This window comes from Colias eurytheme, chromosome 1 (genome assembly GCF_061535395.1).
Source record: "Colias eurytheme isolate Ceu_HAF_F1 chromosome 1, ilColEury1 Martin Lab GWU primary, whole genome shotgun sequence".
Taxonomy (NCBI): Eukaryota; Metazoa; Arthropoda; class Insecta; order Lepidoptera; family Pieridae; genus Colias; species Colias eurytheme.
The window spans coordinates 11,762,406-11,883,242 of NC_142980.1; the positions used below are offsets into that span (position 1 = coordinate 11,762,406).

Here is a 120,837-nt window from a genome sequence, read left to right on the forward strand (position 1 = left end):
AACGACGAAAATGTTACAATACAAGAAACGTATACATTAGTAGAAAAATATCATCCGACGTGAAATAATTTCGCTATTGGAATGTATGTTCTCCCTAATATCAATAATAATATCGCTGTCAGAGGAGATTGACGCATTTGAACACCAAATGCAACCCCTCTCCGAGCTAAGTCTAAATTGCAACAAAACCAAACATATTCGAAGAGTCGGAGGCTAAAGAGTTAGGCCTTAAGTCGGAGGGAAGCATGCTCGTTATGTCGAGAGACTAGACATAGCCGGCGGGAATCACTGCGCCGTTACGAGTTCTTATGTCGACTTACACCTAGCTACATTGTTCAATTAGTAACACCCAACTAACGTGCCATTCATACCAAAGGGGACTTTAGTTATACGAATAGATTTTTGAGACTGTCTCAAAAACAACGCGCTCGAGAAACTCAGAACATCGATAGTAAACACAAATATTTCAAAAAGTATTCCAAGTTTTTACTTTGATTAAATCGAACTAATATATGCATCACCAAAATGCATACATGCACCTACATGCAGATTTCTAAAAATATTTAATACATATTCTAACTTTAATGCATTTGTTATAAACTAAGGGAACAGATGGAAGTCTCATACGTATATTCTATAGTTTAAGTTTACATTTAACGACTTTTCGAAGTGCAAGCGAATTACATAAAAAAATAGAACGAATTGAGAACCTCCTTTTTTGTCGGTTAAAAATATATCGAAATAATTATATTTGAGATTCGTCAAAATACGTGTAGCTAACTAAATTAATTTTACTAAAATAAAATTTTGTTCATGCTGATGTTAAGATTAACATTAAATACAAGTATATAAGAATCATATGTACTCAAAAGGATCTTAGAGAATATTATTATACACTAGCTGTCCCGGCGAACTTTGTACCGCCCTGTCAATGAATGTTGTGTTACCTTTTAGCTGAACTAATTTAGGCTTTGATGAACGTAATACAATGATACAAAATAAATATTTATATGGATTGATATGTAATAGTATTTTATTTTATTACTACAAACACGTCTCAGAGAAAAATGACTGAATTTTAATAATTTGTGCAGCATGGATTAACTCTTTTCATTCTTTAACTGTTATCGACCACGCCATCGTTTCGTTTCACTTTAGTTGTGATAATAATTTTACCATTATCATTGGGCGATCGACGCTGATACAGTGGGTAACCATCGTTGCCTGTGATGGTCTCTGCCATCAATTTTCGTGGATACCTTTTGGTACACTCACTGTCATTGAATAATCCCAAAGATGAGTTACATTAATGGAACACATCTTTGGGATTATTCAATGATGGATGTATTCAATCGAATGACAACAATATGGCTTGCAGCATGCACACATTTTAATTTGGTTAGTCGAAAGGAGCCGGGCAGATATAATATATGAGTGTGCGGGGATTGCTAATCCTGAAACCGATCTAGACCGACATAACGTTGTTATCACGAATATGATTCATGGACCGTGTGACGCCATCAACCACCAATCACCATGCGTGGTTGACAGTGAGTGTACCAAAAGGTATCCACGAAAATTGATGGCAGAGACCATCACAGGCAACGATGGTTACCCACTGTATCAGCGTCGATCGCCCAATGATAATGGTAAAATTATTATCACAACTAAAGTGAAACGAAACGATGGCGTGGTCGATAACAGTTTAAGAATGAAAAGAGTTAATCCATGCTGCACAAATTATTAAAATTCAGTCATTTTTCTCTGAGACGTGTTTGAAGTAATAAAATAAAATACTATTACATATCAATCTATATAAATATTTATTTTGTATCATTGTATTACGTTCATCAAAGCCTAAATTAGTTCAGCTAAAAGGTAAGACAACATTCATTGACAGGGCGGTACAAAGTTCGCCGGGACAGCTAGTTAAATTATAAAATGAAACCTTAATAAATTAGTTAATAAAATCACGTAAACTGACCAATCAGGTCAGTAATGCCATACCTGAGGATTGACCAGTCCAACCTACGAGTGCCAGAGCTTCGGGGTTTGACCATAACATATACATTATAGTGCGGTCATACAAATCTTATCAGTTTTGCTTGATCAATTTAAACAAAAATTTTACCATTTGAAAGAAAATCCTCCTGCTCTCCTCAAAAATTATCCGCATCACATATATTTTTTTATCGATTGGTGTAATAATACAGATTATTTTGCATAAGAGTGCATATGATTCGTATTATAAAGATCAATACTTCGCAGCATGCAAAACAAATTTCAAAGAGCAAAACTTAATATAGATTGTTATATTTTGTTTGATCAAGCAAAAATTCAAGGCTCGTATGTCACCAACACTATACAATGTAACCAAATATGTACAAAATATAATAATTAACATTTAAGCTAAAAAAAGAGTAACGGATTTTTATTTTAGTAAGTAAGTAGTATAGTCGTACTGAATCGTCGGGATATACATATAATAATATGAAAGAAATTATTAAATATACGTATTTTAAATCCGTGAAATGGACGTTGTCAAAAGTAACTACATTAATATTGCACGTTGAAATAACAAAAAAAGTCCAAAACATCTGATAGGTCAAACCAACGTCGTTATAATCTAATAGACACCGTATCAAAATCGAATATTTTCAGATAATACATATTTATTTATTAATTAATACAATAATACAATTCATTATACAATAAATTGAACTGGCGCAAACATAATCTCTTTAGAGATTTAATGCGAAAATTAATTGCAAATTAATTCCTGGAACTCATCCATCTAAAAATTACCTCCCTTTGGTAATTTTACACATTTAGAAACCTACCTCTCTATTCGTAGTAATAATACCTCAATGGGATCAGGAGGCGTTTTTTTAATGGCTGACCTCAATATAAAAAGTTTCTCACTATAAATTAAGACGGTGTTTATTATCTTATGACGTCGTTGGTAAAACCTATGTTGTCAATAATATTGCGATAGCTTGTAATGCCAAAAATATAGTCCAAAAATATATTTTTTAATGAAAGAAATATGGCTTTGAAAACATATCTCTCACCATTTCATCTAATATACGCATAAAAACTGCTAATATTTGCTGGTCGTGCAAATATTATCGAATAATGCCATATTTTTTTCATTAAAAATCTCTTAAAACGACGTTATCTGTCAAAATTAACATACTATGAAATCAAGTTGATTTTACCTTTCAAATATTATTGACTCCTCATTCCTCATATTATTTTACAGAATGAAAATGCTATATTTTTTCTTTAAAAATCCCTTAAATGTCCCTATCTGTCCAAATTCACAAACGAAAATATCAGGTCCATTTATGGCAAAGTTTAAAAAAAAATACTAATCTGTTAAATGTCAGAAATACGAATATATCAGGTACTAAACTAAATCTTTGATCTCACAAAGTCCCAATGGTTGTTGGGTCGATCGTCGCAGATCACCATCAGTATGGGCTCGTTGCGGTACGCACGCTCCGCCCCCAAGCACATCCCCGCTGCGGTGTTGTATATGGGACTTCCAGCCTGGAAAACAATCGTTCATTTATGAAAAAAATGTGTTTTAGGGTACCAATCCGCTAAAGGAAAAAACGGAACCCTTATAGGATCAGGAACAAGAAACATTTTCTCAGAAATACGTGGAGATATCAAGCCCTATAGTGAATTCTCAAGCGTTCCTTGAAGCTGTGAAAAAATCAATCTTATAAGCCAACTCAATCAAAATATACAGTCGTTTATGCTGCAATTTTTTACATACATATTTCTATATTCTCAAGGGAATCAAAACCCGAGTGCACACAGAATCTTGAAATTTGGAAGAAACGTCTTATAGCTCAGACAGATAAAATAAAAATTGTCAAAAGTAGTTTACAGCAACATTTAAAAAAAAACAGGTTTTGACAGAACCCTCAGTGCGCGAATAAGACTCGCACCAGGCCGGTTATTTTTTTCGGGTAAGATTATTTGCATTTTATTGCAAATTAAACATTTCATTTGTTTTGTACAAAGCTAGTTACTATAAAGCACGTCCATGCTTTATCTATACTAATATTATAAAGTTGACGAGTTTGTTTGTTTGAACGCGCTAATCTCAGGAACTACTGGTCCGATTTGAATTCTTTCGGTGTTAGAAAGCCCATTTATCGAGGAAGGCAATAGGCTATATATCATCACGCTATGACCAACAGGAGTGAAGCACTGCGGGTAAAACCGCAGGGCACAGTTAATCCATACTATCCATACTAATATTATAAATGCGAAAGTAACTCTGTCTGTCTGTCTTTTTTTTTATCGCTTAAGCAGGCACACGAGCAGGCGGGTCACCTGATGGAAAGTGATGCCCGCCGCCCGTCTGTCTGTCTGTTACTCAATCACGCCTTAACTACAGAACCAATTGGCATGAAATTTGGTATAGAGATATTTGATACTCGAGAAAGGACATAGGATAGGTTTTATCCCGGAAATCCTACGGGAACGGGTTTTTCTTTGAAAACGCGGGCGACCGCGGCTTCGCCCGCGCGGAATGCTAGTTTTAAATATTAGACAATAAGGCACGCACCGATCCCTTGTGTTTCCACTCCTGCGTGCTGCCAAGCTCGTGGCACTTGCCCAGCATCGGGGACACGTTGTTCACTGCGTCCAGGCAAAGCGTCTTGCCCAGGACCAGCTCGCTGCGGTCCGTCTCGAACCACATCTGGAAAACAAAATTGACCTTAATAAATTTATCACCCATACTAATATTATAAATGCGAAAGTAACTCTGTCTGTCTGTCTGTTACTCAATCACGCCTAAACTACTGAACCAATTTTCATGAAATTTGGTATGGAGATATTTTGATACCCGAGAAAGGACATAGGCTACTTTTTATCCCGGGAAAATGACGCAATCCCGGAAATCCCACGCGAACGGGAACTATGCGGGTTTTTCTTGGACTGCGCGGGCGGAAACCTAGTATAATATAAATCCGACTATATAATATAAATCTGACTAAAAAATTACATCTCTAATGTTTTCAAAACAGTCCCCGATTGAAAAATCTTTCACACGACTTTCTCAATTCCATATCGAACGATAGATACTCTTACAAAAATTTTGAACCTCCTTTATCCCGTACAATTGCAAACTCTCTAGTAGAAAGAAAATAAAAGGAAGAACGTCCCGCGATACTAAAATTATTAATCAAATACAAGTTATTGCAATAATTTTAATTTCAACTTTTCACCCCTGTATTTTCAAAATGCATCCGGTTTCAATTTTAAATTATTGATAAATCTCAATTTAATTTAAGAAGATCGTATAGACACTCGAAAAAAATATTTAACTGATACTCGTACACTACACTACTACAACAATGTAACATTAATAATAGTTATAAACTGCCCACTGGTAGTAATATAAAAAATGAAATGAAAACTTACGCGTCTCTTCCTACGTTTTAGTCTATCTCTGATCGAAACATCAAAATCGGTTTAGCTGTGAAGCAGTGAAAGCGTAACAAACGTACAGAGTTACTTTCGCATTTGTAATATTACTAGCTTTCATCGCGGTCAATCGCGCGCATAAATATATATAGCTAGGCTATTTTCGCACGAAACCCGGACAACAAATATTCTTCTACAATCACTACAAAGTATAAAGCAAAGTCGCTTTCTCTGTCCCTATGTCCCTTTGTATGCTTAAATCTTTAAAACTACGCAACGGATTTTGATGCGGTTTTTTTTTTAATAGATAGAGTGATTCAAGAGGAAGGTTTTACTATATAATTTATTAGGTTTTAGACAAAGCGGGAGATAAGCTAGTTTAATTATATGTAAAGTCTAGCTTCGTGCCGCGGTTTCATCCGCGTAAATAAATTTTAATTTAAATCCTAATGTTTCTTAAGGGCGCTCCACATTCACGCGAGACATTCACGCGAGAATCTCCGGAGATTCTCTGCGAGAACTGTAGTGAGAACTTCTTTGGGTACACACTCTCACAAAGTTCTCACTACAGTTCTCGCGTTCGATGACGATGGACGCAGAAGTAACCGCTGCGACAAGTTTATTGTTATGCGCATTCGCATATTATAATTATGCGTATGCTAAAGAGAAAAAAGTTATTAAAAAGAAGTGGCGAAAAAGAAGATGGTGGATGACAAGTATTCATCGAACCATCAAATGAATTTAAAAAGTTTACTCGAATGTCTTCGGTGGATTTTGAATATTTATTGAATAAAGTGTACGCTCATATTGACGCCATAAGGTACACAATTACTTCCGTTCAATTCGGCGGCGCGCGCGCTAATGAGAAACATGCGAGTGTGGAGTCGATACACGTTCTCGCCTGTTCTCACGTTCTCGCGCTCCTTTGTCTCGCGCCAAAAAACCGACAAAAAGTGGAGAAAAGCTGGAGAACAACGCGAGAACTCGAGAAATCGCTTCCACATTCACGTTTCTCGCATGTTTCTCGCGTTCTCGCGAGATTCTCTTGAGAATGTAGAGCGCGCTTTAACCTTACGAAAAATCTGAATAAAAAGTAGCCAGTTATTCTTTATTACATTGGCTATCTGTCGGTGAAAGTCCTGTCAAAATCGGTAACGCCGTTGCAGAGATTAGCCGGAACAAACAGACACACAAAAATTTAAAAAAAATACTGTTTTGGTATATGTACCTTATGACGTATTTAATATTCAATTATAGGTATAGATTACTTAATCTATACCAAATATAGTTTATAATATTTAAACACAGAAATCGGCTGATCGGCTTTTTTTATATGTAATTTGCATAATCTATCTTAATAACAGCTGTAAGGTACATTTTATGAATAAAACAAATAAATAAATAAATACCTGATTGATAATCCTTATACATCTAGCAAGAATCAGGCCGCTGCCTTTGGTTTTGATGTCAGTCGCACTCTGGATGCATAGCGAAGTATTCTTGAGCCGTATTTGGTATGAATCCGTGTAATTGCGTTTTCTAAAAACAAATATCTTAGTATATATCCATGTCTATATTTATTATAAGAAAATAATGTATAATTTCTGCTTTATTTAAATAATAACTTTAATAAACTCAAAAAAAAGTCTGAAAAAAAAATTTGTTTTTTTGTACTAATTTGTAAAATAATGTTGATGTCTGTTTAGTATTCTACTAGTCAATCACTTTCGATGCCTATATTGAGAACATCTGAATATAGTTAATCCGCCATTTTGTTGTCGCGGCCATAACTGGCATTACACGTGGCAAAAACACACAACCCTACACACGACTATTTCACTATTCCACCCGAGGAAAAAAACAAAATCAAATAGTTAATCCGCCATTTTGTTGTCGCGGCCATAACTGGCATTACACGTGGCAAAAACACACAACCCTAACACACGACTATTTCACTATTCCACCCGAGGAAAAAAAACAAAATCAAAACTCGTGTTTGCATCGTGCGTTACTAACGCTCAAATCGAAAGAATAATTTTATAAAAGTTTAAGTACATGCTTGAAAAATAAACCGATAAATAGCTTAAATAAGGTTCGCTTATTAAATAGAATATAAGAAAGAAGTATAGGCGCTAGGCTTCTATTTGTTATTGCACTAAAATTCATAATACAATAATTAAGAACCACAAACATTAAGAAAAAATTAAACAAAAAGATAAATATTCACCTCGAATGCCACGGCTGAAACTTATTCTTCTCCGGATCATTAAGAGCTTCAATTCTCTTCTTAGCGATCGTATCTTCGCCGGCTTCCATTTCAGGATACACGTTTTCTAAATACCATTTAAATGACTTGCATTGCAATTCCTTCCTAAGTTTCTGGCGGTCACTAATGTCGCCAATCGACACGTGGGCAGCCGATGGGTTTTGTTCGATAACTTTGTTCTGGAATATTCCAAGATTTTATTATTTCACGAAAAATCTCAATTTCAGTATTTTAAAATAGATCGGATGATATAAAAATTAAAAACCAAACAACGTGGAAAAACTGGTCGGAACCACGTCACTAAAAATCGGGTTAAATATTTACTATTAAATTCAACGGTTACAATTTATCACCAGATGTAAGATGAATTTACTTTTTCATATTAAAGAGATAAGATTACATTACACTAATTACAAATTACTTACAGGAGCGAAGAACAAGATTGCCACGCACGTGGCCATACTGACGACGTGCGTGGTCAGTATGGCCACGTGCGTGATCGTGAACAATCTTGACGAAAAAGGAACTTATAAACGACGGCCTCTGCTTATATAGATGGTTCGCTAGGTTTAAAGCTGAGCACAAACTGCGCGAGCTTTATATATGTCTAACTGAAATCGCTTTACCGATGTACTGTGATTGACGCTTCGCTTAATTATGACCACATCTCTGTTATTAAAATTAAAATATCAAAGACATTAGAAAATAAACTTTTCAAATTGTATATTGACATGCGCCAGTATCACGATAATTTTAATAACTTCAGAATATCTTTTGGTACCTTTCATACAGTATTACAAGCTGTCTTATCTTAATTGAGACTGAATAAAAACAAATTACGGTTAATCGCTATTCATGTACATTGTACATTGCACATACCATACTTTTACTATGGGACACACAAAAATCGCTTGCTTACAGATCGCGGTCAAAGCGTTATCAAGTTACATAATTTATTATATCAGTACAGGCGGTTACAGATAAGCGATTAAAAGCGAGTAGTTTAGTAACGCGTAGCGTGTGCTCAGCCTAAACCTATGTATTTTGTTTTATTCTGTCGGTAGTTGAGACTGGCTGAGACAATGTCACCTCATACTACCCTCATTATTTTCATATATTTAAAGCATTATAAACTTATATTGAATCGTTATTACCATTATCGTTCGATACCATTATTTAGAAGATTAATATATTATGATTTTGATATGTTGTATAGAAATAATAATGGAATAACGAATTACTATACCTATTTATAGTGTGTGTAAATAAACGTTTTTTCATTTTACATTTTTCAATTAAATTCAGTAATTCAATGTCATGCTAAATTTATTATTAAGTAATTGATTTATATTTGATTTTCTAATTTGTAAAAAATCATTACTTAAAATTGATATTTGAATCTTATGATTAAGATGTAGGTAAACAAATTTATTATAACTATTATTAGTAATTGTAATTTATATAAAATTGTGTACTCACATTTGTAGTAAAATGAGAAAAGAAAAGTTACATATAAGTGTGTATAGGTACACAATATTAATTGTCAATAGTTTTAGATTATGTATTTGAAATTTACGTGTTTATTTCTGCAGTGAAAACCACTAAATTATATTCACAACAATACGAGTCTATACAAATGTTATAGGTAAGAGGTAAAGTTTATAACCTTATCTATACATATAATAAATCTGTAGAAGGGTCAATTCTGTACATTGAAAATATTGAAAAAATAAATAGCAGGGGGTGTTACTGGATCGATACCAAACCCAAATATGTGATTAAAAAAATTTTTGTCTGTCTGTCTGTCTGTCTGTCTGTCTGTCTGTCTGTCTGTATGTTCAGGCATCACGTAAAAACTAACGGTTCGATTTCGATGAAACTTGGTATAATTATACCTTATTATCCTGGGCGTAAAATAGGATACTTTTTATCCTGGAAAAATACGTAAAAAAAAATTAATCTTAATTTTTCAGTTTTATCCATAGACGTTGTTCTGTAAAACCGCGAACACACGTTGCGTATAGGCCTAGCCGTATTTGGGTCCAATAGATATTTATAAGATGTCATTGTCAGAGTTACTCAAAATGGAGAAATAAACCATCCACGCGAAGACCGACATCCGCGCGGACGGAGTCGCGGGCGGAAGCTAGTTCACAATATGTTTTTAATCACAGGGCCGAAAATAAATAAATAAAAATAAAAAATAAAAAAGAGTTTATTTTCTCACATCAGTTACATAAATAAGTTTAAAGTAAGTAAGTAAAAGATCATGAAAATTATTTCACCAAGAGAAAACTAAAATATTCCGAAGTGATAGTGGCTTATTAAGTTGGAATGATGTAAATATTAAACTGTGTAATTTTCTGTCCATCTATGTATATATCATGTGATATTGCATTCGAGCAAAGCTGGCCATTTGTTTTAGGAACTTACCGCTACACTCAATAGTTAAAAGATGTTTATTATTTTTTATTTAACCAACTGCTGGAACTTAGAATGCAAAATATTTATACTATAAATAAACAATGAATCATCGCGGCCCTCCTATCTCCGTCGATGAATAAGTCTGAAATTGAACCCTCATTATAAACAATGTTAATAGAAATTATCTCCGAAATACTTACCACATATTCATCCATCCACACTCGTGCCATCCGCATCGAGTTATGCAGCATGAAATCCTCCTTATCACCAAGGCCATAAGGTCTACGTTTCCTGAACACGTGACCGACACGACTGCAAGGTACCAACTCCAATGTTCCACCACACATCCATATCTGCAAGACAAGTGTTATTAGTATAATTTTATTAAATGTTTTCTTATGTAGGATAGCATTGCCAATTTAACTAATTCACATTATTATTAATTCTACTAATTCACACAGAATTATAAAAAAATATAATATTGTTTGAAATATCAATGATAATTCTTTGAATACAAATACGCATGTGCATCTGAAGTGAAATAAGGTGGGACCTTTTTAACATAAATAGTAAATCAGTACAGTTCGAAAGTTTATTATCTTTAACTATTATGTCATAACATTTACCCTGAATGATATCTCCAAATTTTCACCGCCCCAAAGATTCATCCCTGCATCATATTTCCCAATCTTATTGAAATATTCGCGATATACAGCAAACAGTCCACCCGCTATTGTTGGCGACTTAATTGGCTTCACGAAATCTGATTCCTCTGCAAAGTCATGAAAAATTAGCAAAAACGCTTAATTTAACAATTTAAGACCAAACTTTATTAAAAATAACATTAATTTTTCACAGAAATTAGATGGAGCCTTGAAGCTGATCCTCATTTTTAAAGCATAAACATGAAAATTGTCTAAAACTGTACTCACCATTCAATGTGCCCTTTGGCAAATTATCCCACTTAAAGTGTAGTCCCCAGTTGAAGCCGCCTCTCACTAGAGGACTGCCTGTATAGTCGAATGTATCAGCATTGATCACATCAATGATGGGTGCGACCACACGGGGGGAATAGCGAGTGCTAACCCCATCTACGCCTTCAGAGAGTCGAGACAGTAACGGCGGCAGCCAGTTAACATTCACCTCTATATGAGAGTCCAGGAAGAGTAATACCTAAAATAAAATAATTGTATTTATTACAAAACACAAAACTATCTATTATATGAATATTTAAAGTATGTATTTACGAAATGTATAAATACATATTTGACAGATCATAGGACTTAATTCTTCAAATACTACAATGCTAAGTTTCAAGCATATCAGCATAATATATTGACATAATTATATTTAGCTCCTTAGAAACAGCCCTGATATTGTCTTGTTGCTTAACCCAAGATATTTTTAAGTATTTAATTTGACTTACCTCACCCACACTATTATCAGCTCCGTACAACCTTGCGCGAATCAATCCTTCCCTCTTACTAGTTTTTAGAAGCCGTATATTTAATCCACTCTTCGTCAATTTGCCCGTACTACTATCTGTAGTTTTCTTAAAGTTCTCCACATTGTTATCGTCATTTATATAGTCAGCAACAATATTGTCAGCGTCTATATTATTTGTTTCAAGCATTTCTTCTTCCTTCTTCATGTTACTGTTTAGTTCATTCACAGCCTTTTGCACCTTATCGTGCAGGCCTTCTATGTCACTGTAGTCATCAATCAGTATTATCTCCTTTAAATATCTTTGTTCTGTACGGTCCAATATTGAGTGTACAGACCTCATAAGTGTTTCAAAGTGTTCATTATAAAAGCAAATTATAATGGATGCCTTTGGAAGTTTATAGGGATACTTTTGTGTGGCACATCTGCAATATAATAAGTATAATATAAATAATATGGGGATTGTGAAAAATCAACAACTTTATATTTAAGTAGTTATTAATTACTCACAACTTATATCTAGTGTCAGGAACTTCTCTGTGGTTTCCAATTCTTTGTGAGATAAGAGTGTTGAATGCATGGACATTGTAACCTTTCTCTCTTATTCTTACATCTTCTGCATTCCGAATTAAACCAAATTGACTTTCTGAAAATAGCATGCATTATCATTAACTATGACAAAATACACAAGTAATATTTTAAATCTCCCTTTTTCAATTGTATTTAAAATAAAAAGTTGCTTTTGGACTCACCCAGACTCTTGTCTACTTTTGCAGATGATTTTTGTTGAAATTGCCTCGCAAATTTTTCTTTTAAGATCATTTTTCTTAAATAATCCGAATGATCTCTTTGATTTTTCCACATTTTATTTCCAAATCTATCATTTGCTTTGGGATTATCATATAAAAGATTTTTGCCCTCCAATGCTGCAATAGATTTGTCATTGTTTTTTAAACGATTTCTTTCTTCAGTATTGATAAGGCGATAATGTATCTTGTTTTCTGAATTTTTTATTGAACTTTCACCTAAAACCATGAACATCTATCAAACAAGATGAATATGGCTAAATTTTATAGATCATGTAATGTATACAAAAGCATGGAAACAATAGAATTTCGATAAAGGTTGTTATAACTTGCAAAACTGGACAAACCACAATCACGACCTATTAGAAAACTAGTTTATTGACGCAAACTATGTTTAATATTATCATAGCATAATTAAAAGTTTTCATGCACAGGACGGACAAATTAATAAACAGAAAACATTCACGTAAATGTGTATATTTAATATTAAAAACTCACCGCTCATATTCAATAACCAATATAGGTAAAGCGAAATACTCCACGTCGCAGATGCAAAAAGTATTCCCCAGAGGAAGGAATTATTTATTCTGCCCATTTTCAGTTATAACTAAGGATATATTTACTGAATAAATCCTATTTCAAGAAATTATGCGAAAGACGCAGTTTTTAAATGTATCGCGTAATTATTTAACTAGAAAAGTACGATACATGATGATCAATATCTTAATCTTTCCTGAAAAGAAGGATTATATATTAAATAACAAAGCGACACATTTTTAAATATTATATTATTCAATAATATCTTACTTTTATCTCAACTTTAAAAACAATAAAAACACTATGTTTGTAGACATCCGTAGTTGAACAACATTCAAGTCCAAACATTATCGTTCTGACACTTCTCACTTCTGACAGTGACATCAGTCACGTCACAAATAGTCGGTGGTCATAGATAACATAATATTATTATCTCAGAACAACGAATCTGTGAACGAATCCTATTCGTTGTTCAGAGCATAATATTATTGATTATTGCATTCACAGATTGCATTGATAGGTACACGGAAATATTAAATATATTTTACATGGCTAAGTAGGAAAAACACAGGAAAACAGACTATCAAAAACTGTATCAAAACGTTTGTATATAGCCTGTGGTATCTAAGTAATTCCATGGAAATATATAAGAGTCACCATATAGTCACCAACTTCAACTGCAGCTAACTACTACCATGATGTTATATACACACTAGCTTTCCGCCCGCGGCTTCGCACGCGTTTTCAAAGAAAAATCCGCATAGTTCCCGTTCCCGTGGGATATCAGGGATAAAACCTATCATATGTGTTAATCCAAGTTACCCTCTATATGTGTGCTAAATTTCATTATAATCGGTTCAGTTAGTATTTGCGTGAAAGATTAGCAATTTTTGTTTTACTATATAAGGCTGGTTTCACTGCTGTCCGGAAGACTCGTACGGGCAGTCCGTGCGCTGAAGACCCGTACGGGTCACGCCCGCAGCGCTCTGAAACGTGGGTTCATTCAGTATGATAGTGGCTTTGCACGGGCTCTCCCCGGAGAGGGTCGCGTGCGCACCAATTCGCGTCGCTGCAGTGAAACGATGTTCTAGTTCATCCATATGTGCTCCCGCTCCGGGCGCCCGTAGTAACAGCCCGTACGGGTCTCTCTTATGTACCTACATCCTACATAATAATATAGGGTCCTGAAATTCCCCAGCTTCACATAACATCGAACCAGACTCTCGCTTGAAAAGTTCTAGGACTAACCAATGCACTAAATAGATAGGTATAATAGTAGAACTAGTAGAAGTGGTCCCTTTTATACTGTAAATATTACAATAATATAATTCCAAAGTAACTATTTCCGGAGAATGACCGTTAATCATATTATTGCCTATAGGTACTGGCAGAGACAGACCCTTTTTAAACGAGACCCTAAAATTATAGTTCTCGTAAGAAATTGAAGATTCCTACCTCAGCCTATAATTTCGTCAATCGCCAACAGTTGCCTATCTTGACCCTTAGTCACGTAGACACATGTATTATTCACTGCAAGCGTGACACGTTTGTAATAGACACATTACGATATCTGGGAATCCTTAACCAGATACCACATTGGCTCAAGTGCCAAGGCTTTGGTGACGTAACACGTGAAAGTCGACGGGTCTCGACCACCACTTGCCATCAGATGTTAGTCGACTCTGTTACTTAATCGCAGTACCTACACGCGAACCACTGGACAAGTTTTAATGCCAAATTTAAGTGCGTATATTTAATAAGGTAAGATAAAAAGATTTTTACTTTCTTTTGTAAATAACTTTATGTTTAAGTTTAATGGCGATTTTATTAAAATGGTAGGTATATAGCGAATTATTTAGGTTTATCGTATATTTAAATGTAACGAAATTTTGTAATATGAATTAGTTACATAATTTAAGATATAAAAATTTTTAATAATTAAATGCACAGCCCCTTATTTATGGTGCGCACTGCTCAGTAATTTTTAAAAGCCCGATTTCGAAGGTTTTTACCAAACGTAAATGTATTCCTACTGTGGTGACTAGTTTTTATGCAATACTTTGTTAGTTGCTATTGAAGCTAAAATATCACGGTCTGTTAACTTACATACACTTTGCATATACTATATTGTATCTTCTTATATATAAAAATGAATCGCAAAATGTGTTGGTAAGCCCATAACTCGAGAACGGCTGAACCGATTTCGATAATTCTTTTTTTATTATATTCTTTGAAGTACGAGGATGGTTTTTATGTAGAGAAAACGGAAATATGTACCACGGGCGAAGCCGGGGCGGACCGCTAGTATATATATATATAATATATATAATATATTGTACTACTAACCTAACTTGTGTCTACTAAATAACCAACCTACTGTTAAAAACCTCAGAAATAATAATTCAGTTTACGTTTATCCATCAGGTAGGTATATTCTTCGTATATCTACTATACTGATTTTGACAGTAACTATTTGATACTTACAGTACTTTTTGTAGTTACAAGAAGTGCTGTATTTCTGCTTAGGGTACCATCATTACGATCAAAAACATTTGAACGTTAATAAAACTATATTTAGGTATTTATGACGTCGGCCTTATGAACACTCATTATTAATTAAGTAGTTAGTTAATTACTTTAAATTATTATTATCCTCTGAATCACCATTCAATAAAAAATAGGAAAAAATAGTACAAACAATTCAGGGTTAGTTACTGCTTTTATCATGTGTATTTTTTGTTATTAATTACGTTTGCTGCTTGAAGAAGCATTAGTACATGCAGTTGTAGATAAGTTTAACTGCAAGTATAATATAAGTGAACAATTAAATTAATAGGTCTTTATTTAAACTTACATAATAACGGCACATATATATTTTAATCTACCATTACAAAATTGCACATTTAATAAGTAAGAAATGCGTGCATTTATAATTTAGTAATCGATTAACTAAAAATACAAAGTTTTAACTATTGTTTATTGCTGTTCGTACACAAATATTCTCACGCAATTTCATTCAGATAAGCATTAGCAACGACCATGAAATAGAGCCATACTTCTAAAAAAACAGTGATTACCAGAAAACAAAGGACCAAAACAGTAGTCGACAGTTTCTTCACGACACATGTACTTTCCATGAAGAAGCAGGACATTGGCGCAGCGATAGAGAGACCTATAAGTATCAAATCCATTGCGAATATAATCCAAATAGACACCGCAAGAGGGCCGGGTGAGCCAGACGTAGCGCCCAAGAACATAAGGAAACTGGCAATAGTGAGCAGCAGTGACGTCAATCCAATAGTTAGAAGAACACATTTCTTCACTGTATCATCGACTGGTGCCGTGTCACTTTTGAAAAAGAATGCCGTAACGGCTTTTTCTACCAGACCATAAAGCACGATTCCAGCTATCCCCGTACCACCCATCCCCAATCCGAATATTGATATTAAATACGTAGCATACTTTGGAGGGAACATTCCAAAACAACGCGTTACTTCGGGCATATTATCCATCTTCTTTGATTTACTTCCTTTAATTCAGATTTTAAGTAGTTATAGTTTAATTTTTCATAATATGATATAAGGCTAACGACATAATAAAAGTACCTAAACTTTAAATAAATACAAACCTGAAACCTGACGGACGCCTGATGTTGTCATATTTATAACAGCCATAACCACCGGCATACCCACAGGCATACCCTTAGGCCCAGATTATATAAAAATGTGATAAAAAATAATTAATGTAGGTAATACATAATTCGTACGAAAAAAGGTACATAATAATATGTATTTGTAGTGCAAAATATTGTATGTATTTACTTATTAATAAGCTCAATTAAACACTGAGTTACTAGCGCAATTTTAATTTAATTATATTTAAAATATATATTGTAACTAACCTACTCACAGAACCTACAACTTATTTTCCGACAAATATAATTGAAATTTTTTAAACTCAATGAAATGCAATAGTAAGTATCGCTAGCTGTACAGTACCTACACACGCAACAATATTACCTATCATATGCCTATCATTAAGCCTATCGTCTATCCTGTGCATTTATCAAAGCAAGATTGACAATAATGTTTTTAATTTTATAAATAGGTAAGCTCCCGCAAACTACTAAACGTTAGTCGTACCTACTATCGTTAGGCATTGTGGTTAGGCACTATATTCTGCTTAAATCTGACTCAGCCTATCAGCAATTAATAATGAATGGAAAGAAATAAATATTTGCTTTAATTTTATCAATACCGTTTTGCACACCGCACACACAATATTATTGATGATACGTACATACTAATCCAATATGTTAATGCGTCTGCTTCTAGAAGAAATCTTAAGTTATCAGTTAGGTACATTTTCTAAGGCTTACTTAAGTTCTTATTACACATTTTTGATACAAGTCTATTTATTTCAGATGTACTCAACGCTGTTTATACTATGCATATGTTCAATGAATGCGCTGTCTTCACCAGTTGACTATCCTATCAAAATCGACCTGCCAGTGTACGACCGGCCCGGAGGCCCTTACGCTCAATCTGCTGACGTTCACTTAGCAGAACCATTGCTAGCTGAGAATCATCCTGGCGATGACACCAAGTATAGACTTGACTCTAATTTAATCACAAACAAATTCGAGACCGCAGAAACAGTCCCGTATAATGATCCTCACAAACAGGTGTGTAACTTAGAATACTGTAGTTTTCCCCATTTCATTCAATATCATATTAAATTTACAACGGAGATGTTGACCTACCTTACCAGTTTACAACCACTATTTACATTATAATATGTTATAACACAAATTATAATTTTTTTATTCCCTTAAAATTAAAAATAATTATTCTGGCTTTATGATTATATTACGTCTGTTGGGTCAGCTAGTATAATATTTATTTATTTATTTAACTACTAATGATAATCTTAATATGTATATATAAATCTCGTGTCACAATGTTTGTCCTCAATGGACTCCTAAACCACTTAACCGATTATAATAAAATTCGCACACCATGTGCAGTTCGATCCAACTTGAGAGATAGGATAGTTTAAACATGTAGGTACCACGGGCGAAGCCGGGGCGGACCACTAGTAAATAAATAAATATGTATACTAGCTCACCCAACAGACGCTGCCTAATGTCCTCGTGCGAACTGTCAAACCCGTAAAGTTTAAATACACATATATATGTTTAAAAAAAAATATGTCCAGCGCAAATTTCTTAAGATTTTCTTTCATAAGATCCCTCTCGGAATCCATACTAATATTATAAATGCGAAAGTAACTCTGTCTGTCTGTCTGTTACTCAATCACGCCTTAACTACTGAACCAATTTGCATGAAATTTGGTATAGAGATATTTTGATACCCGAGAAAGGACATAGGTTTTATCCCGGAAATCCTACGGGAATGGGTTTTTCTTTGAAAACGCGGGCGAAGCCGCGGGCGGAAAGCTAGTAGTCCGGGATACATCGTCCATTTTTGCAAGTGATTACTATCAAGCTAATTTTTCGTGAGTAGCTTTATTTTGATGAGATGCCCAATAATTTCATGTACGAAACTCTCGATTATGGTAGCTACCAGAGGAAACAAGGATAAAATATTTTGTTTTGATGGTTCTCAAATATTAATTACCAACTGAATGTTTTTTTTTTGTTCAATCTCAAGATTATTATCTAAATTATTCGAAAAAATATTTGTCCTACAAAATCTATGGTTTGATCAAAGAGTCCCCCTTTCCAATGTGTATCGATAACGAAGTCATCATAAATGATTACTAACCAGCTGATTTTTTTATTTTCACTTATTTAATACTTGTATAATTCAACAGACATATTGTCCTACAAATTGCGTAATAAATATTTGGGTACCGTCAAATCAAAAATTTTTATCCTTGTTACCTCTGTAAGCTACCACAATCTAGAGGGTCGTACATGAAATTATTGGGCATCTCATCAAAATAAAGCTACTCACGAAAAATTAGCTTGATAGTAATCACTTGCAAAAATGGGCGATGTATCCCGGACTATAGTATATTATAATGCTATCGGAATAATAATTATCGGAATCGCTCTAGTCGTTCACGCCTGATGCCGTGACCAAGGGTATTAGGCATTCATTTTTATATATAGAAAGATTATTTTTTAGATCGCGAAAGACCCAAGCATACACCTGGAGTACGAAGGTCTTGGAAGCAAGACGCTCTCCGTGAAAGAAAATGTTCAGCATGTTGCTGCAGGGCTGCTTCAGGTACGCAAATTAATATTATGTATTGTAGCTATATGTGCCTCTCCGGTTCTTCACCAAAACTAAAAATTTCGGTTTTGCTAAAATACCCCTCTCAGCTCAATCGAAAATTCCTACCGTTAACCGGTCTCGTAAATAAAATAAACTATGAGGACTATATTGTGTAATAATGATTCGAAATCTATGTTTGGTGAACATGTAGATATATCTATTTGTTAGTATTTTTAAGTAGCATGGCTTGAGCCTTGAGGCATGAACCCATCTTGAACCTATCGATCTTATCATCGAAATGTACTGTAACACATAATTTTAACCGTTCTTACAAAAATATTTAATTACACTTTTTTATAAACAGCCAAAACCAATCGTAGACACGATAAAAGAAGAGGAAAAGTATGGAAACGACGGTGACAAATTCGCTAGTGCGGGCCGCGCAATCGTCGGAGGCGCTGAGAGCATTTCAAATTTCATCAATTCGTTAATCGCTGTAAGTAAAATTAAATTAAACATTTAAAGCCCCGACCTTATTGTGGTCGAAGCACCCATTATATATTTGAAAGTATTCTACTTATCAAGTCCTTAGATTTGATACCCATATGGATAATGGAGGTAGTTGTGAAACAATATTTAATCCACCATTTTGAGATACAAATACACATAAAAAAATACTTATTAATCATATAAATATATGCAATTGCACTAATATGTACTATGTGCTAATATGTTTGTATGTATGTATGTAATCTTTATTTCTTTTCAGGTGCCTGGATCGATATTGAGATCAATAACGCGAACAGCATCCGAAAAACTTAACGCATTTGGTGGTAAACTTGTAGGGTTATAAACATTTGTTTGTTAATTTTGTAAATAATAGTTAAGTAATGGTTGGTAATTCTTCCCTTAAATTTAATTTTGGGATAGTTTTAAGTACCTAAATGAATTTAAATAAATATTCACAAATCGTTACGAATGGATTAGTCAATACATATTCGTCAACCTAATATTAATTACACGTAAATTGAAAATTAGATAATTTTCAAGCGTTTAATTATTAATAACGTTCTTTAAAATGCAACGACTGTTTTAGCCAAGCATTTAAAATCTACTCCTGCGGAATTGAAATAACATGTTGATTATTTTTAAGTATGCGCAACTATTATTCATTAAACACGCCATAATCTATATCGGAATAATTTTAAAACATATCAAGTTAAAACCATCAAAATGTAAGTTGGTATAATGTACAAAATTGTATACGTAATATAAACGATTTATCTGAAACATTTTTTATTTGATACCTGTGCACTTTAATTTGTGATAACATTAACTACTATAAACAAAAATGGTTTATTGTCTCATTTTATCTATAATATTTTATGCATTTTTGTAACACACAATCTTGAACTTACAACCTCTAAGTAGGCAACAGAAAACTACATTATTTCATAACGCAAAATCTACAAGTAGGCAGCCAGTGTCAACCCTGTAATCCGTTAGACGGGGTCAAAAACAAGAATGGAATTGGTATATATTTAAAATTACATATACAGGGTGTCCCAAAAAGTAGTGATGAACGGAAGCTGGGAGGTAGAGGACCTAAAGGGCTATCCGAATCACCCCCATGTATGTTATGCGATTTTTCGTATTTTCGGAGTTATGACGTTTTTTTCAATTTTTTACCTATCGCCGAGTACGGTGATATTTTCACTCATGGTGACGTCAATTATTGCGGAAGGTGCTTGATTTTTTTTGTGTGCTAAGCTGAAAGATAGGCCAATTCAGTATGGTAACATTTACTATCGTTAGATCTTTGAATGGAATAAAAAAAAGAATTAAAATGCCAAGAAAGATAAAATTACCCAGTATGTTCTCCACTTCAAGGGCCCGTAAAAAAATAAAATCACATAAAAAAAGTTTTCCATTTGGCTTTTAAAAACTTGCTCTATCTATCAGGTAGCTACCCTGAAAATTTCATTTTATTATTCAGAAGGCTTCAATCGAAAAATTGAAATCTAAATGAGGTAAGTGCAAAAATTGAATTAACATGATGATTAATAAAAACAAATTAAAACCAATAAAAAGGTGTTTAATTACCAGAAATTTTTAAAATGACCCCGCTATTGCTCAGTGCAAGTGCGACATCACCGTAAAAAGTTGTCTTTTAAATGTCTGAATGCCCTTTTATCATTTTTAATGGTTTCTTCTGCTACTATGAATTTCCAGGTTATTTCGTTCAAATTGTGGCAGTCTCTCGTCTTTGTAGTATCCCCACGGAAAAAAATCAATAGGGTTTATGTCCGGGGACCGTCGAGGCCAGGCTAAAGGGCAAAGATACCCTGAAATATGGATTGGTCGTTGCAGCCTGCGCATGCGCTGGTGACGCCTGCCTTAAAGCCTGGCCTGCACGGTCCCTCGACCTAAACCCCATTGATTTGTTTCAATGGGGATACTAAAAAGACCTCGGCTACTTGAGAGAATGCTACAATTTGGACGAAATAACCCGGAAATTCATAGTAGCAGAAGAAACCATTAAAAATGATAAAAGGGCATTCAGACATTTAAAAGACAACTTTTTACGGTGATGTCGCACTTGCATTGAGCAACAGCGGGGTTATTTTAAAAATTTCTGGTAATTAAACACCTATTTATGGGTTTTAATTTGGTTTTAATGATCATCATGTTAATAAAATTTTTGCACTTACCACATTTAGATTTCAATTTTTCGATTGAAGCCTTCTGAATAATAAAATGAAATTTTTAGGGTAGCTACCTGATAGATAGAGCAAGTTTTTAAAAGCCAAATGGAAAACTTTTTTTATGTGATTTTATTTTTTTATGGGCCCTTGAAGTTGTGAACATACTGGGTAATTTTATCTTTCTTGGCATTTAATTCTTTTTTTATTCCATTCGAAGATCTAACGATAGTAAATGTTACCATACTGAATTGGCCTATCTTTCAGCTTACCACACAAAAAAAAATCAAGCATCTAGCGCAATAAGTCACGTCACCATAAATAAAAATCTCATCGTACTCAGCGATAGATGAAAAATTGAAAAAAATGTCATAACTCCGAAAATACGAAAAATCGCATAACATACATGGGGGTGATTCGGATAGCTCTCTAGGTCCTCTACCTCCCAGCTTCCGTTCATCACTACTTTTTGGGACACCCTGTATATTTATCGCGTTTCAAGGTTTCATAAATTATAATAATTTCTTTTCCAATGTTATGTTATCTCTATGTGTCTATCGGTTATCTTTCCTACTATATTTTATACTTATAAAATTATGTAATTTGGTCCCATAGTTTTTGCTGAAAATAATCTGAAAGTACTTAATATCTACTAGTACTCTAGATGATAGCTCCCCGGCTTCGCACGGACGCAATTATGTACCTACATGTAATCTTATAGTAATTATACATTCCCGATAAAAAACCCACATCAAAATAATTGAATAACGTGTTCATTCTGTTTTTATTAAAATATCTATCATCTACAGTTCAATTTCGTTAGAGATATGTTGACAACAGATTATAATTTTGTAATAGTAGATACGAATAATGCATTATGCAACAAAATGTCGTAATAATTTGCTAATAATACACGCCTACCGACACAACATTTCAAATACGATATTTAATACCATTCCGTGCTTTTTTTTTGAATTAACATCAATGTCGCAATAACAAGCATTCTAAGGACTCTGCTAAATAGGATAGTTATTGCAAAGAATACTTATTTCTGAAGAATATATAATAACAATTTCACTTCAATTATCAATATTATTAGATGTGTTAGAATGCATAGATTGTACTCAATGTTACTTACCTCACAAAAATACGAGATAGACAATAATTTTGAATGCTAGTTATTAGGAATATTATACTGATGGATAGTCAATAATAATATGAATATGATTTATATCAATTAAATTACTTATATATAATTAACTAAATAGGCTCATTCATTAATTATTCATAATTTGTATGAAAATGTCTCGAAAGCTTGCACAGCGTTACAAGCCTACAATATGAATCTATACTAATATTATAAAGCTGAAGAGTTTGTTTGTTTGTTTGAAGGCGCTAATCTCAGGAACTACTGGTCAGTATTGAAAAATTATTTCGGTGTTAAATAGTATATTTATGAATGAAGGCTATACAGGGTGTCCCAAAAAGTAGTGATATACTGAAGCTGGGAGGTAGAGGTCCTAAAGGGCTATCCAAATCACCCCCATGCATGTTATGCGATTTTTCGTATTTTCGGAGTTATGACGTTTTTTTTATATCTATGCCTATCGCCCAGTACGATGAGATTTCTTTCTTTCAGATAGGCCAATTCATTATGGTAACATATACTATCGTTAGATCTTTGAATGGAATAAAAAAAAATAATTAAATGCCAAGAAAGATTACATTACCCAGTAGGTATGTTCACAACTTCATGGGCCCGTAAAAAAATTAAATCATATAAAAAAAGTTTTCGATTTGGCTTTTAAAAACTTGCTCTGTCTATCGGGTAGCTACCCTGAAAATTTCATTTTATTATTCAGAAGGCTTCAATCGAAAAATTGAAATTTAAATGTGGTAAGTGCAAAAATTTAATTAACATGATGATTAATAAAAACAAATTAAAACCAATAACAAGGTGTTTAAATACCAGAATTTAATTTTTTTGAATGACCCCGCTGTTGCTCAATGCAAGTGCGACATGACCGTAAAAACTTATCTCTTAAATGTCTGAATGCCCATTTATCATTTTTAATGGTTTTTTCTGCTACTATGAATTTCTGGGCTATTTCGTCCAAAATGTGGCATGCTCTCGTCTTTGCAGTATCCCCACGAGAAAAAATCAATGGGGTTTATGTCCGGGGACCGAAGTGGCCAGGCTAAAGGGCAAAGATACCCTGAAAGATCGATTGGTCGTTGCAGCCTGCGCATGCGCCGGTGACTGGCCTCCACGGTCCCTCGGTCATACTTCTTGGGACACCCTGTATATCATCACGCTAAGACCAACAGGAGCGGAGAACTGCGGGTAAAACCGTACTAGAAGTACGTCGAATAAAATAATAATATAATATAATAAAATAATGATACATTTTTAATGTAATAGATAGCGAAACTTTTTTGTTAACTGGGACTGCAAACTTCTTATTATAGGTATTTTAAGTTACATTAATTATAAATAAGATCTTAAAAATATACATTATTTACAAATTTCGCTAAAATAATTATAAATAAGATCTTAAAAATATACATTATTTACAAATTTCGCTAAAATGTACTGTTATGGATCAGTAAATGTGCCGTTTGGTTACCCGCGGGCAAAATCAAGAATATTTCTATAGCTTGTGTTATTCTGGTAATTAAATAACATCACTGCTAAGTATCATCAAAATCCGTTCAGTGGATTTCCCGTGAAAGAGGGACAAGCATACATACATCCATCCTCACAAACTTTCGCATTTGTAATATAATATATAGTAGGATAATAAATAAATGATGATTAATGTAAGGCTCGTGCATTATGCACTGTTGATTGGAATCATTTCAACATTAATCACATAGAAAAATTGTATATTTAACCATCGCAATAGCTAATTAAACATTAGACACGTTTTATTCCACAATTTGCATAGCATTTTTCTTCTAATAATAATCTGCTTAATCACTTTGCACGACTGAACAACCAACATAAATACAAATAGACTACAAGCCCGCATAGGACAAAAATATGGGTCAAATGAACCACCATGGGACATATCTAGAACGATAGCAGAGCAAAAAATAATAAGATTCATCACTATGCCGTCACTTGTAAGCTGTCCAACTGAGTGCAGATGAGAATTGAAAAGTACAGGTAGACTCGGTAAATTTTGGTCATATATTTTTGTACGGCATTCTTAACCATCGATAGATCCATTAAAAATAATAAGAAACCGCTCAGTGCCGTACAAAAATGTGGGTCCACCAAGTCGGAATTTTTATTTAATTTCCGAGAGTTACCGGGGGTAAATTTGGTCATTTGACCATGTACGGCATCTGTGTCATACTATTGCTATACTGCTTTTAATCCATTATTCCGCAACGCCGTACAAAAATCATGGGGACAAGGGGAAAAAATCGAGAGTTGTAATCCCCTCTCTTTCCCCACTCCAGGGGGTCATTTGACACAACACGAAATAAATTTATTTTTAAAGTATTTTATGCATAGATAATATTTTTTCATGTGCCGTACATTTTCGTTGGTTCAAAGGGGAAAAATCTGAAAAAGAAAAAATCCATATAACGAAATATTTGCTTTATATTTTTATAATAAAATATAAATATACATTAATATTAAGAAGCTCGAGGTGGTTAATTATCACCTTGGAAAGTCGGAGTCAGGTGGAATGGACTCCGTTAAATTGATGAACTAATAAAAAAGCTATGAACGAAAAGATGTGAATTATATGCAATCAGTCCATGAATACAGGTAAAGTCACAAGCAAATGCTAGTAATATATACATATTCAAAATATACAAGTAAAGCGCTTTCAAATGATACCAAACACTGCATATTTATCTTAACTTTATTTTTTTACTCTGTATGTTTTGTCCGCTAGAGGGCGCCACATTAGATTTTGTGAAACCCCATATAGCCTTTAGCTAGCTGGTCGTTGGTTATCCAGTGAACAATTCAGACGCTTCTAATGATATGTCATTTGTCGAATTCTGATAAGTAGTTTAGAAGTTACGAGGGAATAGATGAACATACATACATGACCTGTAAACAACCATAACCCTCCTTTTGCTTTGCCGTAGTTGGGTAAAAATATGTTAATGCCGTACTGTATCAAATGGCCATAAAGCACTCTTAAAATTGAAGCTTTCGTCGCTTTCATCAGCCTAAAAGATGTGGTCTGCACAAAAATGTACGGCATCGTTTTTTCCTAATTTATCTATGTTAATACTATTTAAAACAACGGATAAAGTGTAGAAAACTATTATATTTCATTAATCTACGATGTTTAAACTTTAACAAAATTTCTGGTTTTGCATTTCTCTATAACTTTTTTTAGAACGGTTTCTTTTGAACGGCAATACTATACAACAATTGAATTTTACAATATCATGTTAAAAAAAAAGTTCCCGTACAGGGTCAAATGACCTTACAGCTCTTTATATCAAGAATTCGATGAAATTAAGATGATTATTGGTATACATTTAAAAGAACAATTATTTTTTGACGGCATTGCTTTTAATAGTACTTTTGAGTGCTAGATAATGTTTTGGAACCGAAGCCGTACTTAGTCAAATGACCCCCTGGAGTGGGGAAAGAGAGGGGATTGCATCTCTCGATTTTTTCCCCTTGTCCCCATGATTTTTGTACGGCGTTGCGGAATAATGGATTAAAAGCAGTATAGCAATAGTATGACACAGATGCCGTACATGGTCAAATGACCAAATTTACCCCCGGTAACTCTCGGAAATTAAATAAAAATTCCGACTTGGTGGACCCACATTTTTGTACGGCACTGAGCGGTTTCTTATTATTTTTAATGGATCTATCGATGGTTAAGAATGCCGTACAAAAATATATGACCAAAATTTACCGAGTCTACCTGTACTTTTCAATTCTCATCTGCACTCAGTTGGACAGCTTACAAGTGACGGCATAGTGATGAATCTTATTATTTTTTGCTCTGCTATCGTTCTAGATATGTCCCATGGTGGTTCATTTGACCCTTTTTTTGTCCTATGCGGGCTTGTAGTCTAAAAACTTTCGCCTTATTTATTTGAGATATACAAGCATAAGAAATATATATTTTTATGTAAGTATGCATGATTAATAAATATGCATAATTATAATTGCAGAGCGCATGCGCAAGATCCACTTATGAACGAGAGTTCTTTACTTCTTTTATTTATTTTTTTTTTCTTTAATTATGAAGACAACTTTCAGTCATATATAAAATATTTTAGTATAAAAAAAATCTAATAAGTTGGAATTAAAAATTACGCAAAGCAATAAAGGCGGGGAAGGAAAATGAAATAACATACAAATTTTGCTTAAGAAATCACATGCAAGTATATTTATTTGTAATTACAAAACTTCTCTGCTGTAATGATGAATACCCGAATAAAGTATCCGCAAACTCAAGTGCAAAATCAATCTTCTACAATTGTATATACGAAATAATATAAATATATTTTTTTTTTCAACTTCATAGTGTTTTTAAATAAACCATACCGAGTATCAAATCATCGACAGCTGTAAATGCCGTACAACTTAGCGATAAACATTTCATTAAAAACCACATATTTATACAGTAAAGTAAAACTAGAATAAACCCCAAATCTTTTCCCTTATGGTAGAGATGGATTATGTTTTCCCAGCAAACATGACGATGAATAATATAATTATAGTTAGTAATTAAATATTATAGATTACTAGTTTTATTATCTATAATAATTGTAATTACACGAAACGAGTTGCATATATATTATAAAAATAACTCAAAAACAAAAACAAAAATTTACATCTAGCTCTATCAGTATAATACATAACATATTTCTAAATCTACTCATAGGTATGTGATACATTTATAATATCTCTAAATATTCACCATATAATACAGGTGCCAATGTAATTAAGCCTTACCCGTGACGGTTTGAAACATAAAAAGTTGGTAATTATCGGGTATTTATTATCCGAATGCGCCATGTCTATACTAAGTTTGATTATTTATATTCGAACCCCGATCGTCGGTTTATTCGCCGGCGCCGGAGTGCGAGCGAGATCTATTGTTAATAATACGGTTGAAAGAGAAATCTATCATGTGATCGGGTATTACATACCCGTGATCTTAAATTGTTGCGCTTTACGCTTGTTAACATTCCTAAATATTATTTAAATAAGAATATGCGAAAATTAACATGTTCCTGCGTCTCGCGCTCACATTTAGGATTTTGTTTAGAGATCGACTTAACATGGCACCAATCCGTCGGAACGGCTTACAATACATCTAACATATAGTCTCGGGATCGAACCGGCGAGACGGAAAATGTCTTCATGCAACACTAAGTTAAGGCGGCACGCGCGGTGCATTACGGGCACCGGAAAAGCGTCGAACAAAAAATAGCGTGGGGGCGCCATTGAGATATACATATGGAGATGACACCGCCTACATCATTTATGTTCCGCTCAACATACGCCATATGGCGTAACTGCACGCTCATTTTTTATTTTGTTTTAAAGCGAAACGCATCAAATATGCCTTCGTGTGTGTTACGATATTGCACAAATAATACGGAAAAGTGCAAAGGAATAACTTTTATCGGTAAGTACCTAACTAGATAATAATTTTTAAAACTTAGAGCAAAAAAATGGCGCACAGATTTTGTTCGTGGTGTCTCCTCCATATGTAGTAATATTATCTCAATGGGGGGCGCCGCCTTGTGAGCCGGAGGGGCGGGGCCGCTCACTCCGAGTCGACGTAGTCCAGTACGGAGAAGTCGACGAACTTGTCAGACCTTAACCGTCACGGGCGCGTTCGGCACAGGTTGCGCACGGTCTCGACGTACTCCTTGTTGTGCGCCAGCACGGTCTCGTGCACGCGCGGCGGCAGCTGGTCCAGCGCGGGCGCGGCGCCCTCCTCCACGTCGGCGCGCCGGTAGAACAGGATGTACGGCGTGCTGGCGCGGTTCAGCTTGCTCAGCTCCATCTCGTCCGCGACCGTCACCACGTCGTCGTTGTACATGAACCACTGGTCGCGGTCCTTGGCCAGCGTGTAGTAGTGGCCCGAGTCGAGCGTGGTGCCCGCGTGGATCACGGCCGCGAACAGCACGTACGACGAGTGGTCCTGCTGCGAGCGCACCGTCGGCAGCGTGATCGTCGTGTTGTGCAGCACCGACAGCATCAGCTTCGTCTGCACCTGCAGCTTCGCGTTGAACCTGCCGATGCGCCGACTGTGTTCAACTTCAATTCATATAGCAAACTTTCTATGGTCTAAGTTTTGAAGAGATTGATTAATGAAATATTTATAATGACTATTAGTAATAGTTTTTTTTTATTGTAATCACCTCATTTATTTTCCAATATCGATTACGCCTCATCATTAAATCCGAAATAAAATGAATGTAAATTTATCTAACTAAAAAAAAACCTTTTTTAATCTCCTAACCCAAAACCGAACAACTCACTTGAAGTTCTTCAACACCAGTATCAGATACTTGGGCGTCGTTTCGATGATGACGCTGCGCTCGGCGTCGCGCAGCCCGCCGCAGTCGTTGCACTCGTACTGGTTGTCACCGGTGAGGCTCTCCTTGGAGCAGTAGTACTCGAGCAGGCTCTGCACGCTGTGCTGCCAGCCCTCCGGCTTCTCGGGGAAGGCGAGCTGCAAGTCGCGGAACACGTCGCGCGAGAGCGACGACGAGCGGCACTGCACGCACTCGATGCGCGTCAGCAGCACGCCGCCGAACATCGAGTCGACGAACGAGTCGCGCTTCAGGAACACCGTCTCGTTCATGCGGAACCGCTTCCTCTGCAAGCCCATCGCCCCATCGCCGTCCCCGGGGCGCTTCAGCGCGCTCGAGCACGAGCCCGCTGTAAAACCACACACGGTTACTATACAATCAAACATCTAAACAAAATATGCACAAAATTCGAATCGAATTATAAAAATAACTTTTGTTGAGGAATTAAAGATTTTCATCACGCAGCGGTCACGTGGAGACGCTCGCTGCAAATTGTGCGAAATATTATAATAAAAAAATCGAGTTTAAAATCCGTTAAAATCTTTAATTTCTATAAATGTATAATACTCGCGTAAAATCAAACACAAGAATAAATTTGTATTAATTGGTCCGTAACGAAATCAAGTTCAGGAAAACCTACCGGCGGTGCTGCTGCCGGGCCGGGGCGAGCAGGAGCGACGAGAGCGATTCGGTTCCGAATGCTCTTCGCTATAAAAGAAAATGTTTATTTAATTCATTGAAGTGTATAGAAATACGGCATAGAATTAAAATACATCTAGTTGAATATCATAGCAATTCATCAAACATTTCTATGTTTTATAAATGTAATGTATAGAAGTCAAACATAATATGTAGCAGTTAATTAACTAATTACCTGTAGTGACAAGACGGCAAAGCCTGGGCGTGCGGGTGGATGAAGCGAAAACGGTTCGCATTCAACACCGCCGGGCGCGTGTAGTCGAAGTTCCGATCGGAGCTGTGCTCGTAAGATTGCAACAACTCGAACAGGTATCTGGAAATATATTACCTCCAATTCAATACGCTTCAAGCTTATCCTCGTAAGAATCACTGAGCTTGAATAACTAACAAGTTTGTGAGACTCGTCGTTATATTTTATATTTATTTGAACGCAATATCGGATTTTTATTTACATTGGAAATGTAAAGTTCGAAGAATATTATCTTGATATAAAGATTTTTCTATCTAGGTAGTATTCTTCGAACTCTTCGAACCTAGATAGAAAAATGTTTATATCTAAGTAGTATTCTGCGAACTCAATCGGTATAATAATACCTACAAAGTAAATAAACATGAACATAATAGTAGTAGAGCTAAGGCTATTAAAACACATTTTTAACAGATATAAGAGGTATCATATTGCTCTCATCTATAACTAAAATAGCTGAAAGAAATCTACTAATATTCGATATCAAAAAGTTTTAATAGTTGTCAAGAAATTTAATCCACCTAAGAGTATTTAATAATTGAATCCTCCATATTCAATTTCTTTGAAATTTTTCACAGCCATTTCTTCTTTCCGTTGCTTTATTCACTAATCAAGAAAAACTACAAATAACAAAAAATCTACACTTCGGGCACTTCAACCGTTGAAATATAAGTACCACAAAGCGATGCCGGGTCAGATTGCTTGTATGAAATTAATATTATCTCCATTTATTTATAACTTCGAAAAGAGCCATATTAGTTTTCTTTTTTCCCTTGTAAAACGCTTGTTAATTTTCTTTGTTTTATTGGGTATTTCCAGACATTTTGAAAATATAAAATACGTTGCAAACGCTGGACGAAACAGTTTATTATTTCTCACCGGAAATTCGCTACGGGCTGTAAACATTCTTAGAATTCCCTTTATTCTAGAGATATATACCTATATATAATAAGAAAAACAAGCTTCCTTTCAAGGAAAATCTTCACTTAGCTACGCCTACTTACAATTTACGCGCAATAATGAGTTACACGAAAAATAAATATGTATATCAGATATATTTAGAAAATAATTGCTATGAGTATTTATATTGATTTTAGACTTACGGCAATTATTTGAAAAAATAATTGCTATAAGTATGTTGATCATAAGATTATATCAATTATTTTCATAAAAATGTAAAAAATAATATTTCAGACGATATTTTTTGGAGGATGCTTTATTACAAAAGTAGAATACTTAATATGATGAAAAATTACGACTTCGGTCAGGCACGTGTATCTAGGATACTATTCTACAGAAAAATAAACATTCAACAGTAACAGCTAACATTTTGAAGAAAAAAATATACTTTTAAGTAATATTCAGACTGGTAGTAATTAAGAAATTGACAGCTAAAATTGTCTAATCTGTAGAACGACTGGTATTCTATATTTTTTTTAATTAAATGAGAATGTAATATTCTATAAAAAAACAGTATAAGCTTACTCACATAATTTGGTATCAAAGTTTTAAAGTGCAATTTCGTAATTATGAAATACCGATCGATAGTACTCGTATACCGTCCAATCAAGTAAATTGTATAATAGGATTAAAAGATGTACCCTAAAGCATTCCAAATTATATTTTCATACCGTAAATTTTATGTTGAAATTTCAAACATTACCTAAATAAATATCTAGTTTAAATCTACTTTATAAAAATAAGTCGGGTTTTCCTTCCTGACACTATAACTCCAGAACGCACGAACCTATTTCCACGGTTTTACATTCGTTGGAAAGGTCTCGGGCTCCGTGAGGTTTATAGCAAAGAAAGGTGTCTCTGGTGGCGAAACGGAGTTCGCCGGGTTTGCTAGTCTCTTATGAAAAGGCCTTCGTATTATTCACGTGGGCCTGCATATGTAGGTATCCGATAACAAAAGCTATTATAGAAGTTTTATTAACTTCCACGTTTGAAAACTCAGAAAATGCTCCGGCAGGTATGGGACGAAAAGCAAAAACTAATAATTGAATCATTGGCGTAAAATCGATAACTGTAGCAAGTCTAGAAAATCCGATATAAAGCGCGATCCAGTATTGAATATTAGTCACGCTTCGTTAGGCTTTGAAAATGGTGAAGATTCAATTAAAACACCATTCATACAAGTACTGTAGTGAAAAAAAAAGGTTTCAATTAACATCGCGATGATGCTTACATTTTATTATGTAGACATGTTAATCACAACAAACATTCAAACGGAAACAAACTCAAAGCAAGCATCGTCAAAGTATATTGCAACCGTTTCCAATATCGGTCAATTAGGGAAAGCTGGCATGTTCACAGTACTCACACTTATGCAATTTCACTTACAGTATGTTCAAAAATAAATGCGACTCTAGTTTCATTTTAGACTTGAATTGTAAAATGGGTGCATTGTAGATATATATATGCAAATATAATTACTTATGAAAGCTCTCATAATTTACCTGTAAAATTATAATTTAAAAGTAAATCAATTGATGAAGTTAATTATTTATTCTAATAATAATCAATTGGATAAAAGTATTAATAATCATTCAATTATCAAATAATAATTAAATTCCTGACTTTGGTCGAGTAAAGATATCTAAGAAATATTATATTTGTAGTAAGTACGTAATACCTACCAATACGCGCTAACAAATATGTGTTACATGTTTATTGTATAATTTTCACACTATTGGTTTTAAACTCAAACTCAAACATTTATACAATTAGACTTCTTCTAGAAGCACTTTTGAATCGTCATAACAGTTTAACAGTTTTAACATTTACCACCAATTCAGAAAGCAGTATCTATAGAGAAGAAGAAGAATCTATTTAATCATAATCGTAATCTTCTACTTCACTGTAACTTTCATCGCTCGAAGAACTCGATGTTTCGTTGTCGGAATTTCTTAATGTTATTATAAATGAGTCAGTGTAATTATCTACTTTTGGTTCTAATTGAATATATTTTTCCTCATGTTCTCGCGTCTTTCTCCAAACGTCACTAAACATATCCAGACTAATAGCATTTGCTTCCTTTCTAAATAATTCTTACACAGTTTTCAAGTTAAAGTTCACATTTTGTGATGCTACTTTCCCTTTAATTATGCCCCATAGTAACTCTATTGGGTTGAGTTCTGGATGGTATGGTGGAAGGCGCAATACACTATGTCCATGATCTTTGAGGATTGCATCAAGTAGGTAAAAATTGTGTATAGTTTGGCTTATTTTTTTTAATAATGTGATAACTCTGATTATTAATTAGTAATTTGATTTTTGAAAAAAAAATGCCGATTTTAGTCAAAATTTATATTTTTCTAACAAGATCCTTATCATCCAAATTTCCACCTTGGTGAGTAAAATTGACATTTCTAATGAAAGTGAACAAAAAATTAAATGATTTTATTAAATACTGTAAAATAGTCTATAATTCTTCCATTTACTGTATCACAAAATTCTTCATAGATTTTTAGATATTCGTACTACACCAATTACATCACCCTGTATTTATAAACGATTGCAAAATATGACACATACATAGGCCGGGAGATACTGACACAAAATTTCGGGTCATTTGTAACAGAATGGCGGTTCTACAGAGGTCTTATTACGCAATGACTAAAAGAAAAATGATGGTCACAACTCAGAACGCTGGTACCGGCGGACTAGTCGCGTGGGTGGCGAGAAAAAAAAAATCAAAAATTTGCAGATTTTCCGCGGTATGGCGACCATTTGGAATCGTCCGAAAAGTATGGCATGGCGATTTTAGTAAATGGCTGCACGACGATGGTTACCTGTGCAAAAGTGAGCCCGGTACAAATGGTTGAATTGTTTTTTTTAAATCAACGCATTCACGTCGGTATGGCGGACTGTAAGTCACATCGTAACTGTATGGCATGACACTACCGCCTACATCTTTTTTAAGGGCTATCGGTAAATTCTAAAATTTTTGTGTTACAAATCGTTGGACTTTCGCTATTTATCCGACGAGTGTGACTAACGCCCACGCGACTAGTCCGCCGGTACCAGCGTTCTGACCATCATTTTTATTTTTGTCATTGCGTACTAAGACCCCTCTAGACCGCCATCCTGTTACAAATGACCCGAAATTTTGTGTCAGTATCTCCCGGCCTAACATGTGCAATGTGTAAATGTGTTGACGTTCCAGCTCTTCTTAATATACCTATACTAGTTTAAAATTGCGCACATCAAAAGTTAACCTATATGTCAGCTAATAACTGTGACCGTTCATACTGATTCACCGTACACTGTTGGTTTAGTGGGCCCAGCTACAGCCCGGCAAAAACTGAATGCTGCTCTTGTTGGAACATTTTGTTTGACTGTAAACCGTAATAAAGTAATACAAAACTGTATACAAGTACTTCACTATACAAGAAAATAAATAGCGGTCAAAAATGTGATTGAATGCGACCTGCTAATTGAATTGTAACTGCAACGAGTCTGCGATTGATTGATTACGATCAAACAATTCATTTCTAACAAACAACAGAAAAAAACTGATCCAGGAGAAAATTTTACCCATTAGGTAATATTCGTTGGAAATGTCTTCAAAAATCTGTCATTTCATTGTTAATTTGATGAGTTTTAGGAAACTAATATTTTAAGTCGTGATGGTATGGTCAAACTCGTGGCAAGCCACCTGTCAAGCAGCCCGGCAAGTAGTCCAGCAAGCAGCCCGTGTGTTTACGTGGGCTATGCACAATATTCACATGCTCGCGAGCATGACAGTCAGTACAAACATGGGTGACGATCTGCCCCCCTATGCAAGTGGCTTTCTGTTAGCGTAGCGTTCAATAGAATAGACTACGAATGTATGAGATTGACGTAGACTGTAGATAAACGTATCTACAGCTTACGTCAATCTCATACATTCGTAGTCTATTCTATTGAACGCTACGATAACAGAAAGCCACTTGCATAGGGGGGCTGGACGTACAACTTGAGAGTGCAACCGAACGTGTGAACTGGCGCACAAGCACAAACACATTCAGCCTTTGATGTTAGTCAAAAAACCGACAGTCCCGATCGGCGTCAACCGCGAGTACAAACACGGGCGCATGCACAAACAGCATGTTTACATGCTTTTGCCCGTGCTTCTGCTAGTTGAATGTCATTATTGGCAATACAAACGTAGTCACACGATCTGCATTTTTAAGTTTATAATTTATAGTAGGAAATAAAAATGATAATGTTGTGTCTGAATAAAACCGATGTACATTCGAAATATTTGTGACAGAAATCCATCCATTTTATAAATAACTTTGTTAAGCTTTCGACGCACAATTTTAGGTTTTCAATCCCCTTCAATGGAATAGCGAAATGCGGTGACGTTTATTGACATCCGCACGAGCAACTTTGTCTCCGCAACTATTTTGTCTCTCCGCCCATGGGCTAGTATGAAAGTGCGCGCAGGTAGCGACGCAACTCCCCATACAATTGATGGGAGAGACAAAATAGTTCAAAATAGCTCTTAAAATTCATTTGATACCTCAGAATTTATAATCGATTCAACCGACCACCGGATGACAATCGCTTTTTAGCATATTATTATCTTTTTGGCGGATTCTTACTTTAATTTTAAATGTTATTGGCAAAAAAAATAATTTTCATAATATATTATATTTGTACACTTTATGGCCTTTCTGCATCAAAATAAAAAAATGCTCACAAAATTACATCCTTAAATTTTATTATAAAAAATCACGGATGCATCTGTAAATTGAATCAAATAGGACCGAAAGCAACGAAACCGAGCTGCTTCTTTGAGGACTCCTTATCCTTTCGTCTATCATTAAACCAGTGTCAAAATAACGAAGCTAAAAAGATTCGTTATTCCAAATTTATCCGCCTTAGATGGAGTTCAGTAAATAATACCTATAAACTATTTAAAGATTTTATCACACAAAAATTGATGCAAACAATCATTAAATTAAAAACCAAGACTAACTTGTACGTTTATGTTATAAAATTACAGCCTCATCATAATCGCGAAGTTATAACTTATTTGAACGTCTTTCTGCCCGCTCAGCTTTCCATTTGATTGTATTATGCAACTCAAACACCGTTTTATGTACTCGCGGTCTGCTTAACAAATGTGCTGCGAAATAAGAAAGACAAATCCACTATCGCAAACTTAGATCAAAGCTAAATGTTCATTAAAGTTTGAATGTATTACGCCCATGTAAATCTGAAATGTGCTGCACCGATATTTAGCCCAGGGCTACATTAGGGAAAACTGTTTAATGACAGTCTCTGAATGTTCATACGAATCCACTCTGTGAATTGCTGTCTAATCGAAATTTTATTACTAAAGGCCCGGGAAAAGATAATACCTCTGTAAGGTTTATGAAATCGAAAGAAGATAAAAAAACTTTATGAACTACAACTCGAATTGTGAGTGCTCGAATGCACGGCTCAAACAATAGGTAGAAATATGATTGTGACGCGAATATTACAAAATGCCGACAGATCCGATCATCAGAATAAAGTGAATATCGGAAATGTTTTGTGTGAAAATATTGTTCCGCTGTGAATCAAAGTGCAAAATTTTAATTTTAATGCTCGCTTATGGCTTTCTTTTCTATTTTGTGCATTTCAATTTCTATTGTCTCACGATTCGAGACTTATTTTTCAATGAAGTTATGTATTTACAATTGAATTGAAGAATTTAAGCGTCTCTGTTTATTATTTATTATAAAGGAAAGTACAGACCAGTTATTTTAATTGATATTATCTCAGTCAATTGTTGTTCCAGAACGTGAATCGTGAATACCCAATGTAATATCTATTTTAACATTTTCACGTCAATTGTGTATGGCTCCAACTTTATGGATGCACGACTGCAACTTAGTCAATATTCCGCTACAAATGTTTATTTTGGAAGGGTCTTTATTATGTCCTAAATACACTGTAATTTATTTGATTGAAAATATGATTGTGCCGCGAATATTACAAAATGCCGACAGATCCGATCATCAGAAAAAAGTGAATATCGGAAATGTTTTGTGTGAAAATATTGCTCCGCTGTGAATCAAAGTGCAAAATTTTAATTTTAATGCTCGCTTATGGCTTTCTTTCATTCATTTTTGATGTGAAAACTTCTTTAGCGGCGTTGAGCACTTTTTCTGTCAGGACACGTGACCTAATCGAAAAAGCGTAAGAAGGATACCATTCCAAAATATCAAACATGCTCAACGTTAATAATCAAGTTTTCACTTCTGCCGGCACTCCCAGAGTGCAACCCGTCTTTTTTTTTTTACTTTAATTTCTCCACGGGTGTGCATATGCTTAGTGCACCAATCCCACTTTGCGTCTTTTTGATGTATTTCATCGAAAGGGGCTAAGACTTAAGAAAAGCTAGGAATAATCTTTCTAAAATATCTCGCGAACCTTAACGTTCTTTTGACAAATTCATTAAATCCGTGATTCAAAATTATTGTCCGCAAAAACAAATATTATTATTTTACATTATATATTTTAATTTAAATTCACTAATATTTTGAGTCCCATTGTTATCCATAATCTAACGACATCCGGCTCTAGTAAAAACATCTCAACCTGTAACTTTATCCCAGGAAGTACTCGAGAGTCTACAATAACCAAAGTTCATATAATTTGCATCATTAACAGTTATGGGTAATGCTGCGTACGGGCGAATTGTTCATACAGTGCCAATTCCTGTTACGCGTGTGTATACAAATTCTAGAGGCCGTCATGTTATCAGCTATCCTTTTACAAAGGAAAAAAAACAATCGGACCCGCTGTAAATAAGGCACTTGAAATTAACGCCGGCAATGTCTATGACTGGGTATCGTGCTGTAAACACACATTAACGGGGGTATGCGTGCCGCCCGTTGCTTAGAAAAACAAACCTCTTCTATGAGACCAAATTTATAACAATAAGTGCGTTATTGTACTATTTCTTAAATTTTGAGCGGGCCTTTGCTATTCTTATCGATTAAACTAATTGATTTTGTTTCTTAGGCGAGATTTACAGTCACGTTTGTGAACACACAGTTATAGCAAACAATTTGCAACATGCGACGCTTTGAATGATTTGTGCCAAAATGCCAAGATCCACAAAATCAATGCGTGTTTCATAATAAATCAGATCATACCTGGTCATCTGCAATACCTTCTACCACGGATTTACTATATTCGTGTAGCTATATTCCGTTCGTAGCCGGTCGATTAGCTCTAACTTTGTAGTGGAGCACTCGATGTATGTTGAGTCTCGATCACGTTTTTACCATACCATATCTCGAAAAAGTCATTTCCTCTCGCTTCTTATAGTTCTGATTTTGAATATAACCGAGTTTCAGTAGGACATGTAAAAATTGTAGAAACAAACTCAACCTATAGTAACTACTAAAACTAGACGAATTTTATGTCAGAAACAATAAGAATGCGACGTTAAAACTTTTAGATATATATAAATGCATCCCCTTTTCAGCTTAAATAAATAAGGATTTTAATCTTTGTTAATATTATTATATCAATAATTTACACAAAATACACCAGAAAGAGACTATAAGTCGATTTCACGTTATTATTTCAAAGGCATAGACAAAGGGTATAAAACTGTAAAATGTTTCTGCACAGTAATTAAGTTTATTTTTGTACTAGATTTCCGCCCGCGGCTTCGCCCGCGTTTTCAAAGGAAAACCCGCATAGTTCCCGTTCCCGTGGGATTTCCGGGATAAAACCTATCCTATGTGTTAATCCAAGTTACCCTCTATATGTGTGCTAAATTTCATTGTAATCGGTTCAGTAGTTTTTACGTGAAAGAGTAACAAACATCCATACATCCATACCTACTTACAAACTTTCGCCTTTATAATAATATTAAGATTAAGATAACAAAGCTGTGTCATTGTAATATGTTTCGAATTTAATGAAGGAATCACAATAAAATTCAATGTAGGTTTAACATTATCGCATACGGAATGATTTTGGCCATTTGGTAGAGGATTTGAGGGTTCAGTAGTTTCAACGAAATTCGACAGTATTACGCTTCTGTTTGATGGCTATCTTCTGTGCGAGGATTTCCCTGATGAGAGTCGGCCCATTCATAACATAATAGAAACGCACGCGGGGCATGGATAAAAGCGATTCATTAATGCCGAAGCTCGTTTCGCGTGATACAAACGCGGACTTTATCAATACATGGCATTTCACACGCGCCGACGGATTGTTCATAATGCCCAATACCTTGTATTTGTCAAAGATCAAAGACAACAATAGTTCGACATGGCTAATCAAGCCCAGTGGGAAAATAGAAATATAACAGCTCGCTCTGCTTGTTTCGCGCATACGTAATGTTCAATTTTGGCTTGGTTTCTGCATTAACTGATTAATTTTTAGATATATCAGCGAATACGTATGTATACATAAGTTGACTTATTATATCAAACATAACTTCAAAAGATCGTAACGATAATCATAAGTTAAATAATTAAATTACAACAGAAATCATGTCTTAATTCTTATCGATTTACCCAGGTAACAATACAACATTGCACTCAAATATGTGAATTACCTTTAGCTTTTCTAACCTTACTAAACTTGAACAATGACGTGAGATTAAAATTTTCCAGTCCTATTATAGTATGGGACATCTCGTTTCTTTATGGACAAGAAGATCATGCGTCTTTCTCGTTCCAAATATTTCTCTTTACTTAAATACCACCGAGAATCGAACCCAGCAGCAGTAAACTCACGTATACAACTATTCTAAAGAGGCCATCAAGAGCAATAACTAAGCACTAAGAAATCATTTAGTTTTTATAACATTTTTTTTAGGGAGTTGTAACTCGAACCCCCCTCTTGTACGCCAACCTGTTACCTAGTTCGATAAAATTGCCCTTCCATCACGAAAATACTATCTTACCCCAAAACCTCGTTCGAGTTTAGCGCAGTTCAGCATCCGCGAACGGAACTCCAATTTTAAAATTCGCCTAAAACCCATTGAGGTATTACTATAGAGAGGACACCACGAACAAAATCTGTGCAACTAGGGCGGCGAAGCGGGCCGGCTAGTGAGTCATACACTTTGTCGATATTCTGCCTCTTATACTTATAAATTAAAACCAATCAATCTAACAAATAAATATTGTTTATCTTATTAAAAAAATATGAATAAAATCATCAATTAAAACCAATCAATTTAACAAAAAAAATGGTTTGAGAATTGAGACGATTGACTATAACTCGTGTTACAAATAGTTTAGTAGAGATGCCCTCTCTAGTACGTAGTACATGGTAACCCAATGCTAAAACCCTGTAAAATCCAGCAACTCACCCCAAAAACTCCGAGCTGTCGTGCTGGTTGTCCCTCGTGAAGAACGGCGGCTTCACCACCGAGAAGAACTCGCCCGGGTTCAGCTTCGTAGTGATCGAGTGCATCATCTTAGCGAACAGCACGCCCATCTTCGACCAGTACGGCACTGCGTTCATGTTGAGCACCACGTGGGTGCTGAACCTGTTGAAGACAAACGTGCTGTTACCGATCGATATTGACAAACAAAAATCTGGATTTCAAACTCAAACATTTATTTATTCAATTAGACTTCTTCTAGAAGCACTTTTGAAACGTCATTAGGTACATATTTTTAACATTTACCACCGATTCGGAAAGCAGTATCTACGGAGAAGAATCGGCAAGAAACTCCATAGTTGCTTTTTTTAATCATGTCAGTTTTACAATTTTACAAATTACATATATAACATCATATATTATAGTAGTTATAGTTATAGTTATATATTCTTTATTGCACACAAATTTTTAATTTTACAATACAAGGATATCAGAAGCAATTGGCGGCTTTATTGCTAAACAGCAATTTCTTCCAAGCGACCAGTACCGAGCATGAAATATACAGTTGTAAAAATGGGAAGATAGTGTACACATAAAAAGCAAATAAATTAATAAAAAAAAACATACAAATCAAAATAAACGAAAGGAAAAAAAAAAAAACAACCAATATCAAAACATTAAAAATAAAACACAAAAATAAAAACAGCACAGAAAATTAGCAGGTTTGCAAATAATGATTCTTTACCATATTTTTAAAAGACTCAAGCGATTGAGCTTTCCTAATGCTGGTGGGTAGATCATTCCAAAGTTGCACAGCTTTAACAGTAAAAGAAGCGTTATAAAATTTAGTTGAGTGAACAGGAACACTTAGCATTAGGTTATCATTAGATCGTAGGTTCAAACTCCTGGCAGATAAAAATTCAAAGTTATCTTTTAAATAGCAAGGAATACGAGGATCAAATAGTATGCAGTACAGGAGCGAGAGGACATGAGCATTGCGGCGGTGGCGGATGGGTAGCCATTTAAGCTGCTTCCGAAATGCTGAGACATGGTCAAATTTTCTCAACCCAAAAACAAAACGCAGGGCAAGGTTCTGCAAACGTTCGATTTTATCGAGTTGCTCCTGGGTTAGGTTGGAAAAACACACGTCAGCATAGTCCAGAATGGGCAGCATTAAGGTCTGAGCAAGCATAACTTTGGTGGGAATAGGCAAAAAATTGCGCAGCCTTCTTAAACTAGATGCTGTCCAAAATATTTTTTACTGATGTTTTTTAACTGCACTGACCATGACAGAGTTTCGTCCATATATAAGCCCAAGTTCTTAACCGATTTTCGGTAAGGCACGACGACGCCATCAATATAGGTGGTAAGGTAGTCCAGTTGATTCTAGCCACCAGACTCTGACTACCAATAATGATGGCTTGTGATTTTAATGGGTTTAATTTGAGACCATGGGATACACTCCAATCATACACCTTGTTTAGATTGTTGTTTATATCATTAATGGCGGTGTTAATATCAGCTAAAGGCGACTGTGTATATATTTGAAGGTCGTCTGCATAAAGATGATAAAGGGAAGTTAGATGAGGAGTTAAAAAATTAATAAATACAGCAAACAGAATTGGAGAGAGCACGCCACCTTGTGGCACGCCAGCAGATATGTTGCGCCAGGTTGAAAAAGAATTATCAACAAGAATACGTTGCTGGCGGCCAGCCAAGTAACTCTGAAACCATCCAAGAACACTGGGAGATAGGTTTATGGAACGAAGCATGCCTAACAATATATCAAAATCCACTGTATTGAAGGCATTACTAAAATCTAAAAGTATAAGAACTGTGAGCATCCTGTTGTCCATACCCCAGCGTATGTCATCTGTGATTTTAAGAAGAGCAGTAGTCGTACTATGACCGGGGCGGAAACCGGATTGAAAGGGATCGAGGAGGGAATTTTTATTAAGAAAGAGACTGAGCTGTTGTTGGATAAGGCGTTCTAGGATTTTGGAGAGAAAGGGTAGGATAGAAATAGGCCGATAGTCCGATAAGGAGTTAGGAGTATTTATTTTAGGAAGAGGGATAACATTAGCCTTTTTCCACATATGAGGAAAAACACTAGATGAGATAGAGGAATTAAGGATGTGGGTTATGATAGGAATGACTATGTCTAGGATTGGAACGATCATTTTACGACTAATGCCATCCACACCGACAGAGTTTGAGGTAATGGACAATACAGTTTTCTCAACTTCAATGACAGAGAAAGAACGAAAATTAAATGGTGGGAAATTAGGAGGGGGCAAAGAAGATAAATAGCTTAAGGTTTTAGTTTTTATATTTACATCCAAAGAACAGACTGAAGTAAAGTGCTGGTTTAATGATTCTAGAGAAAAATATATATGTAATGAAATAACATTTCATCCATATTCAAATTTGCCGCGCTTCGCGCGTTCATATGATTTTCGGATTGACGTAGCGGTAAGACAAAATGGCGAGAAAGGATAAAAGTATTGTGTGTTGGTGTGCAACAATGTGCAAGGGATATAATTGGGGATTTATTATTATATGTGGACTTTAAATGTCGTTTCTTTGTATTTTCAGGTGAGAATAGTTGTTGTAGTAACAAACTGCTTGTATTTTAAAATTGTGAAACTATTAAAATAAAAACTTTGTATTTTCAGAGAAACAAATTGGTTTTCATTGAAAATCCTCAATAATATATCTTATAAAACGACATTTTCGTTAACTAAAAGAAGATGGACCGATTGCAATTTGAGTTTACGATGATAGCTTCAAATGATGGCAAATCCAATGTGTTAGCCATAACCTCAATTACTACAGAAGAAGGAAAATGCTATGTCTTACCTGATGATCTGAAACCGGTCATTCACCATACATATATTGTTAAAATGAATACATTCTCGAAAATAAAAAACAGCATAAAGAAGAGGCATCAAAGCCGAAAAATTTGGATAAAATTAGATGAAGACCAAAAGAAAACATATACAGATGAGGAAGGTAATATGCAATTTTTGGATCAATACTTGGAAGAAATTAGCATCATACAACCAAAAGACAAAGATAGTAATTTACAAAATATATTAGAAAAATTAATTGAAACTACCACGAAGAAAGAAAATCAACATAACCTAAAACATGTCTCGGAGAAATTTATTATTGAAAAATTCACAAGTAAGAATTGTAATGCATTGCAATGGATAGAGAATTTTGAAAAAGAGTGTGACCGCTTCAATATTACAAAAGATGAAACAAAAATTGAAATATTGAGATTGTTTTTAGAAAAATCTTCTTTGGATTGGTATAGCTCGATGGTCATCAAACTAACAGTAACTTCTGAATGGAAGGAATGGAAAAACAAGTTTTTGGAAACATTTAAAAACCAAGGATGGGACATGGTCACATATGCTTTTGCGTTCAAGTATAAAGAAGGATTATTAATTGATTATGCAATAAAAAAAGAACGACTCATACTAGACATAAACAAATCAGTAGACTCCAAAACAATAATAGATCTTATTGCAACAGGCTTACCCGGGTTTATCTTAAATAAATTAAACAGGGATGAACTCAACAACACTACTGATTTGTTCAACGAGATAAGAAAATATGAAGGTATGATGTACAAGAAAAACTCACCTATGGTAAGAAGTGCTACTTTTCTTCATAGAAATAAAATTAATGAGAAGAAGCCGTGTAAGACCTGTGAATCTTTAGACAAAGGAATAAGATACCATCCAGAAGAGTTGTGTTGGTTCAAGAAAAATAAAAATGAATCTGAAAGGGGTACCAAAGCCAGAACTGTGAACAATAATTCAATTATTGAAGTAGATATGAATACTAATAAAAAAAACGAGTAAGTACACCATTAATCAAAATCAAGCTTTTGTTAGAAAATAAAATAGAAGTAAGTGGAATTTATGATTCAGGCTCACAGATCTCTTTGATAAATTCAAGACTGATAAAAGTAAAAGAAGATAAAGATAATGTTAATGTTGCATATATGAAAACGGTTAATGGTGTGAAGAAAACAGATGGCTTGATAACAATTAAAATAAAAATATTTGATTTGGAAGAAGAAGTGGATGTATATGTTGTAGAAAATGAAGATTTTGATGATTTTATAATCGGATTGGATATGATACAGAAATTCAGACTAACTCAAAATGAGAACTTGCAGATAGAACAAAAGAAAATAGTAAATAAAAAAGACAGAATACCTAAAGAGAACGAAAATAAAAAAAAATATAAAAAGACTTTTGCAATAAACTTCAATGAACATATAGAAACAGAGGAATTTATAAGTATGATTGAACACTTAGATACTGAAAAGAAAATTGAGATAGAGAAAATTATAAAGGAATTTAAAACAATTTTTGCTAAAGACAAGTATGATATAGGATCAGTTAGAAATTATGAAGCTCACATAGACTTATTAGTCAATAAATACTGTAGTAAAAGACCATATAGATGTACAATAGAAGATAAATTAGAAATTGAAAAGCAAATATCCATGTTACTAAAGAATAATTTAATAGAAGAATCTTACAGTCCTTTCGCTGCTCCAGTGACAATGGCATTTAAAAAAGGTGACAATAAAAAATCCCGTTTATGCATAGATTTCAGAGAGTTGAACAAAATTGTTGTACCGCAAGCTCAACCTTTCCCATTAATAGATGATTTAATTATTAAAACTAGAAATTGTAAATATTTTACTACACTGGACATAAATTCAGCATTTTGGGCAATACCACTAAGGGTGGAAGATAGAAGTAAAACAGGATTTGTCACACAGGAGGGCCACTACCAGTGGACCTGCCTCCCTTTTGGCTTGAAAACATCACCAGCAATTTTCCAGAGAATTTTAAGCAATATTCTAAGAAAACACAATCTTACAGGATATGCAGTTAACTTCATTGACGATATTTTGATATACTCGTCCAACTTTGAAGAACATTTGAGACACATAAGAGATGTATTAGAGGCAATAATAAAAGAAGGCTTTAGATTGAAGTTGCAGAAGTGTACCTTCGCTTCAGACTCGGTAAAGTACCTAGGACATGTAATTCAGCACAATTCGGTAAGACCACTTAAAGACAATCTGATCTCAATAAAACATTTTCCAACCCCTAAGACACAAAAGAACATTAGACAATTTTTGGGTAAAATCAACTTCTACCACGAATACATACCAAGAAGCGCAATTATTTTAGACCCATTACATAATTTATTAAGAAAAAATGAAAAATTTGTGTGGTCAAAGAAGTGTGAAGAATCATTTAATCAAATAAAAAATTATTTAAGCTCTCAACCTGTGTTGGAAATATTTGATAATGACTTACCGATAAAAATTTTTACAGATGCATCTTTAGAGGGTATTGGGGCAATATTAAAACAGACACAACTAGACGGCAAAGACAAACCGGTGGCATATTTCTCAAAGAAACTGAATGAACCTCAAAAACGAAAAAAAGCTATATATTTGGAATGCCTTGCAATGAAAGAAGCGGTTAAGTATTGGCAACACTGGCTCATTGGAAAACAATTCACTATTTATTCTGACCACAAACCTCTAGAGAATATGAATATTAAATGCAGGACGGATGAAGAATTGGGAGACCTTACATATTACCTATCTCAGTATGATTTTACAATAAAATATATACCCGGCAAAGAAAATGTTGAAGCTGACTGTTTGAGTCGAAACCCAGTATTAGAATCAGAAGATAACAAAGAGGACCTATTGAAAATAGTTAATTTAATACAGATAAAAGATGTAATTGAAGATCAAGAGAAAAATGCAATAATAATAGAAAATAAACAAAATCTTATACACAAAAATGAAATATACTACAAAAAAATAAAGAAAGATGAAAAGATTATCCTCTCAGAAGAATTCAGTAAAGAACTTATTAAAAAGGTGCATGAAGATTTATGCCATATTGGTATCAGACAATTGCAGAAAAAGATAAGCCCTGTATATACAGCTAAAAATCTAACAAAAAATATATTAAATATTTGTAAAACATGTGAAATATGTATAAGAAATAAATCGAGATGTCAAGGAAAATTTGGACTAATGTCACAACTGGGACCAGCAACAAAACCGTTTGAGATAATGTCAATAGATACTATCGGTGGCTTTGGAGGATCTAGGTCAACAAAAAAATATTTACACCTTTTAGTAGACCACTACACCAGGTATGCATTTATTGTAACTTCTAAAACACAGAATGCAAGTGACTTTATTAAACTAACAAAGAAAGTACTCGAGACAGATGAGATTGGAATAATTCTAACAGATCAATACCCGGGCATCAACTCCAGAGAATTTAAACAATATTTACAGGAAAACAACATTACATTAATATTTACAGCAGTCAATACACCATTCTCGAATGGCTTGAACGAAAGATTAAATCAAACAATAGTCAATAAAATAAGATGCAGAATAAATGAGAAAAATAACAAGAAAACATGGACAACAGTAGCAAGAGAATGTATACAGAAATATAATGAAACGGAACACTCAGTTACAGGATTTGCACCAAAATACTTACTTGATGGTACAAATGTCACTATTCTACCAAACGAAATTAAAACAATACAAAAGGAAGACAAGTGGATTGCAGATAGAAGATTAGCATTAGAGAATACAATAAAATCCCACAATTACAACAAGAAAATATTTGACAGAAATAGAAAACCGCTAGAATTACAAATAGGGAGCGATGTATATGTGGAGAATGGAAACAGATTAAATAGAAAAAAATTAGACGAACTATTAATAGGCCCTTTCAAGATTTTGGAGAAAATATCAAACTCCATCTATAGGATTGACACCGGAAATAGAAAAACAGAATCAACACTATTTCACATAACTAAATTACAACCAGTAACAGCAGAATAATATGAAGATTACGTTTAGGATATAGATATATTATTTAGAATTTTCACTTTTGGGGGGGGAGATGTAATGAAATAACATTTCATCCATATTCAAATTTGCCGCGCTTCGCGCGTTCATATGATTTTCGGATTGACGTAGCGGTAAGACAAAATGGCGAGAAAGGATAAAAGTATTGTGTGTTGGTGTGCAACAATGTGCAAGGGATATAATTGGGGATTTATTATTATATGTGGACTTTAAATGTCGTTTCTTTGTATTTTCAGGTGAGAATAGTTGTTGTAGTAACAAACTGCTTGTATTTTAAAATTGTGAAACTATTAAAATAAAAACTTTGTATTTTCAGAGAAACAAATTGGTTTTCATTGAAAATCCTCAATAATATATCTTATATATATATTACTAGCGGTCCGCCCCGGCTTCGCCCGTGGTACATATTTACGTTTTCTCTACATAAAAACCATCCTCGTACTTCAAGGAATATAATAAAAAAAGAATTATCGAAATCGGTTCAGCCGTTCTCGAGTTATGCGCTTACCAACACATTTTGCGATTCATTTTTATATATAAAGATAAGAAATCTGGGACTTTATTAACTGGAGATGTTTTTATAAGAAATCCAGAAATGACGCATGATCATTTGGTAGGTTAGTTGCCCATAACTATTCGGAACATTTTAAGTATATACTTTTTTGAGAAAGCTCGTAGTAGCCAAGATTCTGTTTGAGTAAGTCTTTGAGAGGGGGTTCTGTATTGCTTTGATATATACAAATATTTTGCACTTTGCACATCGAAATACAATTTTTTAAGAACCGGAAGTTATGATTGTGCTTTTAAAATCAAACGGTTATATCATAACATATGGATATCTAAAATACCTGTATTTGAATGATATTCAAAAAACTAGCTTCAAATGTAAGCTTAGAATTTAGGTATTGATTTTTATTTATCATGAGTGATTTTTCTCCGTTTAATATTCTGTCAAACTAATTATACCTACTTTGAAACAGGGAACTGTAGTGCATCGTCTATATAATAGAGACTTTATTGCAAAATTCTTTGGTATACCATTTTTAAATTGACACTAATATAACAAAGTCTTGCAAGAGACACTTCGCAAAGAGAAAACAGACAAACAATTTTTATTCTCAGTAAAGAATGTTATTAAAAAGTGGACGTACATTCACTCGACAAAGACCGTCCATAACAAAAGCTTTTATATTAAATTAATTTAATTATGTACGCTTTATTAATATTTTAGCCAATATTCCAAATAATTTACAGCATATGCGGTCATGTAATAGAATCAACCTGGTATCAGAGGAACAAAACGTACATGTTTTAATTTTCGATACATTCATCATTCAATTCATAAATCAGAGAATAAAGTTACATATAATCTGTATTATTATTTCGTTATTTGCACAGAACAGTAAAAACATATAGAAGTGCTTTATTGTCATATTAGTATGAAAACCAGTGTCGCCAAACCCACACATTTAAACCGATAGTTATACAGTACACTACAAGTAAACTATGTCTTTGATTGGACAGCTTAATTTGAGTAGAAACTGACTTAGGTTATAAATTCAGCATTTCAATATGTACCCTAACGTACCATGTTACGGTTTATTTTAGTATAACATCCCTAGGTATTTTAGCTGTTTTGTTTCTCATTGCTCAGAAATTCCAAATTCGAAAACATTCGGCTACTCCACAACAGAGGGCGTTAGTTTTCGATAGATATAACTTTGAACCTCAACACATAGAGATAAGGTTGAAATTTGTGTCACTCAACATTAATGACATTAAGTTGATATTTATCTGATGCTATGCTCTAAGGGATGTCAGCCTTGTTATCGATAATTCACAAATAAATATTTTTTTGTGCATTTTTTTTTCTTTCTATTATATGAGTATAGTATAATGCGTCACATTTTGGAGTATGTTTATTACTACTAAGTACGTCTTTTCATATTATTATTATTAAATAAAAAACGGAATAGAATAGTATAAATCTATATTTACAAAATACAAACAGAAAATATGCATTATTTTAAATCTTGAACTGCTGTAGGTTTGATGTATCGGTGGCCTTTGTTAGACTGCTTAGTGCTGTTCGACATCCAGTTAACTCGTCACGTTGCATTTATCCATTTCTCTTTTAAATAAGCCTCTTTGGGAAATCTATAAAATAAATTGGACAAATGAAAGCTAAGGAAAAATAAAATAAAATTTAATATTTATAATGTTTGTCTTTTCTAAAGTATCGATACTGTCGATATGCGCCACAAGCATCACTAAACCAACATTCGTTTGTTTATTGCAATAATATTCTAGAAAGTCTTGTTTGCTGTTCAATCTATAATAGTATTAATTTCTTATGGGTTAAGGTTCATTTTGACTAGATATTTGTGTACAATTTTGACAAATTACGACAAGCGAAGTTATAACATAAAATATATGTAAAATAAATAAAAATAAGACTTACCGATGGTATGAAATGCCTCCATTGCTGATATTATTTCGTCTGCTATCATTTTTGCACTCTAATACTGAACAACACGTCCTAATTAATGAATAAATATGGAAAAAAGGTTTGACAGCTGACAACCGACTCGAATATTTTTCTGCGCACAACTGAGAGCAAGTTAGGTGATCTTACCTTACTTGTGACACGTGGGCCACGCCCACATCACACTTTTATTTGTTTTTACTGTTCTGTGGTTATTTGATTACGCTTTCGTATGAAACAAAAAGAGTAATGACTTTTAAAAATAGAGCACAGACTACTATCGCATGAAATGTTTCAATGAATGAACATACGTCATTTCGTTGGTTTCGAAATAATTTTTATGTACGTAGACCTTCGTCTCTAAGCTAGATAATCGATAGTAGATAACATACAGATTAAATGAAATTTATAAATTTAATTTATGAAACCCAAATTTGCAATTTCAACTAGTACACTTGTGAATTTCACTTCTCCGTATTTCCCTTCCCACCACAAATCACGGATATCGTAGTTATATCAAATTATCGCCAAATACAATTATAATATACTATTGGAGATGCAGAGAATATTATAAAGGCTTGTATGCATGAGAATATGTATTATCGTTGTAATAATGCTTATATAAGAGTCCTCGTACAATATTGCGGTTACAATAAGACTTCCAAGGGTTTTAATAAATTCGCAAATACACATGTGTTATTATTTTATAGGTATAACAATACCATGTTTTGCTCAATCCAATTATATAGAGTCTCTTTTCATAGAGAATGAGTGAAATATTCCAAATAAATAAAGGAAAAACCCGACGGAACTGTATATTTTCATTCGCTTTTGTTCAATAATATTATTATTCGCTTTGCGTTCGTAAACAAATAAATGTATAAATGAAATAAGTAAATATTGCAACATAATTAAAACAGCAACAGGCAGAACACACACACAAAACTGTGCACATAAACAAAGCAAATTAAAATGGTAAAAAGGCAGGAGCGAAACCGTCGCAAATAAAAAAGTACAAGGAAACAATAGCGTCAAAGCAATAATTGTATTAACGACAGTTCGGGTGCAAATTAGGTGCTCTCGCATCGAGGGATTACCGCACCCCCAGGAGTGGTGGTGCTCACGTGCCTTTCGCATGACGAAAGAGCCGGAGGCCAATATATTATATCCCTTAACCCTTCCGCTCGCACCGTCCCACCCGGGGAGACGACAATTTTATTTGGCAACACATTCGCAACTAATCGCCGGTGATGCTAATAGACGTCGTTCGGCAGGCCTGAGGCGTCCGCTCGTACAGCCTTTTATCGACGTAAAAAAACAACAACAAAATTATCACATTCACTCCATCTTTTAGAGATAAAACAATTGAATTAAAGTTCGGTACGGATATTGGAATTTCAACGCGGGCTATTCAAGGTATTTCAATTTCAGTAGTTGTACTGTTTTACAACTAAGCACTATGCATTTTCATATTAAATTTCTAGTTTTAGATACGTAACATCCGACACAAGCCTAAAACTGTCTGTGGTCAAAATTGTCGTCGCAAAGTCGCTCTCGAAAATGAACTAGTTTACGAGTTTCAAAACTGTAATGTACATTGCATTTCAGTTGACTCCGCTGATTTATGTCAGGTGTACACTAATACATATATTGAATACAAGGGAGTCGTCTTTCGCAAAGAGATAACGAGTCCACGACGCTATAAAGCAAATCAGCTACTGTCGATAGAGGTTAGTTTAATGGCGTCCACACGATGCTTTTAAGCTCAAAGGCAAAATATTTAAACTCAAATGGAATTCGTCGCCTCCTATTAGCAGCGCTGTACAGTCTATTCAATTTATCAAATAGCCTTACCGTTGGAGAAACAGCAGCAAAATAAAACATAACGTAAATGGCCTAATAAACCAGATTACGTGATATTATACTATATCGAACAGATATAGACCATCTATCCAACTTAACCAAAACAAAGTCAAATTTTAACCGAGTCTCACACTGTAAACAATTGAGTCACCTTAATCCGGATATAATAGATGATTAAAATTATAAAACAGTTATATAACAGAAATAACAATTTAAAGGCATTCATAAATGAACAATTGTCTCGTGCAAGAAAATAACTTTGATTCCAAGCATTTTCATTTCGAAGCAAGATTAAAGCAAAGCTTTAAACTTTAAAAGGATTCATAGAATGGACTTGATTGCACAGGTTGTCATAAATTTCCGCGAATATTTAATTTGTAGCAAAGAGAAAATTAATACCTTTTACCGTGCAGCATCGACATCCCAGAATCGATATCATTAGAGTACACGTGCATAACATTTCAAACGGTTACACCGAATTGTAGCTGAAGTTTATCGGGAAACAGATATTTTCGCGTAGGTCGACATAATTTGTATACATTTGCTGAGCGCATCACACGTAATACGATAAAGTTATGTATATAGGAGTATACTTACTGCCTCGCGACCAGGAGGGCTTGCATCACGCTGTTCATGTAGCAGGTGTTGCCCAGATTGAGCAACCCCACTTTCCGGACGGGCGTCTTGGCCTCCATACTTGGTTGTCCAACTTTACGGGTTTTCCACGGCTGAAGTTGCAATAGCTCACATTCGCCAGATGCCATATGACGCTCCAAGCATTGGATCTGCGACAAAAAGATTATTTTAATCTATTTAAATCGATATACCTCGATGTTTGCAAACACACAACCCAGAAGATACGTTTTCGCGACGCAGAACGCGAACCCTATTTGTACGCTCACTTTGTTTCCGAAGATTGCCATTTCATTTCCACAGGCCGGTACAAAGCTGTTCCTAAACACAATCATATTGTGATGTTGAAGGGACATTACATAAAAAAAAAATTGATTTCAAATAATAATATAATATAAGCCTTTATTCAGACGCAAAATATGATACATAATATTAAACACTTATTCTGACGACTCTGATGAGTCAATGACACCAACAACACGGTCTGTTTGCCCAATCCTGGCAAAGGCCTCCTCCATCTTCCTCCACTCTATTCTGTCGATAGCTTTCCTTGACCATGTTTTTCCAGCTATAGATTTCAAATAGAACTGTTTATATCATTATACAAATGTGGGAAATGCAAATGATATGCGTATATGCTTTTGTTTTCGTTATAATATTTAATTGTAGATAATCTTATATATAAAATTCTCGTCTTATATATAAAATTCTCGTGTCACAATGTTAGTCTGCATACTCCTCCGAAACGGGTGGACCGATTCTCATGAAATTTTCTGTGCATATCGGGTAAGTCTGAGAATCGGCCAACATCTATTTTTCATATGTACCACGGGCGAAGCCGGGGCGGACCGCTAGTATTATATAATAAATTGATGATCCTACCTATAACCGATACATAATTGATATCTTTAACCCATCCTATCCTGAAATCCAATCGAGATCTCAGATGAGATTAGAGGTTGATAACAGATTTGCAACTAATTGTTGCGTAGGCGGTTTGTACCGCATACCACGAATATTCCGTTTTACGTAATTACCAGGTAAAAGTTATTTATAGAAAACTGTAAATCCTTTTAAAGTAAGCGCTACTTCAGAAGAAATCATAGAACTTTTTTGAGTAAGCGCTAGTTTAGAAGAAATCATAGGACGTATATATGTAGCTTGGTAGTAATTGACGCAAGCGGTCATTTCACATAATAATAAATCACCGTTTTGGCCATATTAAGGACCAGTTTCGAAAAGCCTTTTCAATAAAGCCCTGTGATTTTATCATTCACGTTCTATGAGTCTATTCAAACAAACAAAGAAATAAGAAACGATATCAAATACAAATAGCACTTATTCGATATATCCGGATCTGTTCGAAGACTTTTATACGGAAAATATAAAGAGAACAACACAATTTAACTCATCTTATCCCAAGAATAGTGCTTAAAAGTGCGCTGTAGCGACGGATGACTTAAGAAATATTATCAAAGTACTGTAGCGTATAAGAATTCGAGGAATGTATCTAGGCTCAAGCGTACAATCAATCGCACATTACAATAATTTATGATAAAAACAATTAGGTAAGTACTTACATTTCATTTCAACTAAAAAAACGTATAGTAATGTTTGCTTAAACTTAACATTTAAGCGCAGAAATATCATTTATACACAATTGTTTTCGATGTATTTATTTATTGTGACAAGAAGTCTTGTAATCCCTTCTCGTAGGTGGAATCTGGCTTCGAGGCAAAGAAAATTAGCTCTTATAAAATAGTACGTAGGAAGCGAAGCGGGGGATTTTGTAAATCGAAGTTATAAGGCATGCTTACACTAACGAATTAAATCTTTTTATTTAATCAGAAAAAATAAAACCAATAAAATCACTTTGCAGCCCTTTTAATATCTCAAGAGAACCAAGAGGAAGATTCTAAAGCAGTTCTTTTACTTATAAAACAAGAAGTGAAGAGCAAACAAAATAGTCGGACGTCTGCAACTGCATTAATTAATATAACCTTTTAGTGCAAACTCTGAATATATATATTTCGTTGAAAATCAGGGTACCTAATATGACAGTAATTTAGCTAATTATTCATATTCATAAAGCAATGTTTTCCTTTAACTCGTGGTAAGGCGGCATTATGAACCACACGTTGTACATCACTTTTTCCTTTGACAACAAAGTAATGGGTGGTGCATTTATGCTCATTAAATTAAAGTGCTATACTAGTTGTGTTATACTACCTCAACAGAAATATCGAAAATCGTTAGCGTTTACAAAACACGTACATTTCCTAAAAATTGTACTTCAACATGATCCAATGAATTCTTCACAATTCAGCGAATAACAACTTGTAACAGATAAATTTAACGAGAATCAAAACATTGAACGTTAATATTACACAGTAGATATTTAAAAAGGATTTCATATTCCCGTTCCATTTATTCCAAAAGAAAGTTTCATGAAATAAATATGCAATTTGAACTATCCGTAACTTTAATAGTGACACGTTTTATGAACTCTTTTATTTACCAACAAGGCAAGGGAATATTAAAAACGAACGACAGCGTAACTAATGCTTATTACAAGTTTAAATGTCCAAGTTCTGCTTTCACATACATGATATTATAAATGAGATTCACATCGGAGCAATTCGAGCAAATAATAATGTGACTCTACCTTTTAATGGTGAAGAAAAACAAGATTCCGACGGCTAAGAGATTATATTAAATTATCAAGAAAATGTTTACGCCCTCACGCCGAACGAATTACCGCCCATGCTTTTCAAGAGAAAAAATATATTTACAATAAAGAGTAGGAAATACCAATTAACCTTTTTTTAGATATATAAGTAGGTACAATGAAAAAGGATTTAAATAAATGAAAGTTTCCTCATAGCATCTAAGGTATGGGACGGGCCGCCTGAATGACAAAATGTTTTTTTTTTAAACGCTAAATCTATTCCCAAATGCCGCACCAATGAGACAAAGCTTATCACTCTTAATCAATTCCAATAATTTATTGGTAAATTGCAAATACAAATTTAATTGTGACGATTCACTGAAGTTATGTAAATAATAGTAATAGTTCCTAAAATTTATTTTCATAATGATATATACTTAATTATCTACGTTATATCTGCCTAGGATTTAAATATAAACATTTTATAACATTGCAAAAACGGAAAAGGAATCTTTCTAATAACCGCTAGAACTAAGAATCCACCTCAAGTCTCAGTACCGAATCAACAAGTGATAAACAATCTTACTAGAAAGTTGCATTGTATCCTAAATCATAAAAGGTAAGTTCAGAAAAAGTCCGGCCGAATTTTTTTCCAATTCTAAGATTAAATAACTGAAGTTTATTTATTTATTTTTGATACTGATTGCACCGATTGCAATGTATAATAAGTTAAATAAATCGAAACAATTTAAATAAAATTTTACGTGACAGCTAAAATAAGCATTAATCAATAATTAGAAGGCCATCGGTCTTTACATTAATAGGCGGAAATCAGAACCGGAAATAAAATTTAAAAAATGCAAAAAAATACATCAATATTAAAATATCACAACATCGAAGGTGCATAAAAAAGGAATATTACATACATAATTCAAGTGGCAATAGTGATCAATGGCCGATATAAAGTGCGGACGGGAGCGGTCAGAGCGTGTTTATCGCATGTTAGCGCCGGGCCGACTGCACGCTCGGATCCAGACAGCCAGCCTGAGCCTTCTGAACTTCAGCTTGCATTCAGTCGCAGCGACCTTACGGTCACGTCACTAGGGCTCACTATCAACTACGACTCGTATTAGTGCGACGCATTTGTCAATCCCGTGGCCGAAATTATGTTTTCAATTAAAATGTAACCAAGATGAACAATACTTTATCGGGCGCAGAATAATTTAGGTTTGTTCATTATCAAACTATTGATTTGTATGTGAAATACTTTGAACCTATTATTACGTTACGGTTTAATACTATAGAGTTCAGCACAGTAATAAGTAATATTACTTAAAATATTAATTCTAAATTAATTTTAGTGTTAAATATTATTATTTTTTCAGTCGTCTTTAAACTTATACGTTACAAAGACATCGAAGCCTAAGAAAATATCATATCCCATTTTCATCTCTCAGAGAACTTGTAAAGCTTACCCTCGGTGGGGTATCTCGTTCTGATAGTTTAATCTCAAAAGAAATCGAATTTTACTCAGATTTCTTTTCTAAAACGTTATAAAATCTTAAAACCTTCTAACCATACTTTACGTAACATAATAAATGACAATTAATGAAAAACACAACAAATTACGAACATTAAGTTCGTATACTGGAATTAGCTGAGAATAATGTCATTCACAATATAAACACCACAAATTCTATGGCTCCTGTTAATAATTATATCGACTTAACACCTCTATATTGCTTGGTGGAGTTCTGCATGTTGCGGAAAATGACAATTTCTAAGAAGCGATGCGCCAATTAGCGGCGCTTTGAGTTAGATTTATCAGAAGACATAATATTATTACTACATAGTTACACGATTCATAGAAGTATATATTTTACACCTAATGACGTATCGATTGCAGTTAATTAGAACTGAAATCACGTCCTCTCTTCGGAGATCCATAGTTTCATGGAATGGCTGTAATTATATAATGCTAACTTTGAAATAGCATAGCGTGTAGGAAGCGGTATAAGATCAAATGCTAAAGTCGCTCAAACATCAAAAAATGTTATAGTCGGTACTTTTCATTAAACTATTCTCGTCCTCAACGTCCCACAGAAAATCGATATTAAAAACTTATTTCCTGTTTTCTGACGCAAGTCGCAACGCAAAAAATGTAATTTTACTAAAGGTAAATAAGAAACGGGAAGTGCTCAAAACAAAAAGTAAACCGAGCAAAAGATGGCAGCTGAATTATATTTTAAACTTCAATCTAAAACTTTCATCATTCTTTTTACATTAATTTAGTTTGTGTACTAGATAACTAACCATAGATACAGGTACCTATGCTTGATTGACAAGTAATTTTTAAGGTTCACAAGTCTTCTTTACATCCGTTTCTCTTAATTAGAAATGTTTTAGTATAATCTCTCTTATTGAGGAACTTTCCAATTAATACGCCGTTAAGTAGTTCGCCTTGAGCTTTCATGGGTACGCTCCATATCATTATGAGATATGGAGAACTATGTCGTGAATAATTTAAAAAGTATTATTTATTTATTTTTTTTTTTTTTTATTTTTTATTTTTTTATTTACACACACACATAGAACTAACTATCATTACAGGTTAACCTAATTCGACAGAGTTCTTTTATAAATTAAGAAAAACAAACATATCTCATAAAAATATAAAAATAAACACGTTGTAACACAAGAATAGCCTATTAAGCCTCAATAATTTATAAACTTAACATTTCTGCTGATAGCATAATATATTTAGTAGTACCTTTGAAAATTCGCTCAAACTACAAGAAAACATATCTATTATATTGTGAAATTCGTTAATTGTACGAAATGCACAAATAAGAGGCGATTTGGCTAAAAGATTAGTTCTCGCTACTGGTACATACAGTATATTGGGTAAGATTCTTTTTTCTAAATAGTGGTCTGGAACCTTTAAATACATTTCCTTTAATATTCCGGGATTGTATTCTTTGCCCCTTAAAACCCCCACCAAGTATGCCACCAGCTTAAATTCGCGCCTTACCCTTAACTCATTGTACCCCACCATGCCCAGTACAAACAGTGTGGGATACATTAGGGGATAGAAGGGATATACGCCATAAAGCTTCATGTACAGGTGGCACATGAATTTATTTTGTACTCTTTCCAACATAACCGTGTACTTTGCTTCGTGCGGTGCCCATATGACCGCACTGTGTTCCAAATAGCTTCTGACAAGACTATTGTATAAGGTTTTGACTACCGTTATGTTGGTGAACCCCTGTGACTGCCTGAGTACAAAACCCAATTTTCTATACGCTTTTTTACAAATTTGCGTAATATGTGCTCGAAACGAAAGGTCAGCCGTGAGATTCAACCCCAAATCCCGTACTTCTGTAACTCTTCGTATCGGCGCCGCATCCACTATGTACTCATAATTTAAAGGTACCCGTGCGCGAGTAAAACTAATGATGGAACATTTACTTACATTAAAATACAACTTGTTCCGATGACTCCACTCCACTATACTATTTCTTATATTTATTATTTTTTTTAAAGAATGCAATGCGCTTTATGAATACAACACCTATCCAAAAAGCTTTGTTTGGAAAACCGTGACAATTACTAACTCCGCACGAAATCAAAGCAGGTTGCTAGAATATCACTAAAGGTAAACCTAAAAAACTGTTATTTTGGTTTTACTATAAGAAAAAACGATGCATGGTGTGGCGGGCTTTGTAAACCCAACCGTTTGGTCAACACCCAGTGACAAAGCGGTCACCCGTTTTATTTACCATCGAGTTGTATTGCATTTTTTTGGTTTCCCTATTCAAATACACAGAGCTCATATGATTTCGGTCCTGTCTGTCTGTCTGGATTCCGGACCGATGTGGAAGAGTATTCACTCGAATGGGTTATTGCAAAATTGGAAAGAGGTTTCTATTCTGCGACGGTATAACGATGATAAATTGCAAATAACCATGAAGCACATGTAAGGATAGTATTAAAGTAATTTTATGCATTTCATTTCATGCCAATATGATAATTTATATCGAGTAGATCTCTGCTAGCGGATATTCCGTTACATTGTTATGCGCTGTTCGAGTATAGCACAACAGAAATAACCCTGGTATACGATGAAATTGGAACTTATTTTGGTCTGAATATTCATCCCTTATATCGAATTATTCCATTCCATGTTCACAGTGCCCTTTGACATTTCTATGTTATTAGTTTGTAGACCTTATATTATAGCTAATGACACCTACGTAGGTTACATACAAGATAATTAATATCTGCTTTTATATATGAAACAATATTAAAAAATAAGGTTTTCTCTAATGCAGTTTTAACTTCGATATACAACTACATAACTAGAATAAACTGTTATTCGTGGATTAACTCGTAATCGATGTACCCTGTCGCTACTCGCTAAACTTAATCGCTCATCTATGGGCGCTTATAAACTGTTGCGTGGGGTTTAAACTATTGTCATTATGTCTTTACGATAATATAATATATATTTAAACGGAATTTTATATGCGAATTGACATGGTTGTCTTTGATATTAAGATTTAAATTGATATACGAAAAAAATAAATAGACTATAGTTTAAGTTTAGTATTTTATTTGACGCGATTTTTTATACAATTAGAAATTAAAGACTTTTTTGCGGATTTTAAACGCGATTTATTGGTCACAGAGATACTGACCTATTTATATTATTTACCATGGAGTTAAATACTACTTTTAAATCCATTAAAAATCTTGTTTTCTTAATACATTTGTATATTTTCTCATCTTCTATGTCGGAATCCCAAATGGGATTTATAAGCTTAGACTTACGCTAACGCTACATGCATGCAAAATTAATATCCGTCAAGGGTGACTTGCGATTGAAAATTTCAAATCATACGACTTCCAGACTTCCAGTCATACGTAAAATGAAAAATCTATCATTATCCAACGAAAACCTCATTTCTTGTCAATTATCGAGTCAAACATGATTCGCTTCTGACATATTCATAAGTCCGTTCCACCGTATCGTATAAAACGTTACAAAACGTTTATTTTTCGATCAATACCATAAACGTGTCGTAGCACGTCCCGATGTACAACAACAATGGCATTAGGGGCGAATAATGGATGAAAAGGTGAGCCTGTAAAGTTTTCGTAAAGAAACGCAAAAGGAATGAAACACAAAGGGACTCACCACGTGCGCGTATCTATCGCGGAATATGTACAGGTTGTCGCCTCTCAGAGTCTCCATGTTGTGGTTCATCATGGCCGTGAGAATGTCGACTAGGTTCTGCAGCAGCTGCCGGCTCCACTGCCCACTATCCTCGGCCAGGCTCACTAGCACTTCGCCCACGTGTGGGGATATCTAAGAGAACATTTTTAAATGTACATAATTTGATTTACGCCCGCGGCTGCGGCCGCGTTTTCAAAGAAAACCGTTTCTGTGGGATTTCTAGGATAAAAAGAAGCCTTTTTTTTACGTGAGGAAATTCTCATGAATACCGACTGCTTCGGGGGCAGCAGTACGGTTATGTTAGACTCCTACTGACTAAAACCTCGCGGTGGCCTACTTCCGCGCAAGTAAAGTGGGGATCCCGGGATCTCCGGTGGAAACGCTCACGGTACCCAGGATAAAAAGAAGCCTATGTCTTATTCTGGATCTTCAGTAACCAACATACCAAATTTCATTGGAATCGGTTCAGTAGTATTTGCGTGAAGGAGTAAAAAAATATCCATCCATCTTCAAAAACTTTCGCATTTATAATTCAGGATTTTCTCGGCATAAACTCAGACCTTTATATTCTCGGTAAGGATGCTGAAATTAAGACGCTTATTCGTTTCTGCATAAACATCTTTTATGTGACTTCTACTCCTGTTCATAACAAATTTCATCTTCACATAAATGAAGAAATGACAGCGCTATTCATTACGACTCTCGGAAATAAAGACAAAACAGATTCCTCTTTATTAAGATCTAGAGTCTTGTTAATATATGAGCCACTAGATTTCGCCCGCGACTTCTTTCGAATAGTAACAAGATTTATGAGTACAGGTAAGGATGATGAATGAGTTTCAATGCATGTAATGCTTGGAAATTCGACATAGAATAATCAAGAAGGGACATAACCACAGACACACTATAACATTAGTTGCAATATAGTGTAAAGAAGTCAGTTTTCATTTTAACAAGCTGCACCTAGACGTAGCCATAATTCATAATATATCCATCACACATCGCAACGTTTGCCATAGCAACGTCATATAAATTGCGTACACGTCGGATATTCGCAACCACAATAACTTACCCTATCAAAGGCTTCGGCGGACTCTTGCAAAGAAGCGAGCACGTGAAGGATGACATCCGCAACCGTCTGCCGAAGCGGCACCGGATTGTTAATGGCCGTGAATAGATTCGCGATGTTATCAACCGATACTTCGATCAATATATCGAACAGCTCGTTCTCCTGTGGACAAATACTTAACAATAGAACCTAGAGAAAAGAAATAGAAAAGTATAAAATCTTGGAAACCTATTAAATGCGAAAAATACTTTAACTTGCGTCTTTCACTTTACCGCAGCGACCTCTTTGATCGCTAGCTAAATACGTATTTTTACAGAAATACATACAATTGTGATATTTTCAACTTACACAGTTATAATAAAATATACCCGTGTATTTCTAATACACGTGTAACACGGTTGTGATAACGGGAAAAAATATATGGGTAAAATTGAATCAGCTTTTCAGAATGCACTAGTCTAAAATCCTTTCAAAGGAAAAGGGTGTATAATGCTTTATTATAAAATTCCTCGAAGTATCGACGCGTAGAAAAAGAAAAAATTTTAAATTCCAATGCTACAGTATCGTACAAAATATGCGACCTGAACCGAATAGCTTGAAAATGCTAACATAGGATAAATATTTTAAAACTAAAGATACTTCTCTTTATCGGTAGCTTTTATCAAAAATAGGTGCAAGAACTGTATGAGTACTAAAATAATTATAATTTATAAAGCTATTTGAGTTTATAGTGCGCTATTTACTTTTACATATATAACTTTCAAGATTCTTCCTCAAAAGGTCCTCGTTTGATGAATCGAAGTTTACGATCGCCAATTTAAAGGTACAGTGACTGAAGACGGACAGACGGACTACTCGGCGCCTTGGCTATTTCATATCGACACAATACCACCTATCCTTTAGAAATACTTTAAAATGCTTCGCTACTGCATTTTGTCCGATTTGTAGCACCGGAAATCCAATATTACAATTCTATCCATCCTGAATACTGCTAAAGGTTGTACAGGCCAGTCCAAATACATTATTTCTCATCTGATGTGAAGGCTATGTCGTATTTTGTGTAGCAGAGCTACGCCTGTATTTTTGCTTAGCTTTTGAAAAACGCTTTTAAAAAACTGATAGTTTCATCTGATTTTTTTAGACTTGATTTAGTTCTAGTTATCTAAAAACACAAAATCTCTCCTACAACTGTAATTACAAAAATTTTAATATTTGTTCTGCTTGGTGACAAAAATGATGTGTTGCCGTGTAAACTTTATAAAAGTAAGAAAATAAATACTATCATTATTAATATTGCACATAAAACATCTCTCTTTCGCTATTGTTATGGGTTAATTTTCTCCGTCCTATGAATTTTAATAAGTTTTTAAATGGCGTACAACGTGCGACGTTAATGATGAGGACGATAATTGAAATAACCAATTATGGAGGTAGATTTAAATTATCAGCTACAGAGCGATAAACAGCGAAAATATTCTAAAGATGCATCTACTTTCAATAATTAACATGAATAAACATCGAAAACTCAATTTGAAACATCCGGAATTCACCTTTAGGTTTAGTGAAAGGCTGGATCGTGGCCTAATTATTTATGGGTAATCATATTATGAAAGGGTGGAGTGAGACAGAAGGCCTAGAGGTCTATATGGGAATTTCACTTGCAAACTGCAAATGAAAATGAATCTAATTATAGATTGAACGGCTTGATAAACAGTTTACTTATAGCACCATTTCTTTTTCTGCCTGTAATTCTATTTTTATTTCGATTTCTACTTCTGTTTCACAAACTCTCGGCAGTTTTGCATGACTTAGTTTATAGTCTCCGAACATGGATAAAATTATCAAAAAAGTTGCAAGATTAGCTTGTTTCAATAGAGTAATTTATAAATGTTAACTGTAAATACAAGAGCTTACCAACCCCTTACTTTGATATACCTTAGCAACAAATAATTTAAACATCAAACGAGGTGTACATAAATTAATCCACCCTGTATAATAAGTCTATTATCATAAGTGTATCCGCGCTTGTACTATCAAGTGGGATTCGCTTAGAAGTTTATTTCGAGATCAGGATCGATATCCGATATCAACTATACAACAGGTGTTGAGAACTTATGCGTCGTAGTTGATGTTTTGAGTGTTCTGCTAGATATTTGAATAAAAATATTAGGAGAAAATTTGATAGAACACGCATCGTTTAAAACTTTACAGCCTGCTAACTACCAACTAAAAGTTGTTCGCATAATGAGCTATGAAGATTGTTTATAATATATTTATGCAGACGTTATCTATATTGTACCTACGTAAAGAAATTAACAAAAGAGTTGATTACACAAAAAATTGTTTAACAGGAGCACTATATTTACCTACAAATAATTTAAATCTATTTAAATCCAACGCTTGTAATTGCGATGCAATAGTTTTCCAACTAACATGGTCGTCGAACATCGCGCGATCGAATAATTAATTTTCTATTGTGTTCTGCACACGAGTTTACCGTCCATAGATAACTAAGACAGGATCTCCTAACGCAATTAATAACATAAAGGATTTATCCAACAACTAGACAAACGTCCGGTGCACGTCGAATTGAAAAGGAACAGAAAATTCGTAGTAAAACTATAACAGCACAGCAAAAATTGCTAGCGTAAACGAAAAGCTGACATTTTAAACATTCTTTTACAATTCACATATTATTGTAACGCATATATTTAAACTTTGAAAACTTGTAGACATTCTCAAGAGCTAGAATCTAATTGAGTTGAATCGTGAAATAACCATGAAACTTCCCTGACAATACCGTCGACATATGAACAGATGTAATGCGTTATGCGTGTGGTTATGCAGTATAGACAGTTCTACGTTGGATTGAGTTTAATTGTCTATGAATGGCTTCTTTATTTCAGCCCCGTCTCTTGGTTTGGACTGACCTGGCTCTGGTTCTCCGAAAGTTCATTCATTTTTTTTTACCCAATCAACTACTAGGCTTTACCCATTTCTATCACAAATTACTATACCAATATCAAAAGCAAATTCTGACATCGCTTCAACGGAGCAAATTCAAATACAAATTATAATTAAATTTGGCCAGAATGTAGTTACAATGCAGGTTTGGTATTTCATACGAATGTTACATTCCGCCCCGTTTGGGCGATCAAATATTTGAAATTGAACATTGATTAATTAGCACTAATCATAAATAAATTGTTCAAATCATTACATACATAAATTAGCGAAATAACTTCACCAATTATTATCATTTCAGCAATATTTGTTAAAATTTACTTTGAAGCGCTTTGAAACTGAAAAAAATTAGCCTTTTGCTAAAACCCGATCGTTTTTATAAAGTGGGGAATACGCACGGCCTACGAGGAAAGAGCTTTAAGTTGTCAACTAAAACCCCACTATGTTCTTCCGTTGCGCTACCAACTGCTTTAGACGGGACTGCAACAAGCATTTCTAAGGCGCGGGACAGACACAAGCGGCGCGGCGCGCATCGGGTGCGCTATTGGCTATTTCCAAAGTTCTTTCATACAAAATGTAGAAGAAGGACGTGGTGCAAAACAGGTTGAAGAGGTGCGCTTATGGCACGCCCGCGCCCGCGCCGATTGTGTTCGACCCGCGCCTAACTCCTCCCTTTCACTCACCTCCAGCGCCTTAATGAAGCATATGATCCAGCTGCCCAGCGAGGGCGTGCCGTGCCACTCAGCCAGCCAGCGGTACAGGCACGACAGCGCGGACCGCAGGCCAGCGCCCGCCGGCCCGCTCTCCTGCTGCACGAGCCACCGGGCAGAGGACAGACCAGCCTCCGCCTCCGACTCGTCTATCACTATTAATACTACGGACGTTGCTGGGCACGCGTCCGATTCTGTTTGGACAATGAAAATAGATTTTTGAGAATGGAAATTGAAAGGACAATGAAAATTTTGTATAATATGTGTTTTGCAGAAGGCAGAAGTCTTGATATTGATTGATCCGGACGGAATTTCGTTATGTGGTCTTTTTGGGATTGTCACAACGTATCGTGAGCGTTCTTTTCGCTCAATGAGCGTTTTCGCTCTTTTCGCAGTTATTAAATAATATTTAACTATTTTGACAATGCAATGTAACACACAATTATTTTGATATTATTTATTTTTCTTTAAAAGATTTGATATTTACGTCAAATATAATATAATTAAATAACCTTTTATAAATAAGCTTTATACTTTTTTTATTTGGAAAATTTCATTTAACTTACAAAATACAGCTTATAACTCAGAAATGTTATAGTGAAATTGTAACATTTACTAAGCTGTAAGCTGGAGCTGAAAGCGTAGTTTGTATAGTGGGGAAGAGCTTTTAGTAGGTTAGGATTAGTTAGGTACGTAAGGATTACCAATAATAATTTAAATAACCAAACCTCACATCTAATGCACTACAAAATACAATTATTTTAGAGATTATACCATTTACAGTAACGGCTGTGCGATACCAGATATTCAAGAAATTTACTTATATCCCAAAAAACTATTTTTAAAAATAGAAAAACGCGGAACAAAATCCATCACCGTTCTTCTAAGTTGATATTAATTTTACCTATTTAAATATTTTTCTATGCAAGGCTACACACACATATGTAGAATACTTTCTGAATATTTCAAATCAGACAATTGATTCAACAAGTATGACAAGTATCATAAGTTCAAACATGTACATTGTTACTCGTTTACTATATCGTCTGAAGTGGAACGTCGCGTCGATACGAGCTGGTAACATGAAATATTTTTTATTACTATGTTACCGCCCGTGGCTTTGCCCGCGTTTTCAAAGAACAACCCACATGAATGAAGAATACTTTTACAAAATTATTATAAGTCTATTATGTATCGCCACTTATAAAAGCCGTTCTTAAAAGGAGGGAAGGTTTTCTTTTGCGTACACAAAAAGTAAGAAAACGAAACTTTTTACAGAAAAGAATACCGATTTTTTAGTTTACCTACATATATTATAAAAATATTTTTAATATATATTGTAAATCATCAAGACGACGGCGCTGCAGAAACTAAGAAAATGTTGTAATATAAGTTTTATGAATTAGGTAATATTGCAGGAACGTCGGTAATATTTTTTGTAAAAAAGTTTATTAATAATGGTCTTAAAACACAAATATTGTGAGTACTTACGTGGATCAGATATATATGAATAAAATTTATCCATAACAGCCGTGATGATCTCATGGCGAACATCACAGTTGACGGTATTTACAACGCGGAGTAGAAACTCTTCGATGGACCGCAGCAACTGCCAGAGTTCCTGCTCTGTGCCCGTCGCGCGGCCTGTGTACAACAGCAAAATGTTCCCATTAGTTCTTGTTATTACATTGAATTAAACGTATAAAAATGTAACCTATAACTTCCGAAACGGCTCCTATCCCTGACAATGCAAACAACATAATATTATAAATAATTTTATTGGTGTAAACTTTCTCATCAATACTCTCTCATTCACTCCCAGAATATTACTCAACTACAAAATTATACTATCAAGTTATTAGTAGTTAATATTTTATTTTTGTATAATTTATGTTTGAATAGGTAAAAGTGAATGTTATGTTTGAAGAGATTTTTCTCCACAACAGGGTATCCTAGTGTGGAGATTAGTAAATTGTGTAATTTTATAATAAAAGAAAGTAAAGATATAAAGATAAATAAGATTCTTGTATATGTAAGATGCCGCTAAAGAGTAAATCAAACGGAAACTCCAATTTATCGTCTGTGACACCATTAAGAGAAAATCGTACATAATACTCCACCACAAGTTTCAAAGTAAGTTGTGCGTTCATCCGCTTCACGATTATAATACAATAAATGTGTCCGTCGACAAATGGAATCATGCCCAGACACAAATTCGATCAGATACTACGAATTAGCGATATTGCACAGCGGGTGGGTTGTCACCTATCAGGCTTTGGACATTCAAACAACAATTAGCAACAATCCAAATGGCTAATGACCCCCGTCCCGTATACGTTGAGACTTGAGATATGGCCGTTAATACAATTTCAGGTTACTGCACTCAATAATATCCTGAACTGTTTTCTGGAACGCTACAGGACATCCTGTTTTCAACTAAAGTTGCTTCAATTTCCTTTTTCTTTTTAAAATATGAATTACAGTTTCATTTATCCGTTATTATCCTTCGAAGGTGTTACGGATAGCAGCATTATTCTTCGAAGATTTTACGGAAGTCAAAAATCAAAATATATGATATAAAACGGGTATCATTTAAGCTATCACCAATTTAATTAGTTTTGTGTTTCTTAAATAATAGGGTTTGTCCTCAAAATAGTAGATCTGTCACCAAAATGTAGTCACCAAACAATGCAAAATCAGTTCCACAATAAATCACCTAAAATCCTGAGATATAAGGTCTAGTACCAAATAAATGTTTTTGTATGTATTATAATAGGTGTGTCCTGATAAGTATTTAAGCAAACTAATTTAAAGAGATCACCAATAAATCATATTATGTTACTAGAAAATTGAATTAGGGTTGTCATCATCGTTTCAACCAAAAGATTCTGCTACTTAAGCTGCTACTTAACTAGACTCCCAAGGTTCTAAATTTCCACTGGTAGTATAAATTATATTTAAATAAATTTTTTAGCAGAGTAGTAAATAAAACAATTAAAGTCAAAATAATCAATATTTATTGTTTAAAATAATTACCACTGAACAATCAGCGCTGGTTTAAAATAGCTGGCTTATGGCTAGCAGAATAGTATATAAAACACTTAATTAAAGTTAAAATAATCAATATTTATTCTTAAAAATGATAACCACTGAATAATCATTTGGTCATCATTGGTCAATTTTTAAAGCGCGCCAATTTGTCTCCGCCCCTTTGATCATTTTTTCATTAAAATTATAAATTGATGTATTAAATTGGTAACGAATACTATTAATTTAATATCTGAACGAAATAAAATGTTACTACTGTATTGGTGACAAAATATCAAATAAAAAGGAGTCGCAGTCAGGGATCGATAATTGATTTATTTGGTGACAGATCTACCATTCTGAGCACAGAGCTATTATTTAAGTAAGGCCAAGCGCGCACCACGATTTTAATTTTTGCGACACGATTTCAAAATCGCGCTGTAGAAAATCGCAGAGAGTACGGTGCGCGCACAGCGATAATTTAATAGTGATCATTACTCACTTTCATCATGGATTTCGTACAAGTTGCTTGTCTTTATTTACTACTTCGGAGGATAAGAAAAAAAAAAGAAAATTCGTCAATATTGGACTCATCCTTTTACAGCAGATAGAATTGTCCAAGGTTTCTTTTATCAAAAATACAATGAACTTCCATGTATGGATATCCATATTCATTGTATTTCCTGATATGGATGTATCCCAAAAAATTCTTTGGCTATTATAGAATGAAAATTCCGCCAAAAGGCTGCCCTTTGTGCTTTTTTATTATTTTTTATTATTGTAAGATTTATGTATATTTTGTTTCTTGCACAATAAAGTGTTAAATAAATAAATAAATAAATTGACATTTTTGACAGATTACTGAGTTTATGTTTACCAAACAGTACCTATACCACTACAATGTTTACTGTTGGACAGACGAAACACAAGTGAAGTGCCGGCCGGGCCCGAGTGTGCGATTTTATTATCGCAGTGCGCGCGGTACCATACAATTTCATATTCTGCATTTCATTTTCGCGACAATCGCGTCGCGAGCAGTCGCAGCAAAGTGTGACAAATCACAATTTTAAAATCGCTGCGATTATCTAATCGCATGTGCGCGCATTGTCATAGTAACTCATACGTTGTATTTCTGCGATAAAATAATCACGCTGCATAAAGTCGTGGTGCGCGCTAGCTCTAACAAAACTGTTATTATAAGAACGAAGTTTATATTCATGTAATGCAATATAATTTTATTGGTTATTGATCTCTTATTTTACACATATATTAACATTAATTTGATAATTCATACCTGGGAACAATTTTTGTTTATCTGAGAACGAAAATATTTCGTGGTGATAGATCTATTTATTAGGTGATACAACTTGATGACAAATATAAATTTTGGTGATAGAAAATATAGTTCCCATATAAAACATGCTATTTAAAAACATTACGTAGTCAAGACCCTCTCCGACTTTACTAACACTTGGTAACTTTCTTGATACTTTTAAAGTTTAGAGGACAACTGGAACAATTGAATAATCGATAACGATTAGTAAGAAGCTTATACTTTTTACGCAAAACATTTCTTATTACAAAAATTATCCATTATGGTTGCAAACATCTAAGTCTCTTATAGATTTTGATTCGATGATTGAAAAACGAAAAATTTGTTAGTAACTGTTAGTACCTTTATTACCAAATAAAAGTTAAACCCGCCTAATCCCGTTACTGTGGGATATCCGCGTTAAAAAGTAGCTATGTCTTATTCTGGGTCTTCAGCTAGCTAAATTCCAAATTTCATTGTAATCGATTCAATAGTATTTGCGTGAAAGAATAACAAACATTCATCCATCATTCTCACAAACTTTCGCACTTATAATATTAGTAGGATAACAAGATAATCATCAGTAAGTAATACATGTACTAATGAAAAAGTATATACATATTAGTCTATGAATATCGATAGAGATTTAAAACATATTACTAATACGCCCACATTTCTAAATTCTACCAAGGATTGGCGAAAACAGGTCACCGACCACAGCCATTTTTCATATGTTTTTATTGTGGAATGTTATCTCAGTCCTCAAAAGATTTAGTACACATTCCTGATCATGAAATAATTGAGCGTAGGGCCGGAATAACAAATCACGTAATTTGTAGTACAATGTATATGTCAAATAATATAAGTACAATATACATAAACTTAGGAATATTACCCCACCAAACAAAAATATAGGAAACAAAGGAGCTAGAGGTGTCGTAAGGGATCGTCCTTAATAATGGTCCAGGGGCCTTAGACAAAGTAACAATTACAAAACGATAACGAAGTTAGAAATCGCAAAAATGTATGGGATTGACATTAGATAGACCACGTGATCTAACGCGGCGTATGTCAATCCCATACATTTTTGCGATTTCTAACTTCGTTATCGTTTTGTAATTGTTACTTTGTCTACTGGGCCAGGTATATCCGTCTATATAAACAGATCATATAAACAAATAATACTCACTTAGGCATTTAACAATATCTTGACAATTCTTAACAAGTTCATGCGGGGGTGGAAGATAGGTAGGCTGCTCGTTCATCAGCTGAATGTACTGCGCTAGCGCAGCGAGGTCCAGCTGCTTTCGATTGTCAGCGACCAGTTCATGTTTCTTCACCGCCATTCTCTCCAATCTGTAACAATAAGAAACGAATTGAATTATAAGTTAATACTCGACTAGAGAATATTAATATTACCTAATTATTATGATAGGTATCCCTAAGATAGTAAAAATATTTATTTAACTGTGTTTCCAAATGTGGGCTAATGATGATAAATTGAACAATGTCACACGCATACAAAAACAAAGAAAATAAAACTCGGCATAAGTAGTAGGTAGTTAGTAGGTACATTATATTGTTTTAATATAATAATATGTTCAATGAAAACAAACTAAAAATATTAAAATTGTAACATGTTTCTAAAGTAAAAACGTTATAATGTGTCTAGGAAGATATGGAAAAACAGTGTAAATCCATCAAAATAAGTGATAAGGATTGAAATAGAAGGAAGTCCGATTCATATACATATTTGTATTTATTTGGTAACTAGCGGTCCGCCCCGGCTTCGCCCGTGGTACATATTTACGTTTTCTCTACATAAAAACCATCCTCGTACTTCAAGGAATATAATAAAAAAAGAATTATCGAAATCGGTTCAGCCGTTCTCGAGTTATGCGCTTACCAACACATTTTGCGATTCATTTTTATATATAAGAGAAGAAGATTACCACACCTGTAAAAACTATTAGGGTCGGTCCCGGTCGGTGCAAACGGGCCGACTACCACAGCCACTAGGGGCCAAAGACAACCACTTGACACATTTTTTATACATTTTGTCACGGACACTTCTGTAGCTAGTGGTCGCCACCGGCTACATGTGTGCGGACTGCGGTGCGTCTATACAAAATATTTGAAAAAGATAGTGGCTGTCGATGGCCACCAGTGGCTGTGGTCGGTGGCCGATTTACGGCGACCCTTATTGTACCGAAAATTTTCCACAATTCACGAATAAATTGAGTCTAAATAATTGCGTGAATTACGCAACAATTAATAATAAAAAAAGAAAAATCAATTATGTGAACGCCGGCGTATTATAAAAATAAATATAAACATCTAAATAAATAAATATTTCAGGACATTTTCACACGGGGCACGATCTGATCCCATACTAAGCTTTTCGCTTGTTTTATGGAAACAAAATGGCTGATAAACATGTACATAATTTTAAATATACATATTATATAGATTAACACCCAGACAGAGCAAACATCGATGTACATCACATCAATATGGGCAAATATTTGCCCCGAGTGGAAATCGAACCCACAACCTATGACTTCGAAGTTCGAAGGCTCACTAACATAAGCCAACCGTTCAAATCTTGGACATGTTTACACATAAAACTCACAGGCGCTAGGCGGCTTCGAAGAAAACCAATACGTAATCTCTTTAGGAGGGCCCGGTCGTGAATGACGGTCGGGATCGTGTCCGCGCTTTGGATACTATAAATAGTTCTATTTACCTGTTATTTACGAAATTTTATTTTTTGTTTATCAACATAATTGTTTTTATAAAAAGGGACAATTAAGATAATGTGTATTTTGTTTTCTTTTAGTCGTTTTAATAAAAAAATGAATAAGCAGTTATTTGTCTAGATGTTTTCCAAGAATTGCGTTTTGTTCAACATATTTTTCTACTATATTAACTATTAGAGAAGAATACATTTTCAGAAATATTTTTCAAATCGTAGCAAAATGTTACGCGGTACTTTTGCCAAAGGGTTCTTTCTGAATGTGGGTAATTAAAAAATTAATTAATTAAGTTATTTTGAATTAAGTACTAATTAAGTATTTAGTATTAAGTACTCATCTGATAGAATAAGATCACGAGGTGATAAAAGAAGTTTCATATTCTACTTATGCACATCACAAATTATTATCAATATGATTAAAATGAACAAATTAATGACATTTAAAGAAAAAAAATATATATAATTTCTCTTTGGGTAGACTGTATTTAAACAGTATTTTTGTATGTGGGGCATTTCACGCGAAGCGGACACAGATTTTTGGGTCAGGTTACCGATTTCGGTTATATTTTAGTGTGTTACACCTGTATATATCTTCCGTATGTATACGAAATATTTTTGCATTTAGAAGCTTAATTTTCAAAATACAGGTCTTTGAAGATGTCAGCAAGCGCGAGGCATGCATGACTTTGAATGTAATTATCAGTTAAAGAAAAGGATTTTTTTAATAAATAGATGACTTAATAATAATCCCCATTAAAAAACCGTTTTATTCTCATATTTTTAATTTCGAATTTATTTTTAAATTCCTAAGAAAAATTAAAAAATATTTTTCTTCGTAATTTTTTACGAACTTAGCATATTTTTAAAATTTTTTAAGATCATTAAATAAATGGCTTATATTATGCTTAAACTTCATGCCAAGTTCTAGAGTGGTCATCGCAGAAGTTTCGAAGCTACGTGTATTTTAATTGCGAAACGCGGCAATATCCCCATACTAGCCCTAGTTGGTTAGCGCGACGTTCTGCAGTGAGGATGCAGATATATGGGGATATTGCCGCGCTTCGCAATTATAATACACGTAGCTTCGAAACTTCTGCGATGACCACTCTAGAACTTGGCATGAAGTATATGCATAATATAAGCCATTTATTTAATGATCTTAAAAAATTTTAAAAATATGCTAAGTTCGTAAAAAATTACGAAGAAAAATATTTTTTAATTTTTCTTAGGAATTTAAAAATAAATTCGAAATTAAAAATATGAGAATAAAACGGTTTTTTAATGGGGATTATTATTAAGTCATCTATTTATTAAAAAAATCCTTTTCTTTAACTGATAATTACATTCAAAGTCATGCATGCCTCGCGCTTGCTGACATCTTCAAAGACCTGTATTTTGAAAACTAAGCTTCTAAATGCAAAAATATTTCGTATACATACCGAGGATATATACAGGTGTAACATACTAAAATATAACCGAAATCGGAAACCTGACCCAAAAATCTGTGTCCGCTTCGCGTGAAATGCCCCATATGACAAATATTTTATAAGCAAAAGTATATTTATGAAGCTAGCTTGAATACAGAAAGCTCTCATCTCATCTAAGCAATCTGTCACCATAAACGATGATTGTATGAATATAAACTATAAACATAACAAATACCCATAACATGTTTGCCATGGTGAAAAAAGGAGTAGTATTAGCAAGTAACATGTATCATAAAAAATATCTTTGTATCTTCATCAAGGATTGATTGCTTAAAATAGTCATTATTTCACATGCAAGGTATCTATACTGATATTTAATAACACATCAGTAGTATAAATGTTTATAGACTATAGTATTATAAAAAAATAAATATTTTGTTACTTTATAGGTCCTATTATGATTCCATCCCCAGCAATGGTGATGTTAAGGTCTTTGGTTATTTATTTTGAATATGTCCAAATAAAATTAAAGTATTTAAATATGTATAATTTTATTTAAAATTCCTAAATGTATATTTATACTCTTGTAATACACATTATAAATTTATCATCATTATATTATGTCAATATGAAAACTTCACATAATTTGTATCATATGGGTGTAAAAAAAGATGTAATTATAAATCTTTGAAGCAAAAAATGAATTCACAGACACTACACTACTACAAATAGTATAGCACCAATATTTATGTATCAGCAAGAATCATTAATTCAAACCTTTGCATAAATTAATATATTTACATTAAAGTACACTTGTATGAACAAACTATATTTGACATGTGAATGGTACGGGAGCCAGGAACAGATTTTATGACCAAGTTCCTCTCAAGCGGTAATTAGTACCTAAAATGCATCAAAGTATAGTATTATGAAGCCTCGTGAACGTCAGCTGGAGCTCGGTTGGGGGGAAGAGCGGTTGTAGCCTCCCGTATCAGCTGACGGTTTTCCACCAAGATACAGCCAGCTGACCTATACAGTGTGTCCGGACATGACATACCGATATTTGAAGGGGCTATTCTCCAGGTATTTTTATCGACAATTCAACCCCTCTACAGTCCCCTACCTCACCCCCCTCAAAATGGCAAACCTATCAATTCGGATAGTGAATTTATGAAAATTGTAATAACTTCGAAAGTGAGTGTCACAAAATACTAAATTTGGTTTTATTTGAACAATAACAAGTTATTCTAGGGACCACTAAACAAATTTAATTGATAAGAGTGATGAAACATACTTTAAAAAATTCGAAAACCATTTTGAGGGGGGTGAGGTAGGGGACTGTAGAGGGGTTGAATTGTTGATAAAAATACCTGGAGAATAGCCCCTTCAAATATCGGTATGTCATGTCCGGACACACTGTATATTTATCCACAGTTACATATAAGCTATCATCAGGTAAATTTTTGTTTGAGAGGAAATCACGGAAAATAAATTTTTCTTTAAATTTAACTTTCATGTTCGAGACACCAGCTGACGTATAATACACCATGTTGTAACCAGCTGATTATTTTTTTTCGTTGAGATATTGGGTTAGCTACAATTTGGCAAATTTTTAGCTGAGAGGAAATGAATGAATGAATGTATTTTTTTTCCTACGTGCGTGGGAGGCTACAACTGCTCAACCCCCCAACCGAGCGCCAGCTGACGTTCACGAGGCTTTATAATACTATACTCTGAGGCGTCTGACGACTTATCTCTTGAGAGGAAATAATTAACCAAATTTGCACCTGGCTCCCGTACCAAAGAGTGTATACAATTTTGTCAACTCTAGTCTGTAGCTACTTGACAGTACTTATTTTCTTTACAGAAAATATATTACTTCATGGCTGCGATGCACTTTAAAAGGAGGATAAGCCAACAAACACATATAGGTTATCATTTCTTATATAACTTGGTATAAAAGAATGTAATCTATATGTCTTGTTTACACTTTTCTTTAAAACCACCTAATGGAACTTTACAACACAACAATGGATGAACCTTAATCTCACGTTAATGTCTATAAAAGGCATGAACGTAGCGGTGACAAACAAGGCTATCTATGTATTCCTATCTGACACCTAGAATAAAGGATCTCAATATACAATAGACAGCTACATAATAGCATGAATCTTTTCACATAAACCTATAAAACTCATATTTATTCGTAAAAAGTATTAAAGTGATTTTTCAATTGTTTTAAACTTTATATATGAAACATAAGTAAACAGCTCTTATTAAATATGTATTTAAAACATTTTACACTCCTGACCATTCTCCTGACTTAACTTTACTAACTTCTTACCTATAAGTAATTAGTGTATAAGTAATCTGATTTGGTAAATATTAAGTAAGTATTATCAATATAAAATAGAGAAAGTCAAATTAAATATCAATTGTAAATCAGCATTATTAATTACTAGCGGTCCGCCCCGGCTTCGCCCGTGGTACATATTTACGTTTTCTCTACATAAAAACCATCCTCGTACTTCAAGGAATATAATAAAAAAAGAATTATCGAAATCGGTTCAGCCGTTCTCGAGTTATGCGCTTACCAACACATTTTGCGATTCATTTTTATATATAAGAGATAAGATTTAAAAACATCATAAATCTTACCTTACAAAACACTTCTTTGTTGTCATTTTGAGGTTCGCGCGTATTTCTTACCGCCAGGCGCCAATAAGACGCCATTTATTAAGTTCGCCATTAACTATAGGCATTTACATATTTTTTTAATTATATTATTAAATTTTCATAGACATTTTTGTATAATTATTTTTTACCTAATAACTAAACATCCATAAACAAATTAAAGGGGTGGTCCCATCAGAAGGCATCAGATTTCAAATATTTGATGAATAAAATTTCTTCATCAATTTAAGTATTCTGAACTAACAATAATAATATACCTATTAAGTTTAATAAATAAAGTATTAAAATAAATCAATTTTTGAAACAAAAAAAATTCACAGTAGGATGAAACCCGTTAGAATCGGAGGGGAATATGATAAAAATTAGGTTTTTATAATTTTGGAAGGGTTTTGCACTGGTCTATATATGTATAGTGGAGCCAATTTAACAGGCAACATATTTTGACGTCTAACAATTTTATCTTCGCAGGGAAGTAACCTACCTAAAAGCATGAAGAGAGAAAAAAAAAATTACGAAGAAACGAGGGTAAAACAAAAAATTTCCTTTTTCAAAACCTCTTATTCCTATAATAATTGAGCTAATTCGGTAAATTTACGAAAATCAATTGATAATATTTTTTATCATTAGCTGGCGCCATAAAATGGATAAATTAGTGGAACCAAAGATGACGACAGCTGCGGTACCCCAGGTATGATAATGCAAATAATATTCTAAGATTAATATCCTCGTAAAACGCGTTTCATTAAAGAAACGAATCTTCAATGGCGGCCAAAGCTGACACTGAACAACTTTTCCCAAAGAACTTATTTTGTCAAATTCCAATAAAACATTATTTACTATCGCAAATACATAATTGTCATTGTAAATTTATGATAAAAACTATTATATGGAAAATCAAATACATTTTAGTGATTTTACTTTTCCCTATTTTTTTTTTGCATGCCGTACGGCCGTGTGTAAGCGAGAAGCGCCGCCATTTAAGATTCGTTTCTATAATGAAATGCGATTCATAATTAACTTTATTAAGACAATTGATATAATTTTAGGCAGCTTCTGAATGGGCTCGAATTTTTCCAAAGGACGCGACAGATAATTACAATAGTTCTGTTACATTTATTTTTAAACCTGCCTAAAAACATTGACTAAAGTGAATTAATCGATACGGACTTTTAACATATTCCAATCGAACTTGAAACATATGGCAAATTTAAAATTCATCAGGCAAATCCCTGTCCAATTAATATATTTTCTATCGTAAATTCAACCAACAAAATAAAAAAAGTATTTAAATAATTAAAATAATTCTTCATAAAAAATGCGTTTATTCAGGTGTACTTTATTATAGTTAACTTTATAGATAACTAGAGGTCCCCCCGGCTTCGCCCGTGGTACATATTTCGCAATAAAAGGTAGCCTATGTCCTTTCTCGGGTATCAAAATATCTCCATACCAAATTTCATGCAAATTGGCTCAGTAGTTTAGGCGTGATTGAGTAACAGACAGACAGACAGAGTTACTTTCGCATTTATAATATTAGTATAGATTGAAAAAACAATAATAAAATTGTGTTATAACAAACACAACATATGTATGCATTAATTTATGGTGATGTTTATTCACAAGCAATCAATGCATTCGATTCTAGATATTAAGTAAGATATAGATATTAAGTAAGGGTCTGGTATTTAAAAAGATAAAAGGTTTATTGATACAATATTGTAGTGACGTCAGTTTTTTAAATCAAAAATTGTTTATTATATTAAGAATGGTTTATTAGTAAAATCAAATCTGAAAATTATTAGTATCGGTCATTATTATTATAAATATGTAATAGTAATTTAAAAAAAGTTAAGCAAATGTGCAGTTCTAACAAAAGAAATAACATATTATTATATGGCGTTGTTACTAGGTTACGTTGTTGAATTTTGTTGAAATGTCAAATGTTGCCTATTAAAATGACTCTACTATAGTAACTGTAACAGTTACTGGTCAGAAAACTTGGTAGTATGGCAATATTCATGAAGCAAAGCATTATTTCAGCTTTTCATTGGTATATATGTTAGGGCAAACGCAAGTTTTTTTTTCATACCTGAAAAAAATAACATTTTTAAACTTTAATGTTTGATTAAAGAATTTCTTCAGTACCTTATCTAAAATGTATGTTAATAATTTTTCTGACATGGTCAGACATTAATTTTAATGTTTATTGTTACAATAAAAAATTAGACAATGTTTGACAAAGTTTTGCAGTCCATTCTAGGATTTGACTGGGTCAAAACTGAAACAATAATTTACCTTCAATGTTTGACTGAAATAAATAAATAAAATAATCTTTACTTATTTGGTATTGAAAGTTAGTATGTCCTAGGTTTCCCTAAAATATTTCAGTAAAAGGGCGAAATTGTATTGTATTTCAAGGATTGCCTGATGGCTTTTGCCAAACCTAAGATAAACCAGCCACCAAGTTTGTGTATCGGGATTTGACCATTTTAGCTGATGAAACAATGAAAAAGCAGCAATGTAAAGAAAATCCACACTTGCAAGGATTATGAGCTGATCCAATATAAAAAGGAATATAACAAGCTTTGAGAAACATCATAATTAGAATGATTAAAAAAAAAACAACCAAGACTAATTGATTTTTATTTCAGTAAAAGCACTTATATGTATGTATGTATATATATTATGCAACCCACCCTTTACCAGTACTGCATGTAGCATCCACATATTTGCATTTTCAATTTGAATATAGGTAGATGACCATTATTTTTTATTACACCTTCATGAGTACCTCAATAAATAATCAAAAATTAACATACTGTGCCGAGCACATGTGTCAGAAGTGAAACTTGTTCGACAAGATTCAAAGATACCAAAATTGTCATCTTAGTCCATGATGTGACGGTATATCCAAGACGTGACCTTAAAATTTTACTAGCAATGCGCCTAAAGAAGTTTCAGTTCAAAAGAAATGATATCTATAATGATGAAAACCTCTCAATTTCAGCCAGAGCTTAGATTTTAATGGCTAACTTAGTGTTTGTAGGACCAATGTACACTAACTCAAGTTTAAAGAGGATAGTAAACAAAAACAGAAAATACACAAATAATATTAATAAGTATAATTTTATTTTATTTAATTCATTTTTAAAATAGTTTGGAAAATCCAAAAGTGCACGCCTCATAATTTTTTTTTAATAATTATTTATTAATTATTATTTTTGTTTATTTAATAACAATTAAACCACATCGAATCAGACCCTGAAAAATGAAAGGGTTCTATTCCTGAGCATACTCAAGCGTAAGAGAAAAAAAAAGACTCGATTAGTAAAGTATTTCGGTCGCTATCGTGTTAACAAGAAAAAGGATCCGCACATACAGACACACGGACGTCCAAGACAGAACTTTTTTAAACTGTTTTTTAACTAGTTTAAATAACAAAAATGACATCAAAAATATCATGAATGTTAAAAATAGTGTTTTTTCTTAATATGTGTGTGTATGTATTATCTTACAAGTGCAATGTATGATACATAAAGACATTTTAAGTTTGAAAAATCAGATGTTTTGCGCGAAGCGACAGTAGTACCCACCTCAACGCTTCGCTTATGAGGCGTGCAAAAGGTATATCTACATAAATTGTCTAATATCTGTGATAATAATAATTGACTTAAACTAAAAAGAATTTCTGTCATATATACCAACATCCAAAATAATTTCTTATGATTTCAATAATAATTAGGTGTTTTTAAATATACATAGATACAGCAAATATTTGTGAAAATGATCATTATTATACTTAGAATATTATAGAACCGAACATATGTTTACAGGATAGAGTATTGCATTAATAATTAATTAAGTAATTATTCTAACGTCTTTACCATTAGAGTAGTCCTTTAGAACTGCTATAGATAATATATAGTTATTTTTTTTAATTTACAGATATATGCTAAACACAGTCCTATAAAATATGTTATTGCTTGCAATACATATGACACATACCTAGGTAGATAATGCAATAAGTTTTCTTACCATGCGCGTAACTATTTACGCATTATATTTTGCAAATTTTCCGCTTAAGGATTGGTTTATACAAAAAAATGTAACCATACGATTAGCTAATGTATACGAAACATTAAGTAAAAGGGTAACTTACTCGATATTTCTCGCACCAAATATTTAACACCAATTCACAAACGTCATTATGGCTTATTGCATATACAGTCTTTTCCACTAAAAACTTTGATTACTATACCATTGTTCTATTAAAGTCACTTTAGCACCACAAACACTCGCGCATCGATACTTCAGCCAAGCATGGGGAAGGTCTTCGATTTCATCAACAAAAGAGACCTTCCAATGAGTGACTTCAATCTGCAATATACCTATATCCACCTAGATTTATTTGTATAGTAAATAATTGTAGCGAAACAAAGTTGAAGAGAAATCATTTACTTTTAACAAATAAATATTAGGGTTATCGAAATCATTTCAAATGCAGACTTATAAATAACAAGTATTTCGAATTATGTATTTAATAAAACACACAAAACTAAAACAATAGGTAAGTAGGTATATAATGAAACAGAAATGTCACAATTCACATCATATTGCTAATATTATAGAAATAATTAGTCTATGGCATTAAACCAAAGAAAATCTCTTTTGGACGGACATCGAGTATTTGAATATAGAGTAAGATCCCAGAGCGATGATATTATAACTTATTTTCTAAAAGATGAAACTCAGTAGTGTCTCATGTACTTTGTATACCTGCGTGTTTGTGAAGTTTGCCCAGTGACACCTGGGCAGGTACCAGGTGAGAAAGGTGACTAAAAATAAGAGTTACTTTACTTAAATTTAGATGGCTGATTTTTAGATATATTTTATAGAATATCAATCTCAAATGGTATCGCAAGTATCAGACACTTTTCATGGACCAAAACTTTTGTCAGACGCTTTAAAGCTCCACCAAAAATAAATAAACTTTACTTATTTTTTAATGTCTGATTTTTTTATATTTTTTTATGCTGCGATAGGGGAGCACTTGGCCACGATCTCGCCTGATGGTAAGCTGAGATGTGGCCTAAGATGGAGCGTGAAACAACATAACTATCGTTATCAACATAACTATTACAAAATTATATTTAATCAGTCAGACAAATTGGAATGAAAAATCCACTAAACACAAAAAATATTCGGCCGTGAGTACGAACGCGAGAGCAATAAGCATGCATTTCAGAGCGAGTGAGACGTCCATAGTAACCCGCTTCTCCTTCTTTAACTCACATTCTGTTTCAGTCTACTGTGTATGTGCGCGCAATGTATAGAGCCCAGAGCAATAAACCTTCCGGTTTATTTCAGGTTTATTCCTCTGAGGTATAGAGTATTTGATCGTTTGACTTTCGCTATTTTTCCGACGAGTTCGACTAACGCCCACGCGACTAAGCCGCCGGTACCAGCGTTCACACCATGATTTTTCTTTTTGTCATTGCGTACTAAGACCCCTGTAGAACCCCCATCCTGTTACAAATGACTCGAAATTTTGTATCAATATCTCCCGGTCTAATACTCTATACATTGCGCGCACATACACAGTAGACTTAAACAGAATGTGAGTTAAATAAGGAGAACCGGGTTACTATGGACGTCTCACTCGCTCTGAAATGCATGCATAATGCTCTCGCGTTCGTACTCACGGCCGAATATTTTTTGTGTTTAGTGGATTTTTGGTCATTTCAATTTGTCTGACTGATTAAATATAATTTTGTAATAGTTATGTTGATAACGATAGTTATGTTGTTTCACGCTCCATCTTAGGCCACATCTCAGCTTACCATCAGGCGAGATCGTGGCCAAGTTCTCGTACGTACATCCACCGTACATCCTTGACCTTATACAGTAAAGAAAGATGAATTAAATTTTCATCTTTATCGTAATTTTATTAGAATACCAAGAATTTATATCAATACAACGTGGAATATTTAGCAAGTTTTTATTACAGAATATTTATTTCGAAACTGTTGATCAATAAAAATAAAATTGCACGCCTCATAAGCGAAGCGTTGAGGTGGGTACTACTGTCACTTCGCGCAAAACATCTGATTTTTCAAACTTAAAATGTCTTTATGTATCATACATTGCACTTGTAAGATAATACATACACACACATATTAAGAAAAAACACTATTTTTAACATTCATGATGTGTTCATGATATTTTTGATGTCATTTTTGTTATTTAAACTAGTTAAAAAACAGTTTAAAAAAGTTCTGTCTTGGACGTCCGTGTGTCTGTACCTATGTGCGGAGGATTTTCTTGTTAACACGATAGCGACCGAAATACTTTACTAATCGAGTCTTAATTTTTCTCTTACGCTTGAGTATACTCAGGAATAGATTTTCATTTTTCAGGGTCTGATTCGATGTGGTTTAATTGTTATTAAATAAACAAAAATAATAATTAATAAATAATTATTAAAAAAAAAATATGAGGCGTGCACTTTTGGATTTTCCAAACTATTTATAAATTCCTCTGCAATCACAAGCAACTTGTGTAGTGTGTGTACCGACCATTAGATCATAGGAAACAGACTTTTGTTCAACGCACGTTCATCGCCGAATCGCCGATCTTTAAACATAGACTATAGATACACCGGACACAAATAAAAATTAAAAACATTGAAACATATTTGACAACAAAAAGTGCTTTTTGGCGAATAAAAATGAAATAAAACGTATCCGAAATAACACTACACATTAAAGTGTGTAGTCTTTAAAATTAACGCTTATTTCAAAAAAAATATGTAACGCAATATTGACCATTCGGGCCTAAAATTAATGGTATAGACGCAGTAGTTTAATATGGATGCTTCGGCATCCGTAAAAGCAGATGCCGAATATAACAAATTGTTCAGTGTTTATGTAAAAATCCAAAATCCATTTGTTGCGCCCAGCAAACATAGGAGTTCCGTGGTTAAATATACTAGGCTTTCAGAATTAGACTTGAATCCCAAGGGTAAGGAAACATTCTTTTATTTTATACTTTTTTCCGTTCTAAAATGATGTTTATTGTACCTAAATGAATATTGATATAATGAATGCTAAAATATACTATATTAGTTAGGATTTCAACTCGGACATGTATATGTTTTTTTTTTAATGCATTATTAAGTTATTAATGAAGAAACTTGGTTCTTGTTTTATAGTTTTAACTTGAATAAAGATACTTAAATAATGTAAAAGAGAATAAATAAGCAAAAAAAAAAATAGTTTGACCTAGCATTTTATATAATTATAATATTGTTAATGGCCTTATTATTATGAAATTGGACACCTTATGCTGTATTGGAGGTTATCTATAAAACAATGATACCATGCATCTCAAATGTTCAGGTATATAATTTTATGTGCAACTGTTTTTATAGGTACTATCTATTATAAATAAATTTAAGCTATATTTTTTGTAAATTACTGAGACAACAATATTCAGAAATAAAAGGATACTAATGAATGCTTATATATGTAATTATCTTCAATATCAATTATTTACATTCAAGTTAATAAATACAAAAATAAATAACTACTAATAAACCTATAAAATAATAATGAAACTGCCACAGGTATTAGTTCATGTTTGTAAGTTGTAGTTCTTTGTCTTTTAAATCCATACTAATATTATAAATGCGAAAGTAACTCTGTCTGTCTGTCTGTTACTCAATCACGCCTTAACTACTGAACCAATTTTCATGAAATTTGGTATTGGGATATTTTGATACCCGAGAAAGGACATAGGCTACCTTTTATTGCGAAATATGTACTTTTTATCCCGGGAAAATGACGCAATCCCAGAAATCCCAGGGGAATTCCCGTTACCCTATGCGGGTTTTTCTTTGACTGCGCGGGCGGACACCTAGTAATTAATATAATCTATATGATACCCATTATTTCTTCAGTTGCCTTATTTAGTTTTGATGAGTTTAACAAATATTCATAAAATTTTATTAATATTCTGGAAATATATATAATAATTGAAACCATTCATACTTATTTGATAAAGTTTGTAAAAAAAAAACTGAATACTAAGCTCCTGTTCTTGTGCCACACACAGCAGAAATGATGTCAACGAATTCACCCTATGTCTTTGAAGCTCAGCTGTGTGGTGCATTATATTCTTCACACTAACGTAATTACATTGCAACCTTTGTAAAGCTGATACTGAAGCCAACATGCATACCATAGCATAGCTAACTGTCTGTACAAGTACTACCAATGAATAAAAGATCATGGTTGGCTCTGTTACTATTATTATATTGTCAATATGGACTTACACATTAAACACCATAAATATATTTAACAACTAACTTACCGCTTTGAAGGCTGAATAAAACCTTCCTCTTGAATCTCTTAAAAAAACAGCATCAAAATCAGTTGCGTAGTTTTAAAGATTTAAGCATACAAAGGGAAATAGGGACAGAGAAAGTGACCTTGTTTTATACTATGTAGTGATAAAATAGGTAACAAAAAAAATAACATAAGACTATCGTAATTTCTTCCTATACCTTTACTATTTTTAACCTACAGTCTAAATATGTTTATGCATTTTCATCATTGAAAAAAGAAACACTAATTTTGCCTCCTAGAGGTGATCATGTAATTAACTAACACACATTCCAAAACTGATATGTAATGGAGTACTTAACTATAGATGTAATATGAATGATCTAGAGACTGTAACCTCCTTTTTTTTATTGATTGAATTCTTAAAAACTAAACAATTAAAAACAATACACTTAAAACCTAAAATTACATTAAACAAAAATGAACCATATATATAAATACTTACATATATATTATATACAATTAGACAAAACAGAAAAAGAAAAAAACAGCCCCTGAAAAGGTCTTGGCACTCAGCACCAGGCAGTGCGTCCGCTCGTTGGTCTCCCTATAACATAAAAAAAATGAGATATGAATAAATAATAATAGTAGTTACATAAAATAATGATTGGATAGTATAGAAATAAAATGTCATCTTTTAAATGTGAAATCTTTCAACATTTGCAATGATTGATCATTGAAATGACCTTAGTTCAAATGTTAGAGTATAGTCTCTATTCTTAAACGTACAATACATTCTGATTGTATCATGTACTTGTTTTTGTTCATTTGATTTTCTATTTTCATGCACAAGTTATGGTTATCAAGATACAAAAGTGAGTATGGAAAATCTTGTGTTATTCAACATTCACGTTTGTTTGAGCTGTTTTTATGTTATAAAAAAAGGGAAATCATTGTGTATACTCCTTAATGTATATTTTAATCCAATCAGATTCGTTTATATGAGCCTTCTGTTGCTTTATTGTGTGATAACCACAAATGCTACATTTTAATATTTACAAAAAATGTGTTCTATATTAATCCCACAACATTCATTCATCCTCAGTCATCACAACTTGAACGTCCTGTGAGGAACTATTCACAAGTCATTCATTCATTCTTTTTCTTTCATCTTTTTTATACTTTTTCATTTTACAGGGCCATGGACTGAAAACAAATACTCATTGGAACCAAGATTGCGCCGTATCATCGCGATCGAGGAGCCAAATGAAGAAACAACTAGATCTCTTAAATCCAATGTTGCACTCGCTCCAAAGATGTCCACCACAGGGTATTCTAAGAGGAAAATTGTAACCATCGAAGAAGATGAGGAGAAAAGCCTTCATCCAAAATTTTGTATGTACATACATTGAGTTATGTTATGACAATTCAATTCAATATTTTAATCATGGCATTGCTGTGTTGCCACAATTTTGCCAATGTCCTGTATTAACTGGGTTTGTTCAAGTCCAAAAAGTTTAGATTAGCTCAAACAGTTTCAAATTAAGCGGATATCTACAATAAGGAGAAAACAAGCAGAATATAATATATATGTTTTCCAACACCAAATTAGTATATTGATTAGTATTTTGAACAATTGTATATTATCGTCGTTGCGCCGACATATATATTGCTTGTTGAAACTAACTGTATTATATACTGTATGTTATTAGGATAATGATGCTATGTTTTTTTTTGCCTAGAACTTATTTATGTAAGGGAATAGCTAGGCAATAGCTATTTGAACATTGTATATTATATGAATAAACCGACCTATAAAGAAACATTTACAAATTCTATTGTGTAATTTCTTACATCTAATTTATTTGCCTCATGCAGTGACCCAACAAAGTTCCAGCCTTGATAAGGAGGGTTTATGACCAAAATAATTGAATATTATTAATGGTATTTTGTATTATAAAAATTGTATTGAAACTTATAATTTTTTTATAGCACGTGATGTGAAAACCTCTTATTCCAAGATGATAAATCGAGCAGTAGAAACTGGTATGAAAGATCAGAAATTAACTCATAGAACCACATCAAGGTTATCAAATGCAACTAAATGTAAGTAACTTCCTATTCTCTAAATTGTTCAAAATAAATAGGTATTTGTTAAATTGCATAAAAAATATATTAATTAAATGAATTTATTTATTCTTATTTCCAGACTCCCCAGACACAAAGCAAAACACTAAAACAAATTCCTTAAGCGCTAGAAAGGAAATGAGTGTTCCTAACTTTAGAAGTAAGCAGACTAAAGAAAACGACCCACATTTGAAAGGGAAAGGTATGTGTCTTAAATCTTTATTTAAACAATAATAGTATAAAAAATACCGGCCGAAATGATAACCTCCTTTTTTGAAGTCGGTTAAAAAGTAAATTTAATTCTTTTACGTTTTCTAAATTGTTCTAGAATTACACCAATATGTTCGAAATACAAATGCAACATCGAAAATAAATCAAAGCAAGAGAGTTAATGGAACTGATAGTGAAAGAGCAATCCAAACCATAAAAAATAAATTAAAAGAGGAAACAAAAGAAGTAATTAAAAGGATTGCGCCCAAAGACAAGTTTTCAAAAACATCACAAGAACAGAACCAAGTAAAAAGTTTAATGGCGAAAGAAATAAGTGAAAGGAAAAAGCCAATAACTGTAATACATGTACCACTTGAAGAAGATTTAACGAAACAAGATTTGATAAACCAATTGTTAGCTGATGATTACATTGAAAAGGTTTATGAAAAAAATGTAGCAGATTGTATAAAAGAACTTGACGAAATTAACACTTTCAAAGATGTCAATGTAGGTACGGATCCTATTAAAACACTAGATCAGATTACTGAAACTGTCTGTGATTATACGCAAAACAGTCACTCAATTAGTGAGGAAATTAGAGATAAAACAACATTTGATAGTCTTGAAATACCAAATGTTACATTAATAAAAGATAAGGAACCCAAAGAAAATATAGTCAATTTCAATAGTCAATCACTACCTAATCTCAAAGCTCCCGCATTTACTGTTACACCGGATGTAAAAGAAAAAATCCAAAATGAACAATGCTTCCGAAAAAGTACTTCCTACATTATAAGCACTGCAACACTGACATACACTACCAAACAAAAAATTAACTTCCATGTTGTTGAAAACGAAATTGATATGAATTTACCTGCATGCCCCGTGTCCTACCCAATTAATGTTATATCAGTTTATAAAAAAGAAATGAAAGATAAAAAAGAGAATACACCTAACAGGCAGGAAGAACGAGACGCTAATAAGCAGCAGAGAAGTGATACACAACGCCTACGAAATATATCGCCTGTATGCCCCAAGACCTATGATCGCCACCAATTAATGAAACCATCAGATATAATTAGCTCAATAAAGGCTGAGAATAGTTTAGTACCCAATGACTACATTAATGAACAGTTTCAACGCGAATTAAACTTTATTGACTCCTTTCTCGAGTCTCTGCAATATTTAGAAAATTGTTCCTTAACCGAAAATAGAATAACCCAGAGTAGTGTTGACGACCTAGTAAATAATACATATGATTTGAAGAAATTGGAGTACGATTCGTTTTTCTCCAAGTTTGATAGTAGCCAGAATGTTGATGATCGCGAAACAATGGCTTCAAAGAGTCTTTGTCTGGTAAGTGTTTAATTTTTAAATGTAAACAATGTATGTCAAATAAACAATTTGGTAATATGCACTTGTGGGAATTGATTCATTTATTAATGATGTGACCGAAGAATTCTTCCCAATAATATTTATTTTTAATTATTTCAGCTCAATTTACTCATACGCGATGAGCAAAGAAGAGCGAAGAACCTCTTGTTTGTGCTGAAGATGCGAGAGGACGCCCTTAAAGACTTTACGAAATCTCAAATTCTTTGGCTCGAAAATAGAAAAAAGCAAGATAATACCGATATTTCAACATTAAAAAAGAAACAACGAGGCGCTCTGTTGAAGCTACAACACGAATGTGGTGAAATGCAACGTATGCGTAAAGCTTTACTGACATTATCGGAAAAAAGGAAGGTAGCTCTAATGAAAACTAAGAGAAACATCGAGTTAAAGTTCAAGAACCCTGTTGATGTAGAGCAAATTATACTAGAGAAAAGAAAATTAAAGCGCAGCACATCAACCGACAGAAATACGGCGCCACTGAAGTGTTTCGATTTGTCGAGCAGTGGATGTGAAGAAAGCACTACATCCCGGCCAAAATCTCTTACGCCAGTATGTATACTTAAACCGGCCATAGAAAGTTCTGGAAGTGCTGAAAAATGCATACAAACGGGTGACAGCATATTAGCTCCTACCACAGTGAACCAATCCACAAGCACCGCCGATGAGAACTTTGTTGTAGTTGATGGTGGCTATTTAAATATTCTATTTCAGAATTTGACTCTCCCCGAAATTTTTAGTAGTGGAAAACAATATGAAGTAAACGAAGAGGCTCTTAAAAATATAGTCGCAACCACAAATAGTCAACATGTTAATATAAAAGAGGGAGATGTTATCAAAAAGTTTATGGATCAGGTCAAGAGTCAAGATGCAGATAGATCGAGCAGTCCTTCGACAGCTCGCAGCTTAGTGGAGGAGTTGGATCTGTACTATAAAGGTTTATCGGAGAAGGAGAAGTCTCCGATATCGTCTCCCGAAGTTGGCGTCATTACGTGTGAAGTGAAGGATGTCGGTGTGCAAATGTGTGACGAATCCAATTGGCAAGAGGAAGCATCAAAGAGTGTGATCGAAGAGGTGTCAGTGAATAAGTCTAGTCTAGAATCTGTGGAGGTAGCCTGTGTGTGTGAACCGTTGTCGACAACAGCGGAGACGCAGTGTGTGAAAGGTAGAGACGAGCCCAGTGGCAGTGTGGCCGGACCACTGCCTGTTCCTGCCGGGGCGGCTGCGGTGGTGGAGTCTACGCCACCTGACCAGGCGACATGGAACCAACAGAAACTGTCATCATCGTCTACTTCACCAGGTATAGTAAAATAATTTTATTCATTGTTACTACTTATATCATGTCTTATATTATTGTGTGTAATTATTCGTTAAAATTAGTTTTATTTAATTATTTAGAATGTATTCTGGTACTGGTACACTTATAGTTTAGTGGTATAGAACAAACAAACATAAAGAACAAAATCCGTTCAAATCATAGAAACTAATCCAGTTGCATATGACCTCTAGTTAAAAAAAATTCAACGTTTATAAACATTTCACCCATCTAACATGTATATCATTATGAATATAAATGAAATGCGTTATATTTATAGGAGAAGCGAGTAGTGTCGGCAGTCCGGTGCTATACCCGAGCGTGTCGTCGCTCGTGTCGCCCGCGCAGAGCGAGGCTGAGGAGCTTCGCAGGCAGCAGCTGGCTATTGAGCGGGAGGTGTGTCTTAATTGTATATTGTTAAATATATGTGTAATTAGTATTTATTTTACCCCAATTGGCTTGTTTCTGGAAGCTTTTATTTTTTTAAAGTAATTATCCTTAACTAAGTGGATATAAATATAATTAATCAAAGTCAGTTCAGTTGTTTTTAAGTTAGTGGTGAACATACTTTATTTTAAATGTATATAAATATATATAATTTGTCTCTTTCCTCTTCCCTACCAAATTAGAGACTCAATATTTTTCATATTTATTCAGATAAAGGCGCTAGAGCAGCAACAATGTCAGCTGATGGTGGTCCGCGAAATACCGGACAAACCGCCGCCTCCATACACGCCACCTTCAGAAACGAGAGCTCCCAGACCGCGAAAATTCTCCGTAGACTCCACTATTGAAGGGAGAATCCACGAATACATTACAAAGTCGATTCCACCAGAGTTGGAGGACGCGGATTCCTTTGATGCATTCCTTAAGGACTATTGCCAAGAATCTCTGAGTAGACAGACGAAGGAACGAGGCGATAAGTTCTGGGACACCTGTCACGATCTGCCGCCAAAGCCCCAACTTGATGCGGAGAAGTTGGCCATCAAGACTAGTGCAGATTTGAAGGAAGTGCTTACTGGAGTGACTCCTACTATTGTTTCGGGTGAGTTACCTTTATTGTAGTCCTGAATATGAATGAATTCGCTTTTTTTGTATCGTAAACTAATTGTATTGACTCTTTTTGTACTCATGAAGATATTGATCTTCATGAGTTCATCTTATACAACTGTGTTTTTTAGTTTTTCAACTAATTATTTACTTAATTATAAGAATATTTATTCGTACACAGGTGTTGGCGCGAGACGGTCAGACCACATCGACGACATACTGTTCGCCGAGTGGCGGCGCTGCGAGCCCGAGTGGACCTCGCTCCACACCGACGAAGTCATCGTCAAGAACCAACTCTTCGAGAGCATCTTCCAGAAAATCCTCACGGAAACCATAGACGAATACAAGAAAACAGTTCTCGCCAACAAAAACCCCCCACAAGTCAATGTCACACTCTAAGCGTGCAATGTTATAGCTCTAGCGTAATTCTTCAGTTAAATGTTGTAATCCACGTTATATTCCACGTTGAATGTTCGTTGTTCTAGTAGAAATGTGTATTCAAACGTCGATCAATTGTTTGTTAAATTATTTATTTTAGCGATAATATTGGAAAATATCACATAGTGCTTACAATGTATACTCGCTAAATCTATAAATATTTTATTCATTAAGCATGGTAATATTGTATTACAGTAATAGTTGCATGTTGCTACAATATTTTATAATGTTTTTAGTGTAATTTCTATCGCTTTTGATGTATAGTCATTATTATATTGTGTATGTTGATACGTTATGTATAAATTTTGTTTTGTTAAAACTCGTTCTCTTGTTCAATATTACAGTATATTGTGATTATAGATTTTCATGTGGGCATTTATATAGTTATACCACGTTGTTATACATATTTTGTTTTCTTATATACTATATATACTTACAAAAGCGAAGACATTAGGTATTAAAACTAATTACAAACAATTTTTAAACAATAGTAACGAGACTAGTAAAAGCCTACAATTATCTACAATAAATTATTTTTCCGAACTTATAAAATACTTCCTAGGATCAGTCGCCGAGTTTTGTAGAACAAAATTTAGTTATAGTTCCTTATTTTATACAAATAAAGGCCATTTTAACACTACACTGGTATTTTTTGACCACTGACACTACGTCGTGTTAGAAACACATAAATAAATATTTAGTAAATGTTTGAGATTCGTAAATCAGTCGTCTGCCTTCAGGATTGACTCCAAGGGGTTGGGACCTTTTCTCCGTGGGTTCGACGGCACCTTTGGAGCCTCCGCTACAATAGAAAATAACATATTTATTATTTACGTGATAGAATAATTAGAGATTGTCTAATCTAAAAATGAACGCCCCTCCACTGTGTTTACGCTCACATTCAAAGTACGTGTATAGACGCAATACACACAAATTGGTCTGCCTCATTGGTCGTTCAGTCCTCCAGTCCCGTCCATGCCCGAACGACAGGACCAGTTGGCCAACTAGTGCATAAATGACGCGATGCACGACAGAACGGACGTGTCATTCCGTACATAGCGCGCTCTCCCCGCCATACAATGCTAGGCACCTGAACTGATCGCCCGATTAGTTGACAAATCAGTGCGCGAGTGTCAAAGTTTGCAGTAGAATCGACGCGCGCACACATATAAAGTGGTTCAATAATTATTTGTCCTCACACATTGAAACAATTAAGTTTAGTGGAGGGGCGTTCATTTTTAGATTAGACAATCTATAACATTACTTCTGTTATAATATCAATCTTTCAAGAATATATAATATATCACAAATCACAATTCGAAAAGCTCAAGCCAAAACGATTAAAATTAATGAACATTCCCATCTTGAGTGGGAACATTAGCACTTTAAAATAAGAATTTAATTCCCAAAAGAAAACTATATTTTTCTTTTAGTATTATTATCTATTTATATTCCTAACTATAACAATTTTTTCGATATATTACAATAGTGTCATTATTTTATCCAACTACCCAAAGCCATATATAACCATACTAGCTTTCCACCCACGGCATCGCCCGCGCAGTCAAAGAAAAACCCGCATAGTTCCCGTTCCCGTGGGATTTCAGAGTTACTTTCGCATTTATAATATTAGTATGGATATGAAACTCACTAGTAGACCCATGAGACGCCTGCGTGACTTCCAAACAGGCCATCCATTCAGTAATACTGATCTTGGCGTCATGGTTCACATCGCAATATCTCGGCAGTTTTCTACCACACCGCCTCAACTGTTCCACAGAAGATATGAGCTGATGGAAGGACTTCCATTCCCGTCTCTCAAGGGCTTTGTTCTTGTCTTTGTCGAGCATCACGTACGTCCATGTTGCGGCTTGCTCCTCTTTTGATGCACCCCATTTTACCATTTCGCTGGAATTATTAACAATTTTTAGTTAATTTGCTGGCTGGCTATTAAGTACGTGATTTTTGCTCAAAGTTGGCGTATTATTAAATATCCCGTCTTTTCTAACAAATCATAATGCAATTTCTAACTTATAAGCAATGTTTTCCCATGTCTCAAAACACAAGTATTGTTTTCATAAAATTTCTTCAATTCAGAAACCTTTTCATCAAATATTGAATACATTTTAAAATAGGCGAAGCTAAGTGTATAAATGGGTGTTTATTTTGCCTTTAATAGTAGTTAATTGGAATACAAAGGGCAGATATCTAGTTTGTCTTATGGAACTTAATTGCTTGTTAAAACAGATCATTAATATTACTTAAGCCACTGTGTTATTACTGTGACTTGTAGGAATAATTTGTCGCTAGTTTATATCACAAGTATCTTGTTTTCGCCGTTGTTCAAAGCACAATAAACTCACTTTTTAAATCAGTTAATGGTGTACAAAAACTACTGAGTGAAAGTTGTCTATTGTTTTCAGCTAATAAAATCTAGTGTCGGCAACTTTTGAAATTGCAGATAAGATTTGAATGGAAGCTTTTGAACTACTTAAGAAGGTATTATAAATAGAAATGATAATAGCTTTGTATTCTTACCCTGGTCCGGTTCCATTGATAGATGTCGTCATTTTAGAAATGAAGAAACTCATTAAGTCTCGTAAGAAGTGCGACTTCATTGGTTCGGGACATCCTACAAGTACAATTGACAATAATATGTTACTTGATATTTGAATTATTATAAACATAGAATAACTCAGTTTTACAATTAGGTCTAAAATAAGAGATTATTAATTTGTCTCAATTATTTAGTGCTGATCACACTATAAGATGTCAAAGTGGGATGGCATAATTATTCATATCGTGAGCGAAAACGAGACAAATGTAGCAAAATGTGGCTAATTAACGCTCTAGTTTGGCAAAGTAGTCGCCCATACACTCCGATACGTATACCACCGTACTACCAGTTTCCTGGAGTACTCACCTCACGGGGCTAGCATGTTCTGGGGCAGAGTCACAATCCGGCTTCCTGTCCTTCACCGAGGATCCCGGGATCGGTTTTCCGGTGTCCTGCTGTCTGGAGACAAAGGGTACTTACCTCTCATGGGGCTAGCGTGTTGTGGGGCAGAGTCACAATCCGGCTTCCTGTCTTTCACCGAGGATCCCGGGATCAGCTTGCCGGTGTCCTGCTGTCTGGAGATAAAGGGTACTTACCTCTCATGGGGCTAGCATGTTGCGGGGCAGAGTCACAATCCGGCTTCCTGTCCTTCACCGAGGATCCCGGGATCGGTTTTCCGGTGTCCTGCTGTCTGGAGACAAAGGGTACTTACCTCTCATGGGGCTAGCGTGTTGTGGGGCAGAGTCACAATCCGGCTTCCTGTCTTTCACCGAGGATCCCGGGATCAGCTTGCCGGTGTCCTGCTGTCTGGAGATAAAGGGTACTTACCTCTCATGGGGCTAGCATGTTGTGGGGCAGAGTCACAATCCGGCTTCCTGTCCTTCACCGAGGATCCCGGGATTGGTTTTCCAGTATCTTGGTGCACGCACCAGCAATAGCCAGTGGAGCGGTAGCACTGCGCCCGAGCATATCGCCCGTCGCCCATACACTCTGGTACGTATAGCACCGCGCTACCAGCTTTCTGGAGGCGAAGAAAAAATTACGGACTGTAGGACAGTACAGTCAGACAGAGACAAAATGGATAGCAGATAGTAATAGAGGTATAATTGATATAGTATATGGAACTGCGATAGCCACTTTCTGAATGAAGATGAACATAAAAATAGCACCAAAGAAATACAATTGCATCTGCGCTGACATAAAATAGAATCCTCGCCATGACATGCCACAAATCAGTTATTATTCGCAATAGCACAAATTAAAGCAGAGTTAAAAGTTCACAAGCAGAATTCATAGGACAATAGAAAATACCACATCAAATTAGTAACAAAATTATAATACCAAGTACATAAAATATTATTATTAGACATATTATGGTATTACGTTATTTTCCGCCCAAAATAATTGTAGCAGAAAATGACATTCTACCTTCTTGATATTTTTATGCCTCCGAGAACACTTATGTTTCAAGAAAGATGCTTTAAGTTATCTCAATACAGCACAACATAAACACACCGGAAAATATTACATATTATTCACAATTCATTCTATTTTGATACCTGTTCATCCAGAACAGCTTGCCGATCGGTCAGACAGTCGTTGGCTTCATCTTCTCTCGCCACGGAGCCTTCTGGCGCGAACGAGTTGCGCATTATTCCTGGCAAAACTGGACAAACAAATCTTATTTTGATTACTTTGTTTTTTTTTGTACCTACATTTTCCTACCTCTCGTTCTCTTTTCCTTACATCTTGTACATTTTTTTTATGCAATAGGGGGCAACAGAGCAGACGCGTCACCTGGTGGTAAGTGCTCCACGTCGCCCATATGTACGCACAGTGTCAGAGTCATTGTGAGTATGTTGCCGGCCATAGGACATAGGCCGGACATAGGTCGACGAAACAAATTTTGTAAGGTCTATGTTAATTACTACGAGTGATATCAGACTTGTATAATGACTATTTTTTTTACACTTTATTTTAAACACAATATAAGATTTTAGTTTACTTTCACAGTCTATTTGATTGTTATCATTTCTATGTACCTTTATGAATCAACCTAGTGGGGCCTCTAATTTGTGTTTAGATAGATTTAATGTATCCGCTCTTCACGAGACGATTCTCATAGTTTTGAGATGACCACTATAAGTTTTAAAAGAAACATAAAGGTTGTATCTTTTTGTTCGGTTTATTAATTAGTTTTTCATGCAGTATATTTCTGATAAAAATACCATTTAACCGTGATTTAACCCCCAGTTTTTATATTACCTGCACTAGGATCAGGCGGCGGTTCCTCCTCATAGTCTGGTTCGGCCTCCGGACCGCTGTCGTCGTCTGCATTCAACGACATGAAGAAACGGAGAGAGACTATATATTATTATTATGTTTGCACATACATTAGCAAGTTTTGGGTGTGGATGTGAGAGTGTTAGGTGGACAGTATAGTAGTAGTGAAGACGGTAATTAAGTGTGTGCTAACATAATAAGCTACTACTATTTTTAGCTCCCTATAAAAATAGTAGTAGTTTATTATGTTACACTGCAATTCATGCAAGTCAAACAATTTAACAAAATTAAATGCGCGTAATCATTTTATACCATAAAATGTTTGCGCGTACTGTACAAGTTTTCTTGTTTAATAATATATTAGTTGTATATAAAAATTAGCTACCTATTACTTTAGTTGTACATGTTTAAGCGTTAAGAAAACAAGTGGTTAGTTAATATTCAATTAGTTACTTAGTACACTAGTACGTATTATCAAGGTACTCACAGTCCGGTGCGGGCGGCTCGGGGGTGGCCAGCAAGCAGCCGGCCCACTCCGCGCGCGCGATCTCGCCGTCACCGTCTCCGTCGCAACCGCGCGCCCAGGCGCGGGCACAACGCTTTGGTTTTACCACCTATTTATTTTTTATTAAAAATGATTGATCAGTCGCGTCAATACTTAATTATAACCAGAAAATTGCTAGTATAAAAATATATTCGAAATGCAAAGATCGACAATTCTGTCTTTACATCAAAGTATTTTAATGAACTGACCTTTTTGATAAGCCTCCTCAGCCCCCGATATTCAGATTTCTGTAGCGTGCCGCTCCTATCTCGGTCAAGTTCTCTGAATTTCCAATCGGCCACGGATCGCGGGTCCGCGGTCACCCCACCTTGCTCTGAACGGGCTCTTTCAAACTCCCCGCTAAATATTTTTATAAGATTCCCATTGAACTGGGCCCGATCTGCGCGCGTGCAACCTGATAAACATCGAACACTGAATGTAGGACGCGGTGAAAGAAACGGCGTACATCTGAACTCGATCACCCATATCTTTGGATCTCTTTGTCCATTGTACGAAACTAAACACTAGGTTTAGAATTCATTTTACGCTTTAGCAAGACCGATAGATATGCAAAATTCTTTGTTTGTGCACTATGAACCGTGTGCAACCAAACGTAGTTAGTAATTGTAAAGACTAATATCTACAAATTTAAGAACATCATATTTCAGTAAAGATGTTTTTTTTAAATATGATTTACACCCAGCTGAGCGGTATTACTATAAGATACATTTGCTTTGACCCATGTTCTCACAGTTCGAGACATGCAAGATACAGAGAGCATGGGCCTCATGCTGAGATGTGTATATGCAGTGTAAATTGAACTGATTTACCTTCTATAACTCAGTAGGGATTCGCTAAAATAGCTTAAGATCTTTGACAAAAGACTATGATATGACAAATTGTATTGTGTAATGCTATCAATGAGAGTCGCCTTTTTCACGGTGGTCGAAGTAACATATTATCTGTCAATCTAATCATTGAAATGTTTATTACGTTTTTGTACGCCAGTGAAAAAACTAATTGTCTTTAATTACCACAGTTATATTATGTATAAGCGAAATCGACAAATTGGTGGTTAAACGACTATTCGCATCCTTATTTTCATGCTTGCTTTCGTGGTCACGGCATCGCATGCGCATAATCAATCAATATGCAAAATATTTTCGTGTTAGGTACTATTTATGCAATGAAAGTAAATTCTTTGTATAATAGGAATTAATGTGAATACATCTCAACTTACTTCGTTTATTGCGTTGACCTCGAACCGAGGAGCGGCGTCTCGTTTGAGACTTACCTGAAATAAATAAAAATGCATGATCGTCATGTTAGCGCTGCTGTTTTTTCTTCTCTGACGTTGTTGCACTTTGCGATGCCTAACGACGCTTGTTTAGTTTCTACATAACGAGTTCATTTCCATAAAGTCTTTATTCTGTAGGATTATACTGGCCTATGAGTATTTAGTGACCTATTAGTTTTATCATACGTATTTACTCTTTTCACTAAGCGATAAAAAAATAAAGTACACAACAAATTAATATTACTTAAAGTGAAGATAGCAGTTTGACTTCAATAATAAATATACAAATTCACAAAGTAGTTAAAAACCGATTAAATAAAATTATCCTGACTACCTGCAAGTTAACGATGATTAAATATTTACTCTACAATATGCACGTAGACATTCTGAGTAATGGGCGCATAAAGAAGTACATAAAATATATCACTCGTGACTACACAAGTTTAAAATAAAAAACCGGCCAAGTGCGAGTCGGGCTCGCGCACAAAGGGTTCCGTAGCAGCAAATATAATAAATTACAGTTAAATCAACCTATCTCAAAAACTATAAGAGATACTTTGATCAAACCAAAAATCGTTGAAAGAGTTAATTAGCATGCATCACCTCTATTTTTTTTAGAATTTTATACCCCGTAGTTATAAAAATAGAGGGGGGGGGACATACTTTTTACGACTTTGAGAGCTGATATCTCAAAAACCGTTCACTTTAAGAAAAATGTTTTTTAGAAAACTTTATATCATTTTAAAAGACCTTTCCATTGATACCCCACACGGGTATGTACATCGAAAAAAAAAATTTCATCCCTCAGTTACATGTATGGGGGGCCCCACCCCCAATTCTTTTTTTTACTATTTAGTGTCATATTTTTGTAGCGGTTCATACAACACATATTCCCATCAAATTTCATCACTGTAGTACTTATAGTTTCCGAGTAAATCGGCTGTGACAGACGGACAGACGGACAGACGGACAGACGGACATGACGAAACTATAAGGGTTCCGTTTTTGCCATTTTGGCTACGGAACCCTAAAAAGTGTAACAATTATTTTACAAGCATTTTCAATATAAAGTATATTAAATTTTATAAGTACCTATATATTTCTGATGAACTAATAAATAGGATATCGAATGAATTTTATAAAACTCCATTATTAAAAATTATATCGTGTGATAGTTATATTCTTGAAGAATATAAACTCGCTAAAAATAACAGATAGGATATGAAAACCGCTAATTAAGCGGTCAGGTAAAATCATATCGTGAGACAATTTTTTGTCAAAAGGACAGTCTACAGGTTCGAAGAATATCTACACGAGTCCCCATTACAATGACGCGAGTGTGTTGTCCTGCAAGGGGGTCGGGGAAGGAATACTGTCTACTCAACCGGTCTAAGCGACAGTGATGTACAGCATTAGTCAATACGAAAACCGGTAACGAACGAGCTCTCCACTTACGCTTATATTACACCGCCATAAATTATTTAATTGAAAGTTTAAATTGCTTCATTTGCGTCGAGCATCCGAAGAATCCTTGTAGTTTATGTCCGGTGTGATCTGCTATAATTATCTACCGTGATTAGTCCGAGTTTTTATAATGCTCACTACAAATGTTGCTCTTCCACAACGATCACTTAGTACATTTCTTAACTACCATATCTTTAAATACGATTTCGAAGTCAAATCGAACAAAGAAATAAAACGGTATCGATGTGTGTGTTATAGCCGTTTATAGAGCAGGTTCACACTTCACACTATCAAAAGGGCGGGCGATACAAAGCGATCAACCTCGGCCACAGACATCCCGACGCCCGCACTGCCCCTACATTATGCAAAACGAAATAAACTAGGCAAACTACCTTTAGAATACCAGTCATTATCTACTGAGCCGTCTTATAGAGTTATTACCACTCTTTAGGGCGTAACTAGACTATTTAAAATATTTACTTTAAATTATTTTTAGAACATAAGTGTTCGATGCGTGTTCAGTCGATCGCTGCTATAATTTCGTGCTCTAACTCTTTTCTCCTTTCCGTTATACGCCGAGCCGCAGGTACCTAAATATAAAACATCAAAGGTGCGGCGAACCTTCCCAACAAAGCTATTGAATGATGTCTGGAGCGTTTTTTCTATCGTCTCATGGTTGAGAGTCGCTTTACCTCCGAGAGAAAAAAAGTCGAGTCCATTGTAATCCGGCGTCGAGCTGTCTGACTCGAACCGCTGTTTCTAAGAAACCCCACACTCGTTCGATGCTACCATGGCCGCATGGGATCGAGATAACGACGTGTCAAATTCGAGCACACTAACATCGTGGAAAGTGTTATGGGGCCCATTCGTCGCGCTGAATATTGTCTTTATGTTATGACTGCATGCGCGTTTCATTTGAATGTTGTTGAAAACCTACCTATATGTAATAATATAATAGGATCACATTAAGATTTTAGCACACTGCTATCTTCATGCAGGCTTATTTTGATTCACATATCTCGTGCTTCTTAAGTGTAATTATGATAAAAAAAATGTATGGTAGTCATATTATTTCTGAGTTATGAGAAATTAGGATTTATTAAATAATTTAAATTATATTAAAAAAATCATAATAGGTAGGATCTTAACAAACACAGTTTGGGAATTATACGTAATTATATAAATCCCACGGTACACACTCGAGTTGTAATCGACTAAGCAGCTTAGACATAGAAATATTATTAGAGTAACAGATTTCTAGCAACCGGGTCAGTATAAGTGGTAATAAATATTTAATTGCCTCACGAGGCGCCGGGCTCCAATTGTATGGAGTCGGTAATTGGCAAGTGAACCGATATAAAGTAACAACTGAAATAGAACTCAACCAATGAACACGATTTCATACATTTTGTGAGGGAAATTGTTTTCTTCATTGCAACACTTGAATGATTGATAAGTTATTTCGTAATCTTTTATCTTTATTTTGACCTCCGTAAATTTCCAAGTCCTAAAAAGTAAAATCGCTAACAGTATTTGACGTCTTGCTAAGCTTTATTATTTTTAACTATATTTCCACCTGCGGCTTCGCCCGCGTTTTAAAGAAAAACCCGCAGAGTTCCCGTTCTTGTGGGAATTCCGGGATAAAAAGTAACTTATGTCTTATTCTAGGTCTTCAGCTACATACATACCGAATTTCATTGTGATCGGTTCAGTAGTTTTTACGTGAAAGAAATACAAACATCCATCCACACAAACTTTCGCATTTATAGTTTAGTAGGATTTCAAACCAAAAGTACACAAAACACAAATACGCTTAACGCTATAAAGTTACGTATCTATAGAATACATTAATTCTAAGTGCAACAAATAGATATTATGAAGCGCAAAGCCAAGAGCAACATTCAGTTTATCACGAAAGCAATTCATTACGAAGTGTTCCACGCTGAAAGCTCTCACCAAATCGATTTGTGTTTCTCGTGTTGGCAATATTCTTATTGTTATATTTATTCTATAAAGTTACGTCTGTTCGAGCGATCATTTATATTACTTATAATTTATTATTTATAGGTAACAGTTCAAAGAGAAGCTTACAAAAGTTTAGCGAACTAAAGCTGCAAAACATCCATCAAACCGTTTATATCTCAATAGATCGACATTGAAGCTTGTAAAATCCAAACTAATATTGCACTTGTAATTCATACTTATGAATGTGTATTTGTTTATCTTTCTTCCATTTTGGTAGCAATCAATAATCATGCAGCTATTTAATGTTTTTTAATTATTTGGAATATATCTATGAAAATTCACGAATGACACCGCATGCTGAAACTAGTAGAAAATAAAATATAAGTAAAATTTCTGGAATATCATCTAAACAAATTGTAAAATCCACAAACAAATTACTAATCTGCGTTTAAATTGGTTTGCTTGTTTTTCGAGAGTTCGATTCGAATTTTTCTTGCACTGAATCATGTTCCAATAATAAATATGTAATGTTTTTCTCGTTGTTAAATATTAACTGGAGGATCGTGATCGGGTAATTGGTGTGCCTGAAGAGGTGAGTACTAAATCTAACTTTAAAGCCGGAACATATTTCAAAAGACCTATCGATAGAAATAACTGTGAACTACATTCACATTTAAAACCGTTTTTGTCGCTGCTAAATAAACAAATCTGATATTTTTAAAACTCCATCCATTTATAGGATTTTAAAGAATACAATATTTGAAATTTTGTTTGCAATATATAAATATTTATTTAAAATCTATATTGAAATAACTGAAGCATTAATGCTGGTAGTGGTGGAATATTTTACTATCTTGAAAGAACAATCTAACCTACAAACATAATAAGTTTCTTGATTATTAATATTAATGTTTTAACACGGTAAAATATAATAACATAAATACCAAAGTAATAAATTCGTCATCTAACACGTTTTATTTTCCCATAACAGTCGGCAACATATAACCACAATATAACGTAATTATGTAAGTCACAGCCGTCGTGTATAATTAGACGTTTAATTAAACGTCTAACCCTTTAATTAAATGGCGCCATTCGATTATCTGATTGACTAATTATTTATATGGCTACAATTGCACAGCGCATGCTTTTAAGTAACGACACGCATAGTAAACTGCTGAGACGTGAAAACATACGATTTCATCTGCAGTACCAATCTAATATCAATCACTCCTAAAACATCTTGAGTAATATGGTAAAATTAACGAAATATTTTACTAAAATAATTATGACCGCAGTGATAAACATTTTTTTTATACGAGCAAACCAAGCCGCGTAGTAAAATATCTCTATCGAATATTGATTTACAAAAAACAATTCTTAACAGTTTTGGATATCACGCCACATTCCGCGCTCAAAGAACAATTCTGATTCTCATTATAAATGCATGAAATATCTATTTTATAACTGAGCATAAAACTCGAAGACTATTGAATAACGGCAAAGCACTGCGATTCACATAAACAGATATGCATAAAATTTTAATGTCCAATTCAATAGGACCATTTGCCGCCACTTATAATAGATGGTCAAATGGTCAAACAACGATTTGCCTTTCTTTTCTTTATTTGAATACAAGTGGGCGCGTCTGATACTGGATATCGGAAACGGTACTCGAAAGTTCATAATTTATATCGGAATTAAGTTTTATTATCACTACTACGAATATACTAAGCTCGGTTTCAAACTAAGGTCTGTTCACAGTGGTCAGTGATACATAATATTAATCTGCTTTTTTAATGTGAGATATAAATTAATTTTTCTAACGCTCATCTATGTATTTCGGTTTGAAAATGGTTTCGGTTTTAATTGTGTTTATTATTAGTTTATGGATTTAAACATTTTCACAATCAATTTCAAAATTAAACAATCAATTTCAAAATTTTCAAAATTAATTTTTCATATTGCGTGCACTAAACAATAGTAGGTATTTATTTAAGCAATAATAATATGTATCTATTGAATAGTGCATTCCTCGTACGGTAAGTTAATGCACCTATTTCATATTCTCTTTCTGCTGGATCGTTTATTACGGACGTGCTTTCTCGTGACGAGACTGCTAAGTATTTTCTTTGGTTATTAATATTTATATAAATCTACTTCTAATTTCAAGAAAACATTATTCGATTCACTCATTATATTAAATTAGCTGCTCCATTTATAAATAAAACGATTCCATATCAGTACTTATCAAAGGAGGAGGGCGACAGCAAATTTATGAGCAAACAACATTAAAAGTCCATTTGATCAAAGAATTCTTTTAACCCAGACCGGAACGGACACATTCCGAGCTAAAAAAGATTTCGCTATCTACCAGATGATACAATCAACAAACACGTATAAGCTAGACTCGCCGGATATTATCAGAGCACTCAAAGAGCAATAGCCTGTCTAGGTCACGAACGTCGTGACTTAATAGCCGAAATTTTACCTCACATTTATTAAAACTAGGAGGTTTTTAATTCAGTATTCTACTACGGATTTTGAATAGCATTGCTCTTTTTTACCCGCTCTTTAAAACTGAAACTGCCAGGGATTAAATTTATAAACGTATCTCATATGGAAATGAACAAGATATAAAAAGCTAGAAGCATTATTAATATAGGTATCAGTCTTGACAATGAGACGTCCTCCGCAGGACATCGCCCTGAGTGTTCTGATAACTGATTCTAATCGGTATCTTCCACCCAACATTTATTTAATATAACTAGAAGATGACTATAAATCTCGATAAATTGAGTAAGAGTGGGTCATCATGTTGCCACCAATTTAGATTACACTTTACAATATTACTCACGTTATTGTTAAGAAAGCATGACGTTTGAGAAGTTATTTGTTTTTAAGAGAAGATTTATAATTATAACATAAAATAACAATTACTATTTACGATTATCAATCTAGAAATTACAAATAAATTGAATATGAATTACATATATACGTATTTAAATAAATATGAATTGTTTTCTAGAACTGAGCAACCTTAATCATAATTTATCCATAAAACAAACATGTCAAATGCCAATATCTTCCATTGATTTAGTACATACTTATAAAATACGATGTTGTTTTAGTTTCCCTAGATCTTCTTTATTTTTTACAGCTGGTACTATAAAACATATAGGTATACATAACGAGACTTCTTGAAATAAAACATAATACAGTCCCACAATCCCAGATATGAAAGACAATATCCATAATGTGAGTCAGACAGTTATTTTATTCAAAAAGGAACAGTATTTTTGTTGCAAAAATAAGGTCAGGTAAAAACTGGCGTGACTCAATAACTTTAGACCTGCGGCGACTTTATTTTGCACTTAATTCTATCGAAGAATTTTGATTAAAGGCGGTCCTCTTGTGCGCTCACATGAAATCGGTCCAGTTTCATCAAAGGCCCTTTAATACTAGCCGCTGGCGACATGTGCGTTTGCATGTTTTTATCTTGTTTCAATCCTCCAACTGCAATCCTCATTACTATTTCGACATTTCCTTCCCTTCGCATGAGACATTGTAACTATATCAATGTCGCCTAATTCAATGATAGGTACACCGTACAGTCAGTAACGAGAATGGATCACAAGATAATAATATGCTAGTTCTCCCGTCTCCCTTGCTAATTTTATAAAAATTCCTAAAAATAATATTAATTAAGGAGGAAGATTGATCACCGGTTTAAATAAAATCAGGGACAAAATATTAATTCATGTCACTAAATGGCTAACATTGCTTAGCATCTTCTTTTGCCGACTATATCTGTCTAGTACAAACACGTTGTTATTACCTTCTTCCGCCTCCCGGAGCCCCTGACCCCTTTATATCTATATATTAAGCGTTTACTTCTCAAAATATCAACTCAATAAACATTTTGGGCACACACAACATGTCGAAATATTATTTTATCCAGTTATAGCTATCCTCTCACCGCATAAATTGATTTATAGCCAATAAAATAGAGCCAATCCTCTGATTTATCCGTTATTGTTCTTATAGTGTAAGTTATTATATACACGAGTAATCTGTTTTCAATCTCATAGACAGTAGACATACTATGTATATTTATAATAGGTAATGCATTGCAGAATCTAAACGCCATCTTGAAGACTAAGAAGATAAAGCTATAATAGTACAATAATGTATTGCGTTACTATCATAGATCCCGCTTTAAATGCTTTCACAAGAAAAAAAATAATTATGCATAATTCATATACTTAATAATAAAAAATAATAGGAACATAATTGCAAGACGAAATATGCGTCAGCTCCTGTTGATTAGGTACCCTAGTCGTGATACAATTGTAATTGTTATTGATTTATGAATCATGTTCCAAATTGAGACGGAAAATGTACAATTATCTTTAAGTAACAGGCTATTTCTTTAACAATTTAATAATACACCGCAACTGGTTCGTCACTCGTTTGCAGACTTTTAAGCAGAATTATACACTTACATAAAGTGACTATTTCAACACTTCACGTCTTATATCAGAAAGACATTATTTATCTTTGAACTGGTTACCTTAGAAAACATAAATCAGTCACCGGTCCTGGGACTTTTTTATTGCTATAAGGCGAGTTTAGTTTTTCAAAACACTCTTAACTGATATAGGGAAAGATTTCAATTTGTAATTTATTGGATATATTGACGGGTACACTCAAAGACGCTGTTCGGTGAAATGTAAATTGTAAACATTGGCTTTCATCCGAGCCTGTGTTTACATACGATCTTGAAAGCGTTATTTACAATTTAGCGTTAAGTAGAACAGATGTTTAGAATCCGGGATAGATCGGATTTTTAAGTATCGGTTATGGCTAGTTCCTGCAGAATTTTAGCTTGAAATTTTCCAAGAACATTTTCAGTCACTGCATAACACTTTATGCTAAGTATTTTAACGAAAATGTTAATGGGGCGTTACCAATGCACATAAAACAAATCTATCTACTTAAAAGTTAAAACCCATAATCTAATATGAACGTATTACGTAAATTAATCTCACTTCAATAAGACGGTAAATAAAGTGGTACACGGGCTCTTCTAATACAAAGATAAACAGCAAAATGCATTTAAACCTTTTAGATATCCGATTTCCATTAATAATGATGACCGTTAACATTTAAGCTTGAACACTAACAAATCACTTGATGTGTAAACCTTGCAACAAGCTTGTATATGGGAGTTGCGACCGTCCTCTTTTTTGTTTGGTTCGTGTTGCTATTATAAGACCCCAGATGCGTGCCTGCCAGCCTTCCCTAATCACGTCCGTATATCCCATAATTGACTGATACTTTTCCCCATCACTAATTCTACTTTGTATGAGCATTTAGTATCTGAGTTTATTCCCAATTTTCATTCAGAGTCAAAGTCTTACCGGGTCTCGTGCAGTCTGGCCTGCCGTTCCTTACAGCGGTATCAGGGAGGGGTTTCCCATCTGGGGTGACGCACCAGCAACCAGCTGCCGCTCCAGCAGCCGCGCACTGCACTGCGGCGTATGTACCGTCAGCACGACACTTGGGCACGAAGGCCGCTCGCCGACCGCTCTGCGCGTTTAACGCATACCGCAGAACCGTCAGGCAAGACGATTGACCATCTAGAATTAAACAAGTAGCTGAGATGCTTCTAGCGTCGTGTGCACTTGTAATTGGGCATGCTTTCTCATGCGTTAAGATACGCTGACGCAATTTTACTAAATACTTAAACGGGGGTGCTGAAAAAAGATTCAAATGTCTAACAGAGTATCCGAACAAATGTAGATTATGTGGCCAAAATGGCCCCCATAGAGAAAATATAATAGGTATAAAATATCGAATAGGGATATAATTTATCTAAATATCTATTATTTACTTCTTTATCGCCGAGCTTTAATTGGAACAAAAACCTTAATCATGCTTTAAGAATTTGTTTCGCAGAATCCGTACGGAGAATGGATATTCAAAAGGATTGCTCCAATAGATATCTCGATCTAGACAATCATCAAATAGAATATGCCGCCAAAGCTCTGCTTGGAATTCATAACAATGTCAGTGTAAATTAATGTCTGACTTTAGATATTTACTATAAATTAAATCTTAGCTGTGATCTTAGCTTATAACTATGAATTTTAATTCAAATGATATTAATAAATGCAATTTTAAATCTAGGGCCAGAAATATGAAACTGTATTAAAATTTATGTCTATTTTACAGGGTACTGGGTGAAAGGAACTAAAATGTTTTACGGTTTCTTAGATCTATAATTTGATTACAATTAATATTAACAAGTCGGTTTTAAAATTTATGTCTCCCTAATTAAATTCATCTCAGATACATAACAGTGATAGAGAAATCAATTTCATATCAGCTTTGCACACGTATGCGAGTATGTATAGATGACCTGTCGCGTCGTTTGTTGAGATTGATTTAATATTGGCAGCATGGGTATCGATTTATAATGAATCGCTCGGAAAGATGACGATAAAATACTAATTGCAGATGTGTTTCATATTGCAACTTAATACATTAAACGGAATGTAAAGAATTATTGTCGTCTAATTATAGAAGTCTGTATTACCGCATGCATTCGATAATTATATAAAACATATACTCACTATATTCGTAATAGGTATTACGATATTTGAACCTAAAGTAATCTGTACATTGCGTTGAAAGGTTTTCACAACTTATTTAACACAGCGTGTTAAATGAGATAATCAGTTTATTGAAAGGAAGTCAAGCTTAAAATAAACTCACCAATACAAGGGCCTCTATGAGCTACTGTGACCGGCTCTCCATTGCACTGAGCCTTCATAATGTGGCACTTGGAAGGGTAAGTCCTGCCATCGGTGCCGCAAATAACGCGATTGCTGTTCCCTGTATTTGCCTCGCATGCTGCCACTCGATGCAAGCAGGAGTCACTGCCTGACTGCAACCATTATAATAGCTGACAATTGCGCAAACAATATTGCTAAACAAATATCGTTTGGATACACTCGAACCAGTTTCATTCTAGCTTAGAATCTTACCAGCAGACACTGTCAGATATCCTAATGATTCCGAACTTTTAATAACATTGCGTGCTGGCCATGTTACGTAAAGTACAGAAAAGGCTGATTTATCGAATAAAAAGATAAATAATCAGGAAAGGCTGTGAATAAATCTAGCTAGGATATTGAACGATTTTCATTTATATTCAGTTCGCAGCAATGGCAATTGCGTAAAGCTTGCCAATTTTAGCTGGCAATCATTACGATATGGGCTTAAAGTTTATATATTTCTACCGATAACCAAGACTTAGCACTTATATCTTAAGATGGGAATGTGTAATATAATAACGGCCTAATGAACTGTGACATCAAGTTAATGAAGAATCATTGGACGCTTAACAAGGTCTTCCGATTCGATTCATGAATCACGGATATGATTACTACGAAATGGTTATGTATGGGATGTAGCAAATAGATGTCTCATTCAAAAGTATTGGTATTGTAATTTGTAAGTGATATCATAATTAATAACCAGTCGCTTGCGCTGGGGCAATACCCGGTATAAAAAAAAATCATGGTCGGATCAGTACTTCTGAAGATTAGCATACAAGGCATGAAAACTGTATCTTTACAGAATTAATATAAGTAAGTCTCGAATAAGTACAACTTGAAATACATTATGTGAATAGAGCGAACAATCGAAGGAACGTAATCAAATGAGAATTATTCCAATTTTATCAAAAAATTTGCAAGAAAATTATAGTTACCTATTACGTAAGTCGTAACTAGGTTGCCGTATTTAAATTTGCCTAGAACAATATATTATGATTTAATTTTAAAGTGAAATCACGCGACATGCGCTACACAAAGCAGTGTTCGGAACCGTTCGAACAGTTTCACTTTTGCCGTGGTTTCATAAAACCACACAACATTTTTTATTTATTTTATTAAAGCGACGTTATTGCCAGCTTTCGGATGTTTTCTTTAAATAAACTTATCCTTATCTCACTAGATGAACTTGTGCATTCAAGATTTTGCCCAATGCCCAATTTACTTAAAAATTAAAAAAGACTCCGTCGCTTACCAAGTGCTGTAACATGCCTACCTATTAGTGATTTTAATAAGGTTTTTCCATTACTTTTTTTTATAAAATAGGTAGGTTACAATATGTTATTTTCCACATTGGTAATTCAAGTGCATCGATTGTTATAATGATTTTATGAATTCGCTGTTATAAAAAATAATTCGCGAGACTTTATTAGAAAATATATAATGGAAACGTCTAAGATATTGCCTTATCCTTTATACCGTAAATTATTAAACCTAGTCTAAATCAGTTAAAAAGTACCTAGTTAGTTAGGTACCTACTTAGATTTGAGGTTTTAATAAGCATAAATCACGAAAGTATATTTCGAGCCGATAATCGATATCCATAGTCAAATGATTAATTTCAAGTTCTAGTTGGTGAAGATATCTCATCAATCAAATACGAGCAATATATATACCTACTTATTTCAATTTTATTGTAGCATTTAACGATTGTTAAAGTTTAAATTAACAACACCGATGATAACACGCACAGCTAATGAGTTACTGAATGAATAACATATATCAAATATGTTGTAAGAATTTCTCTTTTATGTATCAATTATAAACATGCAAATAGGAAAAAAATATTGATATATTTACCTTTTCATCTGCAGCTTCCGCAACGTAATAAATTAAGTTAAGAAAAAAATAATTAAACACTAGGTCATTGATATTCATACTGCTAGATTAGAAATATTTAAAATAAATCCCTAACTAATAATTCCAAAATAGCTTTACACTCTTTTATAAAATGAAACAAAACATTTATCAGTTAAACGAACTGTAGTCTTTTTAAACATCATATTGGCATATTCATATTATTATTATACTAAATCTTAACGCGCTTTGTTACAAGAATGGTAAAGCAATAAATTAGAAAACCGTTGCAAACACGTTTGCCGGGAGAGAGATCGAAGAGTTATGAACAGAATAAACTTTAAAGCACATTAAGGATATATCCCGGTACCGGATCGTCTAACTACGAGCAAAAAGCGCACACGCACCCCACCCACCGTTTAGGTTGTATACTGTACAAACTATAAAATATAACTGGTGTTTATGTCTGTACTAGTGTTTTTTTTATAAATCCGTTCGAAAATCTGTGATATACTTTATGTTTTTCCATTAGTATCTAAAAATTATTAGCTGTACGAATTCATACATTAATTATTCATGAAATTCATTAAACAGGCAATATGATAATCATGCCTGCATTTGATTCTATCTGCTTCTAAAATAGTGTATTATTTAGTTATTTCTAAACGATATTGTTGACGTCAAAATTCGTTTTCAGGGATGTCGCTACAAATAATGTGTATCGGAATATCGATTTTATTACCTATGTCATCTTTGGTAATATGTCGTATTGCGTTTTGCTAGCGTAAACATTACATAAGGGCCGATTTTTCAATGCTTGGATAAAACTTATTTGTCGAATAATGTGTAAAACTATCATTTTAAAAATGTATTCAATAAATTATTAATTGCCCGTATTTGACAGTTTACGTGACATTTTAATATTATCGTGTAATACTACATTGGACGGATAAGTTTTATCCAAGCATTGAAAAATCGGCCCTAAATGGTATAGATCGGCCTCTTTAATTGTTATTATTAGTCGTTGTCTCGATGTTTACATAAGTCGATTAAAATTAATGAATAAAGCATGCAACCCTATAAATTGACATTAATTGTCATTTTCTACGTAAGTCGTAATGACAATGACATTTCTATTTTGCCCTCATCGTTATAAATTATTTTTTTTGTTTATTAATTTAATGTAAACTGAACAATACATAATATTTTCGAAACAATATATCTGTATGATGATAGGAATACTTTATTTAAGATACATTATTTTTATTTAGTTTCTAAATCCTTAACTTATAGAGAAAGTGTGATTGTTTATTTTTTTCGGAGTTGCGGAGCGATTTTATAAGATTTGAGTATCTAGGCAGGAGGCTCGAGAGCGATAATAATGTGGCTTAATTTTACATTCACGTTGGTTATAAAGTTAAGCATGCATTTTAATAAACGTAAAGTAGCCTTTGTAACAGCCGACTGCCTCCTTGTTCCTGTGGTTAACATATGAGCGTAGAACCGAGGGTTTGATTCCCGGTGGTGACGAAGGAATAAAATTGTTTTGGTCTGGCAGGACACAGAAGGATGATCACCTACTTATCCCTAAAGAAAAATCAAGCAGTGCAACAGATGTATGTATAATGCATTTGCCCCTTTTACCACAGTAATAAAGGGGACAGGTGACTTTTTTTTAACAGCAATGCTCAAACTGCATCCACATCACATTCCTCTTGAAGATTGGAAACTGGGTTTTAGAGGTAAACATCTTAATATATATAAATCTCGTGTCACAATGTTTGTCCTCAATGGACTCCTAAACCACTTAACCGATTATAATAAAATTCGCACACCATGTGCAGTTCAATCCAACTTGAGAGATAGGATAGTTTAAACATATGTAGGTACCACGGACGAAGCCGGGGCGGACCACTAGTTAATTAATAAGAAAGCATTTAAAATTAACATGTTTGTCTAACATTGTTTAAGTAAAAGTTCCATTGTTGTATGCACATGTTAAATATATTATGTTTCTACATGATATTAAAAAAAATAGTTACTTAATTAGCAAATGAAGAATAAGAAAATAAGAGAACTTTAATTGCCACAACAGACCTTTTTATCTGTTGCACTTTCAATTTTTTATATTGTATGGGTACCATGTGCATGTTAAAATAATTAAGTAAACAAATTATACACCACTCATTTTAAGCTAAGTATTTCTCTAAATTTTGGGGTAAAACAATAACTTTCATGTACATATTATGAAATCCAAACAAAATTGGTATTGTATATTTTTGAGAAATAATTAAGAATCCTATAATTTTACCCCGTCACGTTTTTGAGGCACTACTTTAATATTTGCCTTCAATAAATATCTTGCTTTCACATTTAAAATATAATAGTATGTACTTTTTATTTATGAACTATAACTTAACATTATGATTTCATTTTTATTATACAACATAAAACTATGTTACATATAACTGTTATAATATAAAAAAGTATTTCCTAACCAGTATTTTTATCACTGCTATAAAAATAAAATAACATTAAAAGTATATCTGATTTTTAAATTAATATTTTTTTTTTGTATAATTGTTGAGTTAGTTGTTTTTGCATACATGAAATTGCTAAAAGTCTTTTTTATTAAGAGTCTAAGTAATTTTGAAATCTTGGCGATAATAGGACTTCTAATTTTTATACCTTGCTTTTGTCGTAAAAGACATACAAAAGCTGATCATAGATTTAAAACATCAACTGACCGATATATAAGGAAAGTTTGCATTCAATATAATCAAACACTAAAGGGTAACATTACATATTATAGTTATTTGTTTTTTTTTTCATATTTGTGTATTTAGATATGTACCTTAAAAGGTTTTACTCATTTTCAATATAAATTAGTTACTACCAAACAACATCATAATGCAACAGATAAATTCTAACCAGCTATTTTGTTTATTTTTCACCAGCTAACTAGATGTAGTACTCTCTTTTTACTATAAAAAAATTAATCATTTACTTATTTTCAGCCCGTCATAAAACATGTTTTCTTCGACCAGACACCGGGCCCTGTCGAGCAGACATCATACAATGGTACTATGATGTGAGGCAGAGCAAATGCTACAGATTTTTCTGGGGCGGTTGCCAAGGCAACGGCAACCGTTTTGAAACACAGGAACAGTGCTATGAATATTGCTTCTTGGATGTTAAAGACAGTCAGGGTATGTGATTTAATTATTATGAGTATATACTCATGACAATTTATTACTAAATTACTAATGGTGCGTTTGAAGTAAAAGATGTTGAAGATTTTATACTACAGTGAATATTCACTCATGCAAGTATCTACAAATAACAATAACAAAGTATGTAAGACATTATATGAAGAAAGAAGCCATCCGAAATACAAGTGGGCTTTTGAAGACTTATGAAAAATATTTGTTTCAGCTCAAATCCCGCATTTCTGTTCATTGACATTTAATTATGGCGACTGTTTTGGATATTTCAATCGATGGGCATGGGATACATTGGGCAAGTATGTATTTTTTTGTGATATAGGTACTTATATGTTTAGTGTTCATTACCTATTAATAAATTCTGTAGTTGGGAAGAAAAGCATAACTTTATTATTAAATCAAGAAAAAGTGATTTAATAAAAAAAAAGTTGTACTTGACCTTTGACTATAATTTTTACCCCTTGCATTTCAGTAAACAGAATTTATTTTAATTGAATGAATTTAAATTGAATATAATTTTTAAGCATAATCTCCATATACTTACCTTGATTTCGTCTTAATGAACATTTAACTGAATGAATGTATTAATGTGTAAAGATATTATTGATAATTTAATATAATTTAATTGTACTTTTAAAAAAAATTTTGCACGCCATCTATAATGGCAGTATATGTGTATAAATATTGTATATTAACACCTTTGTATGACCATATACGTGCAAATAAACTGATTTGATTTGATTTGATTTGAACTTGTATTATTTCTAGTCTGTGATTTAACCAATAAAACAATAATATATATTTTTCATCTTTTCAGGACTTGCAAGCGCCATCTATATTCAGGGTGCGGTGGTAATCAAAACAACTTCCAAACGTACCAAGAGTGCATGGACACATGTCTAAAACCACCAAACAACACATTGAGTAGAAGTCATTCCTTTACCACTTGTATACCCGCGATTAATATACCTGAAGTTCATTGACACATTGAAATAAAAAATAAAATATATTTAAACCATTAATAATTCATAAATAAAATAGTAGATGTGTTGTGTTTATCGAAATGCTGATAATTAAAGTTCATATTTAATAAATAAAGACAATGAATTCAATAGATGTCTTTTAAATTAATCCTTTCGTGCAGATTTCATAGTACTAGTATATTACAGTAGAACTCCAATTATCCGAATTAATGGGGACCGGGACCCATTCGGATAATCGGATTTTTAAAAAAAATTGCCATTGGAGAGAATAAAAGCTACGTTTTGATATTGCACTATTTTTTTATTGAATTAAATGAAAGAAACATGAAATTTTCACTTGTTTTAAATATTTTTGCAATCATTTTTCTTATTTCCTCTAGTGACAACGCATCTTTATCATCATCATCCTCTCCATATTCTTGTTAGGGGAAGAATAATAGCGCACTTAGACTTTTTTTGGGCAATTTTTTGTGATTCGGATAATCGGCGATTCGGATAGTCGGAGTTCGGATAATTGGAGTTCTACTGTATATTATCTGGGATAGTACAACAATAAGCTTTCTTCTTTTTATTACATGGCAATTCACGTACTTTGGATTAGCGTAGGTCGAAGATTTCAACTTTATAAAGTTCTGTGGAACGAAACTAGATGGCGCTACTAGTACTAAATCGAAACCTATCCTTTGCTATGAATTCGGCTCGATTAGGTTTGTAAGTTTTCGATCAATGATAAATTGAAACTAGAACGTTTATAAACTAAAATAAAAAAATCTATTCGGCTAGGAAACACCCATAACCTCTTTTATGGACGTCTTTGGGCGACGCAATTTGCTTGTACACAGTACTGAGAACATAACACATAAATGTAATGGAATATTCTTAAATTGAAATCACTTATAATAAACACCGATACATAATAGTCATTGCAAACTATAACAATAGAAATAGTATATCGATATAAATTTTCTTACGAAACACTCCACTTTTATTACAAAGGAAACAATAACTATTTATTCTCCATCATTTTATTCGATTATTACGTTCAACAATATGAAGTTAAGTGGACTGCACATTATTTATTTGATTTTATTTGCAGTACAACTTGCGTATACGGTAAGAGATTAAAAATGGTTGATAATAATTAATTAAAAAAATCTATCATAAAACTATAGAATTCCAAAAAAAAATCTTCGTTACCCTTGGTCCTACAAATTACTTAATACATATTTAAGGCATTCTAACTGTTCTACACTTTTCATCGTAGGAAACTAAAACAAACCCGATTAATTGCATACAAAACGGTACTGACTCGGCATATAAACAGTTATACTCAAAGCACATTATAGCGGCAAGGCTTAAACAATTTAACGTGTTTTTCAAAAATTACATCGACACACTAAAGTGCGATTTTAAAGACATAAAGCCAGAAGAAGTGCGGAACATGGATATAATTAAAGTTTACGTTTAATAATTGCTAAATATCCACCATTTTGATTCCCAGTGTACTGTATGCAATGCCAAGTCCAACGATGATGTATGGAAGTTTGTTAAAATACCCGTGCCGAAACGAAAATACATGGTCCGCATGACTAATAGTACATCTCCGTATTAATGCCCAAAAATAAATGAATTAAATGGAATTAGTATTTTTATTAAAAAATGTTCCTCTGGAAGGCAAGGAATATTTACATTGATAATGATATCAAATTTTAGACCTTTAAGTACCTAGGTACTAAAATTTGGACAAATACTTACTTATGTAAATCTGATCCAGACCATACACTCTCTAGTATATAATATGTAGATACAAGAGAAATACATTTACTTACAGTAAAACAACGACAAGAATATTAATAATTATTATCAATTTTAAAGCCAAATAAAAGGTTCATACAAATATTAAATTAATAAATACAATTTCACAGGCGCAAAACTTGAAGCGGATTGAAAATGAAATAACTTCCCCAAACGATTGGAGTAAAACAACATTGGGGCGTAAAATAGAAAATATCCTTTCGCAGCTCGGAGGATCTAGTAACATTTTAAAAAGCGATCACGATTTTAAATCACTATTGGATCAATTAAAGAATATTTTTCACACGTCGACGCGGTCCAGTGTCTGCCGCAAATGTCGAAATAAATACGTTTAAATTTTAATATTGTAAAAAGTTATAAAAAAGCTAATTATTGATATTTTTATTATTTTTCTGGGTACAACTACAGTATTTAGATATGTATCTAAAATCTAACTTTATAGACTAGAGTAGATAATTTTTGAAACAAAAAAAAATCGCAGTCGGATGAAACCGATTAGAAAAGGAGGGGAATATGATAAAAATGTAAGGAAAAATAAATTACGGTCAATCCGAGTTCGGGAAGCGGGAGGGGGGAGCTTTTAAGAGAAAAAAATGGTTTCTCTCGATTTCCGACAAAACTGCAAGTCCTATAGAAAAAAGTTCAATGGCAAAGTTGTAGGTAATTAAAAGTTCTACAACTTTTGCATTCACAATTTTTTCACATAACCTAAAAATTTAGGTGAAAAATTCAAAAAACCAAGTTTTTGGTCTTTTATTTCTATCTACTTCAAAATTTATTTTTTTTCTACGAAATTTGGTGGAAACTTACTTTATTATGTCCCAAATACACTGTAATTTATTTGATTGAAAATATTTATTTTTTCGCCTTATTTTGAATTAATACCAAAAAAACAACCTAATTTTCAATCGAAAAGTCACCCGTCAAAATATCAGCTTTTTTCAAAAACTTGGGGTGCCTTTTATTCATTGAAATCTCTACTTTCATATGGTGTAAAAAAAATAAACACCACCATAGTAAATGTTCCCAGGAAATGCATACAAACAGTCTGAAAATTAGCTTTTACTAAATCAGGCACACTTCTCGAACTACCTGAAATGTTTTTATCGACATCATTTTGCTTTTGAATATGCTGTAAAATATTTAACTTAGAACAGATAATTATTTTTCTTTTGAAATATTACCGAAAAGCCGATACAAGAGAAGATATAGAGTTCAAGAAGTGTGCCTGATTTAGTAAAAGCTCATTATCACACTGTTTGTATGCATTTCCTGAGAACATTTACTATGGTGGTGTTTATTTTTTTTACACCATATAAAAGTAGAGATTTCAATGAATAAAAGGCACCCCAAGTTTTTGAAAAAAGCTGATATTTTGACGGGTGACTTTTCGATTGAAAATTAGGTTGTTTTTTTGGTATTAATTCAAAATAAGGCGAAAAAATAAATATTTTCAATCAAATAAATTACAGTGTATTTGGGACATAATAAAGTAAGTTTCCACCAAATTTCGTAGAAAAAAAATAAATTTTGAAGTAGATAGAAATAAAAGACCAAAAACTTGGTTTTTTGAATTTTTCACCTAAATTTTTAGGTTATGTGAAAAAATTGTGAATACAAAAGTTGTAGAACTTTTAATTACCTACAACTTTGCAATTGAACTTTTTTCTATAGGACTTGTAGTTTTGTCGGAAATTGAGAGAAACCATTTTTTTCTCTTAAAAGTTCCCCCCTCCCGCTTCCCGAACTAGGATTGACCGTAATTTATTTTTCCTTACATTTTTATCATATTCCCCTCCTTTTCTAATGGGTTTCATCCGACTGCGATTTTTTTTTCTTTTCATTATTTTCAAAGGCTTCTACCCCAGTCTATTATTCTTTATAATACATATATATATTCTAATGATCTAATCTGTATACCTTTATGAACGACAGTATTTAAAAGGTACTAGAAGGGTACTAGGTATACCACTCGACGACACACGTCTCAAGAACTGATAAACAGATATTCATGATTTTTGTTGGATTTGTCTCCGCTTGTGTGAGGATAGATAATAACGAAGCGGAGATGTAACGGAGGCGACATTCTTTTATAAGTATATGTGGTTTTTCATTTCAATTAATAGACAATTAATATGTGAACTTTGATGTGTGATGTGAACATGTGTGAACCACAGTGTGAACACAATATAGGTACTCTATAGGAATTGCTAGGAATAAAAAAGAAAACAAACAGTCATGTGTGACAGACATCTGTTATCTTCTTATTTCATGAAATAAAAAATTAAAAAGTTGTAAAAAACGAAAATGTATTCGAACGAATTTCGACCTTATTTCATTTTAATCAAAAAGGAGGAAGAAAAGGGGGATAAGTTTGCACGGATAACTATGGAAGTGAAACATCGTGCGACGAAAGAACCCATAAACCCTTTTACTAAGAAGACAGTTTACACACAAACTTACCCAACTAAACTAATCCCAGCTGCACCTAGAAAGGCTTGTTGTTATTATTGCTCACCATAGTACTAACTTTCACTTTTTATACAATGCAAAGAAGCTCTGAAGATTCATTAAAGAGAAGAAGAAGGCCACTCATACATTTTCTTGGCATGATTTGGGCTCGGGCTCTAGGCAATATTCTGGGATCGTCAGTGAGACTGATTTCATGCCATAAAATGTCCACAAATGTGTACATATTCTGCTTACAATCCTTTCACTTTATGTCGCAGTACTTATCAATTTTGGTCAGCGAAGAAACCTATTTTGTCCGTGAAAATAAGGAGGATGTGGATTCTTTGGATGATTTTGAATAAAATAAGCTGTTAAAGAAATTAGGGTACTTATATAATATTCTTTGAATAAAACGATATCTCTTTGTATTGTTTGCTTTACTTTCAACAAGTGATAGTACAAACAGAAATGGTGGGATTACCTACTAGCGGGGATTAGTAGACTCGAGAGGTATGTACTATGTATCACTTGTATTAACAGTGATATTGATTGTTACATAAAGTCAATATTTTGATATGTCAATTTCAGCCCAAATGTTTATACTTACATCTGTATAACCATAAATACTTACATATTATGTGAAAATATTTTTTCAGGATTTATCTTAAGCTGCTTATCTTAGTCTGCTAAAGGCTCTGCGACGTCCATGCTATTTTCTACTCAAGAACGTTTTTTTTTTCAAAGCTTAAGTATATACCTAGTTTTTATACTTGATATAATATTATAACATTCATGTACCTTTATTATTTTGAAGTAAAAAATAAATGTTCGCTGTGAAGTGTGCTATCCACGGAGAAGCGCGTATTCTTTCAGGCAAAATTACGAAGTTTAATATGAGTATTGAGTACTGCATTCCACAAAGTCTTAGATACTAATTGTCTGTGTGCGTGGCTGTGTAAATATATCCTTTATAGTTTATAGATAATCTCGTGACGCAATATTGCGTATGGTTAGGGAGCCAGGTGCAAATTTGGTTAACTATTTCCTCTCAAGAGATAATTCGTCAGACGCATGAGAGTATAGTATTATAAAGCCTCGTGAACGTCAGCTGGCGCTCGGTTGGGGGGGTGAGCGGTTGTAGCCTCCCACGCACGTAGGAAAAAAAATACATTCATTCATTCATTTCCTCTCAGCTAAAAATTTGTCAAATTGTAGCTAACCCAATATCTCAACGAAAAAAAATAGTCAGCTGGTTACAACATGGTGTATTATACGTCAGCTGGTGTCTCGAACATGAAAGTTAAATTTAAAGAAAAATTTATTTTCCGTTATTTCCTCTCAAACAAAAATTTACCTGATGATAGCTTATATGTAACTGTGGATAAATATATATGTCAGCTGGCTGTATCTTGGTGGAAAAACCGTCAGCTGATACGGGAGGCTACAACCGCTCTTCCCCCCAACCGAGCTCCAGCTGACGTTCACGAGGCTTCATAATACTATACTTTGATGCATTTTACTAATTACCGCTTGAGAGGAACTTGGTCATAAAATCTGCTGCTGGCTCCCGGACCAGTAATATGTACTGTGATGCCCTAATTCACATATTATCCTTTCTTAGATTCTCCATTGTCTCTTATGACTGACGCTTCAGATACGTGTATAGGTTGTGTATAGGTGCAGTTTTACAACAAAAATCACGTAAACTTACGGAAGCTCAGCGTAAATACAGTACCTATGATAGAGAATTTTTAGCGATATATTTATCAATCATTCATTTTCGCAACATGGTTGAAAGCCGAATTAATAGTTTATACAGATCATAAACCACTTTGTTTTTATGTAGTTACAAATAGGGAAACTGCTCGAAGAACTAGGCAAATTATTTTTATTAGTAAGTTTTGTATAGATATTCGTCATGTAACAGGTAAAGAAAATATAGTTGCTGACTCGTTATCGAGAGTTGAAACAGTAACATGGCCCACTGTGTTAGATTCACGTCCCACGTCCATTGACTGCATTCTTTATTTCATCTCCCTACACACAGCAACACTAAAATATAGTAAATAGTAAATACCTAATAGATATTAATATGTAAAAAAAATATCACAGCCAATTTTCAATAACATAATATGGTTCACGAAGAAAGCTGAATTCACTTCATTAATTCCAAAATAAGTAAGTA

At 33.9% G+C, this 120,837-nt stretch overlaps 8 protein-coding genes across 14 annotated transcripts; 4 read left to right on the top strand and 4 right to left on the bottom strand.

Annotated features, from left to right (window-relative positions):
- Nucleotides 1-884: 884 nt before the first annotated feature.
- Nucleotides 885-14,465, bottom strand: Pgant35A (polypeptide N-acetylgalactosaminyltransferase 35A). Of its 3 annotated transcripts, none has more exons than XM_090104601.1 (12): nucleotides 14,380-14,465; nucleotides 12,886-13,120; nucleotides 12,334-12,606; nucleotides 12,092-12,227; nucleotides 11,565-12,006; nucleotides 11,071-11,311; nucleotides 10,765-10,910; nucleotides 10,339-10,491; nucleotides 7,676-7,893; nucleotides 6,858-6,987; nucleotides 4,586-4,720; nucleotides 885-3,552 (listed from the first exon to the last, which is right to left on the bottom strand). In XM_090104601.1, exons 2-12 carry the CDS (start codon nucleotides 12,980-12,982, stop codon nucleotides 3,415-3,417), a joined length of 2,109 nt encoding a protein of 702 aa, XP_089960727.1. In that variant the 5' UTR covers nucleotides 12,983-13,120; nucleotides 14,380-14,465; the 3' UTR covers nucleotides 885-3,414. The 3 variants fall into 3 exon arrangements, with proteins under 3 accessions (XP_089960727.1, XP_089960734.1, XP_089960718.1); XM_090104608.1 differs by lacking the exon at nucleotides 14,380-14,465 and adding an exon at nucleotides 13,195-13,261 and having other exon boundaries at nucleotides 12,334-12,507; XM_090104592.1 differs by lacking the exon at nucleotides 14,380-14,465 and adding an exon at nucleotides 13,195-13,261.
- An 83-nt stretch (nucleotides 14,466-14,548) lies between these two features.
- Nucleotides 14,549-20,456, top strand: LOC149911267 (uncharacterized). Its single transcript, XM_090104621.1, has 5 exons — nucleotides 14,549-14,685; nucleotides 17,348-17,608; nucleotides 19,077-19,178; nucleotides 19,531-19,662; nucleotides 19,936-20,456. Exons 2-5 carry the CDS (start codon nucleotides 17,348-17,350, stop codon nucleotides 20,017-20,019), a joined length of 579 nt encoding a protein of 192 aa, XP_089960747.1. The 5' UTR covers nucleotides 14,549-14,685; the 3' UTR covers nucleotides 20,020-20,456.
- On the bottom strand, nucleotides 15,371-16,614 carry LOC149911268 (uncharacterized). Its single transcript, XM_090114423.1, has one exon. The coding sequence runs from the start codon at nucleotides 16,434-16,436 to the stop codon at nucleotides 15,927-15,929; it is 510 nt and encodes a 169-aa protein (XP_089970549.1). The 5' UTR covers nucleotides 16,437-16,614; the 3' UTR covers nucleotides 15,371-15,926.
- A 6,767-nt stretch (nucleotides 20,457-27,223) lies between the features above and the next one.
- DUBAI (Deubiquitinating apoptotic inhibitor) lies at nucleotides 27,224-81,113 on the bottom strand. Of its 4 annotated transcripts, none has more exons than XM_090104779.1 (13): nucleotides 81,048-81,113; nucleotides 80,656-80,894; nucleotides 70,810-70,976; nucleotides 66,773-66,925; nucleotides 65,255-65,475; nucleotides 61,611-61,769; nucleotides 60,500-60,670; nucleotides 52,596-52,783; nucleotides 40,687-40,866; nucleotides 30,291-30,428; nucleotides 30,057-30,124; nucleotides 29,363-29,765; nucleotides 27,224-29,113 (listed from the first exon to the last, which is right to left on the bottom strand). In XM_090104779.1, exons 3-13 carry the CDS (start codon nucleotides 70,964-70,966, stop codon nucleotides 28,702-28,704), a joined length of 2,250 nt encoding a protein of 749 aa, XP_089960905.1. In that variant the 5' UTR covers nucleotides 70,967-70,976; nucleotides 80,656-80,894; nucleotides 81,048-81,113; the 3' UTR covers nucleotides 27,224-28,701. The 4 variants fall into 4 exon arrangements, with proteins under 4 accessions (XP_089960905.1, XP_089960899.1, XP_089960914.1 ...); XM_090104773.1 differs by having other exon boundaries at nucleotides 80,656-80,884; nucleotides 80,955-81,072; XM_090104788.1 differs by lacking the exon at nucleotides 81,048-81,113 and adding an exon at nucleotides 81,003-81,019.
- On the top strand, nucleotides 43,105-44,576 carry LOC149911270 (uncharacterized). The gene is made up of 2 exons (XM_090104649.1): nucleotides 43,105-43,296; nucleotides 43,377-44,576. Exon 2 carries the CDS (start codon nucleotides 43,452-43,454, stop codon nucleotides 44,571-44,573), a length of 1,122 nt encoding a protein of 373 aa, XP_089960775.1. The 5' UTR covers nucleotides 43,105-43,296; nucleotides 43,377-43,451; the 3' UTR covers nucleotides 44,574-44,576.
- A 2,016-nt stretch (nucleotides 81,114-83,129) lies between the features above and the next one.
- On the top strand, nucleotides 83,130-92,010 carry LOC149911271 (uncharacterized). The gene is made up of 9 exons (XM_090104660.1): nucleotides 83,130-83,516; nucleotides 86,036-86,233; nucleotides 86,831-86,944; nucleotides 87,048-87,167; nucleotides 87,294-88,531; nucleotides 88,670-89,867; nucleotides 90,163-90,278; nucleotides 90,540-90,927; nucleotides 91,114-92,010. The coding sequence occupies exons 1-9, from the start codon at nucleotides 83,363-83,365 to the stop codon at nucleotides 91,329-91,331; spliced, it is 3,744 nt and encodes a 1,247-aa protein (XP_089960786.1). The 5' UTR covers nucleotides 83,130-83,362; the 3' UTR covers nucleotides 91,332-92,010.
- LOC149911272 (SPARC-related modular calcium-binding protein 1-like) lies at nucleotides 91,446-110,633 on the bottom strand. Of its 2 annotated transcripts, none has more exons than XM_090104672.1 (12): nucleotides 110,183-110,633; nucleotides 108,261-108,432; nucleotides 106,904-107,122; nucleotides 97,995-98,048; nucleotides 96,964-97,169; nucleotides 96,698-96,824; nucleotides 96,193-96,291; nucleotides 95,487-95,593; nucleotides 94,756-94,948; nucleotides 93,909-94,002; nucleotides 93,022-93,278; nucleotides 91,446-92,172 (listed from the first exon to the last, which is right to left on the bottom strand). In XM_090104672.1, the coding sequence occupies exons 1-12, from the start codon at nucleotides 110,258-110,260 to the stop codon at nucleotides 92,093-92,095; spliced, it is 1,686 nt and encodes a 561-aa protein (XP_089960798.1). In that variant the 5' UTR covers nucleotides 110,261-110,633; the 3' UTR covers nucleotides 91,446-92,092. The 2 variants fall into 2 exon arrangements, with proteins under 2 accessions (XP_089960798.1, XP_089960801.1); XM_090104675.1 differs by having other exon boundaries at nucleotides 96,193-96,258; nucleotides 110,183-110,632.
- Nucleotides 110,634-112,483: 1,850 nt separating this feature from the next.
- Nucleotides 112,484-114,508, top strand: LOC149911273 (kunitz-type serine protease inhibitor A-like). The gene is made up of 4 exons (XM_090114529.1): nucleotides 112,484-112,972; nucleotides 113,197-113,388; nucleotides 113,615-113,702; nucleotides 114,221-114,508. The coding sequence occupies exons 1-4, from the start codon at nucleotides 112,786-112,788 to the stop codon at nucleotides 114,384-114,386; spliced, it is 633 nt and encodes a 210-aa protein (XP_089970655.1). The 5' UTR covers nucleotides 112,484-112,785; the 3' UTR covers nucleotides 114,387-114,508.
- The last annotated feature ends 6,329 nt before the right edge of the window (nucleotides 114,509-120,837 follow it).

Coding starts and splice junctions, on each gene's coding strand:
- LOC149911268 (XM_090114423.1), bottom strand. CDS start 16,436: ATGGATAATATGCCCGAAGTAACGCGTTGTTTTGGAATGTTCCCTCCA.
- LOC149911273 (XM_090114529.1), top strand. CDS start 112,786: ATGAAATTGCTAAAAGTCTTTTTTATTAAGAGTCTAAGTAATTTTGAA. Junction 113,389..113,614: donor GGATGTTAAAGACAGTCAGG/GTATGTGATTTA, acceptor TATTTGTTTCAG/CTCAAATCCCGCATTTCTGT. Junction 113,703..114,220: donor GCATGGGATACATTGGGCAA/GTATGTATTTTT, acceptor TCATCTTTTCAG/GACTTGCAAGCGCCATCTAT.
- DUBAI (XM_090104779.1), bottom strand. CDS start 70,966: ATGGCGGTGAAGAAACATGAACTGGTCGCTGACAATCGAAAGCAGCTG. Junction 52,784..60,499: donor GCGATAGATACGCGCACGTG/GTGAGTCCCTTT, acceptor TTTTTGTCGCAG/ATCCAATGCTTGGAGCGTCA. Junction 29,114..29,362: donor CTGGTGTTGAAGAACTTCAA/GTGAGTTGTTCG, acceptor GCGCATCGGCAG/GTTCAACGCGAAGCTGCAGG.
- Pgant35A (XM_090104601.1), bottom strand. CDS start 12,982: ATGGGCAGAATAAATAATTCCTTCCTCTGGGGAATACTTTTTGCATCT. Junction 12,228..12,333: donor AAAAGTAGACAAGAGTCTGG/GTGAGTCCAAAA, acceptor TGCTATTTTCAG/AAAGTCAATTTGGTTTAATT. Junction 10,492..10,764: donor ATTTGGAGATATCATTCAGG/GTAAATGTTATG, acceptor CTTGTCTTGCAG/ATATGGATGTGTGGTGGAAC.
- LOC149911267 (XM_090104621.1), top strand. CDS start 17,348: ATGTACTCAACGCTGTTTATACTATGCATATGTTCAATGAATGCGCTG. Junction 19,179..19,530: donor TTGCTGCAGGGCTGCTTCAG/GTACGCAAATTA, acceptor TTTTATAAACAG/CCAAAACCAATCGTAGACAC. Junction 19,663..19,935: donor TCATCAATTCGTTAATCGCT/GTAAGTAAAATT, acceptor ATTTCTTTTCAG/GTGCCTGGATCGATATTGAG.
- LOC149911271 (XM_090104660.1), top strand. CDS start 83,363: ATGGATGCTTCGGCATCCGTAAAAGCAGATGCCGAATATAACAAATTG. Junction 83,517..86,035: donor ATTAGACTTGAATCCCAAGG/GTAAGGAAACAT, acceptor TTCATTTTACAG/GGCCATGGACTGAAAACAAA. Junction 86,945..87,047: donor GTTATCAAATGCAACTAAAT/GTAAGTAACTTC, acceptor TCTTATTTCCAG/ACTCCCCAGACACAAAGCAA.
- LOC149911272 (XM_090104672.1), bottom strand. CDS start 110,260: ATGAATATCAATGACCTAGTGTTTAATTATTTTTTTCTTAACTTAATT. Junction 98,049..106,903: donor GCCAGACTGCACGAGACCCG/GTAAGACTTTGA, acceptor TATTTATTTCAG/GTAAGTCTCAAACGAGACGC. Junction 96,825..96,963: donor TGAGGAGGCTTATCAAAAAG/GTCAGTTCATTA, acceptor AAAAATAAATAG/GTGGTAAAACCAAAGCGTTG.
- LOC149911270 (XM_090104649.1), top strand. CDS start 43,452: ATGGACCGATTGCAATTTGAGTTTACGATGATAGCTTCAAATGATGGC.